Source organism: Pseudorasbora parva, chromosome 23, assembly GCF_024679245.1.
Source record: "Pseudorasbora parva isolate DD20220531a chromosome 23, ASM2467924v1, whole genome shotgun sequence".
NCBI classification, from domain to species: Eukaryota; Metazoa; Chordata; class Actinopteri; order Cypriniformes; family Gobionidae; genus Pseudorasbora; species Pseudorasbora parva.
The window spans coordinates 8027888-8172066 of NC_090194.1; the positions used below are offsets into that span (position 1 = coordinate 8027888).

Genomic DNA, 144179 nt, shown 5'->3' on the forward strand with positions numbered 1-144179 from the left:
ACACTAATGCCCATAATGATCTAATGAGTCATGAATTCATGAGTTTGAAGTGTGTGCCAGTCAGCCCTATCTAACCTAGCAAGGCCATCCAGGCTGTGTTAACATGGATCTAAGAATAGACTCATACTGAGAACGTCACTTTAATAAAGTCTCTTGAATTCAAAGCCAGACAGGTGCAAGATAATTGGAATGAGGAGTGTGTGTTTGTGAGTTTATCCATGCATGTGTCCTCCACTGATGTGTGTCCTCATGGTTCTGCCTGGACTCAGGCATCTTTTAAGAAGCATTGAAGATGAAGCATTACCCATAATGCACTTTTCAGATGGTCACCCTCTGTGTCATTTATCTGCTTGAAATAAAAAATAATAATTGAATGGCTTGCTCAGCAGAGAGTCACAAAGACAAAGGCGGGAACAGCATGGGCACATCTTCCATGCTGTTGCATAAATTAGTTTAAACATTAAAGGCCAATTTGAGATTAAGATCTTGTAGCTGACGTGGCTCGAGCCCAATCACAGCATATGAATCCACCGTCTCTGGAGGGATTAAACTCATTACTCACATGCACTGACAAATGGGCCCTGGCAGGCCTGGCATCGCCGCGACCATGAACACGTACCGCACAAATTCACGCAGATGTTGGAATGCATGGGTGATCTGTGAGTAGAAGAAAGAGAAATGGAGTAAGAGAGAGCGACTGATCTCTCTCATTATCCTTTTCATGCTGAGAGTCCTCCTGTGTAAATCTTCAGATCTACTCTTTCACACATGTCTTCAAACATCTGTAAAACAGAACAGACTTTGACAGACCTCCAAACCCATCAGTTCTCCTGTCTACACAAAGAACAGAGTCTTAAAAACCTTCTCAAATGAAATCAAAAGCCCATCTTCAGCTGCTCCATGGGCAGTCTGATCCCAGTCATTGAGACTTCATCAGCCATTTTCTTAGAATTAACTTAGAACACAACCAAGAACCATATAAATGATCAGTGAAAGTGTCTGCCCAACTGGAATTTAACTTTCCTGAACAGTATGTGAGATTAGAATTAACACATTTCAAAACATTGTATGTCAGGACCAACATGATCAGAAAGTGTGTCCCAATTTGTGTACTTATGCGCTATTTTAAATAGGGAGTGGTATCTACATTTAAAATTCCAAAAAGAAAAAGTGCACTTCAAATACCCAGTTGACACTTAATTAATCAGAAAAGCGAATTGTGGGAAGTTTAAAGGTGGGATAAGTGTTATTTCAAAACCGTTTTAGAAAAAGGACTCGGGCCGAGTGGAATAACAAACTTGTAGCCAATCAGCAGGTAAGGGGCGTGTCTATGGTGAGAAGAGAGGCCCAGTGCACGTCATTATTCAAAACACACGAGTCACACAGGACGGACAGTAGCCAAGAAAGAACTAATATATGCTGGCTTTTGCTTGAATATGCTCGTGTGTCATGTTCGCTTGTTTGTCCATTTGCGATCGTATTGTGGATCACTTCAGCGATGATAAAGACTCGTTCTTTTCCACACCGTATGGAGCATCTAAATCCCCTCAGTGTTTCAAGGTTTCAAGCGTCAGCTCACAAAATATGTCCGACAGGTAAGATACTCCTAATATATCGGTATGTTTGTTTCCTCTTTACAACTATATTACCCATCCGATCATAATTTTATTATATATATTTGTAATACAGTTCGTAGATGGGAAGGAAGGAGGCGGGAACCGGCGAACGTTTCAAACATTTATTAACTCAAAATAAATAAACAAAATGAAAGTAAAACCGCGGGCAGCCCCTCACGGACGACTGCCCGCAAACACACAAAATAAAACATAACATAAACTCCAGGCCTGGTCCTCTCTCGTCTTCCGCTGTCCTTGCTCCTCCTTATATGCTCCCGTCACATGGCCGCGAGACGAGACCGGTGTGCCACGCAGCTGGCACTCGTGAACGTTAATCACCGGCCCGCTCTCGCGGTCCCTCGCCCCGCTGCTTGCCACACCACAATATTGTTGGCTGGACTATCGAGCTTGTATAGCCTACTAACATTATCGAGTTGTTCATGAGAACGGTTTGTGTTTTTGTGATCGCTATAACTCTAATCTTGTCATAATTGTAATATGTTGTTAGCTGGACTGTCGGCTCGTATTATATTGAGTTGTTCATGAGAACGGTTTGTGTTTTTGTGATGGAAGGGGTGACTTTTTCATTGGATATTCGACCTGGATTAGTTACACACAGATTCTGCCATAGTCGTTGCCTGGGTAACGTATGTGTGGGGGGGAGCTATCAAAATAGGGCCGGGGTAGGGGCGTGTTTGTTTTGGTGATTTGACAACAACGTTTACCAGATAGCACTTATCCCACATTTAAATAACCTTAGAAATGTCACACAGACAGAGAGTACAAACTGCACAATATATGTGCATAGTATATAATTTGAAACAAAACAACTACGCTATTTTCAGTAGATTTTCTAATAGTGAATTAATGAATGCTTTTTCTCACCCATGTGTCATAAAAGAAATTGGCTACATGTAAATTAATGTAAATGTGAGGCTCAAACATGTCCTAGTGCTTAGATGCTAGTGCTTAGATATTCTAACACTGTGTACATAGATTTAAAGGGGGCCTGTGATGTCAAAACACAAGTTTGATTTGTTATTAGCATCTCCCAATACTGGTGTACTGATCGCTAACACTTCTCCTGAGAGGAGCATTTTGATAATATGCACCATATTACACATTCAATATTCAATGCATGTTTGAATAAACCTGGCAAGTTTTTATGACAGCCACCATTTAAATGTATATTTCAAATTACTTTATTATTATAGAACTGTTTAAGTATAATTTAAGTTTTTGTATACAAATCAATAGCCTACATTTTTACCTTTAATATTAGGCTATGTAGCCTAGTAGGCTAATCCCATAGTGTTTTCCTTTTTTTTGAAATTTGAAATTTGCCATACATTGTAGGCCTACCTAATATATATCCAAAATGCTCAATATTGAATTGAATCAAAATTCGAATTGCACGTTTGTGAATCGAATCAAATTGTGAAATGTGTTAATTGGCCTACCCATCCCTAACACAAACTAAACAAATTTTAAAAAGTAATATTAAGGACCCCTTTATAGTGTGTACCCGTTCTGTGTGGGGAAAGGTATACAGTACTTCTAAATATGCAGCAGAAGAGTAGACAAGCTTTGGGACATATCATCATAATTGTATCTTTAACCAACTGTTCCTGTCACTGTTTAAACTGCCCTGTCAATCATCCTGTCAGTTAACATCCTCCCCATTTCATATTATTTAATTTCCTTCTGTATTGGAGAGAAATAGCAGCACATTAAAACTGAGCATGGGACTTTCATGCAGAGACTCTCCTGTGTTTGCATAATGATGCATTTAATTTAATGAACAGATGTATCTTTATTAAAAGACCTTTATAAAAATATATAGTAGGCTATGGATAACATTTAATAAATATTTTTCATCAGGATAGATACTGATTATTTATCACTGAAATCCTCTATCAATATAAACCTCTCTTAACTGTCAGGTCTCAGTACCCTTCATGGTTGTAGTTTTTAACACTTTTTATTCGTGCTTGTAGTTCTAATCAAATCATCCTTCAACACTCAATAGGGTGTGGGCAATATAAGCCCTTAAAGTGTGCACGGATTTGCACTTTGGATTCTAACCTCCACCTTCCACCACAAAGCATAGAGGTGTTCACTCAAAAGTAGGCTATGCAGTTTCTCATCATCGGTGAAGTATATACTTTTAGATCTATAGTCTATAAGTTTGCAAATTGATATGCAGCCAATGTGTAGGGAAGAAGAGAGAGAGTCCTTTAACACAAAATAATATGAAAAGTTTGAGTCAAAGCTTTAATATCAAAGACAACTTCAAATGCTTTAATGATGTATGAACCGTTGTCATCAGCCGTTAGCATTATTATTCAGCACTCAGAATTTTTTCTCACCATTTCTTATGCAGTTAGACCTTTCTTGAGTGCTAAGATTCCCACATATATTACTAGTTTAATCATTTCTGTCCTTAAACTGCAGACGTTGCACATCTATATGAATGTGCGTAGGTGTTTTTTTATGAAGTGAGTCTTATCTGGATTTTACTGTCCCTTTAAAAAAAAAAGTTTCTTGAGCATCAACATGCAGCTGACACTTCAGTTGGAACTTTTAGAGATGCTGGAGGCGCATCAAATCTCTAAAAAAAGATCAGTCAGTTCTTCTGATCAAATCAATGCAATGATAACATGCAGAATGGAACATCTAGTGTGTTATGTTAAATAAACTGATTAGTGATGATTAATATGATATCTTTAAGATAAGACTGGAGGAATGGGGAAAACAAATCAGAGTACTGTATAGTTGCATAATGTAGAGTGGGAGACTCTACAGAAATCAGCAAAGAAGTTAGCAAAGATCCTTACACCCCCTGTTCTGCTATTCTCACATATTTCAATGTGTGACAATAGAAGAATAGCTCTCTACTCTCTCCAATGCATACACGCCTCCTCCCAGTCCATCCAAGCAGAGGTGGTTTGTCCAGAATCTTCCCACCCTAATCTCATTCTGAGTGCGTGCTGTGGATTTGAACAATTTCGCCTCTCTGGAATGCTTCAGTTAAGCCGTTAATTGTCATGATTCATGAAGTTGTGAGTCATGATTCATTTGTCAAACCCTGCTCTTCTTCGCACTGGCCCCACTCTCGCTTCATTTGTTTAACTGTCATGCGCATTAAATAATACACAAATTGGTACAGATTTTGAAGGACACTGTGTTTTGCAAAGTTATTTATGACTAAGTAAGAAAATTAATTTAGTAACACAGCTAAAGAGAAATTGCTTTTGGCTCTCTAAACATTTACTGTATAATTTATAATTAATTGTTGCATAAAATATAAACTGGAATGTAAATAGGTTTTATAAATAGATTATAGTGAGTGAGTGAGTTCGACTAAACGAGTGTATTACCTGCATCTGATTCATTCTTCAGGTGGATGTCCATAATTTCACGAGTTCACACTTACATCAATTAAATAGAGTAAAGATTATGTGTATTTGGCGTGCTGTCCGGGGAGGGCTCCGGGCTCGGAAATTGTGCCCAAACCCAGAGTAATCAGTTTTAATGTCTGCTGAGGAAAGTGACAGTTTTCCTTAACCCTTTAAAAGTGGAGAGGATTCCCATGACATCGCTAAAACAATTTGTTCTGACAGTGATCATTCATAAAGATAGTCTTTGCCAAATTGCCGCCATCTAATTGTGCATTAATGTCACTTTCACTGAACTCCATTTCACGATCACTAACGGACTGTTTCTTGATACCTGCATATTATTTATATAAAATAATATTTATTGAACAACACTATTTAAATGAACAACTTTTGTCAATATTATAAAAGACAATAGGAAATAAACACAAGCAAACAATTCAGTCAACAATGTAACAATTGATGTAACAATTTAACAACAATGGAAGCCCCTACACTGTAAAAAAATATTTAGAAAAAAAGTTACCTGGTTGCCTTAAAATTTTGAGTTCATTGAAATTAAAATTTTGAGTTAATACAATGAACATTTTTTTGAGATTCGACAATCTTTATCAAAATATCATTAAAATATTTTGTAAGTCTATTGGGTAATTATGTGTGTGTTATTTCTGATGATGCAGTGAAACATGCCAAATAGCGCTATTTTCATGATTTATCAAATTTTTTATGTGGTTCAGATACAAAAATATTTTGAGTTTCTATTTATTAAACAAATTTCCTTTATTGTATCAACTCAAATTTTTAATTTCAATGAACTCACAATTTTAAGGCAACCAGGTTACTTACTTTTTAAAGTTAAATCAACAAAAACCAACAACAATTTTTTACAGTGTACAGATGCGGTGTATAACGTAATATAAAAGGTACACTGTAAAAAATTATATGTTCAATAAGTTATGACAACATATGTTTTTACATCGTTTTAACTCATCAAAATAAGTTAAGAAACGTTAAACTTGTTTTTATTAGTTATACAAGATGTAACTCATTTTTTGAAGTCATGTAACTCAAGTCAGTTAAACCTAATTTAAGTTGAAATAACTTAAACATCCAAGTCGATTGTACTGTAAATGTTCAAAATTTGCCTTTTTTTACAGTGTATAACAGCTTCTCTTGCCTTTTATTCTCCGTTTCCCTCAAATAAGCAAGGAGTAAGCACCTTTGGTGATAAAAATGATGATTTTCTTTGACACAATAATATTAGCCTATTTGTATAAAAAAAAAAGGTGGCTTTTCAACCGCCATGGCAGTCGTCGCAAGCGAAATGATACAAATGGTGAAACCATGTCACAGTGTTGTTTCTGTGGGAATATCACATGGCTGGAAAAGGCTCTTATCTCAGACACGCATTAAAACTGTGCATGGACGAACAAACACGCAAAACACACAATGTACTGCAATCATTCCGTAAAATGAAAAGTTTTAGCCTGACAAGCCAGACCCACATCAAGATGTTTGGTCTGGAAACTCACCATAGACAAACTCAATCCGCGGGGCGGGATAAACGGTTGTCTTTCAAACTCCCTCTGCACGCGATAGGATAGCGCTACACCAACCAGAGCAACGAAGGTGAAGCAGAGCTCGCTGACAGATTAAACATTCGCCGTATCCGGTCGGCTAAACTCAGAACACATCTTCCCTTTTTAAGAATGACTTCAGTGCCGTTCTTTGTTCTTTTCTCAGAGAAAAGCTCAACTCCAAGTCTTCGAGAGTCGCGGTCAGAGCTGATTCGAAAGACCGCCGCCGTTCGCCAGTTTCTGTGTTTACTAGAAGCACGCAAACGCAACTCGGCCGTCGTCATTATGGCCCCGCCCGCCGACTCTATACAGGACGTGATTGGCCCGTCCAGATTGTGAGGAACACAGCTCAGAAGGGTATTGAGAGTTCCTAGATGACACTCACGGGCAGATTAAATTTGCTTCCGCTAGGGTGCGTCTAGATTTCTAGGCTAGAAAAGTTTACTATTTGCCTGGAAAATAAAATAAAGTCATTATGTATGGTCGTATTAGTGATGTATTAGTGATAGTGAAAGTATGACCTTGTCTTCAAGCCATTCGGCAGTGATACATGAGGGACTCCAGCCAAACCATTTACATCTTTGATAGACAGCTTTGCCGCCTGATAAAATGTGGCTTTACTGCGCATATAATGGCCTTTGTGTATGAGCCACGTTTTGGGGGTTTCTTCTCTTAGAAGGGAAACAAAAGATCAAACTTCTGAAAATAACTTTTCAATTTACTTGCCGACACTACTTATTCTGTCAACCAAAACGAAGTGCCTACAGAAAAAGAGAAATTAAAAAGTTGTGATGAATGAGGGTGAGGAGAAAGATGAGAGGAGCTGAGAGGATGAATGTGAATGGGAACACCTCCTGTTGCTTTCCTGCTTGTTCCATAAGATGGGATTTTTGGGCATGGTGTTCTTACTGACGCTTATCCTAAAACCCTTATGGCTTTTCCATTTGCAAACATGTGTCAATTGTCTGCAAACACAACAGGGTGGGACTCACCTAGTGTGCAACAAATCCACCAAAGATCCCATCTGCAGTGGAAGAAAAAAAAAACCTTTAAACTGAACTTTGTCAAGTCAAACATGTCAAGTTAACATTAAATTTGATATGATTGATCATTTTAAAGTAAGAACAGCTAATTTTTCTTAAATTTTGCTAATTAGGGAGATACTTATTCCCTTTATGTATAGTTAAATTAGATTGAAAATTAAGAGAAAAAAGAGAGAAATGATTGTTATCTGACAACTAATTGGGAACATTTTTACAAAAATACACTTTTGTTACGCACTGCTTCAAGACTTGGGTTGGTAATCCATAAAACAAAATGTCCAGATAATAACAAAATTCCAAGGCACAGGCAAACAGGGAACACTGTTAAAAAAAAAAAAAATTGGGGGTTTAACTTAACAAATAAGTAACCTGGTTGCCTTAAAATTTTGAGTTCATTGAAATTAAAAATTTGAGTTGATACAATGAAGGGAATTTGTTTAATAAATAGAAACTCAAAATATTATTGTATCTGAATCACATAAAAATGTGATAAATCATGAAAATAGCACAAATGGCATGTTTCACAGCGTCATCACAAATAAAACACACACACTTACCCAATATGCTTACAAAATCTAATAATATTTGAATAAAGGTTGTCGATTTTCAAAAATGTTCATTGTATTAACTCACATTTTTAACTTCAATTAACTCAAATTTTTAAGGCAACCAGGTAACTTATTTTTTAAATATTTTTTTTACAGTGAGGGAAAAGGCGATCAAGACCATGATATGGAACCCAAAAGTAGAGCTTAGAAATGCAGCGTAACACAAACAAGACTTTGACGACAAGTGCATGAACACACATGCTGCGTCCCAATTCGCCTACTTATACTACGTCCTAAAAGTATGTACTCTTTTTGTGAAGAAAAAGTATATACTTTTGAGTGTGTAGCAGAAAAGTATGCAAGCTTCGGGACATACTACTTCGCCATCTTTAACCGACTCTGTCGCTTAGTTACGTGCATCCCGTCACCGTTTATCTGCCCTGTCAATCATCGTCAGATTCGTCACAGTTCAAATCCTTCACATTCAGTTTAATCTCCTACCGTATCGGAGAGAAATGTAGCCGCTCGTTGATCTGCCATGTGTGTGTCTTTAATGCAGAGACTCTCCTCATGTATTTACAGTTTAAATATAATGATGCATTTAAAAGTTAATGGCCAAACGTGTCATTTCAAAAGTTCTCAATGCTGCTGCGGGTGAAATATAATGTGACAACACTGAATAAATATATTTTTGTCAGGTTAAATATTGATAGTTGGTCACTCAAACCCCTTCATCTAAACTTCTCTACTTAACCGTCGAACTTGCACATCCGTCATGTTTGTAGTTTTTTAACGCTTTTTATCCGCGTTTGTAGTTCTAATCGAATCCTCGTCCAACTTGCAATGGGTTGTGGGCAATATCAGCCGTTAGAGTGCCCATCGATCCATACTGTGAATTCGGACCGGAAATAGTAAACCATCGGGAATCTTTGGAATACTCTTTTCAACATACTACGATTTGGGACATACTAATTCTATTTTCGAGTACTATTTAGGATGGATAGTATGCGAATTGGGACGCAGGGACAGGGTTTAAATAGGCAAACATAAAGGAGATAATCACACGCAGGTGGCAGGAATCAGAACGTAACGATTCCAAGTAATCAATCATGGGAAATGCATTTCATGATCAAGGAGACAGGAGTGCCCTCTGGTGGCTATGATGGGCATTCCAGCTGACAGCCATGCCATTTATGATGAAAAATTAAATAAATCAGTTCTTTTTAGTAAATCAAAAAAAAAAAAAGGTATATTATAAAAGTGTAACACCAAAAACGATAGTTGGCAGCCATAAACTAAATACAAACAATATTGGAGTGGAAACAAAAACAATTTTAAATTCAAAGGACAAATAATAAAAATGAAATATCTAAATTCAAAACCACATCGCAAGAACACTCAAGAAATACCTTAAAACACACAAACTTTACCACATTTAACTGGAACACAATACTAAAACCTAGTTATTGTGCAGCATTATTTACTTGATCCTATAGAATCATTTTGACAGTGTGCTGAAGCACAAAGACTCAACCAGCCTCCTAGAAAACAAAACACCCAAGCGCCTACAGGCTCCTTTTGTAAAAGTCTCGAGAATGAGTCTCTGTTGTCAAAGAAACAACAGATAAAGAAGCTTGTTTAACAAACCATCATATCTGCCAGTTGAGAAACCAGCTGAAACACACCACGGGGAAAAAAAATTATAAGAACTGCAAACTTGGACTGAGGCAAACCCACTTATGCGAGTTCAGCTAAGTTTCTTGCTTTGTAGTTTCTTGAAAGAGCCAAAAAAAAATCAATAGTAATGCTAAAGACCAAATCCTGTAATGCAGAGGGGAACACAGTGAGATGAATACGACTGTAAAATCTGGCTTTAGTCTGTGTATGATGCACAAAACTGAGCTCAAGCCTCTCACTGAAGCTTTAAATCAAATCTGAGAATTTCAGTTGTATTTTTCAATGGAAATGTCCTTGGAACCATAGCAGCATAATACAGATGATTGTCCTGAACTAAGTAAAAGAGGTGCATATTCAGCTGTTCCCACACGCATGCACGCGCGCACACACAAACACACACACACACACACACACACACGCCCACGCACACACACACACTCTCTCTCTCTCTTCCTAAAGAAAGAAAATTCACTGTCGCCTCTTTGATTCCGCTCCCCAAAATCCATTAAACAGCACATCTTAAGAAGAAGCTGTTTTTCTTCCTCTTTTACATCCTCCCTTCAGGGGCCCTGAAGAGAATGTAGTGTCTGACACATTCCTTTTTTTCTATTTTTCATTCGTGGTACCTTACCTGCTCTGTTAAACTAGTTTGAAGTGAAAGCAATAGTTCACCCAGGAAAGAGAATCCTGAAATAATTTACTTTTGAAACACACGTTACTTTTTTTCTTCTGTGAAACACGAAAGGAGATGTTTAGCAGAATGTTCAAGCCGCCCTTTTCTATAGAAAGTGAATGGTGACCATGTCAGAGAATTATTTCCGGTTGCCACTTTCAAAACAATCCCTCATGAGAACTGACAGGAGCAGAAGCTCATTAAATATGCAAATCTTCTCCAATCCTAGCCGTGGGCGTTTACTTCCAAGTCTCCAGTGCGGCACGCCCATCAAAACCCAGCGTTCAGGAGAGAGCCTCAAAACCAGTGTAGAAAATAGCCTATTACTTATTATTTATGATGTTTTTGAATGTACAAACCATGCAAACGTCATTAGTTGACCTCAGACCACAGTATAAAAACATTTAAAAAGCCATTTCATGACACCTTTAAGATATGCACTTAAGAAATGTCATTCTGTAATTTTGTCCTAAATGAGGTCCCAGGTTTGTAAACTTGGAATTAAACATCATTCATAATTGATAATACCAAAACAGTACATTTGTAGATTTTAAAAGACCATCATGATGCTATAGTTTGTGGTTGCTAGGGTGTTACTAGGATGATCAGGATGATTTCTTACTGGCCAAAGTCAAAAGTGCCCATCCTAAGCATTCTGGTCATTATTTGACTCCGGTCTCTCCTTCAGTGAAAGCCTATAATTCGCTCCACTCTATAATCTAGCACCACAAATTATTTACAGTCAATCAGGGCTGAAGACCATGATGGGATATTGTCTATCTAAGGCCACGATACAAGAACCAGACTAGTCTGATCATTTCTGCTTGCATCTGCATTAAAAGTACTGTTTAGACAGTGACAATGTTTGATGTCTGCCACAGTCCTCTGAGACTGTAATCAGATTAATTGTGCTTTTGTATTCTGTGTTTAATCAGAAGTGCTATAATCAGTATCAAGCAATCAGCCTGTTAATCAGTAATGTTGTGACTACAATAATTTCACAGCAACGATCCTTCACAATGTAGGGTGCTTCTTCCACCCTTGCCATTTAAATCCACAAAAAAGTGGCAATCAATAGGAAAAAGCCCCAACTTAATGTACTGAAATTATCAGCGAACAAACAACTTTGGAGTTTGCACCAGTTGAGCTACAACATTTCAAACTTTTACAGCCACTCAGTCACATACTGTATTCATCAGGTGTCGTCTCGGCATGTGTGTGCAGGTGTGTATGTTGGAGTGTCGGGCAGATGGTGGGGATGGACCAGAGAGAGCCAGTTTGTGACCCACAGGTGGCTGTTCACAGGATTCGACCTGCTAAAAGGCAGACCAACACCTGGAGAAGACTTAAAGTTGAAAGAGAGAGGAAATAATGAGTGGCAAACACGCTCTTACAAAGAGAGAAGTGCAGCGAGGAAAAGATAGAGGACACAAAGGTTAAAACAGAATGCCAGGACTCCCCGCCTATTTCTCTCTCATGGCAGTCTCTGAGAGTTGCCCAAATGCCCGACTCATCTCTTACACAAGGCTGGGCTATATGACCAAAATCTTATAGTGCAATATATTTTATTTCACAATAATGAAATATGCCAAAATATAGTAATTTTACCTGGAAATGAGGTTCATATGATGCCAGCATTTCACACTGTAAAAAATGTCAGGCCCCTCCAATTGAACATTTTCTAGTGACTGATCACCAAGTGACTGTTAGCCAAACTGAATTTCTGTGAATTGATACAATTTAAAACACAAAAATTAAATTAGGCCAACTAAAAAAAATTAGATGTGACCAGTCACTAGAACATTTTCAATTGGATACCTGATTTTTTTTCACAGTGTAGATCAAAAATTTCCAACCCAATCTCACGGCAATTCGTACATATTTTACGAGGTAGCTAATTCGTACAACATCGTTAGTACGAATTTGTACGTTTTTTGCTAAATCGTATGTATTTGACGAGTTGCCAAATTCGCATGAAATCATACGAATGACCTACCTCAAACCCTGGCCCTAAACCTACCCGTCACTGGGGTTTAGACTAAATGTACAAATTTGTACGAGTGAGGTCGTACGAATTAGCCACCTCGTAAAATACATACGAATTGGTATAGCGAATTGGATAGCGTTGAAATGTCACAATTCAATTATTCAACCAAAAAACTTATTTAAAAGGCTCTCAAGCTAATCAAAGACAAGTATGCGGTCAGAAATAAGAAATAATTACAAGCAATAATAAACATTTTTCTACAGAAAGTAAATAGTGACCATATCTGTCGGAAAGATTTTCAGTGAATAACTACAACTGAAGAGTTCAGATGCAAAAGCCTCCAAAAGTTACTTTGGTCAAAAATGATATAAAGACAGTGAGATACTGAGATACTGCTCTCTGCATATAGTATACGATCCACTAAATCCCAGTCTCATTTAGAAATACCGGTACTTAGGTAGAAACCTATACATGGAAGCCTGACAGAAATGCTTATTTTGAAGAAAAACGTTAGGCAGATTTAGAGGCTTTGCATCTGAAGTCTTCAATTTTACTCTGTTTGTCACACAAACCCATCAACTTACTTCAGAAGACTTAGAAAGATAAATTAGTTGATCAAATGATCTATCCAATCAGCACGAGAGCTGACTCTCCTATGTTCCTCAACAGTTTTCTGCACTGCCCCACCCTAAGCGTCCAACACATCAGAAATCAAGCTCTTCCTATCCGATGAAGAACATTTCGTATACTTGGGGAATCTCCGCCTCAATCCGCTGACTTAAGGAGCAGTTTGCACTGCTTTCGGTCACTACACCAAAATAGTTTGTTCAGCTTTCCCCCATAGACGGTGAGATGCCAACATATTATACTATTTAAAAGTATCCTTTTTTATATCTTCTCCTGAGAATTTTTTGACCACCAATAGATCGAACAAGACCCACTGGTCCCTGAGAAAGACCGGACCCTCTTTGAATATTAGGCCGTGGCAGCAGATCTTCAGCAAAATCTGGGCCACACCTCATAGATTCTGCCACCACCAGGCCCAAATTTCATTGTCACAGGCCAGTCTCACCTACCTATTCCACCAGCTATCTCTAAACCAACAGCAGATGCCTCTACTATGCAGATGCCCAGACGCCTTGTTTTCTTCCCCATCAAATGTAAGTATTAAGTGCAGCATAGTCTACACAGTTTGAATTAAATGGATAGTTATTCGAATTAAAGTGAATTGTCTCTTTTTCTTTTGTTATTTAATTAATATTAAGGACATCAGAGGCAGCTGTATATATTAGGCTGCTGTCACTAAAGCTCTACTCTGATTCAGACTCTGCATCCTTTGAAGTTGTCAGAATGCAAAACCGCATCATTGAAGGCCACACGGAGACCGAGCGTTGTTAAAGGGGTACTTCAGCGCTGGGAAGATGAATCTGTATTTAAACTGGGTCATCAATGTAGTAGAAATGTGAAATTGTTTTTTAATTTGGTGCCTTCTAGACTGAGAAAAGACAGAAAATGTATTTTTGTCTCATGGGAATAAAAGACTACAATTCCCAGAATACTTTGCTGCCCTGTGAGGCCATTCCCAAAGCCATCAACTTGATTACTGTGACTGAGTTGGAGAAGACACTACAATTAAAAACTAAACGTGTGTGTTCAATAATTAGTGAGTCGCCGCGCGAGTATCACAGCACTGAGCACTGACTGCATGAGTCAGATAAATGAGCTCTCGATGAGAGCTGAGGTAATCGCAACTACACTCGCGGCATAACGTTACATTCACAACGCGAGTTCAGTCGTTTCAGTTCATGCCTTTGCAAGCTTAACTTTTTTATAGAAATTAATTTGAGAAGTTAAAAGACTTACATTGCTCACCATAGCTCCGTTTAAATGAGTGCCTGTAGCTGCCAGCTGAGCTCTCCCTGCGAGCTGAGTGTAATCTCCCATCCCCCATGCATGGATTCAAAACATGCGGAAATGGCTCCCTCTGCTTGGCTGTAGTCTTTAGCCTTTGGGCAAACATTCCTCCTATGATGCAAATATCGTCAATTTGCATCATAGGAGGAATTTTTTCAGTAATAAAATGCATAAATCTCTTGTCTCAGGGGGAAATGAGGGGGGAAAGCACAATCATTTGAATATTCTCCAGGGTTTCTATTGATACAAAGCCATATGCTAATCGCTGAAGTAACCCTTTAAATGGGACTGTCCTACGGAGGCTTGTTCTTCTCACTGCCGTTGATAACTTTCTTTCGTGCTGGACTTTTTAAAAACGTTTTATTAAACCGTCTAAAATGGAATTTTGTACATAATTTGTGAGCATTTGACTGTTTAAGCACAATAAAAGGCAGTTAGTCAAAAATTCTACAGGCAAAATAGTCAAAGTTTTTGTCAATTGAGTAGAGATATATGAAGCACAGCTCACACTTTCCAACAAAGCAGTTTCTTTTGGTCAAAATGGTAAATCCACATGACCAACTTGAACCAGAAATCTGCATTAGGAAACTTTTTGCTCTCATATGTTGCTGTACAATGGTAAATGTTACTAGTCTGACGTGGTCATACTCAATTCTAGTCAGAATATGAGTCTGAAACTGCTCCATTGGGCTGTGATTATGGGGCGTGTTTCAACCGAACCAGGAAAGACCTCAATTGGATAGACCTACAACCAATCAGAGCAACGAAGCGACGTCAACAGAGCTCAACTGCACTGTGTTGCCAAGTCCGCGTTTTTTTTCTGCGGGTTGTTTTCTATGTCCGCAGGTTGAAGCGACTATTATGTGATATATAGACCCATAAGTGCGATATTTAGCAGGCAACCGTGCCAAAATAACACATTTTACCCCCCAAACACCATATTTTTCCCGGAGAACCACCCGAGAGGCTATTGTTTAGGGCTAGTAGTGGGCGGGTTTTGTTGTAAAAACTTGGCAACCCTGTCTGCACGTGCGCTGAAATACACGATCTTTGCCAGTGTTGTAAAAAAAAAAAAAAAGAATTTAATGAGACACAGAGTACTTACCCAACATGATCATCATTTTTGAGAGAAATTGTGAAGGTGAATGCATATACAAACAAGCTCTCCGTTTAAGATTTGAACAAATATAAAGCCCCTTTGATGACGTGATGATTACGTTACTGTTTATCATCTGTCAGTCATCGTCTGAAGCCCGTCCTGATGATTTCATTGGTCCGAACAGTTTCTGTTTGGAGATAAGTACTCCTCTATGGAGCAAGACCAGACCGAACTGCCCGACCTAAACATGTTGTGGGCAGGGCTAAGTTCGGCTGGCATCCAGGCTAAAATGTTACCTTATAAGGCTTAAATAATTTAGGAAAAGTTTTGTAAATGCAACACTACAACGTCACATGGGCATAACTGCAATAGAGATAATAAGACAAAATTCATATTGGTTGTTGAATTCCCAGCAGTCTACCAGTATATATCTGACACCTACCTCAGACGCAATGCTGACCAAAAGAGAAGTTCTTTCTTAGTGTCATAGATTTATTCTGTTTGTTTTAAGTACTGCATAGTAATTCACATTTCAGTTTGTGTGTGTGTGTGTGTGTGTGTGTGTGTGTGTGTGTGTGTGTGTGTGTGTGTGTGTGTGTGTGTGTGTGTGTGTGTGTGTGTGTGTGTGTGTGTGTGTGTGTGTGTGTGTGTGTGTGTGTGCAAAACAGAAATTAAATTCTCTAACGCAGTGTAAATAGGTCACTTCTTAGGAGATTCAAAACATTAAAATTCCTCAAGGCTCCAAACTCCTTGTTAGGGGTGTGGACTGCATCTTAAATGATACCTATTATCAGAGGCCATACAAACTCATTTTTCCTATTTCAAAACAAAATATTTCATCTTAGTCATGGCACACAAGGGTAATTACTAAGTATAGTCATTGTTCAACTGCAGAACTTTTAATTAAGGTTAGTACTTGCATATTTTATTAATTGCTGTTTGAGGACTTTTCAACATCGGGTTGACTGTACTTATAAACAATTCAATATTAGCATATATTTTCATTTATGATACTATAGTGCACTTTCCTCAGTGCACAGCGTAGGCCCTGCTGACTTTTTGATGAACTGGTAAAGAGTAAAAAGGGAAGTGGATGAGACTACAGACCCCAGAGAAGGAAACTAGTGTGAACAGCCTGTCACAGCTACCGCAGGACAGACATCTTATGATTTCCTGAAGTTTTGACACCTAAGGCTAAATAGCATCAGGCTAAATGACTCATCCATACATAATTTCACACATCTATCTCATTAATGTATAGCTTTGTTGTTTCAAAGTTATTGATGAATCATGATGTCATGTGAAAACATTCACACACAGATTTCATGAACAAATGTGTACGTATGCGCATTGATGAGACCCAGTCTGTGTGCGGTCCTGGTCAATGGGGGACTTTTTTTTGCCACCATATTATTTAGCTTATATTTTTAGATTTAAAATGTTTTCTGTAACGATTGTGTTGAGACACATAAGTTCTCTTCCTCTGTAAAATTTATGGTAACACTTTACTTAAAGCCTTTATGTATGATGCAATATAAAGATATTCATAATGTACTATACATTATAATGCATTTTACATCTTTTCATAATAACAGTAACCAAAGTTAAAATGCATTATAATAATTGCAGATTATTTGTTAGATCTAAAATGGTTTGTTTTATTGTTTAAATGCGTTATACATTCTAAATGCAGCCCTCTACACACACCTTGGCAATATAATCGGCATTGGCTAGTCATTTTTTTATTTATATAGTGTTGTCAAATCGATTAATCGCGATTAACCACATCCAAAATAAAAGTTTGTGTTTAAATAATATATGTGTGTTAACTGTGTTTAATTATTGTGTATATACATATGCACGTTTAAGAAATATATTTATATATAACAAATTATATAAATATATATACAGTATATGCATGCAAATATTTCTTAAATATATACATTAATGTGTGTGTATTTATACACAGTACACACACACATTCATATGTGTCACACATTGATGATGTTTTTATTCCCTTTCTGGACATGGACAGTATAGTGTGCATACACTTGGTTATGCTGTCGGACTCAATATAAAATATGTTAAACTGTGTTCTGAAGATGAACGACATTAGGGTGAGGAGTTAATGACGTCAATTTCATTTTTGGGTGAACTAACCCCTTAACATAGTGTTGGTCATTCTGTGCTTATCTAAAATATTATAATAGTAAGAGATAATATATGAAAATAATACTTAATTAATTAGTATTAATTCTAAATCTAATAACAATATACAATGTACTAAGGATTGATGAGCTGCTGTTTTCATAAATATTAATCACCTTGTCTGCGTTTGCTCAAACTAATTTGCTGAAATCAAAACAGTGAAGGTAATAGATGAGTACAAGCCAATGAGATTGCCGTTTCCGTTTGTGATCATAATATATTTTTACTGTGGTTACAATTATTCATGAGATCATACCATGCATTATAAGGTGTATTACAAGGAATAATGAATGCATTTAAAATATTTGTATAATGCATATACATATTTTAAGTAAAGTGTTACCAAATAGTGACACTATAACAAAAAAATAAATCTGTTTTAAAATACTCTTATTTGTATTTGTTTATTATTTTGTCCTGTGTTTTAGTGTCTGTATCTGATGTTGTCAATCAGTGTGACTAATAAAGAGGAAGTAAAATACAGTGCTCATTTAATATTTAATCCTCAACAACTTTTTTTTTTTGGTGAATTTGGGGTGAATCGTAGCTATTTGACTCTACACACAAACTGCCACATGAAAGTGTAAAAGAGTAAGCGTTGGAAAAGTGTACAGATCTGTCTGCATCTGTGTTACTGATGAGAGATCATTCTGAACTCCATGTCTGTCACCAGGAAGCGACTCATAAAGATAGTAGACTATAACACTTTATATATCTTTCGCCATTTAGACACTTCCTCATGTAGTTCTCATCCACTCCGCCTCTTTTACTTGCAGTAGTACTGTGTGGTTTGTCACATTTTCTTCTGTTTGCACTTCTTTACTTTAACCTCTTTACCACATTGTCCAAATTTGGCTCTTGGCCCAGCCAAGTGTTCATTCTCTTCAGACAACGTGGCAAATAGTCTTATTGGACTCTTTTACTCTATCCAAATAACTGTGTGAGCTTGTGAAACAACTGCCACAGGTAATTAGACATTATTATTATTATGTTTATATTGATTGAATAAATATTACTTTATTCCACGTTTTCTTTTTATTATGATATAGCCTAGCGGGTAGCCCTCTATAGAGAAAAAGCGAAGTGGAAGAGAAAAGATGAAGAATAGTCCGCAACAGCCATTAGAATTGTTTGTGATTTGGTCTTATAGTGACACACGACGCAAAAGCGTTGATGAAAGCTGATTGTTGTCAGTTTTTTCAGGGAAAAACCGTGCTCCTCAAACACACCGAAACAACTACAGGCGACTGTCAGCACGCGCGTTCTGCGCCTGTGTGAACGAGATAACGGTCTGTTAAAGCAGATATTCGTCATTTCAAAAAGTAAAGCGAAACTATGACTGCAGGTTTACAAACCATAAACAGAGCAACGCTTCCTTGCCTTTTTGAACATCAATCATGAACAATCATGTTATCTCATATTATGTAAGGGATAATCCACGGCTAGCCATAAGGATTTTAATGCACGACAGAGGCGAAGAACCCGACCCGACGCGAAGCAGAGGGTGCTTGCCTCTAAGGTGCATTAAAATCCTTTAGTGCATGGCTAGCCGTGGATTATCCCGCTTATACCTTATTTACCAATTTAAAAACAAGTTAAAGATGTAATAGCCTAACTGATGTTGAGTGTGAAATAAACCGGGCGTCTTTAACCGCAGTTCAGGATGCTAGATTATTTCAGGTTGGCTTGGAGGTGAAATTATGTTTCGCTTTGCTTGTTGAGTTTAAATTGAGTTTAAACCTGTCGGTGTCGCAGTAGCCCATGTCAAGCAAAAAGCTTTACAGTAACGGACGCGACTGTTATTCGTAGTGACCATGATAGATTTATTTTGTATTTTTCCTACATGGGTGACGACGTAGGCTAGGCTATTACAAAACATTCAGTCAAAAATTAATTAAAGTCAGTAATATTTTTTCAAACATATTATTTGTAACATGTTTGAAATAATATTCACGACACACGGCGACATGTTCCGCCAACCGGTGTGTGTCAGTGTGCTGCGATAATTAGCCTACTGCATATGCCAATGAAGACCGCATGTGCCACGGATGTGCCAATAATATGCGCATAGATAGTCACACACACACGCACACATATACATATACATAGGCATATATATATATATGCGCCTATGTATATGTATATGTGTGCGTGTGACTATCTATGCGCATATTATTGGCACATCCGTGGCACATGCTCTCGCTCTCTCTCTCTCTCTCTCTCTCTCTCTCTCTATATATATATATATATATAGATAGATAGATAGATAGATAGATAGATAGATAGATAGATAGATAGATAGATAGATAGATAGATAGATAGATAGATATAGCCTACACATCTATGCGCATGACGCCATTGGCTTCTGTGTGTCACGTCATCACTCAGCTGTTAATACCATATGTACATATCTATGGTTGATACTGCCACTGTCACTACTCTGTTTTCAAGCGTAACTGTGTTACTATGTTTACCAGTGTTTTTAGTGGCGGATTAATTTCGAATCGAACTGACTGGAACTACCTGTGCATTTAACAGTTTTACTGCACACCTTCCAGCCAATCAGAATCAAGTATTTAAACAGACCAAGGTAAGCATATAACATGAAAATACTTGCACAGTGTAATGGGATGACTCTCTCTCTCTCTCTCTCTCTGTCTCTCTCTCTCTCTGTCTCTCTCTCTCTCTCTCTCTCTCTCTCTCTCTCTCTCTCTCTCTCTCTCTCTCTCTCTCTCTCTCTCATTTTAGGCAGTTTTTAATCACAGTTGTTTAATTTTTAAACATTCGTTTTTAAATAAGTTAAGTTAGTTAGTTGTTATAAAACGGGGGAGTTGCATCATGATTGACAGCTTCTCTGAGGGAAGTTGTCACTGAGGCACCAACAGACTTTTTTCTTGAGGAGATTGGAGATTTAGCTTTAATTTCTACATTTCCATAACTGTTCAACATCACACCAACATCATCAATTGTTCTGCATCTGCGAGAGTGAAGGCAGGCTTTTAATATCGCGCCCACTGCTCTCTACTGTGCAGACTCAGTCCCAAATCTGTGCAAGATATTCAGACCTCCGGAGGCTTCACGTTTCCTCAGCAGAAGTGAATGATGTTGCATCGTCCATATTTTTTTATGGTCTATGATTCTACATGTTAAATCCAAGCGGAAACTCCCCCACTTTCTTTTGAAGCTAATAAGAAGTGACTTAAACTACAATTCATCGGTTGACCGGAAGGGACATGCTCCAGAAGGGAGCAGAATCATATTGAGCCCCATGTTAAAATGCCTTTACAAAATTAAGGGTGTGGTCACTTTGAGTGACAGGTGGATATCTGTTTATCCACTGTCTGTTAGTCATCACGTCACCTTCGCTCTGCCCACGTCCCGCCTCTTTGCCCATTTTCTGTCATTTTCGCTCACGCTGGCAACGGCCGACTTGACACTTAAAAGCTGCTCTTCAGAATCTTACGGGTGACGTCATATTTTTTTACAGTCTATGGTTTAATCAGCCAAAAATATAAAACCCAGACGTGTCCGAGTAGAGCAAACGATGCGGAACACACAGAAAAAACATTCCAATTCGCCTACTTTTACTACATCCTAAAAGTATGTACTATTTTCTGAGAAGACAAAGTATATACTTTTAAGTGTGTAGCAGAAACATGGGCAAGCTTTGGGACATTCATATTTACTGGACAGCTCTGTCCCTTAGTTACGTTTAGGGGACTGCCAGGAAGGGCTGCCACCGTTTAAAATGCCTCTTTGTCACAGAAGACTCCCCTCATTGAATGATGATAAATCTTAATGACCAAATGTATCATTACAAAACTTCGCAATACTTTTGCAGATGAAATATAATGTGGATAACAATGAATACATATCTTTTTGTCATGTTAGATACTACTTATTCACTCAAACCCTTTTATCTAAGCCTGTCTACTTAACCATCGGACTCGCACATCCGTCATGTTTGTAGTTTTTGCAACACTTTTTATTCGCATTTGTAGTTCTAATTTAATCCTAGTCTAGCTCGCAATGGGTTGTGAGCAATATAACAGTCAGTGTGTGCATTGATCTGCACTTTGAATTCTAACCGGAAATAGTAAATCAACTGGGTATCTTAATACTCATTTCAACATACTATGATTCGGGACGTTTACTAATTCTAATTTTGAATACTATTTAGGACTGATAGTATGCAAATTGGGACGCACCATAAATTGGCCACTGCTCAAAAAAGGTTAACGGCCGACTGTCGGTGTGTGTGTGTCCCTCTTAAAGGGGTACTTCAGTGAAGATGAATCTGTATTTAAACTGGGTCATTATTGTAGTAGAAATGTGAAATTATTTTTGAATTTGGTGCTTTCTAGACTGAGAAAAGACAGAAAATGTATTTTTGTCTCATGGGGATGAAAGACTACAATTCCCAGAATGCTTCGCTGCCCTGTGAGGCCACTCCCAAAGCCACCACTACTGGATCACTTTTACTTTCCCACCACCGCGTTAATCTTCATAAAATCAGTTCAGTTAGAAAACAGACACTACAATTAAAACCTGAAAGTGTCTGTTCAATATATTGTGATTTAGCTGCTGAGGAAGTGTCAGCACAAACGCAGCAATCATCAGATTACACGCATCGTGATGAGAGCTGATGTAAACGCGTTCACGTTCGCGGCAGTCGTTCCCAGCGCGTGTTCAGTCTGGCGCATTTTCAGTTCATGCCTTTGGAAGATTAACTTTCAAAGGAATTAATTTGAGAAGATAAAATACTCACTTTGCTCCACCGGCCGCACCGTTTCCATGAATGCCTGAGTCGAGCTGAGCTGCGAGATGAAAACATGCGGAAATAGCTCCCTCTGCTGGCTGTAGTCTTTAGCGTCTGGCCAATTTTTTTTACCGATGACGCAAATCGACGATATTTGCGGAGTAATTTTTCCAGAAATAAAATGCATAAATCTCTCGTCTCAGGGAAATATGAGAGGGGGGGCACGATCATTTGAATATACTCCAGGGTTTCTACTGAGCCATATGCTAATTGCTGAAGTAACCCTTTAACTACAGCAAACTTTTCACAGATTTAGGAGCTAGTTTTGTGAAAGAAATGCTCAGTGAAAATGTGAAATATAGGAGTACTAAAATTAGGACTGATACACCCTTTATTTTGAAGAGTTTTTCCAAAATTGACAATTTTGGAGCTACTTTTAGCCTTAAGATTCTTTATGAATACGGCCCCAAATCTTTACTTGTACAAAAGACTTATGTCATATGATCTTGGACTTCGCACATCTATCTCGTAAAAGTTTCGTTTTGGTGTTTAGTTCTGGTGTTGGTGTCTGCAAAGTTGAGCAGAGCAGCTAAAATAAACAGAGCTATACAAAGAACATTTAGCATTAGTGAGATGTTTATGTCTAAAAGACTAGAGATATATCTGAGGTTATTTACCTTGCAGTGGCGTTCAGGAAGTGAATATGACCTCTGGTCAGAAATCACTGAATTAAACAGATAATTATCATTTCACACAGAAAGCAGCACTGAACATCTAATGCTGATCTGTTGATGCACATATATTTAATCACACTTAATAATTTTGATGTTAAGTAGGAAATGTGATCTTGAGCTTCACACGTTTATTTTAATGAACGTTCTGTTTTGTTCACAGTTTGTGTGATGATAAAGGCAGAAACCTCAAAGACAGGAAGGGCTGAATGACAGAAAGAACATTCATTATCACAGAAGTTTATTATCATAGCAGAAATGTCTGAGAGTATTTATGATGACGTGATCACGACTGAGTCTAAAGGAATGAACAGAGAGACAGTTGAGATGATGGTGGACATCTATGAGAGTTCAGATGCTGTGAGAGACCATGACTTCAGGACAGAGACAGACACAGACCAGCCGCTTCAGCAGACAGGTAGCCTAGTCATATTCATTTCTTTAATAAAATCAGTATAGTCTACATAAACTCACCTAAAGAATATAGGAACACTTGTTCAATTTCTCATTAATGCAATTATCTAATCCAGTGTTTCCAAACCTTTTTCTGTCATGGCACACTTTAAAAATGTTCAAAACTTTGTGGCACCCCCTCACAAACGTTACACTGAGGTTTAATGCTACAGATTGCTCACGGTTCGTTTTGTATCAGGCTTTTAGGTTCATGGTTTCAGTACGGTTCAGTATTTGCTATGTTCAGGGAATAAAGGACTAATAAAATAGCAGCAGAAGACCCCACCGGGTACCACTCATCTCCACTAAAAATAGGAAAAAGAGGCTACAATTTGCACAAGCTCACCAAAATTGGACATTTGAAGACTGGAAAAATGTTGCCTGGTCTGATGAGTCTTGATTTCTGTTGAGACATTCAGATGGTAGAGTCTGGATTTAGCATAAATAGAATGAGAATGAGATCCATCATGCCTTATTACCACTGTGCAGGCTGCTGGTGGTGGTGTAATGGTGTGGGGGATGTTTTCTTGGCACATTTTAGTACCCTTAATGCCAATTGGGCATCGTTTAAATGCTACGGCCTACCTGAGCATTGTTTCTGACCATGTCCAACCCTTTATGACCACCATGTACTCGTCCTCTGATGGCTTCTTCCAGCAGGATAATGCACCATGTCACAAAGCTCGAATCATTTCAAATTGGATTCTTGAACATGACAATGAGATCACTGTACTAAAATGGCCCCCACAGTCACCAGATCTCAACCCAATAGAGCATCTTTGGGATGTGGTGGAACGGGAGCTTCGGTCCCTGGATGTGCATCCCACAAATCTCCATCAACTGCAAGATGCTATCCTATCAATATGGGCCAACATTTCTAAAGAATGCTTACAGCACCTTGTTAAATTAATGCCATGTAGAATTAAAGCAGTTCTGAAAGTGAAAAGGGTTTTAGTGTATCAGTATTAGTGTGGTGTTCCTAATAATCCTTTAGGTGAGTGAATTTTCAGTCATTTATTTTCATGTCTGTGGTTTTCAGGCAGTGATGGTGTGAGGAACAGAAGCTCCAGAGCAGCTGCAGTGTGTTTGGGGCTGCTGTGTGTTCTTCTGCTGACTGCAGTCATAGTGCTGTGTGTCCACATCCAGACAATGAGCACAAACTACACAGAAGAGAGAGATCAGCTACTAACTAACATTTCCAACCTCACAGAAGAGAGAGATCAGCTTCTAATAAAGAACATAAACTTGAAAAACGAAAGCCGTGGATTATTAAACCAGATTAACAACCTGACTAAGCAAAGAGATCAGTTAAATCACGAGACAAATGAACTGTGGAAGAGCCTTAGTGAAATGGGTAATTTGGAACTGCAGCTAAACATATAGCCTATATATTCACTAAAAACAAGTTGCATAATTCATTAGGAATGAAGATAAAGTCTTGATAGTTGAACTGGTTGTGTTTACAGATGAATGGATTCTCTATAAATTCCATCTTTACTTAATTTCCTCTGAGAAGAAGAACTGGACTGAGAGCAGAAGATACTGTAGAGAAAGAGGAGCAGATCTGATCATCATAAACAACAGAGAGGAACAAGTGAGTGAAAGAAGTGTCTCATTCACTAATAATTGGCACTCTATTATTATTTATATGCACATTTGAACTTCTCAAGAAAACTTTTTGCCTATTTCACAACAAGTGCGTAGACACATGAATTTGTTCTTCTCCTCAGGATTTTGTTATGAAAATGTCTAAGAGTGCTAGCTTCTGGATTGGTCTGAATGATAGCGATGAGGAGGACAGATGGAAATGGGTTGATGGCAGCACACTGACCTCTGGGTGAGAAATCACTGAATTGAACAGATTTTTCTAATAATGATTCTCACAGGTCAAATCAAACAGAAAGAAGCACTGAACATCTAATTCTGATCTGTAGTTTCAGCTTCTGGGGGAATGGAGAGCCAAATGGAGGTGGAAGAGAGAACTGTGCTCGAACTTATTCACCAGGATGGGCTGATTATACATGTAAAAATAATTATCAATGGATCTGTGAGAAAACCATTAAAACAAGTTATTAAATCACACTTGTTTATGCTGTAAATTACAAACAGACATAAAGGTCTTTTTGTTTTTAAGACAATCTAAGTAAAATAGACACATAAGTCATCTTCCTCAGTAAAATGTATCGTAACACTTTACTTAAAACCTTTATGTATAACACATTATAATGGTATTCATAATGTATTGTACATTATTATGCATTACATCTTTACATAAATAATTGGAAACAAAGTTAAAATGAATTATAATAATTGCAGATTCTTTGTTACGTCTAACATTGTTTGTCTGTACTTATGTTAGCGTAACAAAAGTATTATAATGTATTTTTTACTGTGGTTACAATTATTCATGAGATGATATCATGCATTATAGGGTGTATTACACTGAATAATTAATGCATTAAAGGCTTTGATAATGCATTACATATAAAGACGTTAAGTGCTATCACATTTACACTGACACTATAACAAATAAATAAATATGTGTTTTTTAATAAATACTTGTATTATTTTGTCCTGTTTGAGTGTGTGTATCTGATGTTGTCCATCAATGTGACTAATACAGTGGAAGTAGAATTCTGTGATCATTTAAAGGATTAGTTCACTTTTATAATTATAATCACAGAATTATAATTTCCTGATAATTTACAATACAACCACCCCCCACCCCCACGCCCCAAAACAAAAACATTCCAGGATTTTTTTTTCCCATTTGGTAGACCGACCCAGTGTTAACAAAGCGAATGTGCAAAGACTAAATCAAATGCCCTTAACAAAAAACAAAAAAAGTAAAACCACGATGTTGAAGGAGAAAATTAGATGTTTTCTGGCACTGGGTCAGTACTTTACCTACGTCACACGTAACAGTGCAAGGCAAGCCTTTGTGGTTATAAAGTATAGTTGTTTTAAGAAAATGACTGATTGTTTCTCTATATAAGACTCTTATTCCTTGTCTGGGATCATGTAGAGCTCTTTGAAGCTGCATTGAGACTGCAATTTGGACCTTCAACCCGTTGGTTGCTGTGGAAGTCCACTACCTGGAGAAAAATCCTAGAATGTTTTCCTCAAACTTAATTTCTTTTTGACTGAAGAAAGACGTGAACAGTTTGGATGACATGGGGGTGAGTAAACTTATCAGGACATTTTAATTCTGTGAACTAATCCTTTAACATTTTAAATTTGAGCATTTTTTCTCTATATAACAACTAGGGGCAAAGAGGTGTAAGAGTAAGCGTTGGGATAGTTTACAGATGTTTGTCTGTATCTGTGTTACTGATGAGATCATTCTGACCTCCATGTCTTTAGTCACCAGGAAGTGAAAGATAACACTTTATACATCGTTCGTAATTCAGCCACTTCCTCCTGTAGCTGCTTCAGAATCTCATCCACTTCGCCTCTTTTAACATTCAACACTTACTTTAGCCAGAGCTGTGTAGTTTGTCACATCTGAAGTTCTTCATTCTGCCCTTATTTCAATTCATATTGCTTTATTGGCATGCAGGTACATGTTACTATATTCGTAATATTCACTTTAACCTCTTTATCACATTCTTTTGTTGTACCACACTTAACTGGATGCCACATTCATCTTGTCTGTCAGGTCTTCATCAGAGACATTACAATCATCTAAATAGCTTTTCATCTCTCACTGATTTCCAAAACCATCTCTATTAACTCATAACTGTCCAGAACATCTGACGTTCCTTTAACTCAGCTGCGATGAACATGAAGCCCTGAGCAGATTCCTGAGCATCTTGGGTGATATTTGAGTCTGTGGTATAAATCATCCAAACTATAATTTAAACACATTCTGTCATCACTTTTTCTTATTCTAAACTTGTACATCATAACGTCATGTGATGTTTATCTCACACCAGTTCCGTTGTGTTTAGATATAAGTGTGTCAAAAGCAGGAGCAGACGGCAGAGACGCGCAGAGCAGCCGAACTGACACAACATTCAGTGTTATAATGTCTGACTATACAAGACTAGAGATATCTGCGGTCATTTATGAGTGTGTGAGCAGGACTGAGCTTCAGGACATTGACAGAGGGAGAGTGGAGATGATGCTGGATATCTGTGACAATATGAGAGATCATGACTTCAGGACAGAGACAAACACACACAAACCACTGCAGCGTACAGGTAATCATGTTAATTTCTGTGATCAAAACACTATCTGCACATTTTCAGTCATTTATTTTCATGTCTGTGGTGTTAAGGAAGTGATAGTGTGAGGAACAGAAGCTCCAGAGCAGCTGCAGTGTGTTTGGGGCTGCTGTGTGTTCTTCTGCTGACTGCAGTCATAGTGCTGTGTGTCCACATCCAGACAAAGAGCCCAAACTACACAGAAGAGAGAGATCAACTACTAATAAAGAACATAAACTTGAAAAACGAAAGCCGTGGATTATTAAACCAGATTAACAACCTGACTAAGCAAAGAGATCAGTTAAATCACGAGACAAATGAACTGTGGAAGAGCCTTAGTGAAATGGGTAATTTGGAACTGCAGCTAAACATATAGCCTATATATTCACTAAAAACAAGTTTCATAATTCATTAGGAATGAAGATAAAGTCTTGATAGTTGAACTGGTTGTGTTTACAGATGAATGGATGTACTATAAATTCCATCTTTACTTCATTTCCTCTGAGAAGAAGAACTGGACTGAGAGCAGAAGATACTGTAGAGAAAGAGGAGCAGATCTGATCATCATAAACAACAGAGAGGAACAAGTGAGTGAAAGAAGTGTCTCATTCACTAATAATTGGCACTCTATTATTATTTATATGCACATTTGAACTTCTCAAGAAAACTTTTTGCCTATTTCACAACAAGTGCGTAGACACATGAATTTGTTCTTCTCCTCAGGATTTTGTTACGAAAATGTCTAAGGCTGCTATCGTCTGGATTGGTCTGAATGATAGCGATGAGGAGGACAGATGGAAATGGGTTGATGGCAGCACACTGAACTCTGAGTGAGAAATCACTGAATTGAACAGATTTTTCTAATAATGATTCTCACAGGTCAAATCAAACAGAAAGAAGCACTGAACATCTAATTCTGATCTGTAGTTTCAGCTTCTGGTTATATGGAGAGCCAAATGGAGGTGGAAGAGAGAACTGTGCTCGAACTTATTCACCAGGATGGGCTGATTATCCATGTAAATATAATTATCAATGGATCTGTGAGAAAACCATTAAAACAAGTTATTAAATCACATGTTTATGCTGTAAATTACAAACAGACATAAAGGTCTTTCTGTCTTTAAGATATCTAAGTAAAAAAGACACATAAGTTATCTTCCTCAGTAAAATGTAAGGTTACACTTTACTTAAAACCTTTATGTATAACACATTATAATGGTATTCATAATGTATTGTACATTATTATGCATTACATCTTTACATAAATAATTGGAAACAAAGTTAAAATGAATTATAATAATTGCAGATTCTTTGTTACGTCTAACATTGTTTGTCTGTACTTATGTTAGCGTAACAAAAGTATTATAATGTATTTTTTACTGTGGTTACAATTATTCATGAGATGATATCATGCATTATAGGGTGTATTACACTGAATAATTAATGCATTAAAGGCTTTGATAATGCATTACATATAAAGACGTTAAGTGCTATCACATTTACACTGACACTATAACAAATAAATAAATAAATGTTTTTTTTTTTATAAATACTTGTATTATTTGTATTATTATTAATGGATTTTTTTCCATTTGGTAGACCGACCCAGTGTTAACAAAGCGAATGTGCAAAGACTAAATCAGATACCCTTACCAAAAAAAAAGTAAAACCACGATGTTGAAGGAGAAAATGAGATGTTTTCTGGCACTGGGTCGGTACTTTACCTACGTCACACGTAACAGTGCAAGGCAAGCCTTTGTGGTTATAAAGTATAGTTGTTTTCTTAGTTTTTTTAAGAAAATGACCGATCGTTTCTCTATATAAGACTCTTATTCCTTCTCTGGGATCATGTAGAGCTCTTTGAAGCTGCACTGAGACTGCAATTTGGACCTTCAACCCGTTGGTTGTTGTGGAAGTCCACTACCTGGAGAAAAATCCTAGAATGTTTTCCTCAAACTTAATTTCTTTTTGACTGAAGTAAGACGTGAACAGTTTGGATGACATGGGGGTGAGTAAACTTATCAGGAAATTTTAATTCTGTGAACTAATCCTTTAACATTTAATCCTCAGCAGATGCTTTCTGTCATGGAAGACTCTTCTGTGAATTTGAGCATTTTTTCTCTATATAACAACTAGGGGCAAAGAGGTGTAAGAGTAAGCGTTGGGATAGTTTACAGATGTTTGTCTGTATCTGTGTTACTGATGAGATCATTCTGAACTCCACGTCTGTAGTCACCAGGAAGTGAAAGATAACACTTTATACATCGTTCGTAATTCAGCCACTTCCTCCTGTAGCTGCTTCAGAATCTCCTCCACTTCGCCTCTTTTAACATTCAACACTTACTTTAGCCAGAGCTGTGTAGTTTGTCACACCTGAAGTTCTTCAGTCTGCCCTTCATTTAATTCATATTGCTTTATTGGCAGTGGTGGAATGTAACGAAGTACAAATACTTCGTTACTTTACTTAAGTACATTTTTCACGTATCTGTACTTTACTTAAGTAGAATCAATAGTGCATACTTTTTACTTTTACTTCGTTACATTTTGCAGCAAATAGTTTACTTTCTACTCCACTACATTTCTACAACGTTTCGTTACATTTTCGGATCAGTTTCAGGGCTCGAGATTAAGGTTTGTTTGGATAATTAATGGATAATAATATGCTAATGTATGATCTGACGTCACGCTGTTGACAATCGTGCAGCCTCTCGAGGAGAAATGGAAACATACCAACACCACTCGTACAGAGAAACTCAGTAACATACTGCAGTAAATATTTAAAATGTGAAGGTTTTTATATTTTATAACGTATAATACAGTGAAAATCATCACATGACACGACCAAGAGTGCTGTTTTCCTGAATACCATCACGACTGAAAATGTGACACTGATTTCATGACAGTTCCATAAACAATTAATTAAAATTAGTCACTTACATTTTAGATGCAATATAAACTGCTTTTGTTCTATTACAGCAGCGAAAATATTTCCAAGATCAGAACCACAACGCATCTCACAGCAATAGTGTGTTAATGAATGGTTCAGCATTTGAATGAATCGGTTGAATCAAAGATGCAATGACCTGTTCGTAAACGACTGCCTCATTCATGAACGAATCAGCCGTTTGAACGAACCGACTCAATGACTCACTCATTAAGACCTGCCACCACCTACTGGTAGTTTAGTTTCCTGTTTAAACATTCTTTCCAACGTTTCTTATTGTATTAAAAATATATAGTTAAAACAATCTCATAACATTATTTAATGCAGTTGTAATTTGTCAGTGTAAATTATTTAATTTAACAACCATATAGCATTATTCTAATTTAATTTTTTTGATCAAATTTAAGATTTAAATTTTTTAAGATTCAAGAATATAAAAGGAAAACTGAAGCATATCCTATATTTCAGATTAATCCTCATGAATATGAAGATTTAAATACATCAAAGCTGATGAAAATGTTACTTCTGAATATTGATATTTGACTCTGCAGATCTCCCTGATATTGTGAGTCAGAATGTAAACTGGGCCACAGATGATATGCACAATTAGCCTACATTGACCCAAAACGAACTTAATTTAAACGCCACAGCCCATACTGTTTTCTTCTTTTTAATTATTAGAATATAGACATTAAGAGAATAAACTGTTATACAAGTCCTTTTACCCTAAATACTAAAAGTACATTTAAAATCAAGTACTTTTTTACTTTTACTTTAGTAGGATTGTCGTTGTATACTTCTACTTTTACTTAAGTAAATATGGCTCTGGTTATTTGTACTTTTACTTAAGTACTGAGATTCAGTACTTCCTCCACCACTGTTTATTGGCATGCAGGTACATGTTACTATATTCGTAATATTCACTTTAACCTCTTTATCACGTTCTTTTGTTGTACCACACTTAACTGGATGCCACATTCATCTTGTCTGTCAGGTCTTCATCAGAGACATTACAATCATCTAAATAGGTTTTCATCTCTCACTGATTTCCAAAACCATCTCTATTAACTCATAACTGTCCAGAACATCTGACGTTCCTTTAACTCAGCTGCGATGAACATGAAGCCCTGAGCAGATTCCTGAGCATCTTGGGTGATATTTACGAGTCTGTGGTATAAATCATCCAAACTATGATTTAAACACATATTTTCTGTCATCACTTGTTCTTATTCTAAAACTTGTACATCATAACGTCATGTGATGTTTATCTCACACCAGTTCCGTTGTGTTTAGATGTAAGTGTGTTAAAAGCAGAAGCAGAAGGCAGAGACGTGCAGAGCAGCCGAACTGACACAACATTCAGTGTTACAATGTCTGACTATACAAGACTAGAGATATCTGCGGTCATTTATGAGTGTGTGAGCAGGACTGAGCTTCAGGACATTGACAGAGGGAGAGTGGAGATGATGCTGGATATCTGTGACAATATGAGAGATCATGACTTCAGGACAGAGACAAACACACACAAACCACTGCAGCGTGCAGGTAATCATGTTAATTTCTGTGATCAAAACACCATCTGCACATTTTCAGTCATTTATTTTCATGTCTGTGGTGTTCAGGAAGTTATAGTGTGAGGAACAGAAGCTCCAGAGCAGCTGCAGTGTGTTTGGGGCTGCTGTGTGTTCTTCTGCTGATTGCAGTCATAGTGCTGTGTGTCCACATCCAGACAATGAGCACAAACTACACAGAAGAGAGAGATCAACTACTAACGAAGATTACCAACCTCACAGAAGAGAGAGACCAGTTAAACCAGTGGAATTGCCTTATTAGAGGTAATTTGGAATGGCAGCTATGCACATTTTATATATATATATATATATATATATATATATGCCCATTGTGAAATTACCACCACATCAAACGTGATGTGCTAACATGGATGCTGCTATAAAGACGCTGGGTTTGCTTCAGGGAAAATGTATTTTTAAGAAACCGAATCAAACACCCTTAAGATTAAATGGTTAGTTCACCCAAAAAGGAAATGTATGTCATTAGTGACTCACCCGAATGTTGTTCCACACCCGTAAGACCTCCGTTCATCTTCGGAACACAGTTTAAGATATTTTATATTTAGTCTTAGTGTATTTAAGTGTATGCACACTATACTGTCCATGTCCAAAAAGGAAATAAAAACATCATCAAAATAGTCAATTTGTGACATCAGTTAGTTAATTAGAATCTCTTGAAGCATCGAAAATACATTTTGGTCCAAAAATAACAAAAACTACGACTTTATTCAGCATTGTCTTCTCTTCCTCGTTTGTTTTCAAACCTCAAATAAAGATTCAAACGGTCATGAATTAGCTTATTAATTCATGATTTGGATTGCATGTCAAAATGCCAAACTGCTGAAATCACGTGGACATTGGCGTTCCGAATCATGAATCATTGAACTAAATAACTAGTTCTTTGATAAACATCTATGACCTTTGACACATGTTCTGATTATGTGTGTGTGTATATATATATATGAATGAAGATAAATTCTTGATAGTTGAACTGGCTGTGTTTACAGATGGATGGATTCACTATAAATTCCATCTTTACTTCATTTCCTCTAAGAAGAAGAACTGGACTGAGAGCAGAAGATACTGTAGAGAAAGAGGAGCAGATCTGATCATCATAAACAACAAAGAGGAACAAGTGAGTGAAAGAAGTGTCTCATTCACTAATAATTGTTCAGTTCATTCATATTTATATGCACATTTGAACTTCTCACGAAAATGTTCCGCCTATTTCACAACACATGCATACACACATTAATTTGTTCATATCTTCACTCCAATGTTGATTACATCTGAGTATTCTAAATGAGCGACTGTGTGCCCGAGGAAAGTCAGTTCAATAAAACATCCTGATTTTTGCATACAAGTGGTGTCAGTTGTTCCTACAATTTTTTTCATAATTTAGTTAAAAAATGTTTTGAACGAAAGTTATGGATGAATCATTATGTTCATGAAAACATTCACACAGATTTCATGGGCAAATTTGTGCATACGCATGAATGAGACCCAGTCTGTGTGCGGTCTAAATGAGGGACATTTTGTCACCACCATATTATTTAGCCTATTTATTTATTTATTTATAAATGTAAAAATGCAGTTTAGATTAGGTTTAGAGGATATAATATATTGTTTGTACAGTTTGTACACAAAAATGTGTGTGAGTACTTTCTTTGGATAGAGGTGAAAAATTTGTGTTAAGTCAATTGAAGTTTGTCATTATCAGATTACAATATAGTTCTTCTCCTCAGGATTTTTCTACGACATTATCTAAAAATGCTAAAGTCTGGATTGGTCTGACTGACAGTGATGTGGAAGGCACATGGAAATGGGTTGATGGCAGCACACTGACATCTGGGTGAGAATGTCAGGGTTCTCCTCTGACAGTTCTGTCAGTCTTGTCTTTGTTTAATGTGTCTGTCTTTTTGTTGTGCTTGAACACATGGCACTCTCTTTGTTGACCATGTGCTCCTTTGTTCCTGCCTCCTCATTTCCAATTACCACGCCCTCTTGTTAAGTCATAATTTTTTCTGAGTGTGCTCACCCTTTCCTCATGTTATATGCTCCTTGTTTGTCTGAAGGCTTGTTCTGCTTCATACAGCACTGCACAGAATGATCAGCAGCTGACTTGAAGCAGTCCATTCGGGTTCTAAATTTTGTCTGACTTGAGAGAGCGCAGATGCCACGTGACTGATGTACGGCCTCAAAGCGCCGCGAGAGCGATTCAAGAGCTTCCGGCTGGTGCATTTTGCACAAGCAGCAACCTCCCCCAGTTTCTGTTGAAGCCAATACGGCAGTTACTTAAACTACAATTCCTCGACAGTCTGCTAAGGGACAGGCTCAAGAAGGGAGCAGAATCTCATTGAGCTCCATGTTAAACTGCCCAACTTTACAGCAGAAAAAAAACGTGTTTACAGCCTGGTACAAATTGTGGTTTTGGTTTATATGGCAAATTTTGCCCATACTTACTCATAGTTATTTAACAATTGCTTAATGCACACAATTATTTAACCCACATCTACATAAAAAACAAATAATATATGGCTATTACACATCCGGCCTCAAATTGGTTGGACAGGAGATTAAACAAATATCCTACTCATATTCAAATACTAGAGCCATTTCACTTGAACATTTATAGTAAGAGAAATAGAGAAATAGTGACTTAGTTCTTTCACCTTTCCTTTGGTTATCTTTCCTCTTGATAATTCTTTTTTTAAATCTGCATTCTTACATTGCCTTTCGAATTAAGCACAACCTTTTTACAGGTCTCTCCAGTATATTTATTTTGGTCTTTAACTTTAAACAACGTACATTTCCACTGGAATATGGCAATGTTTGAATTACTCTTCCTATTATCCATGAATTACGGGGAAAAGAATGGTCCACAACTAGTACCACATCACCATGTTCAAAATTCCTTTCAAAGTTTGTCTATTTGCTGCATTCCTGAAGAGTGGGAAGGTACTCTAGAGTCCATCTGCTCCAGAACAAATCAGAAAGATATTGGACCTGTATTTAACATTTTCTTACATATTGGTCCTCTTTGTTAAAGGTGCCCTAGAATGATTTGAAACAATATGCTAAATATGTGGCTTATTTAAGAGAAAAAACTGTCCAGATACAGTTTTACAGGTCCCTTTACAACCCTATCAGACCTGTAAATGGACTGCATTTATATAGCGCTTTTATCTAAAGCGCTTTACATTGTTGCCTCACATTCACCCATTCATACACCGATGGCGATGTCAGCCATGTAAGGCACCATCCAGCTCGTAGGGAGCAGCTGGGGTTAAGTGTCTTACTCATGGACACTTCGACACTTGGTCAGGTGGAACCGGGGATTGAACCACCAACCTTCTGGTTTGACAATCTACATGAACCACTGAGCCACTGCCGCCCAAACTCCTCAGAGTAAAAAAGGTGACAGTGTCCAGCGGGCAGGGATATATGCTGCATTTATTTAATTCAAAATGTAAAAAAACGTAATACAGTGAAATATTATTCTGATGTACATCATCTGTTCGCTACGTGAATATATAGCCTAGTAAAGTGTCATTTATTTCTGTGATCAAAGCTGATTTTATCATCATTTCTCCAGTCTTCAGTGTCACTAATCATTCTCATATTAGGATTTGATGCTCAACAAACATTTATGATTATTATCAGTGTTGAAAACAGTTTTGCTGCTCATGGTGCTGCTTCATTTTTGCGGAAACCACCATACCATTCAAACATTTGTGGTAAAATTAACCCCTTATAACTGTCACCCCCCTTTTTGAGAATAGTCATGAAAATGCACTATCCAAACTTAAAGGGGGGGTGAAATGCTGTTTCATGCATACTGAGCTTTTTACACTGTTACACAGTTTCTTTGAGTCTTATCATCCAAGCCACTTGCTTTATGAGACAAAACCAACTTGAGTGGTAATCAGTTAACTTGCTCATGTTGCAATGTTGAGCATGTTGACCTTAATTTCAATTTTGATTTCAGGGTCTTGTTGTGCACCTTGGCTCATTTGATCTGGGCTTTGTGGCCAATTTTTCTTCTGGTTTTAACAAAAAGTCCCTTAAGCCATGTTTTCGCTTGTATAAAGTCCTTTGCTTTGAGACCTCTGGTAGCTTGCTCTGCAGGGTTTTGCGATGTCTTGACAAACCTCCACTGTAGTGGAGTAGTGGTGACTCGTATCAGAGAGATCCTGTTTGCTACAAAAGTTTTGAAGCATGCACTCTCATTGCAAATGTAGCTGAGCACAGTAGTGCTGTCTGTCCAGAAAACTGCTGTGGTGGCATTTGAAGCTCTTGTCATAGTATTTTGAGTAACAGGTGGATAGTTATTTATTTAATGTCTTTAAAGGGGGGGGGGGGGTGAAACACTCAGTTTCATGTCAATCTTAAGTACCTATAGAGTAGTATTGCATCCTTCATATCTCCGAAAAGTCTTTAGTTTTATTATATTCATAAAAGAAATATAGGCTGTACCGAGTCTTTCCGGAAAAAAACATATCGAGTGGGCGGAGCTAAAGAATGACGATCGCGAACAAAGCGGTGACGTCCTCAAGCGTGGAGAAATCCATGGCTATCTCAGCTAATAGATATATGATCCAGAATCAAATCTGAGGCTGAAATAAACTGAACAGGAGAAACGGCAACATCAGGACGTCTGTCTCTGGTGTATGTACTGTATTTAGTGGCCTATCAACATTTGTGTGTCTATACTCGCAGTGAGGACATGATTCGGTTTATGGACTATTGTATGCGACTAAACCTTAGCAGTGGCAAGCAAAACGGTTTTGCACGTCAGACTAGTGTAACGTTATACAGAGAACAGCAATGGAGTAACCGTTAGTGCATTTGAATGACGAAGCACGCGATCGTGTCATTTACTGATGTTCACTCATGCGACAGTTGCCAATAGCAGAGATATTTGAAGCAGTTTTACTCACCGGCTGCTTCCAAAATAGGACCGAACCTTTATCGCTGGGACCGCTCCGTCAAAAACACACTTCTTTGGTATATTTGGTGAAGTCCTGTGACAGCAGTGGCGTGGAAATCCACTTTGAGGTGCGACTGAAGCGATGTTGTGAAGCTTCCCGTCATTTCTGCATTCAAATCGGTTCAAATGCAGCGCTGCCTTCCCGGAATGCTGTGCTGAAGCGTTGAAGTCGCTCGACGTCACCCATAGGAATAAAGTGGAGCGCGGCGCGCGACATAAGTGTTCATGGACGAGTGGATCTGCACCTGAGAGTGTTTACGGGCGTGCATTTCCTCTAGTCACGCGTGCGCGCACCCTACCGGGAGAAGAGCCCGTACGGCCCATACAAGAGGACCTTCCGTTCTATTAACATCAAGTGGACCAATACTCGAAAAAAACTCTCCAAAACTTGTGAGAAACCGGAAGGAGTATTTTTGACACAGATATACTCTATCAAACGTCCAACATTAGTTTTTGAAACTTTGTCTATGTTTAGGATGGGAATCCAAGTCTTTAACAGTGTAAAAAGCTCAGTATGCATGAAACAGCATTTCACCCCCCCTTTAAGTCATCATGCAATAATACTCTGACCACCTAAGCTCTGCCCACATCTTGCCTCTTTGCCTGTTCTCTGAAGCATCTGGGCATGATGCTCGATGACTGCCAAGATAGCAACGGCCAGATTGTCTCTACTTTACGCTTCAGAACGGCACTTCCGAATCCTATGGGTGACATCACAGACACTACATCTATATTTTTTTACAGTCTATGTACAGATGACACACCTGTTCCACGATTGGCTGGCTTCACCGCATGACAATAAGCGCGTGTTTCGTATTTATTCAGAGCCATTAAGTTCCACTAATGGTCAAAATCTGTATTTTATAACAGTAAAACCTCTTCATATAGTTGCAATGTTATATTGTGTCATGTTTATTAAAATAAAACTGATAAAAAACATAGACACCACTTTGATAGTTCACTTATGTTGAACTTTATTCTTTAACAAACAAATGTGCATTATATTGAATTTATTTCACTTAAGCTGTGATAAAGTATGCAAGCACATTGTGAGCGTCTCTACGGCACATTGCGAGCATCACTTGGCCAGCAACCATATCACCCCGTAGCCCAAGACTGTTTGCCCACTGAATATAAACAGGGCTGAGCCTGGTCAGAACCTGGATGGGAGACCAACTGGGAAAACTAGGTTGCTGCTTGTAGAGGTGTTGGTGAGGCCAGCAGGGGGCGCTCACCTTGTGGTCTGTGTGCGTCCCAACACCCCAGTATAGTGATGGGGACACTGTACTGTCAAAGAGCATCGTCCTTCGGATGAGATGTTAAACCGAGGTCCCGACTCTCTGTGGTTGTTATAAATCCCAGGATGTCCTTTGATAAAGAGTAGGGGTGTAACCCCGTCATCCTGGCCAAATTTGCCCACTGGCCTCTGTCCATCATGGCCTCCTAATAATCCCCATATCCTGATTGGCTTCATCACTCTCCACTAATCAGCTGGTGTGTGGTGAGCGTTCTGGCGGAATATGGCTGCCGTCGTATCATCCAGGTGGTGCTGCACATGTGGTGGTGGTTGAGGAGATTCCCCCTTCTATATGTAAAGCGCTTTGAGTGCCTAGAAAAGAGCTATATAAATGTAATGAATTATTATTATTATTATTATTACTGGAAGCAAAAGGTGTCTGACTTCACGTCTCCATTTTCAGCTCCTCTCCGCCTGCACGCGCCAACTCTCGTAGATCGGTTACATCCAGCCGCAGCTGATGTCAAACAAACCTTGTGTTCACCTGTTCTTTGTCTGAGTGTTGTTCCTTATGTTTTCTGCTCCCTTAATAATGTGTGCTCGTTCCCTAATGTTTTGCCAGTTCGTAATTCATTGTGCTGGTACAGTTTGTTTGCTTGTCGTAGTTACTGCCAATCATTTGTTTCTGCTCTCTGCCGTGTCTTGTGTTTGTTGGGTCTCCCATTTGTTCCAGTCCTGCCTTGCAAGCTGAGCATCTCTGGCTGCTTCCTTTCTCTGCCAAGCAGCAAGTCCGGTGCTATGCCTGATCATGCCCTGTGAGTAATATCCATTGCGGAGTTTGTGGCCATTAACGGCATGGGCTTCAGTCAATCTAGGCCAACGAACAAACAATCACTTTATGGCTTTTCGAGATTGGGGCACATCAAGATAAGGACAGAGGTATTTTGGTCGTAATAAATCAACCCTGAACCATGACGAACCCTGATTGGTCAGAATCTTGTTCAGAAGTGGATGGGCAGCAAATTTGAGTTTTAATCTCAGAACACAAACAAAGACTTGAGTCAGTTCTAGTTCAGTTAAAGGGTTAGTTCACCCAAAAATGAAAATTCTGTCATTACTTACTTACCCTCATGTCGTTCGACACCCATAAGACCTTCGTTCATCTTCGGAACACAAATGAAGATATTTTTATACAGTAAGGAAAATAAGTATTTGAACACCCTCCTATTTTGCAAGTTCATCCACTTGGAAATCATGGAGGGGTCTGAAATTGTCATCAAAGGTGCATGTCCACAGTGAGAGACATAATCTAAAAAAAAGAAACTCCAGAAATCACAATATATGATTTTTGATTTCACAATCTGCTCAGTTACTGGGATTTTCATGCACAACCATTTCTAGGGTTTACAAAGAATGGTGTGAAAAGGGAAAAATATCCAGTATGCGGTAGTCCAGTGGGCAAAAATGCCATGTTGATGCCACAGGTCAGAGGAGAATGGGCCGACTGATTCAAGCTGATAGAAGAGCAACTTTGACTGAAATAACCACTTGTTACAACCGAGTAGGGCTGGGCGATATGGAGCAAAAAATAAATCTCGATATATTTTGCTATATCTCGATATACAATATATATCTCGATATCTTTACAGGAAAAATAACCCCCTAAAAACTACAGCAAAAACAAATATGCCAAATACCACAAATTCTTTTTTTTTTTTTTATTGAAGTGCAAAGAGGTAGTCAGTTCATGTAGGAACAAAGTGCTTTTGCGACATTTAAAAAAAAAAAAACTCCCTGATAACAAATAATAATAATTTAGCTGTAAAAGAAAATAAATATTGCCTTCTTTTGATTTATTTCATGCTTTCAAAAGATGAATCAAAGACTCCCTTTTTTACACTTAAAGTAAACAGTAAGCATTTTGCAGAAAGATGGGGGTATGACTGAGATATAAATAAACTGATTTTGTCATAACACCATTTCCTGTCAAATTTGTATCAAAATTCAAACAGTGATGTTTGTCATGAGTTTGACAAAATTCAAACTCATCATGCGGATCATGTAGGCTACACATGAGCTGAATTTCACTTCTTTTCCAGTTACAGAACGAAATATGAATGTCAGAAGGTAGGCTTGATAATATGATACAGTACAACTTACAGAAGAGCACCACGTGTCTCAGGATACCCGGGATGTCGCCTTTTTCCCTCTTGGTTAAAACATGAATAGACCTATTCATCATAATCCCGTGATAAAGCTGACAAAATAATAATAGTAATGATATTGCAATACTTTTTAAATGTTTTCAAATGATATGCGATCATTTTGACATTTTAACCGGAAACCATGCGATCAATTAGACACAGATCATAAACTGGCATGATTGCGACCGCGTCTCGCACCAATAGTGTCAATCACCTGACTGTGGGTGAAACTTGCGATTTGAACTATGATGAACATTAATATTTCTTTATGAATTTTAGCAAGCAGTTGTGTTAGAAGTAAAACATGGTCTCTAAACTGAGTCCTGAACAACGCGCGCGCTTGTCAAGATGATAACTAATCCTCACCTGGTTGTGGAAGCAGCCGTGTTCAATGAGACAACACGCGGGGGAGGGGGAACAAAAGCAAGAGGCGGGAGGCGCGGGAGGCGCGGGAGGCGCGGGAGGCGCGGGAGGCGCGGGAGGCGCGAGAGCGGGGCCGAGCACAGCACAGGGAAGGCAAACAAGCAAAGTGGCAGAATCAGAATAAAATATAAACAATATATCGATATATAAGATATGTCCAAATCCATATCGAGTTGAAAAAATATCTCGATATATTTTAAAATAATTTGTGAAGCATTTGTGAAGCCAAAACACACACAACAAATAGGAAAAAGAGGCAACAATTTGCACAAGCTCACCAAAATTGGACAGTTGAAGACTGGAAAAATGTTGCCTGGTCAGATGAGTCTCAATTTTTGTTGAGACATTCAGATGGTAGAGTCAGAATTTGGTGTAAACAGAATGAGAACATGTATCCATCATGCCATGTTACCACTGTGCAGGCTGGTGGTGGTGGTGTAATGGTGTGGGGGATGTTTTCTTGGCACACTTTAGGCCCCTTAGTGCCAAATGGGCATCGTTTAAATGCCACGGCCTACCTGAGCATTGTTTCTGACCATGTCCATCCCTTTATGACCACCATGTACCCATCCTCTGATGGCAACTTCCAGTAGATTAATGCACCATGTCACAGAGCTCAAATAATTTCAAATTGGTTTCTTGAACATGACAATGAGTTCACTGTACTAAAATGGCCCCCACAGTCAACAGGTCTCAACCCAATAGAGCATCTTTGGGATGTGGTGGAACGGGAGCTTCGGTCCCTGGATGTGCATCCCACAAATCTCCATCAACTGCAAGATGCTATCCTATCAATATGGGCCAACATTTCTAAAGAATGCTTTCAGCACCTTGTTGAATCAATTCCGCGTAGAATTAAGGCAGTTCTGAAGGCGAAAGGGGGTCAAACACAGGATTAGTATGGTGTTCCTAATAATCCTTTAGGTGATTGTATATAGTGATGGGCCTATTTCAAAACAAAGATTCGAACCGTTATGAATCAGTGTATCAACTCATTATTCGGATCGCCAAAGTAAAGTGATTTCAGCAGTTGGTGGTTTGACACACGAATCATGAATCAATTCATTGATTCATAACCGTTCGAATCCTTCATTTTAAGCAGTTTGGGAGAGCAGTTGAATTGGAGTCCAGAAAGCAGCTGGAGAATTCCAAGGGTAGATAATCATACGATCGTGGCAGACCCAGATTTGAGAAAATGGGTTAAATTAATTCAAGCTATCTAGAACTCTCCTCTCACTTTCCTTTCTTTACTCAAGTTTATTTTCTTTCCGTGAGTCTCGTGTTCCGAGTTAAGTTTCGCCGCAAAGTTTCCCTTTATGGATCTCCAGCGAGCGTGCTTCAACTTCAAAACACCCACCAGAATTTTCATTCAGCCGCCAATACGCCACGTGATTGGCGTCCCAAGATGTCCATCAAAAGACGGGCAAAACTAGCGAATCATGAACCGGGAAAACACATTGCCAGCCAGGACCGAAAAGGGGATTCCCATTCAGACAACACAGAGACACAAACACAAGTAACCTCCAGATTCTAAACTGAGCTGTTGCATTGATACCAAATCGAATAACCCCGCCTAAGAAACGACCCTTTAGGAGGGTTAAGCTAATGATCTGTGGTTTATTGAGGCTATGTGTTATAAATGTGTATTTCACCAGAAACTTGGGATTTTACCTCTCTCTCTTAAAACTCATTCTTTCCTAACTTTTCTCCTTTCTGCAACTTGTGTGAATGTGTGTGTGTTAGATAGTTTTACTTGTTAGAGTAATCGATAAAGTAGTTTCGTTTGTAATTAAAGATAAGTGTTCTTGTGTTATGTGATTGCAAATGTCTTAAATTGCTGATCTAAGTAACCTGGCTAAAATAGTGTTAAACTATTGTGTGGATAATAATATTAGCTGCAGAGTTAATAGTTACAGCCAGTTCAAATAATTGCAGAATGAGTCATTTGCCCGTCGTAAAATAGACTCTTGCAAATTCTGTGACCGAGAAATCACTGAAGTTAATGAATATTATTTAATAAATAATTCTCACAGTCATTATCATATCACACAGAAAGCTGCACTAACAATCTTATGCCGATTTGTTCTTTCAGGATCTGGATGAAGAATGAACCCAATGGTCAAAGAACAGAGAACTGTGTTCTAACTGTCGCAGATTGGGCTGATCATCCATGTACAAATAAATTTAAATGGATTTGTGAGACGAGCACTGTAAACCACGGAATAAATGTTTGCTTTAAAACGTAAGGTTGTCCATTTTTTTTTGTTGAAAGGGTACATAACACAGTGTCTGCCAATCTCAAGTTAATCTTGAGTACCTATAGAGTAGTACTGCATCCTTCAGATCTCAAAGAGTTTAGTTTGATCATATTTATAAAAGACTGATTCAGAGACTTATTCTTTCCGAAAACAGCTGAAAACGACAAATCGTTAGCCTCATATCATAATTGCCTAAGTATTTTTTTGGCCAAATATGATCTGGGCAATTATTCTATGAGGCTAACGATTTGTCACAATACCAACAGTACAGTCCTTTTGTTTCAGAATCATTATCAAACCTCTCTGCTTACCCTGTTGGAGAAATTGGGTGATTTCCTAGTATTTTACTAGTATTCTCAAATGTCCTGTGTTCATACATTGTATCTAAATGGAAATTTACCAGTCATTTTTTGGGAAAAACACTGTGTGAAAACCTATGTGTGAAAATACACTGAAATAACTCCAATGAACAAGAAGGTTAAAATAAGTAAAAATGGACCCACTTTATATTAAGTGTATATTAGGTTTTAACTACAATGTACTCAAATTTAAATTAATAATTTGATTCAATGCACTTATTGTGCACATGCATGTTTTTATATTGTACCTACTTAATTAAAAATTTACCTGCATGTAATGACATCTGTAATTTATTTCTGTAGTAACATTTACAATTACACTGCTGACACTTCCCTTACATCTCACCCTACCCTTAAACTAGGGCTGGGCGATAAAACGATAACGATAATTATCACGATATAATTTTCCTCGATAAAACGATAGCAACAGTTCGATAAATTCTCGATATAATGCTTACGCGCTATGCGTAATGCTGCGCATGCGTATTGCAGACCGGGCTTCTGGGTACTGCACGTGCTGCTGTTTACAGTCAGTGACTGACAGGCTTGGAGGATCAGAGTGAAGTTGAGCGATAAAAATGAGAGATAGTGAAGAAAACTCAGAGCCCACGACCAGCTCGGAGGACAAAGATATCTTTGACAAGTTATTTCGCTCAACTTCAGTGGTTTGGAGATATTTTGGCGATCCCATCCGACATAAAACAGCAACGTAACGTTACGTGGACTGCATGCTTATCATAGGTTCACGTTCACCACACGGAATTGAATTATTAAATGATCGTGCTTCTTCTAAGTTCTTCCATATAACATTGAGCCCAACACAGAGGTAAATCTACATTAACTACATTCACACACCGGCTTATCGCCTTGTTAATTGCGGTGGGTGACTTACAACAAGCTAACGCTAACTGTACCAAACTATAATCACTAAAACATCGGACTTGTACATGATCGCTATCATAATTGTTTGTCTTTGGTGATGTATTAATGACTCAGCATCGCCTGTATCAAAAGATAAATAATTCCATCCGATGTTTAAAATGAATAAAATAGACTAGACAGCCCTTACTGGAGATCCGAAATACTGAACTTTGCTCTCTCCCTCCTCTCGCTACCAGTCCACTGTCGGTGAGGTGTGTGTGTGTCGCCGATGCGCGCGCGTGTATGTGTGTGTGTGTGTGTCGGTGAGATGTGCGCGCGCGCGCGTGTGTGTGTGTGTGTGTGTGTGTGTGTGTGTGTGTGTGTGTGTGTGTGTCGGTGAGAGAGAGAGATGCACAGTGGACCAATTTTTTTTGCCCGTTTGCGTTTTTAGTGTTTTACTTACACAATAAGTAATGATATTATTGATATACAGTGTAGAGTAAAAAAATACTGACCACAATTAAGATTTTAATGAATAAATCTACCTTAGTTTTAATAAATTGTTCACCTGTTTGGGAAGTGTTTGTCATGTTTTGACAATAAAGGATAGTTTAAAACCACAGTTAGCTGTCTGTTTTATACATATTTCACTCAGGAGCAAAAATATGCCTTTAAACTTTAAAGAAATAAAGATTTGACATTTATCGTGATATTTATCGATATCGACTGATATGGAAAATGATATCGTGATATTTATTTTGGGCCATATCGCCCAGCCCTACCTTAAACTTACTCATACCACCTGTCCCCTAATTTTATCCGTATACAACCTCAATATCAGCAAAAGTGTTTTATAATACACAGAGTCGGACAGTAACGGAGTACATTTACTTGAGTACAGTACTTAAGTACAATTTTGAGGGATCTGTACTTTACTCGAGTATCATTTTTAAGAAGTACTCATGACTTTACTCAAGTACATTTGAGAGGCAAATATTGTACTCTTTACTCCGCTACTTTCTATCCATAACCGCAAGTTCCTGTTACTTCTTCTAAAAAAAAATCTCAAAAAGCAGAAAAGAAAAATCTCGGAAACCCTCAATTTGCTGTTTCCCTCATAACCATGATTGGATTGTGCAGGCGCCACTGATTGGGACAGCCTATCAGGAATCACTTTCAGCATTTCGCCAAAGTCAACTCCATGGTCAGATTTAGATAAGAGACAAAACCATGGATGAAACAATGGATGAAGATGCAGCAGGTCTATCCCAGGAATGTGCCAACCCGTGATGTTCTTGAGTATGTGGTATGTTTAAAACAGTCAGGTTCAAATGTGAGTGCAAAAAATCTAGTAAAACTCTTGCAGAGCGTTGCCACTGTGCTATTCCCTTGTGGGCAAGTGAGAAAGGTTAAATAACAAAACATGGTGAAAAGATGAAAATTGTACTTTCAATTCCTTTTACATTCTCCAAGGTATTAACATTTTCATAACTCCATGTAGGACGTTTCTGTACATAAATGTAAGCATTGTGGCAGAAGTATAGCCTAGAAATCTAGACGCACCCTAGCGGCAGCAAATTTAATTTAGCCCGCAAGTGTTGTCTAGCAACTCTCAAAACCCTTCTGAGCTGTATTCCTCAGAATCTGGACGGCCCAATCACATCGTGTAGGCTATAGAGTCGGCGGGCGGGGCCATAATGACGACGGCCGAGTTGCGTTTGCGTGCTTCTAGTAACACAGTCTTCTAGTCAACACAGAAACTGGCGAACGGCGGCGGTCTTTCGAATCAGCTCTGCCCGCGCCTCCGGAAGACTTGGAGTTAAGCTTTCCTCTGAGAAAAGAACAAAGAGCGGCACTGAAGTCATTCTTAAAAAGGGAAGATGTGTTCAGAGTTTAGCCGACCGGATACGGCGAATGTTTAATCAGTCAGCGAGCTCCCCTTCACCGTCGTTGCTCCGGTTGGTGTAGCTCTATCCTATCGCGTGCAGAGGGAGTTTGAAAGACAACCGTTTATTCCGCCCCTCGGATTGAGCCCTCTCTATGGTGAGTTTCCAGACCAAACATCTTGATGTGGGTCTGGCTTGTCAGGCTAGCAGAAGTATGCAATATTTAGAAAATGTACTTTTAAAAATAGTACTTCAGTACTTTTACTTAAATAGACTGACTGTAATACTTTTACTTGTACTTAAGTAAAATTTAGCTAGGGGTATCTGTACTTTTACTCAAGTAATGAAGCTACTCTGTTCGCCTCTGGTAATACATTCAGAGGTAACTATCAGGAAAATAGTTACCCCTTTAAAAAATGAATAAGAAGTGTAGGGGTTAACAGCTTATGACCCAGGACCAGTAGTGAAGAAATGAAGACAGAGTCAGGATTGCAATTAATTAAAAGAAAAATGTACTTAGAATAGTTTGCAGTTTCAAAAGCAGAAGCCAGCTTCAAGTCTCACAATGAGTTCGTAGGCCGCTCTCTCTCTCAGTCTCGTTGCCTTGCCCTATTGTACATACAATTGTCCCAACAGTTATACCGTTTTCTAGGTCTTATCCATGTCATTAATTCAATGTGGATGGTTCTGATTGGCTCAGAGACAATGCACAGTCACGGTAAATTTCCACTCGAGTCAGTTAATCTGATCCACGTTTCCAATAGACGTGTCACTTGTTGACGCTTTCACCCCGGAATAAGGCCCGTAGTGACCTTCCAGATCTGGAGCAGGCGCCAGCTTGCCCAGAACAACAAGTCCATCCATCTATTAGGGTGTCCATTGTACACCATTCTCAACACTGACCTGTAACATAGAATATTGCACACATAAACAGATAGACAGTCTCTCCAAGGTTGGAGCTGATTAAGCTCCAGTTCTAACCAGTTCTAACCAAAACATACTGATAACATGTGCTTTCTTTCAGTGAGAGGGACACACAATAGTACAGGCAATATTCATCTTGAGTCTTTAGTGTTTCAGTAAAAGGAAATATAAAAGGAATAAAACATAATAAATTAAATGAAAGACAAATACATATTTAATCTCTGAAAGCCGGGCTAAGTGAGCAAACGCTGTTACTGCTCTCCAGACATGTTAGGGGTGTGTGATGCCTCAAAAATCCAAACACACGACCTTGTTGCACGTGTTTAGTGACACATCACACATCTCTAGGCCAGACCCTCAGTCACTCCTCAGAGACCAAATATACACTTTAGAAAACAAGAAACAAAGCAAAATCATAACTGGAAAGAATCCTTATAACAATATAGGAAGGTAAATATTCATTAAAGTTTTTATCCTAAATATGAAGTTATTTATGATATAAATATATACAGGTATATTGAAGCGGCAGTGGATTTCAGAATTCCCCTTTCAGAAGTTTCATAAATACACGGTCAATATATTTTGCAGTTTATTTCCCAGTTGCAACAGACTCTGTTGTTTTCGCTTGCAAATCGATGTTTGCAAGAAAGCTTGTCAGAATGACCACTCAAGAATTTTAATTCTGCATTTACTCCCTCTCATGTTGTTTTCGCGCATCACACAATAATTTGAACGTCCGTTACTACAGTATGTGCGTTGTGTTAAATATATTCATCAAGCCATTGTGTCTCTTCAAAAGACTTGACTAAAGAAGATTTGGATTAGACACTCGATACATGCCTTTATGACATTCGTTGCATCTTTTAAGTTTGAGAGGAATGGACTTTAAAAATGGAGGGACATAAATCCCTCAGGTTTCATAAAGAATATATTAATTTGTGTTTGGAAGTTAAATAAAAAAAATGACATGATGGTGAATACATGATGACAGAGTTTACATTTGTGGTAGCCTACATTTGTTCATTTGTGTTTGGGGGAATTATACCTTATAAATAGACCTACTAGGCAGTTGCTTTTCTCCAGTTTAATTTGATACAAGCGCAGCATCATGTGTACATTAAAGGCTCTGTGGTGAAACCAGCTGAACTAGACCTCTATCGCCGACCATGTGAACGGAAGTGTTGAGGTAAACTTTAGGCTGCCAACACGATTGTAATCATGGCCGTAGCCAGCTATGAGGTCGCTGTGGTCCAGACCTATATATACATTTTTTTTTTTTGTGATGTGAACTTTTGCAGTGTGTTTCTGTATTTGGTTGTGATGTGAACTTTTGCAGTGTGTTTCTGTATTTGGTTGTGATGTGAACTTTTGCAGTGTGTTTCTGTATTTGGTTGTGATGTGAACTTTTGCAGTGTGTTTCTGTATTTGGTTGTGATGTGAACTTTTGCAGTGTGTTTCTGTATTTGGTTGTGATGTGAACTTTTGCAGTGTGTTTCTATATTTGGTTGTGATGTGAACTTTTGCAGTGTGTTTCTATATTTGGTTGTGATGTGAACTTTTGCAGTGTGTTTCTGTATTTGGTTGTGATGTGAACTTTTGCAGTGTGTTTCTGTATTTGGTTGTGATGTGAACTTTTGCAGTGTGTTTCTATATTTGGTTGTGATGTGAACTTTTGCAGTGTGTTTCTATATTTGGTTGTGATGTGAAATTTTGCAGTGTGTTTCTGTATTTGGTTGTGATGTGAACTTTTGCAGTGTGTTTCTGTATTTGGTTGTGATGTGAACTTTTGCAGTGTGTTTCTGTATTTGGTTGTGATGTGAACTTTTGCAGTGTGTTTCTATATTTGGTTGTGATGTGAACTTTTGCAGTGTGTTTCTGTATTTGGTTGTGATGTGAACTTTTGCAGTGTGTTTCTGTATTTGGTTGTGATGTGAACTTTTGCAGTGTGTTTCTGTATTTGGTTGTGATGTGAACTTTTGCAGTGTGTTTCTGTATTTGGTTGTGATGTGAACTTTTGCAGTGTGTTTCTATATTTGGTTGTGATGTGAACTTTTGCAGTGTGTTTCTGTATTTGGTTGTGATGTGAACTTTTGCAGTGTGTTTCTGTATTTGGTTGTGATGTGAACTTTTGCAGTGTGTTTCTATATTTGGTTGTGATGTGAACTTTTGCAGTGTGTTTCTGTATTTGGTTGTGATGTGAACTTTTGCAGTGTGTTTCTGTATTTGGTTGTGATGTGAACTTTTGCAGTGTGTTTCTATATTTGGTTGTGATGTGAACTTTTTCAGTGTGTTTCTATATTTGGTTGTGATGTGAACTTTTGCAGTGTGTTTCTATATTTGGTTGTGATGTGAAATTTTGCAGTGTGTTTCTATATTTGGTTGTGATGTGAACTTTTGCAGTGTGTTTCTGTATTTGGTTGTGATGTGAACTTTTGCAGTGTGTTTCTGTATTTGGTTGTGATGTGAACTTTTGCAGTGTGTTTCTGTATTTGGTTGTGATGTGAACTTTTGCAGTGTGTTTCTATATTTGGTTGTGATGTGAACTTTTGCAGTGTGTTTCTATATTTGGTTGTGATGTGAACTTTTGCAGTGTGTTTCTGTATTTGGTTGTGATGTGAACTTTTGCAGTGTGTTTCTGTATTTGGTTGTGATGTGAACTTTTGCAGTGTGTTTCTGTATTTGGTTGTGATGTGAACCTTTGCAGTGTGTTTCTGTATTTGGTTGTGATGTGAACTTTTGCAGTGTGTTTCTGTATTTGGTTGTGATGTGAACTTTTGCAGTGTGTTTCTGTATTTGGTTGTGATGTGAACTTTTGCAGTGTGTTTCTGTATTTGGTTGTGATGTGAACTTTTGCAGTGTGTTTCTGTATTTGGTTGTGATGTGAACTTTTGCAGTGTGTTTCTATATTTGGTTGTGATGTGAACTTTTGCAGTGTGTTTCTATATTTGGTTGTGATGTGAACTTTTGCAGTGTGTTTCTATATTTGGTTGTGATGTGAACTTTTGCAGTGTGTTTCTGTATTTGGTTGTGATGTGAACTTTTGCAGTGTGTTTCTGTATTTGGTTGTGATGTGAACTTTTGCAGTGTGTTTCTATATTTGGTTGTGATGTGAACTTTTGCAGTGTGTTTCTATATTTGGTTGTGATGTGAACTTTTGCAGTGTGTTTCTGTATTTGGTTGTGATGTGAAATTTTGCAGTGTGTTTCTATATTTGGTTGTGATGTGAACTTTTGCAGTGTGTTTCTGTATTTGGTTGTGATGTGAACTTTTGCAGTGTGTTTCTGTATTTGGTTGTGATGTGAACTTTTGCAGTGTGTTTCTATATTTGGTTGTGATGTGAACTTTTGCAGTGTGTTTCTGTATTTGGTTGTAATGTGAACTTTTGCAGTGTGTTTCTGTATTTGGTTGTGATGTGAACTTTTGCAGTGTGTTTCTGTATTTGGTTGTGATGTGAACTTTTGCAGTGTGTTTCTGTATTTGGTTGTGATGTGAACTTTTGCAGTGTGTTTCTATATTTGGTTGTGATGTGAACTTTTGCAGTGTGTTTCTATATTTGGTTGTGATGTGAACTTTTGTAGCGTGTTTCTATATTTGTTTGTGATGTGAACTTTTGTAGCGTGTTTCTATATTTGGTTGTGATGTGAACTTTTGCAGCACATAGGCTGTCAAACTAATGTTTTCCTATTTGCATGCAACATGTGGTATGTTATCTGTGTGTGTGTGTGTGTGTGTGTGTGTGTGTGTGTGTGTGTGTGTGTGTGTGTGTCACAACAAGTCATTTAGACATTTGCAATTGCAACATTTATTTTTTACACAAAGGTTGGTTTTACATGGTCAATATATTTTGCAGTTTATTTCCCAGTTGCAACAGACTCTGTTGTTTTCGCTTGCAAATCGATGTTTGCAAGAAAGCTTGTCAGAATGACCACTCAAGAATTTTAATTCTGCATTTACTCCCTCTCATGTTGTTTTCGCGCATCACACAATAATTTGAACGTCCGTTACTACAGTATGTGTGTTGTGTTAAATATATTCATCAAGCCATTGTGTCTCTTCAAAAGACTTGACTAAAGAAGATTTGGATTAGACACTCGATACATGCCTTTATGACATTCGTTGCATCTTTTAAGTTTGAGAGGAATGGACTTTAAAAATGGAGGGACATAAATCCCTCAGGTTTCATAAAGAATATATTAATTTGTGTTTGGAAGTTAAATAAAAAAAATGACATGATGGTGAATACATGATGACAGAGTTTACATTTGTGGTAGCCTACATTTGTTCATTTGTGTTTGGGGGAATTATACCTTATAAATAGACCTACTAGGCAGTTGCTTTTCTCCAGTTTAATTTGATACAAGCGCAGCATCATGTGTACATTAAAGGCTCTGTGGTGAAACCAGCTGAACTAGACCTCTATCGCCGACCATGTGAACGGAAGTGTTGAGGTAAACTTTAGGCTGCCAACACGATTGTAATCATGGCCGTAGCCAGCTATGAGGTCGCTGTGGTCCAGACCTATATATAATTTTTTTTTTTTTGTATTTTTCAAAGGTGCATAAATGCTGTAAAATAATTTCATCAGATTAGGCATAAGATAATGAATGAGTGTGTGTGTGTGTGTGTGTGTACATATTGCAAATTAATTTATTAAATGTATTTACCTAAAGTTTGAAGCCTTCAGTGAATTAACTATTAATATCAGTTGACCCTATGTTTACTTTCTTCATTGATACAGACGAAAATGAATAGCCTCAGACAGAGCTCAGCTTTAGAATGGGAAGACACGGGGCAAGAGATGGAGACTGAGGAAAAAAAGAAAGTGACGGAAATGAGAGAGTGATGAAATGAAAAGAGAGCAGCTATGAAAGATAATCTACTGCCCACTAACATGGTTTTAAAAACTTTTTTTAGCCTTCAATTATCTTAAAATGCACATATGTAGATCAAATAAATGTAAAATAGCTCAACCCCCCTAAAATAGCTACAATTTTGGGAACTCACTGGTTTTCAAACTCTTTAAGTTAGTTGCATGCTCAAAAGTTGTTGCAATTTCTGGAAACCTTGCTTTGACCTCATATCTTGAGCTAATGCATGTATGCTCAGGCTGTTAATGTTTTGCAGCCTGGAATACTTATATAGTGCTACTTAATATTAAAATTCAATATTCAGACAAACTCATTGTATCTCTGTGCTTTGAAGATATAGCATTTTTTTTTTTTTATTTCGATGGTAGAAAACATTGTGGCACCAAGATCAGCTACTATGACCTTTGGGTTTATTTTAGCCATAGAGGCCCCATTTTCTAAATCCAGGCCTGGTTTCAGTGGAGTTAAAAGGACAAATCATGTCATAGTACCAGTCAATATAGCAGCTATGTGAGAATAGCCACAATATTTGGACCATCTTACATTTTTGTTTTGTTGTATGAAACAGCAAAATGTCACAGAATTATCTACCTCCATTTAGCCTCTAGAGCAACGAAGCGCATTAGCCTGGATGCCAGCCGAACTTAGCCCCCGCCCACAAAAAAATTTTGTCGGGCAATTCGGTCTGGCCTTGCTCCATAGAGGAGTGATTATCCCCGAACAGAAACTGTTCGGACCAATGAAATCATCAGGGCGGGCTTTAGACGATGACGGACAGATGATCAACAGTAACGTAATCATCACGTCATCAAAGGGGCTTGGATTATATTTGTTTGAATCCTAAACAGAGAGCTTGTTTGTATCTGCATTCACCATCACAATTTCTCTCAGAAATGATGATCATGTTGGGTAAGTACTCTGTGTCTCATTAAATTATTTTACAACTCTGGCAAAGATCGTGTATTCCAGCCTGATTTCAGCGCGCGTGCAGACAGGGTTGCCAAGTTTTTACAACAAAACGCGGCAACTACTAGGGGGGTTCTCCGGTGAAAAAAATGGCGTTTGGGGGGTAAAATGTGTGTTATTGTGGCAAGGTTGCCTGCTAAAATTCGCACTCCAGGGTCTATATATCACATAATAGTCGCTTCAACCCACAGACATAGAAAAGAACCTGCGGAAAAAACGCGGACTGCATCACAGTGCAGTTGAGCTCTGTTGACATTTGACAAGTAACGTTATGCATCCCTTCGTTGCTCTAATTGGTTGTAGGTCTGTCCAATTGATGTCTTTCCTAGTTCGGTTGAAACACGTCTCATAATCACAGCCCAATGGAGCAGTTTCAGACTCATATTCTGACTAGAATTGAGTATGACCACGTCAGGCTAGCGACGCATAACATTAGTTGACAAATGTCAACAGAACGCAACTGCACTGTGTTGCCAAGTCTGCGGTTTTGTTGTAAAAACTTGCCAACCCTGTCTCACGTATGCTGAAATAAAAAATCTTTGCCGGTGATGTAAAAAAAAAAATATTTAAGGATACACAGAGTACTTACCAACATGATCTTCATTTCTGAGAGAAATAGTGAAGGTGAACACATAGACGAACAAGTTTTTCGTTTAGGATTTGAACAAATTTAACCCAAGCCAAGCGCCTTTGATGATGTGGATGATTACGTTACTGTTGATCACCTGTTCATCATCGTCTAAAGCCCGCCCTGACAATTTCATTGGTCTGAACAGTTTCTGTTCAGGCATAATTACTCCTCTATGGATCAAGTCCAGACCGAACTGCCCGAGCTCAAATGTTTTGGGGGCGGGGCTGAATTCAGCTGGCATCCAGGCTAGTAGTGCCATCTGATTCGCACAGATTCTTCGCACAGACTTGCATGTGTATACTATGATGGACCTTTCACAAACAACTAATGTTAGAGAGTTGCGCTACTTAGCGATTTATGTCGAAAACACTGCATCAAATTACTCCTGTTAAAATTAGATGTGCTTATTGATGTTTTAGGAGGGTTATATATATATGAATGTGGAAGTACAGACTGAAATGTTACCGCAATAATTGACAGACACTCTGCAAAATATGTCCCAGCACATTCAAAATCTGTGCAAGTCAGATGACCATCGTTCTCTTCCGATAAGTACCATTGAAACCTCTCAAAAACTGCTGGAAACATTGACTGCGTTTACATGGACAGCAGTAATCTAATTATTGACCTTATTCTGAATAAGACAATATTCTGATTAAGGTGGAGTTGCTTTTAGAATACTCTGTTCATGTTCCCGTTTTACATGTTATAGAACATAGATCGATTAATGGCACGTCATTACGCTAGTTCTCCAACATCCAATCATAGCGTGACTTTGGCAGGTCTGTTAAAATTAATGGGCTCAGGAAACCCACTGTAACTTCACCTGCGGGTGTCGCTGTTGGACAGTGTTACTTAACATTAAAAAGTAATTTTTAATAATGTTTTATATACATTTAAGTTATTTTATTTTTGTAATATTATGTATTGCCTCTTTCAGTTTTTTTTGAAGAGACACTACCCCTCTTTCCTCCTTGACAGCCTACATTTGCAATAATAGCTTTGATTAATGATGAAAAAGGTTTAAAAATGTGATTGTTTTTCCTGCCGTCGAGCATCTGGTTGGCGATTACAGATACAAACTCATTGTAGGCTATTTTACTTTTACAATGAACATAATAATTACAACAAAAAGAAAAAAATATAGAGGACACAGTGTTCAGAATGAACAGTCAAGCAAACACACACATAGCAACACGTTATGGCAATGACATTTCAGAATGACAGATAAGTAAAAGATAAACGGGACTTTTCCGCCATAAGATTATAGTTTTGTACATGTTGTTATATGAATTATAATTCAAATTCTGTTTTATTGGTTACAATATTATTTATGATTGTTGAGAGGGACACTTTTCAGATTCATTTTCAGAAAGGGCATATACATACATATTTTGAACCCTTAAAAGGTTATATATAGAAGTTGAGTATACTCCAAAGACCCTTTTATGCTAAAAGGGTTCTATAATGACAAGAAAGAACCCTTTTGGCACTTAAAAATGGTTCTATATAGAACACTGCAAAAAAATGCATTTCTTATCGAAGAAAAAAAATGCATTTCTTATCTTAGCAAAAACTCTCTTAATTTTGAGTTATTTTTCCCCCAAATAAAACAATTACTTTTGCTTGTCTAGTAAATACTTCTTGTTTTAAGAATGTTTAGATGTTTGGACTAGAAACAAGACAAAAATACTAAGTAAGAAAAGCATTTTTGCAGTGAACCTTTTAGGGGTTCCAACTCCGTAGCACCGATTAGAGCCTTTTAAGGTTCTATATAGAACCTTTTCTTCTAAGAGTGCAGGGGCTTGAACCCCCTTAACCCTGCACTTGCCTTGTGTGCGTAACGTTGTGTCCTGTCACAAAATGGGGCGAAATCTCCGACACGACGTTAATAGTTAGATTAAGGTATGTACATGTCTGTAATGCTGTCTGATAATGCAACTAAAATAGGCATACTCCACGTCTTAATCCGATTTGCATTTAGTTTGATTATGATTTTAATCGGATTAAGGTCATTAGAAATCACTGTTTACATGGTAGAATCTTAATCAGAGCATTGTCTTAAACCCTATTCTCACGGGATTAGATTAACATGGGGACATGGGGGTAAAGTAATTTTTACCTAAGGACGTCTGTAATATTAATGGCCAATTCGCACGGGATAAGACATCTCAGTAAAACTAGAAGAAGTGGGAGGAGTAACTCGCTTTACACACCATGGTAACCTCCTTGATGTCATCATGTGTGTATGACGTTACTGTTATCACGTGAGCAAACACACAACATGAGCGCCAGTCTGAACTCCGTCTTCAATATATATGTGTTTTAAAGCAGCACTGGGTAACTTTTGCTCTCTGGGTCCCCTACCGTTGGGAAAAAATAATGTCCTCAACTACTGTCGTAAACTCTGTCATCCTACAACAGGGGACGCCATCGCGCGTGCATTTGTTGACATGACAACCCTGATAGCCCTGAACTAGTGATGTGGGGGTCGTCTCATAACCCGCGGACCCTGTATGTCTATTTATTGGTCGCGGGTGCGGGGCGGATTGTAAAAAATATACAGTAGTGCGGGGCGGGCCAAATAACTTCATAAAAGCGGCCCTGCGGGTTGGAGCAGCACTAACAGTTACCCTGAACATTGCAGGAGTTCACATGCAGGTGTTCTTCTAGCGTCGCGTGTGAAATGTCTTCATCCCAGGTAACGTTACAGTCAGTGGCATATGTTTCAGCTTGTCATATGAATATAATTTCATGGGTTTTATTTTTTTCAAACGCCAAATAATCGCGATGCTCATGTTTACAAGCCAGCGTCATTATAGTAGTCTATTGGTTACCGTTTTACAGAATCTATATGATACTTCAGTTCAATGTTTGAGTGGTTGGTAATCACCATAACAAGCAGGACAGCATCGGTCGGGCACGCCTCCTTCAGCTCACGCTGACGAGCAAACGCTGGTCCAATGTTGATCCTCGTCCTGCCTTTAAGCACATCACTTTTTCGTTTCCTCTTATTTCTTTCCCTCCAACATAACCTTTTCTTTCTTATTTGTCTGTGCTGGTTCGGACATGACTATATTATCCGACAAACAAAGTTGGGCTCGTACGTCCGAATTTAAGGAAGTGTGTGTGTTGGTGGAAGTGACGTATATGCCATAAAGCAGTCGAATTTTGAAGTTCTTTTTGTTCTGGGGTTACTACCCGAAACCCGAAGTTTAAAAGTATGATTAAAAACGATAAAGACCCCATCAAGCTTTGGCAGACATGTCATTCAACCTATTGAAACAACCTATTGTAAGTCGATGTATCATCACAAGAGTCTTGAAAATATATTATGAAGGTTGAAAAGTTACCTAGAGCTGCTTTAATAAACAGTTAGGTCCAGTCTAACGATTCTGATTGGATTGTGTTGGTAATAGACATTTTCCTGGAGCTAAAATAAGTGTTGTGCCTCTAATAAGTGCTTTTGATCTTCTTTTTGCTTTAAAGGGGGGGGGGGGGGGGGTGAAACACTCACCCCCCCCCCCCCTTTAAACTGGGGGTTTCAGTCAATCTCATGTCAATCTTGAGTACCTATAGAGTAGTATTGCATCCTTCATATCTCCGAAAAGTCTTTAGTTTTATTATATTTATAAAAGAAATATGGGCTGTACCGAGTCTTTCCGGAAAAAACCGAGCGCCTGGAGGCGTATCGTGTGGGCGGAGCTAAAGAATGAAGAGCGGTGACGTCCTCAAGTGTGGAGAAACTTATGGCTATCGAGCTCAGCTAATAGATGATCCAGAATCATTTGGAGGCTGAAATAAATTGAACAGGAGAAACAGCAACAGCAGGACGTCCATCTCTGTGGTATGTACTGCATTTAGCACGCGATCGTGTCGTTTACGGATGTTTACTCACGCGACGATAGGCAACAGCATAGACATTTGAAGCAGTTTTACTCACCGGCTGCTTCCAAAGCAGGACCGAACCTTTATCGCTGGGACCGCGCCGTCAAAAACACACTTCTTTGGTATGATTTGGTAAAGTCCTGACAGCAGTGAACGGTGGAGATCCACTTTTGCGACGCGACTGAAGCGATGTTGTGAAGCTTCCCGTCATTTCTGCATTCAAATCGGTTCAAATGCAGCGCTGCCTTCCCAGAATGCTGTGCTGAAGCGTTGAAGTCGCTTGATGTCATGTCACCCATAGGAATAAAGTAGAGCGCGGCGCCTGGATCGACACCTGAGCGAGTGTTTATGGGTCGTGCATTTCCTCTCTCGCTCTAGTCACACGCGCGCACACCCTATCGGGAGAAGAGCCCGTACGGCCCATACAAGGACCTTCCGCTCTTATTAACGTCAAGCCGAGCCATACTCGAAACAAAGTCTCCGAAACCGGTAGGAGTATTGTTAACACAGAAATACTCCATCAAACGTCCAACATTAGTTTTTGAAACTTTGTCTATGTTTAGGATGGGAATCCAAGTCTTTAACAGTGTAAAAAGCTCAGTATGCATGAAACAGCATTTCACCCCCCCTCCCCCCCCAGCATTTCACCCCCCATTTCACCCCCTTTTTAAAAAAAAAATATCTGAAATTTCATATATAAAATATATTTGAATTGACATAAATAACGTTACATTCTTCTTCTTTTTAACCCTTTCACACGTACGATCACACATTCACACGTGATTAGAACGGTCAGTGCATCACGTTCATTTAAATGTAAATTCAAATGTGCTTTCGCGTTGGCTTGCACTGAGCCAGAGACAGCCGCGCTCAGAGCTGTCATATATCACAACTTTTCAGTGTTTTCAGCCACATAATGTTTATTTTAGGTTTCAATCATATACGTATTAAAAAAAAACAATACATTTAGAGTTTGTAAAATGCACAATGATGAAAAATGAAGAGGCAATAATAATCCTTTCCATTATAATTAGTTTTATTCACATCAGATACACATTGTGTAAGTAACTTTAAAGTTTACTCTATTCTTCTGCCAGTTCACCTGCCACTTACTTTTATGTATTTTGGGTGGATAAATTCACGTCTTGTAAATCCAACAGATCCGATTTTCCGAACTGCGCCTGCGATGACGGCGCCCATCGTGCATACAGCTTAACTAACGCGATCGTTATAAAGGTGTTTAAACGACAAAACACTTCCACTTGTATATATTTGACAATCGGAATATCAGATATTTCAGACCATATCTAACAAATTTGTGAATATTTTGAATAAAAAAGGAAAAATGACATAAAAGCAGATCATCAATCAATCAATCAATCAAGCTTTATTTGTATAGCACCTTCCAACAACCAAAAGGAGGACCAAGGTGCTTTACATTTGAAACAGAAAAACATCTGCAATAAATAATATATTAATACATGAAGCAATAACCAAAGGAACAGTTACACAAAATACAAAAATAAAATTCAAAGTGCCACAGTGCTACTGTCTGTTAAAAGCCAGTTTAAATAAATGTGTTTTTAACCTGGACTTGAACAGGGCCAGGTCTGTAAGAACACGCAGGTCTACTGGTAAAGTGTTTCAAAGTTTAGGAGCAGCAAAAGCAAATGAACGATCGCCATACTGCTTGCACCTGGACCTCGGAACAACTAGCCTCATCTGGTCAGCCGACCGGAGGGCTCTGTTTGGACGGTGGATACTTAAAATCTCAGATAAATAAGGTGGCTGTGTCTAGATGTACCGGTTAGAAGACGAGCAGCTGCATTCTGTACCAGTTGGAGACGATGGAGTGAAGACTGTGTGATGCCAATGTAGAGTGCGTTACAGTAATCAATGCGGGAGCTGATAAAAGCATGAATTGCCTTTTCCAGATCACTGCGGCACAGAAAAGGCTTTACTTTGGCTAAAAGTCGCAGCTGGAAAAAGCTCGCTTTGACTACAGAGTTAATTTGTTTGTTAAAATTCAGATCTCTGTCAAAAATCACCCCCAGATTCTTTATTGCCTCACTAACTTGAGGGGTTGTGCTTGATGATAAATCGTGGTGTAAAATAGAGGAACCAAAAATAATGTATTCCGTTTTACTCTCATTCAGATGAAGAAAGTTTCATGAAAGCCATAGTTTAATATCAGATAGGCAACTATGCAAGGAGTCTAGAGCTGAACCATCATTTGGAAGCACAGGCATATAGACCTGGAGGTCGTCTGCATATAGGTGGAAAGAAAGATTGTGCTTGGCAATAATGGAACCAAGAGGCAACATGTAAAGTGAAAATAGAACAGGGCCAAGAATGGATCCTTGTGGCACTCCAGAGGACAGAGGAGCAGTGGATGACGATCATCATTCATTCAGCTCTGTTGTTGCTGCGGTGTGTCATGTGACAAGCAATGACACGTCACCATGAAAACCATAAAGTGACACATTAAATATGGGGGGAATATTGTTGCATTATTTCAAACAAATATATTGTTATCCACAAATACATGTAAAGCGATTCACAAAAAAAAAATATTTTCACAAATCAATAGAATGAGATCCACAAATATATGCAGGAGTTTCACAAAAATATATTAGATTCACAAATAAATACAATGACATTTGTGAATGTCATTTGTGAATCGCTTTCTGTGCATTTGTTGATGGCTTCCTGTGCATTTGTGGATTGTGAAACGTTGGGGCGGGCTTTACACGATGACAACAGTGCAGTGACAGTGAAGCAGGATACTGTTTGCTTGTTCGAATCAGCTATTGCATCTGTTTTAATCGAATTCAACTTTTTTTTTTAACCCGAGTGAACAACAACACTCGCTCACCAGATGTGGATTACACCGCCTACTTTGATGAGGAGGATGGGGAGTGTCACCATGTGTTAACACCACACAGCAGCTCTGTATCTGGCCTTTCTGTGCTAATTTCCTCACACTAGATCTGGTAGTCATGAAAAAATATATATACTTTTATTGTGGTAATGTTGGGATCATACCAGCACCAGCAACCCGTGCTGCTCCCAGCGTGCAAAACACACCTTACGCTTGTGATCAGCAATGCTGGATTTTTCAGCAGGGAATATCAGAAGCGGTTTAAATAATTAAACCACACAGATGGGGTTAGAGGATCTGAAGACAAATCAAAACTTTAAAAGACATTTTTCCTTCAGTTAAATCAAGAAGGATAAAAAAACAATTCGTCAAACTAAACAGCACTGCAGAGGGGTGAAGTATCTGCATGCGTCTTTATGGAAGTAACTTTCTCTTTATTCTCAAGGCCACAATATTCGTCCTTGATGGTGAAAACTTATGATATTCAATAATTCACCTCACACTGTTTTCCAGCAGTGCCAAGCATTCAGGCTAGCTGAGGCTTGAATGATAAGTAGAATTTAACAAGGATCAACACACACACACACACACACACACGCACACACACGTCTTTCTGTGAATCTGCTGATCCTGGATTCTTTCTCTACATCTGTTTGAATGCACATTAGTGAGAATAATGGGAAATGTATTTTGTTTTCAAAACTTGCAAAACATTTTTTTACACTTTCTAGCAAGTCATTATTCTTCATCATCCTCAAAATGAGACTTGAGACAGAACCCCAAACTGGTACTGTCACCACTCACTACTACTACGTGTTCCGAACTGGTAAATAATAGCATCCTGACATGATTTGAGTGCGCCATTACACCAAACCCTTTGAGATACATTCACAGATAGGGCTGTACGATTAATCATTAGCAACTCAATGTATTAAAGCATAAATGTATTAACTGCACATAATGTAAAATCTTGAGCTCAGTATAATTAAAAAAAAAAAAAATCACAATGTTATAGGTTATTGAGTGATAAATGTATTAAATTATGAACACACTGTAGCATAATACATTGTTATTGCAATCACAATTATTGTAATTTTACATTAAAGGTTTTTTTTCTGCAAAATTTGTGATTTTTCTTTCTTTCTTTCTTTCGATCTATAACACACGCACGATTGCTATATTGATGTTGTGATTTTACAGCATTTGTACACATCTGTATTTAACACTGTTTGTCATTTACAGTTTTTTTGGATTGCTTAAGCACGATTTTCAAAACAGGGCCCGTGTTTTAAAAACTATACACACAATTAGCACAACCACACACCCAATTAGTAAAACAATACAGATCCTTTGCATAATTAAACACTCTTGTAAAAACTATACACTTCTGTTTAAAAACCACACTTTGTTACCATATGAAACACACACGTTTCACATTACTATACTCTGTTTGCACGAGTTACACTCTGCTGTGATAAACCTAAAACACTTTTAGCACTTCTACTTCTCTATGATTGGAGTAGGCTACCATCAACAAAGTACAAATATAATGTAAATCCACCAAACACTGCAAAAGACCAATGTTGCAGACTGAAGAAGCTCATTTATTTCTCAACATGCCCAAAATGTTGACATTCATAATACTGTAACAAAATGTCACTTTACATATTGTACTGTAAGTTTACTGTATATAAAAAAAAACCTAGACATTGTCTCTCCGCCTAGCTGGATCTGGCCAGAGATTTTCATCAACTTTGCAGGCAATATTGTCATTAGCAACACACCTTGGAAAGAAATGTCTTGAATGACGAATCCATCCTTGCATTGCATCCAATCCATACTTCCATCTGGTCACAGGCCTCCTCCTTGTCCTCCTCGTCTTACTCTTTCTCTGACTCTTTCCATTGTGCTTTAGGTAACCTGCTGCGTTTTATAGTGCTTATACACCTGATTGGTGTGTCTACAATTTAGCAAACAAGTTTTTGCACATCTGATGACTGTGTTGAACCAATTGTTTGGACGGTGTGGTATTTTGACAGTCAGTGCTTTGGCATTGCAAGGAAGTGACTTCATTATAGATTTTTGTGTGTAATGTATGTTAAGTGTGTTTAGTGTTTTGCAAATCACTGTGTAGAGTTTTGCAAAAAGTGTGAGGTTGACAATGTTTCCTCTCTCAAGACCCATAAAGGCACTAAAGGTGTCGTTACAAAGCCCATTTCACTACAGGGATTCTACAATAATTTTATGAAGTGACTAGGGGCGTCCTCGACTAAGGATTTACACATTCGAATCAGAATTGTTGAATCTTTCTATGGTCGACCAATAGTCGAATCATCTATTTGTGTGTGAATGGGTTGGGAGGGGCACGATACTAGTCTACTAATAAACGAAACCTAATAAACCTAAAAAAAAATGACCTACCTAGAGAGAAAAAGAGTATGCATTTACATGAACCTAAAGGCACACCGCACACGAAGATCAGCGCCGTGTCTCAGGATCTCACACCAGATGCGCACATTATATACGCGCAAGCTCAATTTGGAATCGACTTCTGACAGAAGAGCTGCACGATCTTGTAGCACAGGGTGAAATCAGCACATTGACGATTTGAGCGAAATATAAATTTAATATAAAACCTTGAAACGGCGCTCTGCGGCGCAGCAGGATTTTAAACAACATCCTGAGTCGCCTCGGACAGGCACCGAATGCCGCCACCGGTGTGTGTGTATGTGTGTAGTGTACGCTCATTGAATGTGACACCTGCGAAGATTCGACCGTGAGATCGGTGGTCGAATTCAGCACCGCATATCGAAGCATTGAATCTTCGACTATTCAGGGTCACCCCTAGCCTAGAAATCTAGACGCACCCTAGCGGCAGCAAATTTAATCTGCCCGCAAGTGTCATCCAGGAACTCTCAATACCCTTCTGAGCTGTATTCCTCACAATCTGGACGTCCCAATCACGTCGTGTATAGAGTCGGCGGACGGGGCCATGATGACGACGGCCGAGTTGCGTTTGCGTGCTTCTAGTAAACACAGAAACTGGCGAACGGTGGTGGTCTTTCGAATCAGCTTTGACCGCGACTCTGGAAGACTTGGAGTTAAGCTTTTCTCTGAGAAAAGAACAAAGAACGGCACTGAAGTAATTCTTAAAAAGGGAAGATGTGTTCGGAGTTTAGCCGAGCGGATACGGTGAATGTTTAATCTATCAACAAGCTCCGTTTCACCTTCGTTGCTCTGGTTGGTGTAGCGCTATCCTATCGCGTGCGGAGGGAGTTTGAAAGACAACCGTTTATCCCGCCCCTCGGATTGAGATTGTCTATGGTGAGTTTCCAGACCAAACATCTTGATGTGGGTCTGGCTTGTCAGGCTAGGTCACCCCTAGAAGTGACGAGAATAGTTTTTGTGCGCAAAAAACAAAACAAAATAACGACTTATTCATGATTCATGAGCCGTGATCGCCAATGATTTCAGCAGTCTGGCAGTTTGACACACAATCCGAATCATGAATCAATACGCTGATTCATAACCGTTTGTAACATTGTTTTGAATTCAGCCCATCACTATATAAGTCGTTATTTATTGGCTTTATATATTGGCTTTTTACTCCTGGCCTTATTGTCGTTGCTTCATAAAATTATATCACATATATTTTCAAAGCAGAGAACAAATTGTGAATGGCTGTGCATTAAATTGTGCATTGAATTATAGTTGTCACAGGATATAAGTATTTGTGTAATGGTGAGCTTACAAATCCATGTGTATATTGTGTTGCGTGTAACGTAAAGGTCATTTGCAGCGTGCATTTGTGGGAAGCTTTGATGCTTTTAATAAGAGCGAAATAAAACTTTCTGAATCAGAAAAGGCCGTTGCTGTGCCGTCACCTGTCAGTCTCCCCTCTCCCCCTTCAGCTCCGCCGCTAAACCACGCCCACTTTGATAGCATTTTTCAAAACTGTGGTGAGAACTGACCTCTGCTGAAACAGGGGGTTTCATGACCCTTTAAGTGCAGCAGAATTTTTTTTGTAACCGTAGCCAGATCTGTGCCTTGCCACAATTCTGTCTATGAGCTCTTCAGGCAAATCCCTTGACCTCATTTGCTCCGACATACACTGTAAGGTCTTATAAAGAAAGGTGTGTGGCTTTCCTAATCCAGTCAAATCTGTATAATCAAACACAGCAGGACTCAAATGAAGGTGTAGAACCATCTCAAGGATGATCAGAAGAAATAGACGGCGTTAAATGAGTGTCACAGCAAAGGGTCTGAATACTTAGGACCATGTGATATTTCAGTTTTTCTTTAGTAATAAATCTGCAAAAATGTTTTCAATGCTGTGTTTTTCTGTCAATATGGGGTGCTGTGTGTACATTAATGAAAAAATAACTGAAATTATTTTAGCAAATGGTTGCAATATAACAGAGTGAAAAATGTAAGGGGGTCTGAATACTTTCCGTACACACTGTATAGCTGCATCTGCACTAAGCTGCTAAGTAAGCTATTTGTTCACATTGCAAAACAAGCAAGTTTGTAAAGCAAAAGTTCCCAAAAGATGGTCTCCAAAACTGTGCATTTCATTTCACTTCACATAGACATTGAAATGCAATAAGAAACAGAGTGAATATCTTATACTAGCAAAATGTCAAAGATTATCCTTCAGGCACTATCATGTGGCTTTGGAAGAAGGAAATCAGTATTGATTTCTGACCATCTAGAGAAGCAGATAATACTAGTTTAACTCATGAGTGGGATACAACAGCAACCTGAAGCCTTGAAGCAATACCTAGTGCAAACTGATCCTAATAGGGACAGAATGACATGTAGGTGCTGAGGCATGCATCTATGTTGCTCAATAAGCAGCTGCAGTGCCAGCTGTTATTAAGGACAGAATATGTATATTGAAGAGTAGGACGTATATAGAGCCCCAGGACAAGGATGTTGGATTGCTCGGGTCTGAAAGTGCCATTTCACATTGTTTGGCATTAGTCGACAAGCTGATTATTAAGTTTGGTGGTTGTCAAGCCCAATATTTCAACCTTGAAATGCCAACAAACACAACAGCGTTAACTACACAGTAAAAAATAACTATATAATTAAAAAATCGTAAGACAGATCAACCAAGCAAATGAATCAATGAGCAATGAAAAGTTTTCTGCGCAATCTCAGCAATTTGTCTTTTAAATTAAATTTAATCCCAAGCAAGATTATTAAATTCAATGTGCATTTGTTTATCACTAAAGCCCCTTTTGGCAAGAAATTTCTCAAAAGTGTTTGTCAAAGATCCAAAAAAGGTATTTTTCCTTCACAGAGATTTGATTTATTTTTCCATCCAGCCGTGAGCCAGCCCGTCATCCTCATATCCTTCGTTTAAAGCAAGGATTGTGAAGGGTTTATGCAATCCATTCTGCTTTGGAGCACTAATACTGCGATGAGCTGTTACATATACAGCAGGAACAGATAATGCTGACAACCACAGGCACAAACTCAGACAAATAAGCATGTAATGATGCACACACACTGTAATGATACAAACTTGCACGCTCAGTCTCTGTCACATTTATAGACATATAGTTTAAAGAAAAAAGACTTAATGCTACAGCATATGATTAGATTCCAGAGCAGAGCTTTTCAAACTAGGGTTCAGGACCGCCGAAAGAAAGAAAAAAAAGAAAAAAACTGTTCTATTAGGTCTGCAAAGATTTTTTTCCAATTGTTTTAGGGAAATAGAGATAATTTAAATATGTTAAAGTAAAAACTCAAACATTAATAAAATATTATAGCTCCATAATATTAAATAAATTCTCTCAGTATATATATACACACACACACTCACCTAAAGGATTATTAGGAACACCATACTAATACTGTGTTTGACCCCCTTTCGCATTCAGAACTGCCTTAATTCTATGTGGCACTGGTTCAACAAGGTGCATTCCCCACACCATTACACCACCACCACCAGCCTGCACAGTGGTAACAAGGCATGTTCTCATTCTGTTTATGCCTAATTTTGACACTACCATCTGAATGTCTCAACAGAAATCGAGACTCATCAGACCAGGCAACATTTTCCAGTCTTCAATTGTCCAATTTTTGTGAGCTTGTGCAAATTGTAGCCACTTTTTCCTATTTGTAGTGGAGATGAGTAGTACCCGGTGGGGTCTTCTGCTGTTGTAACCCATCTGCCTCAAGGTTGTGTGTGTTGTGGCTTCACAAATGCTTTGTAGCATAACTCGATTGGTTGATTAGATAATTGCATTAATAAGAAATTGAACAGGTGTTCCTAATAAAATAGTTAAATAATAATGTGTGTGTATGTGTGTGTGTGTATATATATATAGAAAGGGACAGTGGTGAACCAGCGACAGGGTCATGGGCAGGCAAGGCTCATTGATGCACGTGGGGAGCAAAGGCTGGCCCGTGTGGTCCAATCAAACAGATGAGCTACTGTAGCTCAAATTGCTAAATAAGTTAATGATGGTTCTGATAGAAAGGTGTCACAGTCCATCACAGTTTGTAGCGCATGCTGACCCCTGTCCACCGCTGAAAGCATCAACAGTGGGAATGTGAGCATCAGAACTGGACCACGGAGCAATGGAATGGAATGGTCTAATGAATCACGTTTTCTTTTACATCATGTGGATGACCGGGTTCATGTGCGTTGCTTACCTGGGGAACATATGGCACCTGGATGCACTATGGGAAGAAGGCAAGCCAGCGGAGGCAGTGTGATGCTTTGGGCAATGTTCTGCTGGGAAACCTTGGGTCCTGCCATCCATGTGGGTATTACTTTGACATGTACCACCTACCTAAGCATTGTTGCAAACCATCATGGAAACAGTATTCCCTGGTGGCTGTGGCCTATTTCAGCAGGTTAATGTGCCCTGCCACAAAGCAAAGGAATGGTTTGAGGAGCACAACAATAAGTTTGAGGTGTTGACTTGGTCTCCAAATTCCCTAGATCTCAGTCCAATCGAGCATCTGTAGGATGTGCAACAAACAAGTCTGATCCATGGAGGCCCCACCTCACAACTTACAGGACTTAACGGATCTGCTGCTACAGGGGTCAAGTGGAGTCCATGCCTCGATGGGTCAGGGCTGTTTTTACAGCAAAAGGGGGACCAACACAATATTAGGAATTAGAAGAAAAAAAAACTGATTGGTGTATGTTTTATAAGTTTATTTTTCATTTTATATTACATAATTATAGTTATTTACTATTATAATTTTCACTTAACTTAAATCCCTTGTGTATAATTGTATTTATAATGTACAGAATGGTTGTTTCTGTCGGTGTCTGTTTTTGAAACCCATAAAAGTGCAAATGTCCATCACAAAAGAAAAGAACAAAATGACCATGCACTGCCATTATAAAGATTGGAAGAGCCAGGACATTGTTTAATACAACTGATTGTGTTTGTCTGAAAGAAGAATGTCATATACTCTTCGGATGACTTGAGGGTGAGTAATGTTCATTTTTGGGTGAACTAACTCTTTAAATATAAAATGTTGATATAATACTATAATACAGGTAAAATATCATTTTAACTGGATTCTTATACATGAAAATATATAGTTGTCTTTATTTATCTCCCTGTTCTAGAAAACCTCCAACTTTTTATGACAACAGCTTGGGGTGTTTTTCTGTTCTGGCAGTACAACATGGCTGTTCAGTTGCTCTTGACTATATAAAGTTAGTTCCTCAACTCTCTCTCACTCTCTCTCTCACTCTCTCTCTCTCTCCGCACACATATACAGATGCAGTCATGCATAACAGCAGACTCTGCAATATCCACGCTGTATTTCGAGGCAGTAGGGAATTATCCACGAATGGAGCTGGGCCAGAGAGTTCAGTGTAGACCCAGAGAGTGCTGGAGGCTCATCAGATGGGATCGGCCTAAACTAGGAGGGCAGTGTTCTCGACGTCACTTGAATCACAAAACCAGCTTCCCCCAAAATAGCCTGATGTGTCCAAGCACAAGTCTCTGAGGCCTATAACAACAGACAGCCGAAAACAGAAAGGAGAGAGAGCAGGACAGTGTATGGGACGGTTCGTGGAGTCACATGCCCAGAAACATCATCCTTTCTTACTTTTTCTGTCTTTAGCTTTTTTAATTTTCCCCCTCAGATGTCTCCTACCATCCACCTCCCTCTTTTCAATAATTGCACACAGTGACAACCACAATTTCCAAAATGTTTTGACAGACATGGCTGGTATAATAGTTCTTTCCTTTTATGAATTTTGTTGGATTATTCGCAAAATCCTCTTTTAAACGCACAAAATCAGCATATTCCTGACTTCACCTCTTATGACACCCACAATTTACTTCTCTTGCTCCATCTTTCAGTACAGACTTCAATTGAGTTGGCATTTAAAAAGCATATATGTTCCCAGACAGCATATAATCCAGTGCTATTACAGCTGAACTGTATTTCATCAAATGCCAGAGGTGGCAGGACTCATTTGCAACAACAAATGGAGGAGAATGTCTTCTTCTTTTGAAGATGATTGTCTGAAGGATGCTGTTCTGTTGTCTGTGATCTTAGAAAACATTTTAAAAATCTTTAAGCTCTCCGCGACCATTCAGACTCTAAATAATGTGTTTATTTTCCAAAAAGACTGACAGAAAATCTTTCAAAATTAGTAATTAGAAGAGTAGCTGTTTTTAACGTCACATCACTCCACCATCATGACTGCCTTTTTCCACATTGTACTTTGTCAGGTAAAAGCTGTCTTGTCATTTCCATTACACTATCCCGTTTCATCTCCTTAATCTCTTTTTTCGGCTCATGAGAAGGGTGTTTTATCAGATCATATACTGTTGCCATTATTCAATCAATCTGGGAAATGTAAAGCTCTAAAACAGGGATTACAGGAACTGTCATGCAAACAAGAAGATTAGGGTTGCTGAAAAAAATAAGTGATATATAATAGAATTCAGTGTGAAAAAGTGAGATATTGTTTCAGTTTTATGCATCATCACAAACAGTGAGATAAATCGAATGAATTTACCACACAGACATTAATCCTGGGGAATATCCCGCTAATCTGTTTTCTGCGTCATCTCTGAGGAGGCATATGTCCAGTTATAGGATTTATGCAAAAATGACCTCCTTTCAGCCAAAAGCACATGAAATTGACTTTTCATCTTTTTGTTGTTGTCATTTTTGTCCTCTTTTACATCTTTAAAAAAAAATCTTTTTAAAAATTCACATTATGAAATAAATGTTGGCCACAATTATTGTCACCCAATTATTGCAGCGTCCTTTTCCCAAGATAACGGCTCTGGGTCTTCTTCTATAATGCCTGACAAGTTTAGAGAATCAGAGATCATTCCTTCACACAGAATCTCTCGAGATCCTTCAGATTCCCAGATCTATGTTGGTGCTTCTTCTCTTCAGTTCACTCCACTCATTCTCTATAGGGTTCAGGTCAGGGAACTGGGACGGCCATGGCAGAAGCTTCATTTTGTGCTCAGTGACATATTTGTGTGTTTTGGATCATTGTCCTGATGGACTATCCAACCACGGCCCATTAGAAGACTTCTAGTAGAAGCGTCAGGTTTTGAATTTTTTATCTGCTGGTATTTGCTGAAATCCATGATATCCATGATACTTAACAAGAATTCCAACCAAAAATAGGCATACACAGCATTAAAGATCCAGCAAAGATTTAAATGTGGACATTGGGTACTTTTTATCCCTGTTTGCACCGAACCCATCTGGTGGGTTTTCATCAGACCACAGAACCAGTTTGAAGTTCCAGTCGTGTCTGAGAACTGAATATGCTGGAGTTTGTTTTTGGATGAGCAAAGAGGATTTTCCTTGAATCCCTCCCAAACATGTGATATGTGTTCTATTTGATATTTATTGAGGCTTTCTGACCCAAAGACTCAACAAATCTGCAATTCTCCAGCTGTGATCCTCTGAGAGTCTTTGTCCACTGAAGCTCTCCTCCTCACCGTGCATTAGGCTGATATAGACGCATGTCCTCTTCCAGGCAGATTCATAACATCTTTAGTTGATTGGAACTTCTTAATTATTGCCCTGATGGTGGAAATGGAGATTTTCAATGCTTTAGCTATTTTCTTACAGCTACGTTCTATTTTGTGAAGCCAAACAATCATATGCTGCACATCAGAAAACTATTATTTGGTTTTATTTGAATTACTTGAATGAGTAAGGGAACTTGGCCTTTGTGTTTCCTCATATTTATACTCCTGTGAAACAGAAAGTAATGGCTGGACAATTCACGTTCAGAAAAATCTAAATGCAAATGGGTATGTACTTCACAGACATACAATTCTAGGGCTGCCAATAATTATGGCCAGTGTGTTTTTGAGAAAAGCATTTATTTCATGGGCCATGAGTCATGACTGATTAAGAGACTAGGTACAACCCATTTGGACCATGTGTCTGGTATGCAATAGTGTACGACAATAGTGGATTCGGACATTACAATTACAAGACATTACAAATATAACAAATATTACAATATTACAAATATAAAGCACATTCAGTTTTTTATTTTATTTGTTTATGTTAAAACTATGTAATCCAAATACATAAATCTGATGTTTAGACATGAATTTTTGAGTGCCAATTGGAGTCTCATCTTCCATTATCTTAAACTCTTTCCCCGCCAAACACGGAATGTTCCGTTTTTTGGGAGAAATTGCTTCCCTGCCAAACATTGAATTTTCCGGGTTTCTGTATTTTCACTTTTATACGCTAAGGGAACGCTATTATGAATCTTCTGAATGAGGACAGAATCTCCTGATCAAAACACAGACGAAGAAGATGCAAAAAAAAAAAATAAAAAAAAATTTGCGAGCGGAAAGACTCAATGCTTCTCCAAACAGCAATCCTTTTATTTTTTATATTTAAAAATATCTGTGTTTTCAAAGTAGAATAAATGACTGTAGCATTGTTTTTCAGAGAAACAAGTACAGCATTATATTTTTATGCTTTAGTAGAGAGAGAAAAATTACATACAGCACATTTAACAACACTGAAAAAAGTGTGGTTCAATTATATTATTTAATTGTGTACATCAGCTCCACATGAATCAATTAAGTTACTCATAATTTGTTGGCATAATTTCAACGTCATGCTATGAAGTAATTTTAAGTAACTCAAAGTAAAGTGTTCTCAAAGGGGTTTTGGTTCCCTAACAGGATTAATTCATTCAATTTCTTATATTTTGTCACATAGCAATAGCACATATTAGCATGCTGTTAAGCATGAAATGGATCGGTCCACAGCCTAATCAAACGCTCCACTCTTCTCCACAATGGTAACCCAGTGTGATTTAAATAATTAACATAAGTCCAACATAATTGAACATTAAACACTATTATGCACTATTGAGTCTTTCCCTTTTCTCATTTTGCTTAAAAATACATTTCATTTTGACAGTTTTACTTTTCTCATTAACTGCTATGAAAAGCATGCTATGAAATAGTTTCAGCAAAAAAATTATTTGAGTACACAATTAGTTCACATTCGCCCTGAATAATGTAATCTAACACATTTTAGACAATTACATTAATTAAAAGCAGAAAAAACAAGTTTAGAAGAAAAAAGTATTTTGTAATGTACTTAGTACTACGTGTTTTCACTTTTTTTTTCAGTGAATCCTATCAAACTCAATTAAAAACCATTCTGTTAAACCATAGGAAAATCCAGAGGGAAACCATGCCTCAAAATGCTAATTCTCTTCCAGGTTTTAGTATTATGAATCGTACAGCTCTACTCAAATATTTCAATTGTTTCGTGCCTATCTCACATTAGAAAAGATGGAATAATACAAAACGTCTCCCTTCTCAATAATCTTTTTGGAGATTATAGACACAAATCCACTCTGCTTTGTGGATGGATCCACAAAAAAAACAAAAAAAAAACATCTGCCAATAAATCATTGGTACACTGCCTGTGATCTGACCTGATTTAGCCCTAAACAACAAAAAGACACCACAAACCTTGATACTGTTCAGCTGATGCAAGAAAACAATTATCTATAATCAGAGTAGATATAATTTCAGAAACAAAGTCACTTCCGTATTGGCTTCAACAGAAACTAGAGGAGGTTGCCGCTTGGTTATATCTCTATAATTAATAGAACTCTTTAAAAATGTCATCTTTTACAGACAATGTAGCTACATTCAAATGCTACTACCAACAGAATTGCCCACCTTCAAAAACAACCACTCTTGTCGGGGTTACCGATAATGACAAAAAGTTCAAAGTATGAGGCAAACTGAGGTGATGAAAGTCTGTAACATTCTCAATGACACTCTGACAGTCATAATCCAAAAATGCCTCTTATTTCTGCCTGCCATTGCGAGCAAAGCATTATAACGGCCTGGAGAGAGGATTGGCTGTACTGACATAATGCCATATTCACATAAAATCTTACCTCTCATTGAACCAGAATATTACAATAAATTGAAGCCTGAAAAAAATCTAAGCCTGAAGGAGTTATGCTTGGCTCAAAGATATTTCAGATGCAAAATCATCCGTCTCTACATACAGAACTCTACAAGCAGAGCTCTACACAAACCATTTATCCATCCCCAGCATCAAACACATACAGCCTTTAATGGGAATCTGCAAAAACACTGTTTCAAGTTCATTTCGATAAACTCCAAACTCTCTGGATGTAAAGTTTGCTTACATGAAGCCATATTTTCAGCAGGGGGTGGATAAGGATGGTGGACACGAAATTCTGCTTAGCTGTGCAAACAGCTTTGTTGTTCTGGCAAGAGTGTGTTGGCTAATGATAGTTTAGCCATGTGTGTAGTACTGTAATGTAAAGGCCTTGGGAGTTTGTCTTGACTTTTCTCTTTAGGCTGCAGGGACATCATGAAGTTTTGCCTTCTAAACAGTGCCAATCAGACATGCCAGAAACCCCACTGGTGTACTAGAAACTCTCTGGAAGTCAAACTCCAGGCTGGCAAATGACAGAGCCACTTAAATCACTCCCATCCCATGCTGAGGAAACATTAATGACAACATGCTGCGTATTAGAAAAAACTTTAAGCAAAGAAAGGGCTTGTGATTTAAAAAAAAAAAAAAAAACTGATATGAGTGAGGTTCCTGTCCATTGTAAACCTTGGTGATGCTTGTAGAGATTTAAATGGGTAATAACATGGTGTCATCATCCCCATCTGCATCCATCCCATATGAAAATATAATGCAGATATTCCCGACACCTCAACCCCATAATATTAGACCTATTATGATCTTCTGCCTTACCTCTCCAGTGCTGTCAGATTCCCAGATCATAGCTGCCCCTTCAGGCTTTAAGAAGACACATTAAAGTGCTGTGAAGTTAGGAACTAGGGTTAGGGTTAGTTTTCAAAGCTAAGGCCCAATCCCAAATCTGTTTATACCCCTTTATTAAAGGGGTCATGAATTGAGAAATCAACTTTCCCTTGAGCTTTTGATATATTAAAGGGGGGGTGAAACACTCAGTTTCAGTCAATCTCATGTCAATCTTGAGTACCTATAGAGTAGTATTGCATCCTTCATATCTCCGAAAAGTCTTTCGTTTTATCATATTTATAAAAGAAATATGGGCTGTACCGAGTCTTTCCGGAAAAAACCGAGCGCCTGGAGGCGTATCGTGTGGGCGGAGCTAAAGAATGACGAATGTGCACAAAGCGGTGATGTCCTCAAGCGTGGAGAAACCCATCTATCTCAGCTAATACAGATAATGATCCACAATCAAATCTGAGGCTGAAATAAATTGAACAGGAGAAACGGCAACATCAGGATGTCCGTCTCTGTGGTATGTACTGTATTTAGGGGCCTCTGTGTGTCTTTACGCGCAGTTTATGAGGACATGATTTGGTTTATGGACTATTGTATGTGACTAGACCTTAGAGGTAGCAAGCAAAACGGTTTTGCACGTCAGAGTCAGAGTCAGACTAGTGTTATACAGAACAACAATGGAGTAACCGTTAGCGCATTTGAATGATGAAGCACGCGATCGTGTCGTTTACTCATGCGACGGTAGCCAATAGCAGAGACATTTGAAGTTGATTTACTCACCGGCTGCTTCCAAAGCAGGACCGAACTTTATCGCTGGGACTGCTCCGTCAAAAACACACTTCTTTGTAATGATTTGGTGAAGTCCTGTGACAGCAGTGACCGTGGAAATCCACTTTGCGACGCGACTGAAGCGATGCCTTGAAGCTTCCCGTCATTTCTGCGTTCAAATCGGTTCAAATGCAGCGCTGCCTTCCCGCAATGCTGTGCTGAAGCGTTGAAGTCGTTCGACGTCACCCATAGGAATAAAGTGAAGCGCGGCGCGTCATAAGTGTTCACGGACGACAGGATCTGCACCTGAGAGACTGTTTACAGCGTGCATTTCCTCTCTCTCCCTCTAGTTACGCGCGCGCGCACCCTTCCGGGAGAAGAGCCCGTACGGCCCATACAAGGACCTTCCGATCTATTTAACGTCAAGTCGAGCCATACTCGAAAAAAACTCGCCGAAACTTTTGAGAAACCGGAAGGAGTATTTTTAACACAGAAATACTCCATCAAACGTCCAACATTAGTTTTTGAAACTTTGTCTATGTTTAGGATGAGAATCCAAGTCTTTAAAGGTGTAAAAAGCTCAGTATGCATGAAACAGCATTTCACCCCCCCTTTAAAAGCCATGATAATATATGAATATCCTGTAAGTCTCAGAGATGAAAAAATCGTTGCTAGTCAAAAAAAGAAAGAAGCTTTTATTGACAGCTGGCACAGAAAGGCTTGATGTAGGAATGTGCCTCCCTGTGACGCCAGAGTGTGGTGAAACACCGCCTTAACCGAAGAAGACGATCGCTTGGTTCTCTAACCCCGCCCACCGTTTTGTGTATGACATGTTATAGATAAATAACATAGAATCCATTTCATACTTCAAAACACAAATGAAATGGACCAGAGTCTAAATTCCCCCTAATAAAGTCCCTGCTCACAAGGTAGTACTTTTTAAGAAAGTTTTTGGTAGAAAGTTCAGGAACTTTCAGGGATTGGACTTATGAGCTGAACATGCTGATTAGTTGAGTTTGAGTAGCATTTTGATTGGTTGACTTCACGCAGCATTTTATTTCAACCACCTTTTATAAAAACCTGTTGCGGTGTGTGCAGTTAGAGTTGTTTGCTATTTAAATCAACAATTTAGTTTAAAAAGATACGACCAATGGACTGACCACAAGGTTTAGGCTTTATTAATGTTATATGCGGAGGATGAAATCCAGACAAGTAACCGAAAGTCCCAGTCCTACGTCAGCTGCCTAATTTGCCTAATCTTCACGGTACTTTAGTCAGCAATGGAAATGCAGACAGCAACAGGTCTGAAGGGAAAAAAGTTCCTGGGACAAATTGTTCTAGGTAATTTCATTGTAAACAAGGCTGTAGCTTTTCCATTTGAGTGCACGATCTTTATATATCTAAAGTCTTTGGTTTAATCCATCTTCTGGAGAGCCAATCTGTCCCAACACATTTGCCTGGAAGTTTCTAGTAGGAGAGTGGGGCACAACCTAAAGCTTCTTGACTTTCTCAGTTTGTATAAATCCTTGGGGTTCAGCGTATTTATTTTTTCCCACTTTAATTTCCCACGTCTAGTACAATTATGTGGTTGTTTCATTAATACAGTATATACTTTTTTCTTGATTTTCCCCAAAAGAATGGAAGTGAAATGTGACAACATACCCCATAGGTGGGGTACACTGTAACATGATCATATATGAAGTTATATGATATAATCACAAAAAAAATCCAAGAAAAACTAATCAATAACAAACTCAAACTCTCTCTCTCTATATATATATATAAATTGAGTTTGACAACAAACATCACTAAATACAGCTATACAGCATAGATAAAAACAATAATAATTAATAATTTATGAACGTTGACTCTCAGTCATTAATCACCTTTTTCTCATGGTTTCTCAATAGAATTAATAAAAGTATAGAATAAAATAGCGTAGTTCTAATAGGGGCTCATTGTAACGCAGTGTTACAACACACCCCGTCTGCACAACTGGGATTTAAACCCGGCTCATGTCTTCTGCTGGTTAGATCAGCATTACAGAAATAACTCAACTATTAAATAACAGATAGAAGATTAAAATAATATCAGATTTATCTTATTTTAATTAAATATAAAAAACATAGATGAAAAATAGACTTAAACTTGGTTAAATAAATGTTCAGTGATATCTTCCAAAGATTTTTTAATTTTGCCGCAATTATTTCTCTAAATAAAATTGATATGGCAACTAAATACACTAAGTTTCGTCACCCTGGCATGTTTGGAAAGTTTTGCCCTGCGCTCACACCTGCAATCTCAAAAAGGTTCTCTGCATGCCTTTTTGATAAATCAAAGTAGATATCAACCGATTACCTAAAGCATAATCTTGACTACTGAGCTCCCTCAGAGCTAAAACTTTCCCGACTATATTTCTCTCTGTCTTCATTGATCCAGCTCTTCTTAATGGGTTTCAAAATGACAACTAAACTACTGCAGCCGTTTCCTTAATGGCCATTTGAGCACATCTAACAAGATCATAATGGACTTGCTTTTAACATCTGGAAATTACCTGACATCTTACAACTTCGTTGATGCGCAAGAACTCAATTCAAGACACTGTTCCTGGCTTAAACTTTACAAAATCCAACACCTGAGGAGACTGGCAAGTGGCCTCTTAATATCAGCGGTTCCAATCAGGCGAGCCGATACAATGAGCGATTCTGATGAAGAACTAATCACTGGATTTGCAAAGTGTGCCATATTATTGGCATGAAAGATTTAGAGTTTTGTTTGAGGCACTTCACTAGCAAGTTAACTAGATTCACAAGCAGAAGATAAGAAGTTCAATGCATTTTAAATAACGATGGGTTCCTACTTGACTTTAGAGGCCCAGTTTAGTATGCATCCTGTATTCTCAGCAACGAGTGCCGGTAACTAAATTGCTTTAGTATACAGCATCATTCAGAGCATAAATATATGATATAAGTAGGATGTTTGAACAGCAATGCTACGGAGATGCCTAGCTCTGCTAAATGCCTGAATTTGCTGTCATACAATGACCTGTAAGTGCCAATCTCAAGACCCTTCATGCAACCAACAAGTCAGCCATGCCTATAGTACTCTGAACCCAAAGGACATTTTCCTTCCCTCTGCCTTTCCTTCAGTACTGCTTCCTCTCAACTCTGCTTATTGGAGTGGCTACTTAAAGACAGAAAGTGATGAGACAAGTGGAGTAGAAAGGGAGAAATTGAAAGAAAGAGCGTGTGGGATACAGAAGACTAGATTTTGATGTAAATTTAATGTAAATTCAATTTTTGATTGCAACAATATGGCAAAAACTAAAAAGTTTTTGTGAGAAATCTGAAAAGCTGTTTTTGGATTAACAAGGAAGTTCTTTGTTATGAAACCTACAGGATATTTTAATGGTACAATGACCTCTTATACAGTGGGGCAAAAACGTTATTAGCCAGCCACCAATTGTGCAAGTTCTCCCACTTAAAAATATGAGAGAGGCCTTTAATTTTCATCATAGGTACACTTCAACTATGAAAGACAGTATGAGAAAAGAATATCCATAAAATCACTAACTGATTTTTAAAGAATTTATTTGCAAACTATGGTGGAAAATAAGTAATTGGTCACCTACAAAAAAGCAAAATGTCTGGCTCTCACAGACCTGTAACTTCTTTAAGAGGCTCCTCTGTCCTCCACATGTTACCTGTATTAATAACACCTTTTTGAACTTATCAGTATAAAAGACAAACAGTCAAATTCCAAACTCCACTATGGCCAAGACCAAAGAGCTGTCACAGGACACCAGAAACTAAATTGTAGACCTGCACCAGGCTGGGAAGACTGAATCTGCAATAGGTAAGCAGTTTGGTGTGAAGAAATCAACTGTGGGAGTAATTATTAGAAAATGGAAGGCATACAAGACCACTGATAATCTCCCTCGATCTGGGGCTCCATGCAAGATCACACCTGTGGGGTCAAAAGGATCACAAGAACGGTGAGCAAAAATCCCAGACCCACACCGGGGGACCTAGTGAATGACCTGCAGAGAGCTGGGACCAAAGTAACAAAGGCTACCATTAGTACGCCGCCAGAGACTCAAATCCAACAATGTCCAGGCCCCTCTAAAGTTTGCTAGAGAGCATTTGGATGATCCAGAAGAGGATTGGGAGAATGTCATATGGCCAGCTGAAACCAACATAGAACTTTTTTGGTAAAAACTCAACTTGTCGTGTTTGGAGGAGAAAGAATGCTGAGTTGCGTCCAAAGAACATAATACCTACTGTGAAGCATGGGGGTGGAAACATCATGCTTTGGGGCTGTTTTTTTGCAAAGGGAACTAATCTGTGTAAAGCATGGATGCAAACACAAGTATGTTTAAAAAAAGAGAGAGGTAACTTATCAGAATGATTTCTGAAAGATCATGTGATAGACTGGATGTCCTGAAAATTCAGCTTTGCATCACAGAAATAAATGATAATTTAAAATATTTAGTTTTCAATAAATTGAAAACTAAATATTTTAAATTGTAAAAATATATCAAAATATTAAAAAAAGAAATCTGTATTTTTGATCAAATAAATGCAGGCTTGATGAGCAGAAGAAATTAATTCAAATTAACATCAAAAACACATAATGTTGAATACTAATATTTGAAATTATTTAAAACCGCCAGTAGGCGGCAGCAAGTCACTGTTAATGAGTGAGTCACTGAGGTTCAACTGATTCATTCAGGAATGAATCATTTGTCTATCTTAAAGGGGTTAGCTCACCCAAAAATGAAATTTTTGTGAAATTTTTCCCTAATGTCGTTCCACACTCGTTAGACCTCCGTTTATCTTCAGAACACAGTTTAAGATATTTTATATTTAGTCCGAGAGCGTATTCAAGTGTATGCACACTATACTGTCCATGTCCAAAAAGGGAATAAAAACATCATCAAAGTAGTCCATATGTGACATCAGTTAGTTAATTGGAATCTCTTGAAGCATCGAAAATACATTTTGGTCCAAAAATAGCAAAAACTACGACTTTATTCAGCATTATTTTCTCTTCTGCGTTTGTTTTCAAACCTAAAATAAAGATTCAAATGGCCATGAATCAGCGAATTGATTCATGATTCGGATTATTATTAAAATAATAAAAATATTAAATTATATAGAAAATATTATTTAATATTACAATTAAATTTAATATTAAATAAATATTAAAAATATAAATCGATTCATGTTGAAAATTGTTTATTTTTATTAAAAATATGAAATTATATATTTAATATATTATTAAAATGTTTAAATTATATAGACATGCAGTGAAAGCGTGCACCCGCACTACTGTATGTGCATTGTGGACACACACACTCTGGGTGTGTGTGAGGGATATACTCGATAATGTCAGATCGTACATCGTTAAATCAACAATTACGTTATTATCGCAGACGATATATATCGCAAACCCCTATGGTAAGAACAGAATGAGTACTTCATCAGGGAGGCATGAAGAGAGAAAGGAGAGAGTGATGGGCAAGGAAGGTGAAAGGAGAGAGCGTGAATTGTTTTTTACTTGTCTCGCTCCAGGGGAGTTATGTGTGGAGATGTGTGTCAGCTGCCTTCCCACTGCGCCTTTTCTCTGTTGTGTAAGAGAATGCTACAAAAGCACATCTCACCCTAATGACTCTGATGAAAAGTGAAAGTACTGGTTTATGGTCGAAACAGCTCTCTGTATGAACAAGGCACATGAAGCAACTCCCTAGGAAAGTTTCGAAAATGAGGTGTTAAAATTTTTAAAATGAGAAATTCGACTAATAATGTTTTTGTTTCCCAACCCCTCCAGGGAAGGCTCGGTTGATCCCAGCAAAGGAAAATCATTACTTTGATGCTAAATTATTTCACTCATTGCTCTAGAGGAAGCGATAATACCCAGACCATTACATTCAGTACTATCAAAAGCAATAAAAGAACAGCGGCACATGTCAGTAAAGCCAAACACACACTGGCTTAAGCAGAAATATGTCTTGATGTGGTTTAAAAGCCAAACGTTGGTGACAGATATCTGATATGGTGCTGAGGTATTGGTTTCACTTCACTGACTTACAGGATGTCGTGACTCGTGATAAAACTTTGTTGGTAGTTGCAGCTACTAGAACTCTCACAAACTCCCAGGTTCACATTTCTGATTCACCCAAGCAACGTCAGTCTTCTCACAGTGTGCGTCACACATAATAGTCTGTATTTTGAATGTAATTAAATGATAAAGCCCGTCACAGATAAAACATAGCCTCAAAGAGGTTTGTTGAAAATGAAAAAGGTTGTTAATGTACAACTGTGAATCTAATGTTATCTCAAATTGGGAGGCATGGTATTACAACATAAGCCTAACCTGAATTTAGCAAGCAATTCCAACCTGGATCATATTGCTCTTGCGTCAGTTCAATGACTTGCTAATTATCTGCCAGCATTTTGAAACCCTCAATTCGATCTGGTTATCTGCGTATCAAATGTTGAATGATTATACTTATGATTATCTCTTACCAAAAGTTTCATCACACTCCCTCCTGTTATTTTTCTGATCGTACATTGTCCAGTTTTGTCTTTTGATGTACAACTTCATTAGAGAGTCTGACTCATGCAACTCCTGCCGGCTAGAACATCATGATTACATCTTGAAAATGACAAGAACAGAATATTTTGAATTTAAACGACAGGAATTCTTTATGTAACTTGTATATATATATATATTTTAAACAAAATCTAAAGTGGGATTTTTGTATTCTTTTTTTTAACTCTTTACTAGGAGATAAAAATAATTGAATCTTTGCTACAAGCCATTTTCTCAAACGACAAAAGAAACCAGTGGTCATTACAGTCATTAATGTTTATTTCTTCCTCTGCTGTTGATGCAATCATTTCACCGCTTAGAGACATTTTTCATTCCTTTTTGTACGTTCTTTTCTTCAATACAAAATCTTTGAAGGAGAGAATAGCTTCTGAAGAGCTTTAAAGCAGGACTGGCTTGCTTTTAGAGCGCAAGGCACTCCAATTTCAAAATGCAGACTCATCCTCCATTCTGTGTTTGAGTATGTGCAAGTGGGCATGTATATGTGCCTCTTTGAGAGACTCTTTAGGAGCTACTCAACTTCAAAAAGCTCAAGGACACAAATGAAGGCCGCACTCCTAATTTTCCACAAAATTCAATACTAAGATGTTTAAAATTTGACAAAAACTGGTAATATTTTTTGAACCACCATCTTGCAAATGGATTGTTGATGTGACATTTTCACACAAGTGAAAATGTCACAAGTGTGACTGTCTCAAGCATTGTTCAATATATTGCAAATCTTACAAATTATAAAGAAAAGCATATATATGTTCATAAATACCTTGGCATAATTTTACAAGTAAATTTTAGTAAATGGCATTTCATCTTGATCATACTGTTTGTCACTGAAAACCATGTCCTCCAATGTGACACCAAATCCTGATTTTAATGGGGACATGAATTGAAAATTCAACTTTCCTTGAGCTTTTGCTATATCAAAGGTAATAGTATACTATAGAGTAGGGATGCACCGAATATTCGGCAACCGAAATTATTCGGCCGAAAATAGCCAAAAAAAGCACTTTCGGCATTCGGCCGAATAAGTAAAAAGGCCGAATAATTTTGGCCGAACAATGACGTTTTTAATGACGCGATCAAAAAGTAACCCACGTAGAGTGAGAGCTGCGTGCTTTATGCAGCAAACATGTCAGCAGTGTGGAAGCACTGTTTAGTGCTGAAATTTAGTGCTCATGTCATTGATGAGAAGAGGAACCGACTTTCATGTGAGAAAGCAGAGAAGCTACTTTTCATAAAGAAGAACCTGCCACTTTTCCTGAAGAAGTAGGCTAAGTAGGCTTATGTCTAAGACAGTTATTTATTTGTTGTGGGTTCATCCACATTTTTTGCACTATTCAATGCACATTAGTTGTTGTAGACATACAGAGTTACATTCTTTCAGCAGTCAGTTATAGGCCTAACATAGGCTATTCAAGAAGGGGCGCTTCTAAGATGGCCAAATAAAAATATCTTTTTTATTTTACTAATTATTTATTTTAAGTTATGTTGTGCTTAGTTTGTATAATATCTGCTGGAATGTTAAAAAAAATCCAGTGTTAAATAAATATTTTGAAATTGTATTTTTGTTATTTGATTTATTTCTCTGAAAAGCAACACAAAATAGTAAAAAGCAAATTTTTACTATTTAATTATTGTAATGGTAAAAAAAAAAAAGCCAAATAAATGGAAAAAATGCGAAACACCGCGTTCGGTATTCGGCCTTCGGTCTTCGGCCAAGCATTTCATTATTATTCGGTTTCGGCTTCGGCCAAGAATTTCATTTCGGTGCATCCCTACTATAGAGAATATCCTGTAAGCTTCCTTGTTAGACAAAGAAAAGCTTTTATTGACACCCGGCCCAGCAAACAATTGATCTCAGAATATGCCGCACCTTGAGGTCATTGTGTGGTGAAACCAAGCCTGCAGTCTCCCTCTCAGATACTGAAGCTTTCGTGCCTCGATCGCCGATGATTTATCCGGCTCACGTGGGGAAGACGTTGCACGTTTGCATGTACAAAACATGTTGCACATTTGCATGTAAAAAACATGCAAACATCTTAAGTTAACCTCAGACAACAGTACAAAAAAAAAAAAGCCAGTTCATGACCCATTTAAAACGGGCAATTCCACTGACAACTTAATCAGTTGAAGGACCCCATTTAAGGTCATATTACTGAAGCCCCCTCTGAAGCCCGTGACATCAGAATTGTTCAAATATTAAAATAAAAAATAACTTTTTCCAAACGACTATAAAAATGTGTACACTTTGTTGTCGACGCACCTATAGGGCCCTATTTTAACGATCTGAAACGCAAGTGTCGAAGCGTGAAGCGCAAGTAACTTTGTGGGCGGGTCTCGGCGCTGTTGCTATTTTCCCGGCGGGATAAATGGCTCTTGCGCCCGGCGCAAATCTAAAATGGGTTGGTCTGAAGTAGCTTCATTATTCATAGGTGTGGTTTGGGCGTAACGTGAATAAACCCATGAACATGCAAACCCGTGACCTCGGTGTTGTGCCATAATGTAGGCTACTGTTTAAGCTACTTGACCACTAACATAAAGCTATGAATACTTTTTTGTGCTAGTGGTAATTAAACTGCTTTTAAGTTTAATTAATTTTAATTTTAAATTAAATTTATTCTCTCTTCAGAGCGTCATCCAACAACGCGCAAAGCGCCACTGACTTTAGACTAGTTTTTTTCTGGTCAGTGGCGCAATTGTTTAATGGAACAGCAAAATAGCACCAGGCAAGTTCATTCACTAGTTTAGCGACGTGCTTCTGTGGAGGGAAAAGCGCGCTTTGCGCGGGTGCAAAATAGGAATGACACATGCGTCGGTGTACAAAGTCTATTGCGCTGGGTGCAAGATAGGGCCCATATTGTTACTTCTTTCTATGTTACACCATAGGACACATTTCAGTAAAAATATTCAAAAAACAGTGAAAGAATTGATGAAGTTGGTGACCCCTTATAATTTCTCAAACATCAGACTAAGATAATATTTTTTTTTCTTCAAAAGTGTTGTTTTACTTGTCTGGCTATCACCAGACCGAGCTCAATTTAAGATTGAATATTGGTCTGGGGAGTCTGCTCTGTACTTTCTTCTGCACAACAGACGTGAGCATTATTTGAATTACTCTATATGCAATTGGATAGTCATTCAATTAATCAGACCACAAGAGGGGTGATCAATGGGCAACAACCCATCATTTCGCTATCTGTCAACACGTTAAACTTGCCAATAGTGCGCCATCTGTATAAGGCAGTCTGTGATTGGTTCCTGCAAAAGTGTAATTGAAGCAGTAGAACTGAACGTTTCCAGACTGAGTTGCAGGGCGAAATCAAATCGCCGGCAGATCAGGCCGGGTTGACCCAGTCTATAGTGTTTAACACACACACACAAAAAAAGTTTTATTTAGTTTTTTTTTTTACCTCATGTGTCAACTACCCAAATACAGCATCATATTGTGATGTTGTTTCAATGTCAAAACTAAATAACCCTAATTATAATTAACTAACCTGCCTACACTTGAAGTGCTACTGTGTCAATTTATAGAACATATTGTAGCTTTCTTTTTGATGTTGAATTCAATCACTCCTTGAATATAAAGCAGCATAAACGGTATAACATAATCTCATTTAAGCCAAAAAAAATGCTTGAGGGCTCCTTTCAGTAAAAAAAAAAAAAAAAAAAAGTCCAGCTAGTTCCCTGGAGATAATGGCTCCTTTCATTTTTTTTATGAAAAAAGAAAGATGTTCTGTGGATGTTTGAATAGAAACTCTCTCCTCCACCTCCTACACCCTTTGCAGATACACTTCACTTATGAAGAGAGTCTTGAAGAAAACTCTTACCTAACATGAAGAGGGAGATCATTGTGGGTAAGATGAAGATGGTTAGTCCAACTCCTGCTGGCTCAAATGTCAAGATTAATGTCCTCTACGAGCTCTTTATTATGGGCCTGCACCTGATGCACAGAAACAGAAAACAAGTGATACTTCAAAACCAATGAAGTGTGCTTCATAAAGATTGGTGAGTAAAGCCAAAAACACTTACATTCAGAAAAGAATGCAAAGGAAATACAATACATGATCTGACGTGAAATGGAGTTAATCCCAGTTCTAACACCAACGTAGTTTTCTGTACAGATGAAAATGTTATCAAAATGATTCCCGTTCACACGGATCCGCGAAAACGACTAAAAATGCTGTAAATGCATGCCAGGCAAGTAAATGGCGGTCATTTTATAAAAGACTGCGCGCCCGCGCACATACTCATTCAAACGCGCATGCCTCACGTGCTTGCCGTCACCGTTTTCACAGACTCACGATTTTAAAGTTAAAGCTGCTGTCCATAACTTTTGTTGTGTTCAAGATTTACAAAAAATATATAATGAGAATGTACAACATGAATCCATTTTCCAAACCGTGTTTTTGTCTTACCCTGAATCATTATGGTACACTTATAATAAGTATTTATATTGGGACTATTTCAGGCCAGACTGGTAAGTACCTCTGCGGAGGAGCACAGTCCCTGCGTGATCCACCATAGACATGAGTAGCTCCGGCTGCAATGTTCTGTTGCAACGCATGCAGTTCTGTTTATTAACCACTAGAGTGCAAAAAGTTACAGCCTGCAGGTAACGTTTTCAAAAGAAACCTATTACAAAACACCATTGTGGTGTAAATGAAAATCTCAGAAGAGTTATCTGTTTTCAGTTGAAAACAGTGTCGTGTGTAAGCGGCTCTTAAAGCGATAGTTCACCCAAAAATGAAATTTCTGTCAATAATTACTCACCCTATAACAAAAGAGTAAGACCTTCGTTCATCTTCGGAACACAAAGATCTTTTTGATGAAACTCCATAGACAGCAGTTTAATTACCACTAGCACAAAAAAGTATTCATAGCGTTATGTTAGTGGTCAAGTAGCTTAAACAGTAGCCTACATTATGGCACAACACCGAGGTCACGGGTTTGCATGTTCATCTAAAATGCAATGTGTGTTTCTTTGGATAAAAACAACTGACAACTGCATAATGTAAATGTACTGAATAAACAGTTAGTTGTGTCACAGTACTAAAGACCTGAAGGCACAATTTTCCTCACGTCATGCCCAGTGATGCCAGTAACGCGTTACATAGTAACGCGTTACTCTAATCTGACTACTTTTTTCCAGTAACGAGTACGCGTTACTATTTCCAAACCAGTAATCAGATTAAAGTTACTTATCCAAGTCACTGTGAGTTACTATTTTAGTCATTTTCCTTTGTAAAAACCGACAGCTTATCAAAATTCTCAGCCCCGGCTGGAGCCCATGTTTTTTATTTATTTATTTTACTTTTTACATTGTTGCAGCCATTAAAATAGTTCAGTTTTGTTTTTAATGTCAAAGTAGTTATTTTTCGTTTCGTTTCTTTTTTATCCTAATTTAGAACAATGTTCAGAGCAATTTTTTGTTTGTTAAATTAAAGTTTATATAGGCAAGACAATTCAAGAGTTGGTTTGAGAGACTAGGCTATTAAACATGCGGTTAACTCACTGGGTCGTCACATAAAAAAATTAAAACTTTAATTTAACAAACAAAAATTGCTCTAAACATTTTTCTAAATGAACTCAATAAAGAAATGAAATGAAATGAAATATAACCACTTTGACATTAAAAACAAAGTAGGCTAGTTATTATACCACCACAAAGGCATTTCTGACGAGCTGAGGCAGGCTGATAGATTAGCCTATTGCTCGCAACGGCGCTCAAAACAACGAAACGGGATACACAATCTAAAAAAAAAAAAAGGACATGCAGGTTGTCTTATAGCCTACCTTAGACTTCAGCTAAATTAATATAAATCCGATCTTCAATTCCCGCGGTATATGCTCATTTAAAGGAGTTTACATCAAAGCAAAAGATTCTAGCATTTTATTCAGCAGCCCATTTCAAATTCAAAGATCGCAATATGAGAGAGAGCGACCTAAGCACTGGTAAGATCATTAGTCTCATTAATTTATATTGAAGATGATTGTGTTTTGTGTGACTTATTTTAAAGTTTCATTAACGGCCATTTGCGTTGGCTTGCTTTACTCATTTGCAGCGATGTAGCAGTAGCACCGTCATATCTATCTGACTACACCATAACACGCTCTCACACATTTATTTCTTAATTATTTGCCAGGAGTAAAATTTACACATGTGGTTTAAACAACCAGATATATTTACATTTGTCCGGTTTAGTTTGAAATGCTTTCATGCACCTTCTGAATCGGTTTGTTTGAGTGATCAGAATTAAATACGTCTCGAAAGACTCTCGGAAGGCATTTAGGCCTAACGTTACTCCTGGTCATTTCGCAATCAGATAGATACCTGCTCAGAGAAAACGAATGAAGGAACCGGTTGTAAAAAGGCCATAACTCTAGCAGCTGCACTGAAGAGACGGACTTTTTAACCCTGCGCGAGCCATTTCTCGACAGTGGCGCAAGCTATCATGGTCTCATGTTGTTTCCACCAGCACATCTCATTGTTCATTTTAATTATTAAAATAAATATAAAACGAAGGAGAAGCCTAAAAAAAGGGGCGTAAAAAAGTCGGGGCCGTCAGGCTCTGGCATAAATGCAATAAAGTGTGTTGCCAAAAACGGTTGTCATTTCTATTTTGAGGCGGCAGGGGTGTTGTCGGCAACTCCTGAATGTAACTAATAAAGTAACTTGTAATCTAACTTAGTTACTTTTAAAATCAAGTAATCTGTAAAGTAACTAAGTTACTTTTTAAAGGAGTAATCAGTAATCAGTAATCAGATTACTTTTTCAAAGTAACTGTGGCAACACTGGTCATGCCTGATATAGTCACCTTTTCATCTCTATTTTTGCTCGTTTTAGAAGTGTAAGGTATGCGCTGCTGTAAGGAGAGGAAAAGATGAGTAATTGAGGACAGGGTCAAATGAAATTAACCTGAATCATATTTGAAGCACCCTGATTTATTCCTGTTCTGGCGCACAAAGTGACCTCCGTCCAACTGCAGAACCTCACCGTCACCAGATGTATAACTGTTACATCATCACAAACACACATCTGCACGCACACACGTGCTAGTACATTTACAACTCACATGCAGGCAATCCCTATAGGACATGTCTCATTGCATTTACATCAAAAATGGATTCACTAGGTCTAACTGCTTTTTTTTCTGTTGAGAATATGCACGTATGTAGTTAAGCACTCGGGCATTTGCATGTCACGTCTGGTTTTGCGGCCTTTGGCCAGAAACAGCCAGAAAGCAATTAGCCACTCACCTCGATGACTCACAAGTGATTAGCAACTGTGATTGAGTTAGTCAAGTAAGAACTAGTTTCCATGCGGAGAGTGCACTGGAGCTCTGGGCTTGTTTTACTGCCAAGCCATTAGGTATCATTTGCACATTAAATATCAAGCCTTCTTATCACATGTGCTTTTCAACAAAAACATTTGAAGGCATATTTGGACTTACATTTTTAATTTAAAACAAGTAGCCTGTGGGTTTAAAAAATAATAACTGAGACATGTAATCTGTACTAAAGCTGTAGTGTATAATTTTAAAGTCAGTTGTACCAAACAATCAGGGTCTCCATAAAAAAAAACTAGCCCAACTGACCCAAAAAGACATTTGCTGAAATAATAGTAATTTAAAAAAAATTCCCTTCATCTAAATGGCATGAGACTTGATGTCGTGGTTGATACTCTCAGTCTCCTGAGACCCCAGACAATAAAATGTGATTTTGTAACATAATTTACTTTTTTAAACAGATGTAATATCACTCACTTTATTAATGTTTTACTCTGGGGGTATATAAGGTTTTTTATATATTTATATAAATAAATCCAAATATATATATTTTTTAAATAGAATGAAAATTAGGATGAAAGGGCAAATGAAGAAAAGAAAAAAATACTTTTTTATATTTGTCAAATAAAAAAAAACTAAATCAGCCACAACACAGAAATACAAAAAAATCATGTGTAGCGTCAGTTTTGGCAGGTCGCATAGTCGAGCTCGCATCAGCTGACTGACAGCTGATCACGTCTAACTATAGGAATACGATAGGCTGATGTGGTCATACTCAATTCTAGTCAGAATATGAGTCTGAAACTGCTCCATTGGGCTGTGATTATGGGGCGTGTTTCAACCGAACCTGGAAAGACCTCAATTGGATAGACCTACAACCAATCAGAGCAACGAAGCGACGTCAACAGAGCTCAACTGCTCTGTGTTGCCAAGTTCGCATTTTTTTCCCCCGAGTTGTTTTCTATGTCTGCGGGTTGAAGCGACTATTATGTGATATATAGACCCATGAGTGCGAATTTTAGCAGGCAACCATGCCAAAATAACACATTTTAGCCCCCAATTTTTTTTCTGGAGAACCCCCCGAGAAGCTATTTAGGGCTAGTAGTTGGCGGGTTTTGTTGTAAAAACTTGGCAACCCTGTCTGCACGCGCTGGAATAAACGATCTTTGCCGGTGTTGTAAAAAAATAAAAGAATTTAATGATACACAGAGTACTTACCCAAAATGATGATCATTTTAGAAATAGTGAAGGTGAATGCATATACAAACAATCTCTCCGTTTAGGATCTGAACAAATATAATCCAAGCTCCTTTGATGACGTGATGATTACGTTACTATTGATCATCTGTCCGTCATCGTCTGAAGCCCGCCCTGATGATTTCATTGGTCCGAAAAGTTTCTGTTCGGGGATAATAACTCCTCTATGGCACAAGGCCAGACCGAACTGCCCGACCTAAAAATTTTGTGGGCGGGGCTAAGTTCGGCTGGCATCCTGGCAAACTCCTCACAAATTGCAAATTTGAAGAAGAATTTTTTTTTAACACAAAATAAATCAGCTACAATGCAGAACACAAATATGGAGTGACACATCCACAATGGAGAGCACAACATACATACACACATATAACACATATTAAACAGATAACACTATATTCAGGTTCAGAGGCGGTATTTTACTCAAGTAAAAGTAATTCAATAAAAGTATCGCAATAAAAGGTACAACATTATGCTTTGAATTATGAATAATAGATAATTATGACATCATGAAAATTAATTTAACATTTGTTAAAAATACCTTAAAGGTGCCATGTGTAAAAATTGAGGTAAAAATATCCAAAAAAATGACCTACACGCATCAAAAGAATAAGAAGAAATGGGCGATGATGTCATTAAAAAAATGTCAAGTTATAGTGCTGCAGAGATATCAACCTTAATTAGCAGTAGCATTACTAGCCCCGGCCCGTCAGGTATCGTAATACCAGTCTCGGCCATGGGAGGCGGTATGCGGTACGGTATAACCACCAGCCAACCTGGCGTACTTGAACCTGATGTCAATCGTGTGGAAAGTACAGCCCACTACTTCATTTCAGTTCAGGGAATAGAGTGGACGGATGGCCGAAGCCCTTGGCCCCTTAAATGTATCTGATATGATAAAAATACTGTTTTTAACTGACCAGAAAAAGCGGAAGTGCGGGCTCCCGGCGACTGTGTTCTGTCCCGTCATAATAAAAGTCCCGGTACTCTCCAGTGGACGAAAAGTTGCATAGTGCACCTTTAAATCCCACCAACACTGTACAAATGCCTAATTCTGCATGAAAAATTGGCAACCCTGACTTAGCAACCCTACCTACAACCTGCCACTGCTTGGACAAAGTTAGCCCCACCCCCAAACTCCTGCCATTGGCTGACCTACATTTGCTGCTTGGGATGATGAAATAAAAAGCACTGCTTTGAAAATGTTTACACTTTTCAAGCTAATCAACTTAGAAATTGATAAATATATGTGTTTAAACCAACAATGATAATTTGAACACCTAGCAACACAACACCTTATCATGTGGTGGTGAAAATGCTAAAATGCAGTTATTTCAATACTTAAAGGTTTTACCATTGTTTATTTTTTACATATCAGCTAACATTAGCTATTACTTTTAGTTTGGTGCTAATATTCTCTTGAAAGAGTTCTACAGATGAAATCTGGCCGGCTGTGTCGCAAGCATCAAATATGACAACAAAACTCTCTTTCAGTGAGCAAATCAGGCTTGGTGAATATAGCCGACTCTTAAATCTCAGTAAGACACATTGGCCCTCATTTATCAATCTTGCGTAGAAACGGGTGTATATGTTGGCGTAAGATTATGCTTACACTCCTCTCACCGCCTGATTTATGAAACTGTGCGTACCTCTGCAATTCAGGTGTACGCAATACTTGGCCTTGATAAATCCCACGGCTGAAAACGATCGTCATTAGAATAACACGCCCCTATATATTCAAGTCTCTGCCTCCCGCACGCCCTCATTTTACGCCATGGGCAAACAGAAGACGGCAAAGAAGCGAAACTTCTCCGACGTGGAGATCGGGCGCGCTCAATCATCTCACTAGTCCACTAGTCAGGGCACTGATTAGGACATAAGTCAATGGGCTGACTCCCTGATCAGTGCTCTGACTACTGAACTATTGAGATGATTGAGACGCGCCCATCGAGACCATCACCAGGGAAGTGGAAAAAAACCCCGAAATTGTTTTATTTGGGAGTTTAAAGAGTGGGATTAAAGGCGCTCACAAAAACAAAATATGGACCCAAATTACGAGTAGCTACTGTTAGTGTGGGGGTTGAGACGCGCACTCCAGCAGTTTAAAGCTGTTTGGATGATAAATTACCATCACAATGCATTATTTTACAGCACGTTTTGAAACAATTAGCATTTAATTTCGTATCACGGCACATGTATTGGGGTGTACAATAGTGATGATGTATTGTGGAGTAAGATTCATTCACATTAATAATTACATGACAATTTGTAAGATTCTTCTTCTTGATTATTATTCTTAATGACGCTTGTTATTTAGAAGAATGCCGTTTTTATTGATTTTATTATTATTTAAAAGAAGAAGGCCATTTTTATTATTTTGTCAGTCTGAATTATTTTAGTCCCAGTCCGTGCGCAGCTGCCGGGCCAGGCGGGCCTGAAACGTCAGATAAAGCGCACAGGCTTGCGACTGGAGGATTACATATTCCTACAGATCAAACGCTTTGGTAAAGTCACACAAATTAAACATTGACGTTCATGTTGCACAAAAATAAACACTAAATGTTGTTGTTGTGGTTTTTAACAGTGGGTCATATAGCATATCTTGTCAGTGCGTTTTGTGGTGTTAGGAATTGTTTTTCTGCGCATTCTCCCACTAACTCAAACGTGCGTACACCACCTCCTGAGCTGGCGTAGGATTTGAGCGTGCCGTACGCCAACGTCCATATTGATAAATCTCAAAGTCACCGTGGGTTTGGGTGTACGCAAGGTGTACGCTGGAAATTTGGTGTACGCACTTTTGATAAATGAGGGCCATTGGCCCTCATTTATCAATCTTGCGTAGAAACGGGTGTATATGTTGGTGTAAGATTGTGCTTACACTCCTCTCACCGCCTGATTTATGAAACTGTGCGCACCTCTGCAATTCAGGTGTACGCAATACTTGCCATTGATAAATCCCGCGGCTGAAAACGATCGTCATTAGAATAACACGCCCCTATATATTCAAGTCTCCGCCTCCCCCACGCCCTCATTTTACGCCATGGACAAACAGAAGACGGCAAAGAAACGAAACTTCTCCGACGTGGAGATCGGGCGCGCTCAATCATCTCTTTAGTCCACTTAGTCAGGGCACTGATTAGGACGTAAGTCAATGGGCTGACTCCCTGATCAGTGCTCTGACTAGTGGACTAGTGAGATGATTGAGATGCGCCCATCGAGACCATCACCAGGGAAGTGGAAAAAAACCCGAAATTGTTTTATTTGGGAGTTTAAAGAGTGGGAATAAAGGCGCTCACAAAAACAAAATATGGACCCAAATTACGAGTAGCTACTGTTAGTGTGGGGGTTGAGAAGCGCACTCCAGCAGTTTAAATAGCTGTTTGGATGATAAATTACCATCACTGCATTATTTTACAGCACGTTTTGAAACAATTAGCATTTAATTTCGTATCACGGCACATGTATTGGGGTGTACAATAGTGATGATGATGTGATGTCGAGTAAGATTCATTCACATTAATAATTACATGACAATTTGTAAGATTCTTCTTATTATTATTATGATTATTATTCTTAATGACGCTTGTTATTTAGAAGAAAATGCCGTTTTTATTGATTTTATTATTATTTAAAAGAAGAAGGTCATTTTTATTATTTTGTCAGTCTGAATTATTTTAGTACTAGTCCGTGCGCAGCTGCCGGGCCAGGCGGGCCTGAAACGTCAGATAAAGCGCACAGGCTCGCGACTGGAGGATTACATATTCCTACAAATCAAACGCTTTGGTAAAGTCACACAAATTAAACATTGACGTTCATGTTACACAAAAATAAACACTAAATGTTGTTGTTGTGGTTTTTAACAGTGGGTCATATAGCATATCTTGTCAGTGCGTTTTGTGGTGTTAGGAATTGTTTTTCTGCGCATTTTCCCACTAACTCAAACGTGCGTACACCACCTCCTGAGCTGGCGTAGGATTTGAGCGTGCCGTACGCCAACGTCCATATTGATAAATCTCAAAGTCACCGTGGGTTTGGGTGTACGCAAGGTGTACGCTGGAAATTTGGTGTACGCACTTTTGATAAATGAGGGCCATTGTGAGTAGTCATGCAAATTTGAGATTAATCACCTACGCTTGATTACAATGGCAGACAAAGCAAATAACCATGTGCAAATGAGCTTGCACTAATAGTGATTAATTACACCACATTGTCATTTCTGGATATGGAAGTGCAGTCGTAATACAGACAGCTGAAAAATTGTTAGTCAGATAAACCCATCCGATGCCCTCTTCAGTTAATCCATCTCTACAGGTGTGGGAGTATCTGAACGCAGTGTTTCAGTGAGTTAACACTGATCTGACATCTGCGTAGTGTGCCAAGATGAACGGCCCATCAAAGGAGACTCTCAGTGGACGTCTCATTTCCTCTCTCTCTGTTATGACAGTGGGGACGCTTCCTATTCTCCATCTACTGATCCATTGGAAAGGCTTGACACTGGTTCACACCCCCTCAGTCCTACACGCTCAGGTATGGCCCATTGAGACGAGTTGAGTCATGGATCAGTTTCGCTGGGTATTAGCCATGCGGTCTCAAAGAGGGGTGGTGAAGTCACCAGGATTACTCACTCATCTCTAGTGAAGGATTCGTATGACAGCAGATTTACGTGCAGTACATTTGTTAAATTTATGGGTCTGAAATCCAACGACAAACACTTTTATTGTTTTGGGGTTCCCTGGAGAACTCCAGCTGTCTCTCAGTAAGGAAATTAGTCATTACTCATTAGTCACGGGTTGGCTCCCACAACACACGCAAAAGAAAAGAGGCTGCTTGCAGTTGAATATGGAACATGTTTGCGTTGCTCTTTGGGATGCAGGATGTTTACAGAGACAGCCGCGCCAAACAATTATCTAGAAGAAGAGTGGTATTCCCACTTGGGAATGAGACAGAGAGCTTTATTATCATGTGCTGGAATATTTGCACACTCATGACTATTGCACACACACCAGGGATGTGTGGTGGATTTGGGTTATTTTAGTCTGATATAAATTCATATTTCAGTTTCATTCGATGTTAACAGTTTTCCGGCTATATACACAAACTACCTTTTAAAAGTTTGTGGTCAGCAAGATTGTATGTCTTTGATTTGAAGTGTCTTATGCTCACCAAGGCTTTCATTTATTTTAAATGTTAATATTGTGAAATATTACAATTAAAAATACATTCTATTTTAATGTATTTTAAAATGTTATTTATTCATGTAATGTCAACTCAGACAGCAACACAGTGTCGCCCCACATCTGCTACGCATGGAGTCCACATGTACCAGGCCTGGATTTGGATTAGGAGTTGCTTTTCAGCATCATTACTTTAGTCTTCAGTGTCCCATGACATGATCTTTCAGAAATCATTCTAATATTGAGAGTGCTGCTCAAGAAATAATCATTATATGTTGAGAAAAAGTATTTTTGTGGAAGCCAGCATTCTTTTATTTTCAGCATTCTTTGATTAATAAAAAGTTATCATTCGATTGATATACAATATTGTTAATGGCTTACTTCAGCGATTAGCATATAGCCTTGTATCAGTAGAAACCCTGGAGTATATTCGAATGACTGTGCTTCCCTCCTCATATCCCCCTGAGACAAGCGATTTATGCATTTTATTTCTGGAACAATTCCTCCAAAGACGCAAATTGACGATATTTGTGTCAACGGAGGAATTTTTGGCCAAAGGCTAAAGACTACAGCCAGCAGAAGGAGCTATTTCCGCATGTTTTCAACCCGTGCATGGGGGAGGGAGATCGCACTCACAGCTCAGCTCGCAGCTGCAGGCATTCATGTAAACGGAGCTATGCTGAGCAGTGTAAGTGTTTTAACTTCACAAATCAATTTTTATGAAAGGTAAGCTTCCAAAGGCATGAACTGAAAACGCGCCAGACTGAACACGCGTTGTGAATGTATGCTGCGAGCGCGGTCACGTTTACCTCAGCTCTCATCACGAGAGCTCATTCAGCTCATTCATCACGATAAATGTAAACTGACTCCTGCAGCATTAGTGCTGTGAGACTCACGCCGCAACTCATTATATTGAACAGACACATTCAGTATATAATTGTATTGGCTGTTCTCCAACTCAGTCACAGTAATCCAGTAGCGGTGGCTTTGGGAATGGCCTCACAGGGCAGCGAAGCATTCTAGGAATTGTCTTTCATCCCCATGAGACAAAAATACATTTTCTGTCTTTTCTCAGTCTAGAAGGCACCAAATTCAAAAATAATTTCACATTTCTACTAATTACCAAGTTTAAATACAGATTCATCTTCCCAGCGCTGATTACCCCTTTAATTCTTCAGCACACCAAGACATTTTGGACAATTTCATGCTTCTGTAACAGACGCCAGCCAGTTGTCACTGCAAGTAAACCTCACTCCTCTGACCTTCAGGCCTTCAGCCTCCTTGTTAGAGTGGCCGACCCTCATGCCAGCGGACCCGGGTTCGAGTCCCAGTTGGAGCGGCCGGGTCGAACAGGAGGGGTTACACTCCCATCTTTGTGGGAACAGTTTAGGATGCCCCCATTGTGTTCCAACATGAATGCGCACCAGTGCACAAAGCAAGATCCATAAAGACATGGATGAGCGAGTTTGGCGTGGAGGAACTTGACTGACCTGCACAGAGTCCTGACCTCAGCCCGACAGAACATCTTTGGGATGTTCTATCCAACATCAGTGCCTGACCTCACAAATGTGCTTCTGGAAGAATGGTCAAAAATTCCCATAAGCACAGTCCTATAGGTGGCCCAACTCCATATTAAACACCAAGGTTAGTGTCATGAAAGTTCATGTTCATGTAAAAGCAGGCATCCCAAAACTTTTGGAAATATAGTGTTTAGAAATCCTAACATTATAAATGTCTTCCCTGGAAACCATGTGTGAGTAGGATATGTTCCGACATTATTTTTTCTGTCTGAGTTTACTGCTACTTTTGATCAGTTCCCTGAATAAAATAATGAACTCCTTTAAACCAAAAACATATCAAACCATTGGTGTATTTTTTGTTGAAAGGAATTCATACTTTTATTCAAGGATGGTTTTTACTGTCACTTTGATCAGTTTAAAGTTTAAACTGATCAAAAGTAGACATTTATACAGTTAGGATTTCAATGAATGCTATTTTACAAAGAAAAGATGTGTTAGCTTATTAGAGCATTGCACAGTGCCGCTTGCCTATATTGAAATTTAGATTATAATTAGCAGACATTTGTATCAAAAGCATTAAGAACATGACAATATTTGAATAACCATGAGGTACAGAAGCAATTGAGTCAAGTCTCCCATGTGCTTAGCGTGCAAAGCTTTATTTGTATGATGCAATGAATAGAGTGTTTAAAAGCATTTAGGATGATGCTTTAGTAGGCTTTACAAAAGCACATGATCTTTCTTTCTAGCTCTCTCTTTCTCTTTTGTCTCTCACTTGTGGCCACACACAGCGTACAAATAAATGCTGCTCGGGCTACAGGCACCTGTCGTTCTTGATACTAATTGACATCTTTGTGATGGCAGGAGTCCCTGTCTGTGCCCGTCTCTGTCAGGATACGGCTAATAGCTTCTGGCACTCTGCTACAGTAAGTGGTCGAGAGATTTGATCAGGATGAAGCAGCCTCAGAGCCTCGCTTTACCTCCTGGGTGGTGTCCCTTTAGCACTGCTGTTCTGAGGGAACAAATGAATCCCAGGAAGATTAGGATTAGGAAGGGAACAGAATCCTGTGGAGGATCGGTAAACAATTACTTGAAGCTTGCAGGAGGTGTTGACATATTAGTCGCTGTAAAGTGCAGTGAAATACCCAGGTTATCTATGTCAGAATATTACAAGATCAACACCATTTTTTAAGCCTGACAAGCCAGACCCAAAACAAGATGCTGGGAACGCACCATTGGCAGGGATCAATCTGTGAAGTGGGATAAACAGTTGTCTTTCAAACCCCCTCTGCACGCGATAGGAAGCGGAGCTAGTTGATAGATTAAACTGTTGCTGTATACGGTCACCAAAACTCAGAGCACATCTTCCTTTTTTAAGAATGACTTCAGTGCCATTATTTGTCCTTTTCTCAAAGAAAAGCTTAACTCCAAGTCTTGCAGAGTCGCGGCCAAAGCTCATTTGAAAGGCCGCTTTTCGCCAGCTTCTTTGTTTTAAAGTAGCATGTAGAACTGCCACAACTCGAATAGTGATGGCTAGACGATTGGGTCAGAGCATCTCCAAAACTGCAGCTCTGGTGGGGTGTTCCCGGTCTGCAGTGGTCAGTATCTAACAAAAGTGGTTCAAGGAAGGAACAGTATTGAACCAGCGACAGAGTCATGGGTGGCCAAGGCTCATTGATGCACGTGGGGAAAGAAGGCTGGCCCGTGTGGTCTGATCAAACAGATGAGCTACTGTAGCTCAAATTGCTCAAGAAATTAATGTTGGTTCTGATAGAAAGGTGTCAGGATACACAGTGCATCACATTTATGGTATTAATAATGTCTTACTATTATTAACAATTATTATTATTATTTCATTAAGAACAAAAAAAAAAAGGTAACAAATAAAATAATACTGGTATTAGCCCAAAATATGGTAACATGACACCCTTTAACACAAACTTTTAATAATAATAATTTGTAACACTTATATAGCGCTTTTCTGGGTACTCAAAGCAATTTACATTTAGAGGGGGAGGGAATCTCCTCAACCACCACCAATGTGCAGCATCCACCTAGATGGTGTGACGGCAGCCATTTTGCGCCAGAACACCCACCACACACCAGATGTTTGTTGGAGAGGAGACAGAGTCATAAAACCAATTGGTATATGGGGATGATTAGGAGGCCATGATGGACGATGGACAGAGGCCAATAGGCAAATTTGGCCAGGATGCTGGGTTTACACCCCTACGCTTTTCCGAAGAACATCCTGAGATTTTTTTAAGGTCCCATGGCATGGACTTTTTTATTATTTTATAATGTTTCCTGAGGTCTACTTATATTGTTAGTATAAAAGGCATTTTTTCTATTCTGATATTAGCCCTCTGTCTTGAATGCTCTGTTTCAAGGGGCGTGTCTGCTGTGAGTCTTCAGTGAAAACGCCCACTGTTGTGATTGGCTGACATCTTTGCATTTGAAATGAGATTACGTGCGGAGGGGACGTGGTTTAGTGAGGCGCGAGCAGCAGCAGCACTCAAAATTTCTAGCCACTTGAGGACAATATTCAGGCTAGGAGAACTCATATTAATGTTGAAAAACTTCATAAAATAAAAATTTCAATTTCTTTAATGACCACAGAGAGTCTAGACCTCGATTTAACGTCTCATCCGAAGGACAGTGCATGTTACAGTATAGTGTCCCCATCAGTATGCAAGGGTGTTAGGACCCACACAGACTACAGGGTGAGCGCCCCCTACTGGCCTCACTAACACCTCTTCTCTAACTCTCTAACTCTTCCTCAAACTTTTGTAACAACAGAAACAAAGTATCTCAAGGTTTCCCAATATGTGGGGACATTGTGTCACTGCACTTTAAATTAATCACAAACGGGTCTACTTTAAAGCACCCAGTAGATTAAGCATGTCCATGTGTGGCTGTGAACCAATTTAAAGGCTGATTAATTACATGATATACACTAAACCTCTGAAGCACAATCCTGGAACCTGTACGTGCCCCTCGACTTTTAACCCAAGTGCCTTTGCAGATAGATGACGCGATCGGGCATCTTTCTCCATGCCTTGGAGCGCGTTTATGTAATCTTCCATAGCCGGAAACAACTAGAGGCCTAGGATCCGTCATTAAATTAATGAGCATATCTCTGGAGATCCTTCATGCAAAACAAAGATGTCACAACAGACTGTTCTTCATGACGAGATCTGTTCATCCCGGAGCAGTGCTGACATGGTTTAAGAGGTCCTTATGCATATTTGTTCCTCCATAATGGACGAATCATCTCTTTTCAGTTACATTGTGCCCTGAAATTACCAATGTATGTGACTGACACAAGAACGTTGGAGATTTTTCTTTAGAAGTATACAGTTTGAAAGTCAATTATCAAAACAACCAGCACGATCCAAGTCACCTTGAACACACAGTGTGAAATGGAGGGCTGAAAAACCACCAGAAATTACAGTTCGGGAAGAAAATCAATGATATAGGCTGAGATTAAAAAAAGGCTCCTGTGGATACTCAATGACAAGACATGCACTGAGGAGAGCTTTCCAACCCTTTATTCAATGTAAACAAAAGTCAAGAACGTTTTACTTGTGCATTGCAGACGTGTTCAGACTGGTGGATGACAGAGTCCGACGTTAACTTTCAATTACAGATAGTACGAGAGGAACAATGTTCAGACCTTCAAAGGTAGCATTACACATCTGCAGGGAGGTTCAATTTAATCTCCAAAGCAAGCTGGAAGCAGCATCATGGGTTTAATTAAGAATGAAATTTAATTTCCAAACTTCTCTTGAATTAACGAAGACAAACTCATTATTAAAGCCTGCATATAAACAAGCCAATTACACCGAGAGTGAGGCATGAAAAACATAATAGCCTATGAAATCACGTTTTAATGCAATTTCAGTTTCATACAATTAAAATGAAATGAACATTCGCCAGTCAGACAGAAGATGAAACAATGGTTCGAGGTGTCAATATTAAAACACGGGTTCAGGGTTGGCACGAGACAGAGAGAAGTCCAGTCATTTAATCAAGCACTCATTAAAGTAGATTCACTTCACAGCACCAGAGCGCCTGGAGGAAGGAAGAAGGAGAGAATGAAATGCAGAAAAAGAAGGCATGTGAACGGACAGGAAGTGGAAAACAGAAGATTGGTTTTAGCTATCAGAATTTTGCAGGTGGTCTATGGACAAAGATGTGTGTGAACTGGAGAACATAGGGGAGTTATGAATATTCATCAGGTTGCATTCATTATTAAAGGCTACATTATGTGCAGTACAGCCACTTGCATCAAAGATATGGCTAAAATGTGATGTGATGGAATATACACGGATCAGGCATAACATTATGATCACTGAAGTGAATGACACTGATGATATCTTCATCACAGCACCTGTTAGTGGCTGGGATATATTAGGCAGCAAGTGAACATTTCGCCCTCAAAGTTGATGTGTTAGAAGCAGGAAAAACGGGCAAGTGTAAAGATTTGAGTGAGTTTGACAAGGGCCAAATTGTGATGGCTAGATGACTGGGTCAGAACATCTCCAAAACTGCAGCTCTTGTGGGGTATTTCCTGTCTGCAGTGGTCAGTATCTATCAAAAGGAAGGAACAGCGACAGAGGAAAGGCAACAGAATCATGGGCGGCCAAGGCTCATTGTTGCACGAGGCTGCCCGTGTGGTCCAATCAAACACACTAGCTACTGTAGCTCAAATTGATCAAGAAGTTAATGCTGGTTCTGATAGAAAGGTGTCAGAATACACAGTGCATCAGTTTGTTGTGTAATTCGCCTTATTCACCTGGCGGCCATTTTGAAAACTCTAACGCCGTTGTGGGGTACACAAACCCGGAAGTTGGACTCCAATACAGTACTAATCAATAGCAGCATTCTGTGTCACTCACGTTCTGCCTGCTGTGTGTAACAAAATCATGTAATGCATCACTGATAATATGTTTTCACTGATAATATGTAATAAGTTTTCATTTGTTAATGTTTTTTTAATTTTCCTCCTAATGTAATTTCTAATGTTCTGCCCTTTTCTGGTACGTTTTTCCATACTTACAATATACAAGCAGGCCATTTGTATTCCTCCATACCAATAAATGTACATAGTTACCATTTACAAACCTAGACCAGTATGCCTATCAATGTTTTTGAATGACTTATTTCTATCTGATGTTCTGACCAGTTGTAAAGTTATGAAAGACATCATCCATGTGTAATAAAATTGTACTTTATTCTTTAGATAAATGGACATTTTATTTTACAAATATGAAGATCCAGTAGCTTATACATACCCATATCTCCCACATGTAAACTAACTGTATCAACTGTAATACTGATCTGCCCACGTTGACACTATATGATAGATTAAAATAAGATGATAACATCACCGTTTTCTCCAGAATGACTGCAGCCGAATCAAATTGTGTTGCAATATTGTCCTGTTTAACACCGTGAAGCTGCTTTGGAACAATCGGTATTGTAAAAGCGCTAAATAAAGCTGACTTGACATGTCCCAGTCTTGCTATTGCTTGAGTCTTTCGAACTTCGTCTGTAGTAAAATGCAGAAATTACGACCAGGATCCCTTCTGATATTTTTTTAAATCCACTCTCCATGTAATCCCTTATCCTCCGGAAAACGGTGAAAGGTTTGTCCTCTGTAGGATTTTTTCCTGAGTGACGAAGTGCAGTGAAACAGAATGCTGCTACTGATTAGTACTGTATCGGAGTCCAGCTTCCGGGTATGTGTACCCCACAACAGCGTTAGAGTTTTCAAAATGGCCGCCAGGTGAATAAGGTGAATGGGCTGCATATCTGCAGACCAGTCAGGGTGCTCATGCTAACCCCTGTCCACCACTGAAAGCAGCGAAAGTGGGCACGTGAGCATCAGAACTGGACCACTGAGCAATGGAAGAAGGTGGCCTGGTCTGATGAATCACATTTTCTTTTACATTGCGTGAATGGCCAGGTGCGTGTGTGTCGCTTACCTGGGGAACACATGGCACCAGGATGCACTATGGGAAGAAGGCAAGCCAACCGAGGCAATGTTCTGCTGGGAAAACTTGGGTCCTGCCATCCATGTGGATGTTACTTTGACACGTACCACCTACCTAAGCATTGTTGCAGACCATGTACACCCTTTCATGGAAACGGTATTCTCTGGTGGCAAAAATGGTTAAGGAATAGTTTGAGGAGCAAAACAATGAGCTTGAGGTGTGGACTTGGCCTCCAAATTCCTCAGATCTCAATCCAATTGAGCATCTTTGGGATGTGCTGAATAAACAAGTCCGATCAATGGAGGCCCTACCTTGCAACTTACAGAACTTAAAGGATCTGCTGCTAACATCTTGATACCAGATGCCAAAGCACACCTTCAGGGGTCTAGTGAATTCTATTTACTTGTCTGAGAAACAGCTATAGCAAAAATATCATTAGAAATCAAGTGAGCAAACATTCACAAACTTGTGTTTGAAAACAACATTCAAACATCTGCAAGAAACAAGCTTTTCTGACTCAAAACCATAGTTACTGAGATATAGTTAGTCAAAAAGTGTCCTAATTTTACTGAATCAAATTCTATGTGTGACAACAACTATCCAGGGTTCCCTCATTGTGGAAATGTGATTGTGTGACACATGTGTGTGAATATGCTTTTCTGTGGTTGTGTTCAAGAGTGTCCAAGTGTTTTTGGCTACTGTGAAAGTGTGTGTACTGTAGTCTTTTACAGTTACGGATGTGATTAAGAGGCTAAGCAGAGGGAGCGTTGCTCTCTGATCCTCCCCTGAGCTCCCGCTGTCAGCTGCTAAAGAGACAGGGCCTGTAAATTAATTCTCTCCTTACGCGCCAGTTAAAAAGGACTTCAGAGCCGCACGACACCCCAGAGACCAGCCTGTCCAGCTTGCATCAGCTCACAACACCCAACGCCTGCCAGCTAAATCTGGCGGAGAGCCAGAACTAGCGGAACTAGATGAGGATCTGTGTCACGCAAACATTAACCTGGACAAGATTTATAATATCAGTCTCAGCACAACACTTCCTGAATTCTCAAAAATGTCAGCTTAAAACCTGTATGACGTCAATGACATCAAACATAATTGGTTTTTATGTGTCTATGGGTCTCATTCGCTAGCCAGTGTGTAAAGCCTGCTATGCAAACATCTTTACAAATAGATAATGACTCACAAACTCAATACCACACATACAAAATAAATTAAAAAAACATGAAATACATTTGATTGTAATGAATATAATTATGAATAACAATTTAATGTATTTGTTTTTATTATTTATGTTTAAAACTAATTATTAGTTTATTACATATTTTAATTAGTATTGTTATTCTTATTAATGTTATTATTGTAATAGATTTGTTTCTTATTTTATAATATTATTATTATTATTATTGGCATCATTTATTTTTATTATTAAATAAGAAAATAATTAATAAATAATTAATAACTATTCAATAACTATTATTATTATTATTATTATTATTATTATTATTATTATTATATAAGAAAATAATTAAATACATAATTATATAATAATGAATATGTTAAATTATTATTGTTATTAAATAGTATTAACAATTCGATACTAAAAATATTTGTATTTAAATAATTGTATATATTTATTATTGTTATCATTAAACAAGAAAAATATCTGATAAATATAATGTGAGGATATATTAAAATAGACAATAGTTATTAACATTTTTACGGTATTTTAATTTCTTTATTTTGACGGTATACATAAAAGACCATCTTTTAAAAACTTAAAAAATACGAACCCCAAAATGCATATTAAAAATTATTATCAATATTGTTATGATTATAAGAACATTTTTTAATTTATTCATGTTGTTGTTATAAAACAGTGTGTGGACCTCAAAGAGCAGTCCTCTGTTATCAGCACATGCTGCTGCACACTGAGATTCACTGTGCAGAAAAGCATGATAGCCGGTGGGCCACTCAGTCTCTGACAGCGGAACGCTCCTCTAGCTCTCTGCAGAGAGGTGCTAGAGCCCCCTAGAGACTGACCTGTCTGAGAGAAAGAGTTTTTCATTGGCCTTTCTCTTCGGGTCAAACAGAGTGTTGAAATGTTGGAGAAACTGCAGTCCTGCTGTGAATAGAGCATTACATACACAACCTGATGAAAAGGTCCACAACAACCACGCGTGTGGGAGTGTTTGGTGTAGACAATGAGTCAGAGCTTAACAGACGTGACCAGGTTATCCATCAAGGTTTACTTTACTCAAAAAGTATAGCGGCACAGTGGGCTGCTGAGTGGGGCATGGGCATTGTTGACAGGTCAATGTCAGTTTAACTTTTTCCTCATATTAACACTTTTTAAAGTATTCCTTACGGCCAATTAGTCATTTTACAAAGTTGGCAAATAAAATAAACATTTAGATCAATAAAATGTGCACAAAAACTTATAATTAACCTATTAATGGGGCAAAATGGGAGTTTTTTGAAATTAAAAAATTGAGTAAATACAATGATCATTTCTGAGAATCGACAACCTTTATTCCAATATTATTTAAAGATTTTGTAAGCATATTGGGTAATTGTGTGTGTTTTATTTGTGAAGACGCAGTGAAACATGACAAATTGTGCTAAATTCATGAGTAATCACATTTTTATGTGGTTCAGATACAATAATATTTTGAGTTTCTATTTATTAAACCAATTTCCTTCATTGTATCAACTCAAATTTCATAATTTCAATAAACTCAAAATTTTGAGGCAACCAGGTTACTTACTTTTTTAAGTTAAATCAACAATATTTTTGTACAGTGTAGGTGGGGACTACATGTCCCAAGATTCTGAGCTCAAACTATGCCTTTGTTTTGAATAGGCTTTAAGTGCATAAAAATATTATATATTATAAAAATATAATATAAATTATATTTATGCCTATTATGTATATGTATTTTATGCTCTAAGTTTGGGGTCAGTTACTCTCAGCCTCAGACGTCAGGCCCACGGACTGCTTGCTGAACGTCTGATGCTTATCTGGAAACACTTCAGGAGTTTCAAAGTCGTCATCTGATTGGTAGAGTTCTCCAGGATGTCCGCGAGACGTGTGTGTTTTGCATTCTTTTACGGTTCGCCTGGAAACAAATGCCATGGCATCAAGCTCTCTCATGGAGAATGCCATCATGTTAACAACTCTGACAGCAGTTGTGGTTGATTGTCCATCAACTAAATGGTGGATTTTCAAAAGTATGTGAAGTTCACGGTTCCATTGTTGCAGTAAACTTACACAACATTCTGGAATGAATCATTTATAGATGCACACCGTTCTGTTATTGCAGGGACATTGACTTTACATTTCCAAGACCCCAAACATAATGTGGAACAAAGCGAAATGTGATTGGTTGCGTTACATGTCAGTCAAACGTCCTCTCGGGCAGTCATTGGCCAATGAAAGCTGCCATCATTCTGAAGGTCTGGCTACGTAGGGGTCAGTAAGTCTTTTTTTTTAAAGAAAGAATCCTGAAAAAATTGGCGCGATCATAGATATATTTACGTAGAGGCCTCATTCGACCGATCTGTGCAGGCACTAAAGAGGAATCTATATATTTAGAAATATATATGATCACGCCGGCATTTTGACCTTATTCGGCGGAAGTAATGGTGCTGGGGAATACTAGATGAGATTCGTCTGATTCGAGGTAAATAAATACTTTTCAGCAGAAAAACGATCGTTTTGTGTGTTGCCATGAGCCACAGGGTTTAATATGGATTTTTTACTCCCATAGAATTACACCCCAATGGCATGCATTTTAAACCTGCAACGGTTGGAGTTCAAAATCTTCATTTGTGTTCTACTTAAGAAAACAAACACACCTATATGTTGGATGTCCTGGGGGTCAGCAGATAAACATCAAATTTTCATTTTTGGGTGAACCATCCCTTTACAATTAATTATTTTCTCATGTGAACTATCCTTTTAAGATACAAAATAATGACATAAATCACAGTCAGGGAGAGTAACATAACAGAATGTGGGCGCGAACAGTGGATGGTGAAGGCCACTGTGGTGTATGGTGAGATCAGAGGACAAAGAGCAATGTGGAACATCTCGTCTCTCTCCATCATTAACTCATTTTGAATGACCTGCAGATCAAAGTGGTCAGTGCAGATCTGAAGCAGTGTCAAGCTTCACAGCTCTCAGTCATACACTTAAGAGTACTGGTTTGATATTGTTACTGCTCTATGCAAGAACAGGAAGAAGTGAGCTGCAGTCCAGAAGGTCGGGAGTTTGAGCATTGCTGTCGGCATGGTAGTTCTGTGACATCTCCTTGAGATGCCCACTGTGTACCGCTAGCATGCCCTTAAGCAAACCACTTAAACCATTTCTGCTGCAGGGGACAAGCCTTATACTGCAGTCTGAACTCTGTCAGATAAGAGACTCAGCATCTTTCACTCAAAACCTCACAACATCATGTCTAAATATAACAAATAAAGACAAGCTAGTGTAAGAGATAGTGTATCTTTGCCCTATAGATATGTGGTGTTTATCCACTCATCTGTTAAAAGTCACCATGAAATAAAATTTACAATAATGTAATGTTTTTTTAATGAAATATTTATAATGGCAGTGATGGGGTCAATTGAGTTGGACCAAAAAAACAAAACAATAAACAAACAAAAAAGTGAAAAAGTGTATCAATTCACCATAAATGTACCCCACAAAGCTCCGGGGGTAATTAAAGGCCTTCTGAAATGAGTTTTGTAAGAAAAATATCCATAATTAAAACTTTATAAAGTAAAATATCTAGCTCCCGCCCGACCGCCACTCAAAACACGTCAGCTATGCCATATGTAATGCCAGTTATGTTTTTTTCATAAGTTGAATACAAATGGCGGTCTGGCGGATGCTAGATATTTGACTGTCACTGAAGCTTGTTACTGCCCTTATAAAGCTTGGAAGCATCAGGATATTTATTAATAAATATCTCTGACAGTGTTCATCAGAACACAGATAAAGTCATGTAACACCTAGGATGGCTTGAGGGTGAGTCAATCATGGGGTAATTTCATTTTAAAGTGAACTCCTTTAATTCTTTCCAAAAACAGCTATCCGGTGATGCTGTTTTCATGTCTCAGAAAAAAATATCACAATGTCCATTTTTTTTCAATCAGAGCATAGAAGGCTTTCGGAAAGGAGGGGTTTTATTAATGTAACCCCTTTGAATTGTACTTTCATATTATTCTTTAGTTTGAGTCCTAAATTACATTTACTCGTAACTACTTTTAATTTGCTGCTTTGCTATGATTATCCACTAGAGGGCAGTTAACTCTGCTGTATTTTGTGTGAGTCGATTTATATTGAATTCAGACGAAGAAGCCAGCTGAACATGCACGCACAAGGTTGCCGATATATCCTGTTACTGAGGGAAAGAACCGGTCAATGCTTTTGATTTACTGGTGTTTCTTTCACGAGAACTCTGATTGTTTTTTTAAATGCTGATTCTGACAAAACAATCATCGCAATTCAACACGGAGCGAACTAAGAGCTATAACTTAAGCACATACACACTACCCGGGTATACACACACACAAAAAAGCCTTTACACATGAACATTTGAGTATTACACACACAAGGAATCCAGAAGGACTATTGTGACTTTTTTACTTTTCTTCCTGGACTTCACATTCAACCTCGGACACAATATCAACTGTTTTTCCTTGATATTACTGTAGAATGAGCCATTTCTATCTACATACACCCCGGGTCACCTTACAGTGAAAACACCATTTTGCGGCATCATGTTTCTACAGTAGCCCTAAAAGGACAAACTTCTCTACAGAGCGCTAGTCACTCTCTGCTGTCTCCGATGATAGCATTTGTGTCCTGTGTTGGCCACTGTTAGCCTAGAAATCTAGACGCACCCTGGCAGCACCAAATCTAATCTGCCGCGAGTGTCGTCTAGCAACCCTCAATACTCTTCTGAGCTGTAAACGGCAAACTCTGGTCACGCCAATCACATCGTGTATAGAGTCGCTGGGCAGGGCTTAACATAATGACGACGGCCGAGTTGCGCTTGCGTGCTTCTAGTAAACACAGAAACTGTGAAAAAAAGGGAAGATGTGTTCGGCGGTGAATGTTTAATCTATCAACAAGCTCTGTTTCACCTTCGTTGCTCTGGTTGGTTGTAGCGCAATCCTATCGTGTGCAGAGGGAGTTTGAAAGACAACCGTTTATCCCGCCCCTCAGATTGAGCCCTGTCTATGGTGAGTTTCCAGACCAAACATCTTGATGTGGGTTTGGCTTGTCAGGCTAGGCCACTGTAGATTCTCTATGTGGTTTCAAAAGAGAAGGGGGAGCGGTGAGCAGGTGGGTGGGTGGGTGTGTACGTAGGTAGCGTATGGGTGAGTAAATAATGGGCTAATTTTAATTTTTGTGTGAACTATCTCTTTAATGTTTACTACACTGTAAACCCTATGCTATTGTGCAAGATTAATGTTAGGTGGGAGTTTTAGAAGTGTTTAATATTTTGCTATGTTAATTTAGAAAAGGTGCATGGTGTATGAGCTTGGTTTGAGAACAGATATATGTTCTAGGGGTGTCCCCAAATAAGGATTTACACATTCAAATCAGAATGTTCTTTCTCTATGGTCGACCGATAGTCGAATCATCTGTGTGTGTGTGTAAACCATAGACCATAAAAAAATAAACGGTATAAACGGGTAGGGAAGGACACTCGTCAGCAGGAGACTAAGACCGTTTTTATTTTACATTACACACAGCACACAGCCACCACTTTTAATAAAGTGATCAAAACTAGGCTACACTACACATTCGTAAATGAACCGTTCTCTCACAACATTTAAAAGCTGCGCTCGAGACACAGAACATCACACAAATATATAAAAGAACATTTTGATAAATAAACCTAAAAAAAAAACCTAGCTAGAGGAGAAAAGAACACTTTGAGTGTGTTTATATGCACGTTCTTAAGCCAATTGTGCCTAAAGGGGGACGCACACCGGACTGAAGTCTCAGGTATATCACACCAGGCAGACGTGAAGATTATATACGCATGAGCTCAATTTTGAATCAGCTTCTGACAGAAGAGCTGCACGATGAGTGTATTTTGTAGCACAGGGTGAAATCAGTACGTACATTCACGATTTGAGGAAAATATACATTTAATCACCGCGGACAGGCGTCGAATGCTGCCGTCGGTGTATGTGTTCGAAAGGCGTGGCGCGTCCGGTGCGAAGCTCAGTGCCCTTAAAGGGGTGATCGCTCAGCGCCGCAACACGTCTTTATAACACTAATATTGAGCACCCCCATATTGCCAAAATGGTATGATCCTCGTTTCATAACACCTCCGAAGATTCGACCATGAGATTAGTGGTCGAATCCGGTCCTGCATATCGATGCATCGAATCTTCGACTATTAGGGGTCACCCCTAATATGTTCCATGTTCTTTATTGCTGTACTCATTCAGCAATTGCTAAACTATGCTAATCTATCTATGCTATGCTAGGTAGCATTTGTTGAATTAGCTAGTTATAGCTAGATACATTTCCACTACTAAAAATATTTAAATTGAGATTACATGATCATTTTAAGTTTAATGTATGAATTAACTTCCCCAGATTGTTTAATTTAAGAGCACCTAAAATGTATGAGTACAAAATTGAAATCTGACAGTTCAGCTTACTCAAAATTTGATGTAACTGAATAAGCCCTACCTTCCTTTTTTGAGTTTTGCCAGCTTATTCGGGTGTACAATGTACTGTTAATAAAATGTCAAACTAGTTTGTTTCATAACAAAAACAATTCTCATGAATCATTCAAATGTTTGTAAATGGGGTTCTTATGTAAGTTTTGGCCTTGCAGTGATTGCACTGGCTGGGACAACTAACCCAGATCTCATTTCATGAAGTGGTGATTTCAGATGAATTTGAACAGTGATTCAACAGCAAGCTAACCTAAGCTATCCGTCAGTAGAGCATAAGCAGATTGAACCCATGAAAATAATTCGTATAAATCAGCAAATTGCCAAAACATAAAATAATTACAATTGCCTCAAGTCTATTGGACAACTTGTGTACTATGTGTCTGATTAGAGATTATAGAAAACTGCTGTCTATGTATTTTTAATCCTAATAATTACATATCACAATATATTGCAGAAGATAAAATGCTCAAATACAAAAAAATAAATAAATAATCCTTTATTTGTTTTGAGTTAGTTTAGTAATCTAGCTAACAGTTTATCTTAAATAAAGGTAAGCTATCAGCTTAGCCTACACACGTATCTCACATGATTATAAGAGCAAAAAATCTCAAATTAAACATGTTCTTTTATTTTCAGTTAGCCTTTGGATAACAAGCCATAACGGCCTAGCATATCACAATATATGAATAAAAATGGTCAAATTTAACATTTCACCTTATTTTTTTTAGCTAGCATGTACAACTTACAGCTTAACTAAAATAGCCTATGTTATACAGAGGTTTGAAAATGTCAAATTAAATATTTCCCCTTAATTTGTTTTCAGTGAGCCTCCAGTTAGCAAGCTAACAGCTAAACCTAAAAAACTTAGGAAAGAACAAACAGGTCAATAAAAGCTCTTTTGATTAACAAGATCATGATGTTGCTTGTGTTTGATCAGGCTGGAAAGGAGATAGTACTCTGAATAGGATCTTCTCTGTTTTTGAGCTGAGAATAAGCAAAAACAACGTAGCATACCTAAAGATACAGTCTGGTGAATCCTTTTAAGCCTCATTATAGTGAAGTTAAACATGATTTTGTGTATTGAGAATGATCGTTCCTATCCAAACTTACAGTATCAGAACTTCATTTGTTCCATTGCTCTTGTCTGGGTGTAATTTCTGTCTGTTTACCTGCTGTTTACAAGCTCAAAGATATTCGTGTCATTGCTGATAACAACAAGCTGACTGCCTGATTACCTGATTTGCACAATTTTATTACTCCAATTATTCATTAAAATGAAGCAGGCAGCATTTACAATATTCAGCCTCACTGAATTTGTCCCAGAGTCTTTGCCTCAGAGGCACACGCACAAAAGCACAATTTATAGAGGTTATGTACATGGATTACATCAGACACTTACTCATTTTCTAAATCAAATGCTTTGCTCACTGAGTCCTACGATGAAAGAAGATATTTTAGTCCTTTGGCAGAATGCAAAGTCTCAAATCTGTTCTGTTCTTTTCTTTTGACAGGCAAATATTCCAGACGACAGCCACTCTTGACCTTTAGATAATTCGACTTGAGGACATCAGACCCTTTATACAGATCAAATAATTCCCTATTTGTATCTGTTACTCTGTATCATCTTCCTGTCTCTCTAAATACTACATTCATGTGTGCCCTCAGTGCACCGTGCGTCACATCTTCTCCATCATCACCAAGACACTGCTTTGATTTTATATACTTTACAACTTATATTTCCCTACGCTGCTATCAGCTGCCACATTCATGGGTCTATTAACGTCACTCACCCCATCCCTACGGATGGGGTGAGTGATTTTTTAAGTTTTAAATTTTAAGTTCATTGAAGTTAAAAATGTTAGTTAATACAATTAACATTTTTCAGAATCGACAACCTTTATTCAAATATTATTAAAAGATTTTGTAAGCATATTGGGTAATTGTGGTTTAGATACAGGTTGGTTTAGATGGTTTTTGAGTTTCTATTTATTAAACCAATTTCCTTCATTGTATCAACTTTTTTTATTTCAATAAACTCAAAATTAAGGCAACCAGGTTAATTCCTTTTTTAAGTTAAACCAACTTTTTTTTTTACAGTGTAGAAAATACTGTTCCATAATGAAACAGCTACTCAGAAACAAATGAGTAACGCAATATTAACATTCTAGTAACTACTAATAACTAACACAAAAAAAAAACTCTGATTACACCAATTCATTAGTAAGTAATAGCGATCAGTTGAGTGCTGTAATTCCCTATTAGCTAATCTATAACTATTTTTCACACCTCCCAGAGGACTACAATAAACAGGTTCAAAATGAATGTGAATAATGCATAATGCATAATTAATTCTAAAGTGAAGACTATGATCAACACTATTTTATCAATTCCCTTCTCATTTACAGCACTCATTGCTTCATTATTATTTGATTATGTGATTTTGATCTTATTCTACATGGCGATGATAATGAGCTTTAAAGGATGTGAGAAATGGAAAAGGCACATGTGAATGTTACAGGTAATAAGTTCAGGAACGTGAGACATCTGTGAGTTAAATCTAAGGTCTTTCTGCTCTTCTGACATCAGTGACGCTCGTCATTTTTTAAAATCCTAAAAATAGGGATGCATGACACGCTAACATGGCAGTTATCTGCCAATATTTTTTTAGGGTTATTGATCCACATGGGATAGTTTGTGCATGCTCTTTTCTCATATTAGATTACTTCTGCAATTATCTAACTGTCAGGTGTGTGGTTGTAGCAAACACACGAAGGAGACCAAGAGGAAATCTAGACAATAACACAGTCTTTGTTTACACAACCACAAATGTGGAGATTGCTGGAGACGTACGGAAGTAACTCAAACAACACACAAAGCTGATGAGAACCTACAAACACAACTGACAACTCAGGGTTGGGCAAACAATAGAACTAAACAACACACCGTTGAATCTAATCAGTGACTATGGACACTAACCAGGGTAAAGCAGGGACTAAACTAAGAGGCTGTTAGCATGAAACAACAATGGCTGGTTCAAACTTTAATGTATCCTGATTATGCAGTATCATTACTATTAAACTATTCCGTCACTCAATTTTAGGTTTTAATGTTTTATTTTTCATTTAGAATAAAATAGAATTTAATAATATAATATTGGTGTGTCCTGATTATGTAACACCTGTAGTGGACTGTAATGTCTTGTGTTTGCTAAACTGAGCATTCATTTACTGTAGAATTCTGTAGATTTCTGTTAGACATACCCTAGCGGCACCAAATCTAATCTGCCGCGAGTGTCGTCTGGCAACTCTCAATACACTTCTGAGCTGTAAACGCCAAACTCTGGTCGGGCCAATCACATCGTGTATAGTCGGTGGGCGGGGCTTAACATAATGACGGACGAGTTGTGCTTGCGTGCTTCTAGTAAACACAGAAACTGGCGAACGGCGGCCTTTCGAATCAGCTTTGACCGCGACTCTGGAAGACTTGGAGTTAAGCTTTTCTCTGATAAAATGTTACGTCTACCTAAAAAAAAGATATGTCTAGGAGTAATAGGGTTGGTAACATGTATTAAAGTAAAATAAAATGAAAGAATAGAATGGGTTCAGTTACTGATAAATGTATGACAATATGAATCAGGCAGAGGCAGATTTAAACTTTTAACTCTTTTAGTAATTTCAAAAATCATAAATAAACCAACAAACACCCGACTGATTTACAAAGTAATATAGTGATCATAGAAAAGAATATTTACAGAATATATATATACAAAATAGTAAAACAAAAAGACAGAACAAAAAGCGTGGGACTATGAGCGGTGCTAAAGCAAAGAAATCAACAAAACAAAAACCAGCTAACTTATCAATTGAAGTATGCTACTTAACTATCGTAAAAATAAAGACATAAATAAACACCTAAACCAACTAAGCTACACTGACTAACAAACATAAATACAGAAGGTGGCAACCGCTCCTTACCTGGTGTGTATAAACAATTTCAAATACTACGTGTTGTATTATGTAGGTCACGTGACATGCTGAAACTATCCCATCGCTCAGGGTCCGAAATGAGCAGTGTGAACAAGTCACAAACAAGTCAAAGGTTAAAACGTAAAGTTGTAACCAGAACAATGTCTTTCAAAACAAAGTTTCAAAACCAAACTATCAATCGGGGAAAGTAGATACAAATTGTCAAAACAAACGAAAGAAAACACGCCTCTCTCTTCCTCCAGTTGTTTCCAGGTCTTTATACAGGTGAGATGAGTTCTGATTGGTTCCTTGGGAGAGATCTCTCTGGGACAAATGATGATTGATGGGCAAACCAACCAATCACGAACCTAAGAATAAATGACAGCTGAGAACAATAAAAGGGGGGGGGAGAGAAAGAGAAGGAAAACCACCAAAATACGTCGCAGACGTAACACCCACCACCTTAAGAACAAACTTCTATACGAATAGAATTTGACAAAAGAACAAACACTTACAAGAGAGCTAACACTCGTTTAAACTCGGGATAAAGCATCTGCCACCACATTATCCACACCTCTCTTATACTTTATTTCCAGGTTATAATTTTGAACAATGAGAGACCACCTCATTAACCTCTGGTTCTGGTTGTACATGCGTAGAAGAAAAGTCAGCGGATTATGGTCAGTATACACTGTTACAGGAAGAACAGTAGAACCAACGTACACGTCAAAGTGTTGAAGTGCTAATAATAATGCTAGAGCCTCTTTCTCAATAGTAGAATAGTTACGTTGATGTTTATTAAACTTCTTCGAGAAGTAGCAAACAGGATGATTGATTCCATCGGTACCCTCCTGCAACAACACTGCACCTGCTCCCACCTCGCTGGCATCCACTTCCAATTTGAATGGTGTGGAAAAATCTGGGGCAGACAACACGGGTTCACTACATAACAAAGCTTTGATGTTGTTAAAAGCGTTCTGACACTCCGGTGACCACACAAATGCTGTAGAAGGACTAAGTAGAGCAGTTAAGGGAGTAGCCACTGAAGAAAAATTCCGGCAAAAACACCGATAATATCCGGCCATACCTAAAAACCGACGCAACTCACGTCTGGTATTTGGCACAGGAAATTCACTAATAGCCGAAACTTTAGCTGACAAAGGACGCACTTCGCCCTCCCCTACCTGTTTACCTAAGTAGGTCACTGTAGCCTTTCCGATCTCACACTTGGCTAGATTAAGCGTTAAAGATGCCTTCTCTAAACGCTTAAACACAGTTTCTAACAGCATTATGTGCTCAGACCAGCTTTGTGAAAAGACGATCACATCATCGAGATATGCGTGACAGTTAGGAACATCGGCAAGTACTATATTAACCAACCTTTGAAATGTAGCAGCGGCGTTTCGCAACCCAAATGCCATAACGTTGTATTGCAGAAAGCAATCTGGTGTTACGAAAGCGGAGATCTCTGAAGCTCTTGGTGTCAATGGAACCTGCCAATATCCTTTAAGTAAATCAAGTTTGCTCACAAACCTTGCCGAACCTATGCTATCCACGCAATCCTCCATCCTGGGCAATGGAAAACAGTCTGGAATAGTTATATCATTCACCCGACGATAATCGGTACAAAAACGCTTAGTTCCATCAGACTTCTGTACCAAGAGACAGGGAGAACTCCAGGGACTAATGCTAGGCCTGGCCAATCCTTTCTCTAACAAGTACTGGGTCTCCTGCTTCATAATAGCCCTTTTAGCAGCATTAACCCTATAAGGGTGTTGTTTAATCGGTTGTGTCTTACTTAACTGAATGTCGTGTTGCAGCACATGTGTAAGTGTAGGCACGTCACCCAAAACAGAGTTAAATTTGTCAAGGAGCTCAATTACATCCTGCCTTTCATGTGCCTTGAGATGTGCTAAAAATTTCGGTAAAGCTGCAAGAGTTTCAGAGTTTGGTAGCCTAGCTGATAATAACGGTGTACCAGCCTCTAATACTCCATCCAGATCAACATCAGAACGCTCAACCACTGGATTCGCCTCGCACGCAACACCTACTGGAGAGACAACAGGACTTCCATCCTGTGTGGTAAGACATTTTATATCAGAGTCACCTCTAGTATAATAGGCTTTTAGCATATTAACATGACATACTCGTTTCTGACGTTTCCGGTCAGGAGTTCTCACCACATAATCAGTTTCACCCTTTTTTTCTAGGATTTCGTAAGGTCCAGAAAATCGTGCCGACAATGCAGATCCAGGGATGGGAAGCAAGACCAACACCTGATCTCCCACTGAAAAAGATCTAGACACAGCATGTTTGTCATAACGAACTTTCATTTCCTCCTGAACTTTAGACAAGGATTCTCGAGCTAGAGTACTCGCTTTCTGTAGTCGCTCACGGAACTTGCTTACGTAATCTAGCACATTTGTTTTCTCTCTATTCTCAATACCTAACAGTCTCTCTTTCAGAGCCTTCAAAGGTCCCCTCACCGTATGACCGAAAACCAACTCTGATGGACTGAACTTGAGAGATTCCTGTACAGTTTCTCGAATTGAAAATAAAAGCAATGGAACTCCTTCATCCCACTCATTTCTTGTCTCTAAGCAATACTTCCTTAACATCGCTTTTAGGGTCTGGTGAAACCGTTCCAACATTCCCTGGCTTTGGGGATGATATGCACTAGATGTACGGTGTGTGATGCCTAGTGACTTAAAAACTTGTGAGCACAACTTGGATAAAAAATTAGTGCCTTGGTCAGTTTGTACAACCCTTGGCAACCCGAAAGTTGAGAAAAACTTAGTTAAAGCTTTAACAACTACCTTGGCTGTAATCTTACGTAGAGGAATAGCCTCTGGATACCTAGTAGCAGTACACATGATTGTAAGCAGAAATTGATTACCGGATTTTGACTTTGGTAATGGCCCTACACAGTCCACTATCACGTGTTCAAAAGGTTCCCCCAACACAGGGATTGGAATTAACGGAGCTGGTGGTATCACCTGGTTAGGTTTTCCTGCGTACTGACACACATGACAGGTCTTACAATACTGAATCACATCACGTTTAAGCCCATACCAAAAAAAATGTTGTAGGACACGGTTATAGGTCTTGGTAACACCTAAATGACCTGACAACAAATGATCATGTGCCAACGACAAAACTTGTTGACGAAAAACAGTGGGAACTACTACCTGATAGACTACATTCCACTCTTCTTCTAAGGTATTACTTTTACGCCACTTTCGCATAAGTAAACCATCTTTTACTAAGAATGCAACGTTGTCCAAGTTCTCATTGTCTGTCAATCTGAAGCATTTCTCTAATGAGGAATCATTTTTCTGAGCCTCGATGAGCTCTTCACGAGTAAATGACAAAGAATCACTCACTACAACATCCGTCACCTGGTCACTGCCACGAAACTCAGTTTCCACAACCTCCTTAGTGTCCAAATCTGCACAAAAGAAAGAGTCAGATAAACCTAGATCATTGTCCTTCTTAGATTGGGCACGTGTGACAACGCATGCAGGAAAAGCACTCGGATATTTCTGAGATAGCTCATCTGTCTTAATCTGAACCAATGGGTCATCCATCACCTCCAGTGAAGGTATCACCCTCCCTCCAGCTAAATCGTTGCCTAAAATGAAAGACACCCCCTTCACAGGCAATGCGGGACGTACTCCTACCTCCACAAAATCAGTTACCAAGTCAGACTGGAGATGGATACGATGTACAGGTACCTTCATAATCTCCATACTGAAACTCTGCACTAGTCTGCTAGAACCTACTGACGACAGACCTGAAAAAGGTAACACGTCAGCACATACAAAAGACTGCGCAGCTCCCGTGTCACGCAGCATCTGAACCTCCACTTGGTCCTCCTTTTTACCTGTTAACGAAACAAACCCTTTTATAAGGAAAGGTAAATATGTAGGATCTGGCATTTCAGCTCCCTGTTCAGAAAGCAAGCAAGAATTAACAGAGTTTACGAAAGCAACCTCTTTCTTTGGAAAGTTCTGTTTACGCTTCAGCGATAAACAGTCGGCGATCACGTGGCCTGTCTTATGACAGTAAAAACAGTCACGAGTCTCTTTAGACTTCTCACTAGTCTGCTTAGGCATTTGACTATTGACTGAAGACTTCGTCAGATAACCCCTTTCAGTGTTTGCTACATGAAAAACGTTTTTATGCGTGAGCACAAACTCATCTGCCAACACAGCAGCCTGCGAAAGAGTCGTCGCCTTCTGTTCATTAAGATACAGCACCATCCGCTCAGGAAGACATTGCTTAAACTCCTCCAGTAACAAAAGTTCTCTAAGTGAATTAAAATCATCAGCCTTACTAGAAATGCACCATTTATCAAAGAGAATTCCTTTCTCTCGTGCAAATTCAACAAAAGTTTGAGTAGCGGTTTTCTTGCGATTTCGAAAATGTTGCCTGTAAGCCTCTGGTACTAATTCATATGATCTAAGTATGGTCGATTTAACTACGTCATACTTAAGACCATCTTCCAAAGACAGGGTAGAGTATACCTCCAATGCTTTACCAACTAACTTGCATTGTAAGAGTAATGACCAAACATCCTTTGGCCAACCCAAGGAAGTTGCGATTCTCTCAAAAGCGTTAAAATAACTATCCACTTCAGATTCTCTAAAATTCGGAACTAAAGCAATATGCCTGCCCACATCAAATGTGGTAGAACCAGAATAAGCCGAATTTTCACTCACCGACGAGAAGTTCTGCCGCACAGAGGAGACTGGAGTAACCTGGGCCGCTTCAATCTCCAATTTACGAAGCTTTACCTCTTTGTCGGCTTCAATTTCAAGCCTGCGGATTTGTAGACGCAGATCCAGCTCTGCTTGGCGGGCTTGTGCTCGTGCTTCCACCTCGATACGTGCTATTCGCACCTTCGTCTGTAAATCCCCTCTTGTACTGGGGGTACCTGGTGAAAAAGGCTCAAAGGGTGGTAAACCAGCAGCCCCGACAGTGGCCTCCGCCTCCATCGCAACTGTCTCTACCTCCTCTTTACCTACTTCATGCACATCTTGCCCCTCGCCAAAAGGATCGGCCTTTCCATCCAAATCAGGCCTAGTCAAAATTTCCAATTCGTACAGCCGATCTATCACTTCAGCTTTAATTTGCCGTTTTAGTGATTGTTTCGAAATAGAAATCTGAAAGTGGTTAGCTATTATTAACAACTCATCCTTTCTACAAGTTTCAAGCAACTCTAATGTGGGATTATCAATGAAACACTTCAAATTAAATGCCATCAGGAAGCCTAATATTACCACAAATCGCGTTATGCTCTAGTGGACAAATGCTATAAGAGTTAACCTCAGCCAACTATACTGAGTCTCTGCCATTAATCAAATAGTCACACAGTTTTATTTACAGTAACAAACGACGAGCCCCCAATTATGTTACGTCTCCCTAAAAAAAAAGATATAAATAAACACCTAAACCAACTAAGCTACACTGACTAACAAACATAAATACAGAAGGTGGCAACCGCTCCTTACCTGGTGTGTATAAACAATTTCAAATACTACGTGTTGTATTATGTAGGTCACGTGACATGCTGAAACTATCCCATCGCTCAGGGTCCGAAATGAGCAGTGTGAACAAGTCACAAACAAGTCAAAGGTTAAAACGTAAAGTTGTAACCAGAACAATGTCTTTCAAAACAAAGTTTCAAAACCAAACTATCAATCGGGGAAAGTAGATACAAATTGTCAAAACAAACGAAAGAAAACACGCCTCTCTCTTCCTCCAGTTGTTTCCAGGTCTTTATACAGGTGAGATGAGTTCTGATTGGTTCCTTGGGAGAGATCTCTCTGGGACAAATGATGATTGATGGGCAAACCAACCAATCACGAACCTAAGAATAAATGACAGCTGAGAACAATAAAAGGGGGGGGGAGAGAAAGAGAAGGAAAACCACCAAAATACGTCGCAGACGTAACATAAAAGAACAAAGAACGGCACTGAAGTCATTCTTAAAAAGGGAAGATGTGTTCGGAGTTTTGCCGAAATTTTAATCTGTAAACTAGCTCTGCTTCACCTTCGTTGCTCTGGTTGGTTGTAGCGCTATCCTATTGCGTGCACGCCGTGCAGAGGGAGTTTGAAAGACAACCATTTATCCCGCCCCTCGGATTGAGCCCGGTCAATGGAGAGTTTCCAGACCAAACATCTTGATGTGGGTCTGGCTTGCCAGGCTAGATTTCTGTCACATCTCATCTCAATAAACTCCAACTAGATAAAAAAGCTTGTAGACCAACTTTAAAGGTGCAGTGTGTAGGATTTTTCTATTGACAGAAATGCAACATAATATACATAATCATATTATCAGTGGTGAATAAATACCTAACATGATGAACAGTTATGTTTGTATTACTGAAGAATGAGCCATTTCTATCTACATACGCCGCAGGTCCCCTTACAGTAAAAAATGCCATTTTGCGGCGTCATGTTTCTACAGTAGCCCTAAAAGGACAAACTTCTCTACAGAGCGCTAGTCACTCTCTGCTGTCTCCGATGATAGCATTTGTGTCCTGTGTTGGCCACCGTAGCTTCTGTGCTTTCGAAAGGGAGGGGTGAGTAGTTGCAATTCACAACCTGACTAGATGCCGCTAAAATTCACACACTGCACATAAGTTGGCTTGAAAAAGCCTAGCCGAAAAGTTTGAAATAGTTTTAGTTTAGTCATTTTGATGATAGATAGATAGATAGATAGATAGATAGATAGATAGATAGATAGATAGATAGATAGACAGACAGACAGACAGACAGACAGACAGACAGACAGACAGACAGACAGACAGACAGGGTACTCAGGGTGGTTGCTAGGGTGTTGCTATGCATTTGCTAGGGAATTCTGGATGGTTGCTATGATGTTTTGGGGGGTTGTTATGCTGTTGCTCAGGTGTTAACTTAATAATCCAAAATAAAGAAACTAAATGTTCATGCGTGCCAGTGGGACATTTGCCATCCAGTATTATATCCGCAAACAATAATATCTAATGCTAGCAGGGGCTTTAAATTTTTTTATGTGATCTTGAGCTTGACTTTGTGTCTGCTGTATGTGAGAAAATGTTGCCGCAGATTGTCACATTGCATTCTGACAGGAAATCGAGGAAGACGTGCTGACATACTCGAAATGAGGTCATGATTATGTGTTGAAGCAGTGCATTGTGCTTTCAGAACCAAACTCAGTCATTTCATCCAATCAACTCGTCATAAGAGCATCTCTTCATTAAGCTGTTCTGTTGAAGAGAAACCTATACTGCAAACCGCTTGGTTTTGCTTACGGTTTGACATCAGACATAATTCTTGCTAGATATGGAAACAAACCAGTTCCTGTCTCTCTAGTGGTGTAGCTCATTTCCTGTACATCTCTGCTGCTGTTGCTGTTGTGTCTCTTTCTGTTAAGACTGTCGGTCTCACAGATATGGAGTTTTTGATGACAGAGGCAACTTACAAAATCCTTATCTTTTTATGCATGATACGAGGTAAGAGAGGCTTGTATTTCTACCTACAAAGGAAAAATTTTAACTAATCTGGTAATATGGTTAGCTGTTTAAATGCTGAGACACGGATCATTTTGTCAAATGTGTTAAAATTGCAATTCAACCTAAACACTGGTCTCGATAAGCCTGTTTATTTGATTTATTTCTGTGTTAAAATGGATGTTCAGAAATAACAAAATGCTACATTTGTCCTGATTTCATAATAAAGACAAAATTAATATAAAATATTTATCAAGCACAATGTTCTATTATTTTGTTATTTATTTTTAAGAAAATTAGCAAAACTGCTTCACTGCTTATTAATATTTAAAAAAAATTTTGCCTGCCAAATAAAAGTCTTCTTTGTCCAACCAACAAGCAGAAGCATCCTGAAGAAAACAACAACAAAAATTATAGGAAATTATATCATATAGAAGACTCCGTAAATCCTCACGATTTTGTGTCAAGGTCAATCAATCTCTTAAAATAGCAGACAATGTTATTTATCACAAGGCAAGTTTAGTTCAGGTGGTGCAAAAAAAAAAAAATCATGATCCAAATGAATGTATAAATAAATAAATACAGACTGTAAAAAATAAAAAAATAAAAATCTCTGTAAAATTTACGGTAAAAAACAGCAGCTATGGTTGAACTTTAGTAAAAAATGTGGTAGCAACATTTTAGGTTTTATGGGACAGCACAGTTCAAACCCGTATAACGCAAATGTTTATATTGTAATATTCAGGTGTGGTTGCCAGAAAAAAAGAAGAAGAAAAAAATACGGTAGCAACGTTTTAGGTTTTACAGTAAAGAACCGTATTTTATCATTTTAAATAATTTAAAATTACTAACCTGAAACACTAATCTGTTATGTCCCTTTGATATGTACTGACAACCACCAAACACAATGGGCTATGAGAGTCACATGATGAATCAATGCTCATCGCAAGCAGATTACAGAACGACAATATTAGTATACAGAAAGTCCACAGTGTCGTTCACACAAACACTAAATGGTAACACACATGAATTTTAAAAATGCATTAAACATTAATTTAACAACATTAGATGTAAAATAAAACCTTCATGTACATAACTGATTAGAACAAACTAAGACGAAACAGTTATTTCAATGAAAATACATCAACTGTGAAGTGGTAACGCAGAGAATCCCGGGAATGTCAATTTACGTTTTTTTCACTGTAAATTACATAATGACGTCCAAAAAACTGTAAATTTAACGGTATTTTACTGAAATTTGAGTATCACCCCAAACAGTACGGAAACTTTCTGTTAACCAATCAACAGTTTTTCACCGTAGCATTTTTACTGTTAAAATCACAATCATTTTTACAGTATCTAAGAAAATATATTTGTAACTATTTTTAAATGATGATATATAATATTATTACTTTTTATAATACATTTTTTTTATAATTTCCTTTTTAATTAATGGTTAAAAGTAAAAAAACAAAAAAAAAAAAAAAAAAACTTGACTTGACTTGATGCCTAAAAACAATAAATAAAAATAAACTTTTATCTTGAAATAACTTTTTCATTTTGAAAAATGTAAAAAAAAAGAGTAAAAATTATTTTTATATCATTTAAAAATCTAATTAAATGTAATAAAATTATACTATAGATTTGTCAAACATCTTGACCAATGATGTTATGTATATAGTTTATGAAAGAAACTGATTATCACTCATGATTTATGGTTTATCAGGGACGTATGAAGTGCTTATACATCATAATGCATCCGTAACTGCTGTGGAGGGACAGAATGTCAGCCTGACATGCTTTGTGGAAGAAAAGAATGAAATTAAAGTTGTCCAGCTGGAATGGATTAAACAGCAAAAAGGAAATCAGAATGATCAGAAGATTGTGGTGGTCCATAACACAATGCCAGAACATTACTTTCAACTTGGTTTTCATCAGACAAGGAAGGTCAGTTTGAAAACTGGAGAGCTACAGGGCTCTGTGCTGACCCTGTATAAAGTTGCCAAGAAAGACAGCGGAAACTATGTTTGCGAAATTACTTCTTATCCTAATGGCTCGATTAAAAGAACTACAAAGCTGCAGGTCACAGGTAAACTGCTCACGGTTAACCCACATTCTCATACACTCACATTTAAAAGTGAACATGCAGCATCTGTCTGCTAATTTCAGAGCCTCCAGCATCAGTGGAGATGTCACATCCATACAGATTCATAAAAGAGGGAAATGAAGTGAAAATAACTTGTTCAGCAAGCCCTCCACCACTCCGTTATAAACTTAGACGGTCAAAGGTGAGTCAGATGTAAAAATAGTAATACATTTATGCCAGTCTATACAGCTATTGTGATGATCTCATTCTCCTCATCAGGACAAGCTATTATGGATGGAAAGCTTGAATGGAGAGTTCATTTTATCAAACGTCACCAGAAACAACAGCGATCTGTATGTCTGTTTACCTGAATGGGGTGCATTTGGCCAAAATCAGCAAGGTCTCAATGCCACTATGGAACTGACTGTGAATTGTAAGTGTCTGAATTGAGAATACATAGGCCTAAAGTTTTTATTTAAACTTTAAAATTGTCTGTCAAATTAAAGCTTAAATATATTGCCAAAAGTATTGGGATACCCCTCCAAATCATTGAATTCAGGTGCTCTAATCACTTCCATGGCCAAAGATGAACCATGTTTTACTGCAAATAAAACCAAAAAACATGGTTATTGTAGTTAAAACAGCACCAGGTAACTTTTCAACCTTCATAATATATTTTCAAGACTCGTGATGATACATCGACTTACAATAGGTTGAATGACACGTCAGCCATAGCTTGATGGGGTCTGTATCTTTTTTTGCTTGTTATGGTGATTACCTACCACTCAAACACTGAATTGAAGTATCATATAGATTCTGTAAAACGGTAACCAATAGACTACTATAATGACGCTGGCTTGTAAACGTGAGCATCGCGATTATTTGGCGTTTGAAAAAAATAAAACCCATGAAATTATATTCATATGACAAGCTGAAACATGCCACTGACTGTACCTGGGATGAAGACATTTCACACGCGACACCAGAAGAACACCTGCATGTGAACTCCTGCAGTGTTCGGGGGAACTGTTAGTGCTGCACCAACCCGCGGGCCGCTTTTATGAAGTTATTTGGCCCGCCCCGCACCACTGTATATATTTTTACAACCCGTAAAAGGGTTGTCGTCATGTCAACAAATGCACGCACGATGGCATCCCCTGTTGTAGGATGACAGAGCTTATGACAGTAGTTGAGGACATTATTTTTTCCTAACTGTAGGGGGACCCCGAGAGCAAAAGTTACCCAGTGTTGCTTTAAACCATGGTAACCACAAATGAACCATGGGTTTGCTACTCTCTAACCATAGTTTAACCATGGTATTGTGGTAAAACTGTGGTTATTTAAATGGTAATCAGCCAAAAAACATGGTTACTGCCCTTTTACTATAATAAAACCGTGGTTATTTTTCATAAGGGCTAGACACACAGACGTTTCTATAAACATTTGTGAAAGAATGGGTCTCTCTCAGGAGCTCAATGAATTCAAGTATGGTACTGTAATAGGTTTCAACCTGTGCAATAAGTCCATTCAGCCTCACTACTAAATATTCCAAACTGTCAACTGTTAGTGTTAACTGTTAGTATTAAAACAAAGTGGAAGCAATTGAACAACAGGAACTCAGCCACAAAGTGGTAGGCCATGTAAAAATGTGAGTTTGCTTTTCAGCGGTTGGGCTTGGCCCCTTATTCTAGTGAAAGGAACAATTAATGCTTCAGCACACCAAGGCATTTTGGACAATTTCATGCTCCCAACTTTGTGGGAACAGTTTGGGGATAGCCCCTTCCTTTTCCAACATGCGCACCAATGCACAAAGCAAGTCCATAAATACATGGATAAGTGAGTTTGGTGTGCAGGAACTTGAATGGCCAGCACAGAGTCCTGACCTCAGCCCGATAGAACACCTTTGGGATGAATTAGAGCGGAGACTGCGAGCCAGGCCTTTTTGACAAACATCAGCACCCCTGACCTCACTAATGTGCTTCTAGAAGAATCATCAAAAATTCCCATAAACACTCCTAAACCTTGTGGAAAGCCTTCCCAGAAGCTGTTATAGCTGCAACGGGTGGGCCAACTCCATATGAATCCCTATGGATTAAGAATGGGATATCATTAAAGTTCATGTGCATGTAAAGGCAGGTGTCCCAAAACTTTTGGCAATATAGTGTGTACACAAATCCATATAAAATATTTCCATTTTTTCCAAACAGTTCTTGATGACATTGAGTGTAACACAAGCAGCCCTTTAAATGTCAGTTTTGGTGACGATGTGGTGATTAGGTGTAACGCAAAAGCATCTCAGTACTTGCAATATAAGTGGATGATGGTAAGAACATTAAGAGATTGAAGTTAAATATTTAACCAGTATTGCTTTAAATATATAGTGTGTTGTGTATTAGCTTGTTAAAAATGACTAACCCATGTGATGATTTTTAGGGTGACAAAACACTGTCTCTCTCAGACACTTTGTCTCTGACTTCCATGACATCTAACCAGTCAGGAACATACAAACTGACAGCTGTATTTCAGGACAATCAGCTCCAGACAGACATAGAGTTTTCTATCCATGTTCTCTCAAAGCCAAGCGAAGGTAAGAAAATGCTTTTTCCCCCTAATAATTGCAATCATATACCACTTGGAAATGAATATAAAGTCCCAGTTTGCCCAAAGCTGATGCACACTGCAGTGCAAACAATGGAAAAACTTAAGAATACCGCCCATGGGAATTAATCATGCATTTTGGAACAGGGGTTAATTGATCAATTTCCCTCTGTCGAAGCTCTCCGGGAGTCGTTTTAGGAAAGGCTGTAGGGGTGTTACTGTGTGTGTCCGATTTGGCCCGCATTGTGCGAATTAAAAATATCCCCACAAGGATAGTAAAACCTAAAATCATCGACATTGTAATAAGCCGATGGGCCCCATAAGAAAATCATAAATAAACTTAACAATGGAATGAAAAGATGGTTAGGTTTATGAGTAGTGAAAAAACATTATCATTAGCTCATTTATGTCGCCTTGCAGGTATCATTAATAAGTACTTTCTCTGCCTTGTCAGACTATGGGCCAGATTTACTAACAGTTTGCACCAGTGCAAACCCTCTTTTGCCGTTACAGAACTACTTTCAGGATTTACTAAAGACATGTAGTGAATAAACAGCACTGAAAAGGCAGCTGGCCTTATTGCATATGCATTTGTACTAGTCTCGAGTACCTCATTGCTTTCATAAATTGGTTACCACACAATACAATATTAAAGTCCTCATGAAATTGACCTTATTTACTTTGTTAGCAAACATTACTGGTCTAAGGGTGGTCAATTAATCAGTTGAAGTTAAAGCTACACTGTGTAACTTTCTTAGTTTATTCTTTACTAAAAACACTTATGTGTTTTTACAAAAATATATGTGCTCATTAATGTATATTTACTTCTTTCAAGTAATAAAGTATTCTCATAAGTTTATAATATGAAAATACATACGGATAAGGGGTTCGAATGCCGGTAACCACGTTGCCCCTCCATCTTGAAAGTACATTAGCCAAAGAGGGACATGCGCGTAAATTCAAGCTTTGCCTTTCGTGTTTTAACACTCGATGGCGCCGTGTCGAATGTGAAGAGGGGGATTGCTTCAGACTGCTCACATCAACTGATCTCTGCTCACAGAGAAAATGATATAGCCTAAAATTTAAACTTTGCCCTACGCTAGTGATGTCGTACAATATACAGAATAACAATAGCAGTGATGAAAGTTACTTTACTAAGATTAGCTTGCATTCGTCTGGGAACCTGATGGCTGATGTTAGCAATGAACTGGTAAAAAAATAATGAAAACGTAAAACTATTATTCATTTTACATACATTTTTATAACCTACATGTTAACTGACAAATTAAATAATTGCAAATTATTATAGTTTTCTAAAGTTACCTCATCACTTGAAGGAACACTCATGAACAAGGTCGAACTGGAAGCCATGTTAATCTTGGACTAAATCGGCCACTGTAGGAGAATCTGTAAGAAAATCTGAATTGAGAGGACAGAAACTAATATTCACTGGATAGTCATATACTTTTTCACCGCTAGATGGGGGAAAATATCACACAGTGTAGCTTTAATACACAGAAAAATCTGAAAAGTAACTTCCGGTCTGGAACGGCGTTCCTTCTCAGATGATGGCAGTTTGATGGCTTGGGTTTGAATATCCTAAACCACTCCCCTTCCAACCGTTAGACTGCTATGAGCACAGGATGGAGAGGCAAAGCGCTGAAGTAAAACCCTGCCCTTTATTCAATATTACATTTCACTTGGAAATAACACTCATAAAATACATAAAATCACATGCAGCTTCTGTATCACTGCTACTTTAAAGCCAAACAAATAAGCCTATGCATCCATGCAACTTTCATGAGGTAAAATCAGTAAATGCCATGCTTCCTCTGGAAAAAAACAATTGTCCCTGACGGTGAACAGAAAGAAAATGTACATTATTATGCCATTAGATGGCGGCAAAGGCTGTCTTTATGAGTGAGTCAGTCAGTAGCAGTCTTTTATATTGAAAGGACTGAAACACGGAACAACCGCCGCAACCCAAATGCTTTGACTAGCGCTGTCAGTGTCAGGACATCCCTTAACTGTTAAAAGGACAAGATATAGTAATAATAATAATAATAGATTTTATTTATAATGCACTTTTCATTCCGAAGAATCTCAAAGTGCAACAAGGGGGGGGGGGGGGGGGAAATAACAACAAAAAATGAATAACAAGTAAAAATATAGAATACTACAAACAATCAACCAACACAGAAAACAGAACAGAAACAGAGCTGATGGTGAACAGAAACAGAGCTGATGGTGGACAGAAAACAGCTGATGGTGGAAGTCTCTGTTAGCTCCGCAGCACACTGTGGTCCACTCCATGTTTCAGATTTCTCCCAGCGGCAGTGTCCCGATGACATCGCCGAGGCACGACAGCTGAAGACCAGATGATGGGTCTTCTTCATGATGATTCAAACGATGGGGATCGCTGCAGCACCATGCAGGAGGCAGAACATTCCTCCGGGCACTTCTGTGGACACACCGGGGCCGGCGCAGATGTCACTCCACGGTCGCAATGCAGGACGGAACAGCGGCGCAGCGGAGAAGCAGAACATCCCAACATCATGCCGGACGCCGACGACGAGAGCCCGGATGACGCTAGCCCGGTGCAAACTTCAGCCACCATGCAGCTTAAGCCCAAGGGAGACCACCAGTGAGCACCCGCGGCGAGAAACATTAAATGTCCTCCAAACCAGAAACCAACCGCAGCAATTCAAACGTAAACATTAGAGAAGCGGTTGAAAACGGCGAAACGACGAACAACGACCTCTCAGTGGCTGCCAGCAATCAGCAACAGTCCCAATTGTAGCTCTTACTGTTAGACTAGTCACAAACATAAGGAAATAAAATAAAATGTAAATCTAATAGTACATTAACATGATTTGTTGTGGGTGGAGAAGGCGAACAGACAACGCCAGCGTCCTCTCCCCCACGTTGCCTAGCAACCAAAAAAGTAGAGGACAATCAAACTAATTTGTATTATGAACAAAGGACTGACCTGAAGGAAAATGCTGCATCTGAATATAGGTAATGCACTCAGTCTCTCTCTCTGACAACACTCCTCTAAATAAATAATACTGTAAGCTTCAATCAAAAATACAAACGAGAACGAACAGATGTTTACGTTACTAAGAGTGGTTGCTAAGGGTAGGGCTGGTCGATTCCGAAATTTTTGGAATCGATTCTGATTCCAATTCCTGTTTCCGGAATCGACAGAGTCGATTCCAAGAATCGATTCCCCACTGTTGTTTTCGATTCCTTTTCGATTCTTCTTTTTTTTAACAAAATCGATGGTGAACCTAGTTCCGGAGTGACCTCAGGATACAAGGATGTAGAAAGTATCCTTCTCTGAAACTTTATTTGTAAAATGATGATACGTTTCCATAACTCTGATGAATTTTAAATGATGGATTCTCCTGAAATGGCCCATATAGCCCAGAAGTAAATGCGATTTAGCCTAATAAATCAAAAGGATAGCACATTATTCATGGATGTGCATTTATTGCATGTTTAAAACTACATGACATGTCTAAAATGCATGTGCACAGTTAAGTTAAATGACTACATTCAAATAAGTGCTTGCACAGAATGTACGAGGTAAAATAACCACAATATTAAAGAAAAAGAATTATATAAGAGTGCACAGTTTATTTGTCAATCAGATGCGCGAGCAAGTTGCGTTCATTACTATAGCAACATAGACTCGGTCAAGCTGTACTAGGCGCATTTTCTTTCTGTTATCAATGGATTAATGAAAAGAAAAGTAAATAGAAAATTAAAATAAGACCCTCACATCTGCATCTGTAAGCAGCGCTCAAAACCTACCGTTGTGGATAACAGAACCATTTCACAATTTAAAATTATGGAGTTTTTGTGTGCAAAATGTAGCAAACTTGTCCACGATGCAGCATCACAGAAGGAAACAATGACAATAAACACTATTAAACTAAGTGAAGGAAAGGTATAGTAATAATCAGCGATATGCGTTCTCATATGGCTCGATTTGAACGTTTCATACCATAAAAATAAGTAGTTAGAATTACGTTCTAGTGACGTCATCACACAATGACGCAAAAAAACGCTGAATTGCTTTATTTTTAACTCGTAATTTGAAACTAAGTGTTCAAAAGAACCTTTTGCAAAAAATAAATAGACTTCCAATCATTATTAGTAAGCAAGAGACAAGTGAATAAAGAGGAGTCGATTCCCCGAGATGGAATCGATTCCAAACGTTGGAATCGACTCTCGATTCCCAACGCCTTGGAATCGAGGAATCGATTCTTTTTGGAATCGATTCCCAGCCCTAGCTAAGGGTGTTGCAGTGATACACAGAACTGTTGGGTGAAACGGTCATAGCGTGTTTTATCATGAACACAACAGTTATTGACCAATCAGAACCAAGGACTCAAACTAACCGTTTTATAAATGATTATATTATATTTTATTATATTATATTATATTCACATTTATTTAGCGCTTCTCACAATACATAATAGTTTCAATTGCTCAATTGAGATGCATTATATGAATGCTTGGCCAAAGAGATGCGTCTTTAATCTAGATTTAAACTGGGAGAGCGAGTCTGAGCCCCAAACATTAACAGGAAGGCTATTCCAGAGTTTTTAGGAGTCAATTGAGAAAACGCTCTCCCTCCTTTAGTGGACTTTGACACCCTAGGTACAACTTTTATGACCTTAAAGAGCGTGATGGATAGTAATGTGGTAGAAGATCAGTTAAATATACTGGAGCTAAATCATTTAGGGCCTTATAGGTCAGTAGCAATACATTATAAATGATACGGAACTTAATAGGTGACCAGTGTAGAGATGATCAAATTGGTGTAATATGATCATATTTCCTTGACCTGGTAAGAACTCTGGCTTGTTTATCGAGGATGCAGGACAGCCAGCTAGTAATGCATTACAGTAATCCAGTCTAGAGGTCATGAATGCATGAACTAAATTTTCTGCATCAGAAACAGATAGCATGTTTCGTAGCTTAGCAACGTTTCTAAGGTGGAAGAAGGCTGTTTTTGTAACATATGAAATGTGATTTTCGAAAGGCAATTTGCTTTCAAATATAACAGCCAGGACTCTAACAATACATCCTTCTAAATGCAAAGTGTATGCTAAGAGATTCTGTTTACAGGCTTTTGGTCTAATAAATTATATATTTTTTAGAAGTGTGTACAAACAAATGTTGATGAATATGTCCTAATATACATTCTTTATATATATATATATATATATATATATATATATATATATATATATATATATATATATATATATATATATATATATATATATATATAATTGTTTTATTTATTTTTCCTATAATGATTGCTGTTGAAGGATTGACAACACCTTCCCCAGTTGGAAGCACCAAACATCTGATGAATGTTACCTCCATGGGGATCAGCTCATGGAACACTGCTGCTCTTGACACAACAACCGAAACTGCTCACTTCCTAACCAGCACATCAAAACCAAATGCTACTAACCTACAGCCCAGAAACACCAGTCATCACACTCCTCTCACTGGCAGCTCTTCTGCTCCACCTGTTGGCAACTCGTCTACATTACATGCCAGCACTGTCAAATCTACAGGCACCTCTTGTACACAAAATCAGAGCACAAGTCAAGATCCACTTACCGGAAGGAACATAGTTACCTCTGTTATAACAAAGACGAACAACCCCACTGTTTCGACAACATCGAAAGGTACATATTACTCACTCTTCTGAAAGTCAAAGTTAAATCAAAACTGACCATATTTGCTTTTTAGTATACAATCGTCAGAATGTTATCCAAAAGGTAAAAACATGCTCCGCCCCTGAAACGACTTAAATTTTCTGATGTTGTATTATAATGAGTGCTTTTGTGAAGCTTCAAAACATTAAAAGGGTTAATTCACCCAAAATTGCAAATGCTGGCATTAATTACTCACCGTCATGTCGTTCCAAACCTGCAAGACATCTTCAGTTCATCTTCTGAACACAAAGATCTTTTTGATGAAATCTGAGAGCTTTCTGTCCTTCCACTGACAGCTACACATTTATCAACTTATACATCAGTTGTGATCAACAGAAGCTCAAGCATGTTCACGAGAACCAATGAGGTTAATTTGAGCACGTTTGAGCTTCAGCAAGAACCAGTGAGGTTCATTCTAGTGTTACGCAGCACGTTTGAGTTTCCTCAAGAACCAGTGAGATTCATTCTAGTGTTACGCAGCACGTTTGAGTTTCCTCAAGAACCAATGAGATTCATTCTAGTGTTACGCAGCACGTTTGAGCTTCAGCAAGAACCAATGAGGTTCATTCTAGTGTTACGCAGCACGTTTGAGCTTCAGCAAGAACCAATGAGGTTCATTCTAGTGTTACGCAGCACGTTTGAGTTTCCTCAAGAACCAGTGAGGTTCATTCTAGTGTTACGCAGCACGTTTGAGCTTCAGCAAGAACCAATGAGATTCATTCTAGTGTTACGCAGCACGTTTGAGTTTCCTCAAGAACCAATGAGATTCATTCTAGTGTTACGCAGCACGTTTGAGCTTCAGCAAGAACCAATGAGATTCATTCCAAATCTGTTTGTCACACTAAGCAATTGAGTCTCTTCAGAAATTTGGACTAAACCGCTAAAATCATGTGGAATAGTTTTACAATCTCTTTATAAACTTTTTGAAGCATCAAATTGGTAGTTGCATAGCTGTCAATAATGAGAAATATGGAAAGCTTTTAGATTTCATCAAAAACAAATCTTCATTTGTGTTCTGAAGATGAACGAAAGTCTTATGGGTTTGGAACGACATGAGGGTGAGTAATGATGACAGAATTACATTTTTTGGATGAACTAACAATTTCGAACCATTGGTTTGGAGCTTGTACCAAACTCACCAAGTCATATGTTATTTTGTTACACTGTCATACCTTGGTTTCGAAATATTTCAAAATTGCTAAATGACATTGATCTTTTAAATGGTTTTAATTTATCTCGGGTACATTTTATAATGTAGATTTATTTTTAATTAATATAATAAATACTAAAATGTAATTTATGTCAAATCAAATTTAAACACACGCACGCATGCACGAACACACACGCACACACGCACGCACGCACGCACACACACACACACACACACACATACACACACACACACACACACACACACACACACACACACATATGTGTATGTATGTATATATCTTTACTCTGAAATTAATCACATCACCTACATCACACATGTATTATTCTCACTGGATACTGTTTTAATCTTTCATCTGTCAAATTAAGGAATTAAACTTGTCGCTGATGTTTTTTGGTGATTTTTTGTTTTTTACATTTTGTACACACAATAAAGCCATGGCTGTAACAGGAAAACCTGCAGACACACGTAAGATGCTGTTTGATTTAAAGTGTGTGATGACTGATATCAATGTGTTGTTTTCAGACAGACATGCACAAACAGGATATGAATTTAGGCCGAGGCCTGAGCTAATTATAATTCTATTATTGATTGTCTTTTCCTTGCATATCTCTCACCTCTCTTTCAGAGTCAAAACGTACAGCATATATCGCTGTTCCGATTGTGTTGCTGTTGCTCGTGTTGATTTTGCTTCTATACAGAAAACACCTGAACCAAAAAAAGTGAGACTCACCAAAATCATCAGCACATCCACTGTCCTTTTACATAATTGCATCCTACACATTTTCAGTTGATTTATTTTACTTTTTCTTTTTCAGAATGGATATGCCACCCCCTTTCAAACCTCCTCCACCACCAGTCAAATACACATCAGTGAGGAAATATGATGTCCCTATGACTGATATTCTTGTATGAATGTGTCATGCACTTTACTACTCACAAACCGTGGGCCACAAATATACTGACTGGAAGATTTTTATCAATAAGACTGTTGTTAACCTCCAAAACGCAAATTAAGCTATTTTTTTTCTGTTCCTTCATTGCAAGTCCATGCAACCAAAAATGATGTAATCCATGGATTACTAAAATGTAATCCATTTGAATCAATCGGTCTTCCGGAGGAAAATGGTCACTTTAAATGAGGAATCGATTTATTTATGCTTTTGATCACATAAACATTGAACATTGATAAACACACATATGCAGAGAACATTAAACATGATGGGGGAAAAAAAGGTTTTCGAAGATTAATGAAAATCGCATGGGTTTAAAATGTACATTTTTGAATGAACTATGGATCACCCAAATGCTTTGTGTGTTTTTGTTATTTTAAAGTACTTATTTTCTCTGTATTTGTGTCTTTCCGAATAGGTTCTATATTAAATCTGTTACTCTTAAAACTTTATTATTTGTAACTTTACAAAATGTGAAAATTGTGACTGAATTTTAACTGTACTTTACAAACATTAAATATATTAATGGATACCTTGAGTTTTACTTACTTAGCTCTACTCCTACATCATGTAAAAAATTTCCCTAAATGTGTGAATTTTCAAAAGACAACATCTTGTGAGAGTGGGTGGATGTGGGGTCAAAAACTAGGTACATTCCAGAAATATGAAATATGACTAGTCCCTTTAGGAAACTTTTTAATCATCATTAACCATTTAATCAACTTATTAATCAAGAGTTTAATCATCTATTATGTTCAATAGATCAGGGCCGGTATTATTAAAGCTTCTAAGAATCCTCTCAGAAAGCTCCTAAATTACCTTAAAAACTTCTACGTAGGAGTCTTAGCTGAAGTGTGATTTAGGATCGACCTGAGAGCAACTCTGAGCGAGGAAAATACTAAAACTTTTATCTTAGTGAGGAGGCGGGGCTGACCCCGTTGCTACGTATGAAATACTCTGATTGGTTGGTTGTCCAATAATGAAAAAAGAGCATTTAAGTATATAAACCTTCACTTTGAAATTACATATATATATGGTAAGGTATATATAAATATATATATATATATATATATATATATATATATATATATATATATATATATATAATAAATATATATATTTATTTATTCATTTATTTATTTTCCCTCTTCAAGTTTCATCCATTTTCTCCACTGCTAAAGAAACTCTTAAGCCTCTTAAAGGTCCTTGTCCTTACTCCTAACACTTTTAGACCATAAAGGGATCTTTCACATAAAAATGGAAATATCTTTGAAATCCTTTATTCTGACAAATACAATCAGAGTTGTATTAAAAATGTCCTGGCTCACCCAGGCATTATAACGGCATTGACATGATGGGTCGTTTTTGAAGTCCATACAAGTGCATTTATCCATCATATAACTGCTCTACACGGGTTAATAAAGGCCTTCTGAAGCAAAGTGGCATGTTTGTGTAAGAAACATATCCATAAATAAAACTTTATAGACTTAAATAACTAGCTTTCAGCGGTCAGCGGTACGCAAGTCGACTTCTATTAAGGGTTAAGATGCTTTCTGAATTACTTTTTTCTTTACTAAACTGTAAAAAAAAGTCTGTAAAAATAGGGCACAATGTGCTGTATAAATATGAAGGAATTTTCCGTATTGATTTTTAACAGGTGTTTTACCTGTATTTTGAATTGCACATTGCATTAGTTTGTGATTAATGGAAATTTCCGTAAAATTACTGGATAATGGCAGAAAATGACCAGTATATTTTCCGTTTTTATTTTTTACAGTGTAGGATTTTTTCTTTCATTTTAAGAGGAAACTAAAGCTACTCTTTTACATTAAGATTTTGCATGAATACGGGCCCTGTAGTCATTATAATGTTGCCTTTTGATATCATTACAATATAGCTGCAAAGAAAAAAAGTGAGCGCTATCAGAATCAAATACCTTTGAAATGAAGCCTACATGTTAATGTGGACCTCATGTTGTGGCTTCATGAACTGTTAACAAAGCAAAGGCTAACTGACTGTTTCAGGCCTCATAAAACCTCAGTTTACACCTCAGATAGTCGAAACAAACCAACTGCCAAAACCACATCAGACAGTGACCAACAGAGACAGTATGTATCCTTAACTGTATTGGGCTAATCAACAAAAAACGAGTGCAGACTCTGGTCACCATTTATTATAACTTGCAATAACAGCACAGATGGTGGTTGTTTATATGGTGCTTAAAGCAACTTAGGCTGCATTTCTGGTTCTGTTTATGCTCTTAAAACAAAGTTAGGGTTTTTAAAACACCTGAGAACAAGCATTCAATTAACATGGGAGGAGTTACAAAATAAAAGGCATTTCTGATTTATGAACAGAGACATATGCCGGATAGAGAGTGTCTATGTGCTAAGACAGATAGAAAACAAGACACAGAGAGAGAGAGAGACAGAGATGCTTTTTGTAGAGTTTTGTGCATTGTGGTTCTTTGCTACAACAAAAGAGACACGTTCACGCAGAAGGACGTTTCCTGCTCTCGCTATTGTGGTCGGAAATGGAAAATTCAGAAAAAAGGATTGATTGTTTCAGTGTTTAGATCCTGCACTGTATAATCATGCATCCAATACACTATTGTACTTCATTATGTTTAATATTATACTAAGGGTGTATGAGAAAAATAAAAGTTAATTGTAAACATAAAATGTGCGAAATTATATATATTTTTCTTTGACTCACATAAGAAAGTGTGTGTCAAGTTCAATATAGCACTTCTTTTGAAAAATTGCACTCTATCTTATCTTATATTATGAAAATTATAATAACATTTTTACATGTTTGTTTGTTTTTCTTCAGACAGCCTATCAGTAATCACACATTTATTTTAATTGTTTTATTATCGATCAGTTTAGCTAAATGAAAGAAAACGTTCTTCTGGGCAGTATGTGCACCCATGGTCATAGTAAGAAATAATCTTTCAGTTATCTGAAAAGATTATAGATTAGTTTAGTTGGCAAACTTGGCATGCACTTGATGTGTGTCTCATAAAATGTAAACATTTTTTAAACGTCTGGGAGAAAGACGTCTCGTGTGTGTGTTTTTTTTTTTTTTTTTTGACTTGAACAGACAAAATTATGTCAAAATGTTCATTTTGGCAAGTATTTAAATAAAGTTGATTATGTCTGTTGAGAGAATACCGGATGTGTATGAGTGATCCGTGCATTCTGCCTTTAAGTGACAGCAGCTTTGTAAAGAGCTTTTAACTTTAGTACTGAAATTAATTTAAGGTAGTCATATGCTAGTATGTCGGATGGAGCACTACTGACTGGCTTAAACCACCATGATAAAATAATAAAATAATGTGTCTGTTAACATTAAAAAAGTGTGGGAATTTTAGTGCCATCTAGCAGCGAGGTTGTGAATTGCAACCGCCCAAAGCTCACCCCTCCCTTTAGAAGCACATAGAGAAGCTACGGTGGCTGACACAGGACAAAAATGTTGTTGTCGGAGAAAGTAGAGAGTGACTAGTGCTCTGTAGAGAAATTTGTCCATTTAGGGCTACTGTAGAAACATGACGCCGCACAAAATGGCGATTTCACTGTAAGGGGACCCGCGGCGTATGTAGATAGAAATGGCTCATTCTACAGTAATACAAACATAGCGGTTCATTATGTAAGGTCTTTATGCACCACTGAAAACATAAACTGTAAAAAAAAGTCTGTAAAAATAGGGCACAATGTACTGTATAAATATAAATATATGTAATTGTATTTTGAATTACACATTGCATTAGTTTGTGTTTTAAGGGTTAATTTAATTACCATTAAATTACTGGATAATGTACTGGCAGAAAATTACCAGTACATTTTCCGTTTTTATTTTTTTACAGTGTATGTATATCATATTGCATTTCTGTCAATAGATTCTCATAAATACTGCACACTGCACCTTTAGGTACTTTTAAAACAAGTATTTCTGTACTTTTACTTAAGTTAAAATCTCTTTTTACTTTCACTTGTAATAGAGTCATATTTAACCAGTAGTACTTTTATTTTACTCAAGTAATGGATGTGTGTGCTTTGTCCACTTCTGCATTTCTGTACAGTTACATTTTCATTTAATTTCAAGGATGTAATACAATATTCAAGATAGAAGTTAAAATCTTAAGAACTGCCATTTCGAAAAAACTCATATTGATCAACCACTAATCTAAACATTCAGCCCACTCAGTGTTTTGAATCCTTACTTTTCACTTAATTTTTTAAATAACAGCAAGATTTTGCACTCAAAACAGATCAATGCAAGATTAGAAACGTATGTTTAATAAGAGTATAATTTTTACAATTCTAAGAAAAGTATTTATCTGTTTGATTAAACACAATGATATGGGTGAAATGCTTCCAATGTACATTTGAACAACAGTGAGTGGTTTATGACACTACACAATGAAGACTCGTCATGTGAATGTTTGCAACGAAAGGTAGCCGCCACGTTTCCTGTTTGTAACCGAAAAACGTCTAAAGATGATAAAAATAGCACAACTCTAGAGCACTTCTCGTTGAACATGCTCACGTACAGGTGAAAGGTTTTATCAGACAAGGCTTTATCGGACGTTTGACCCTAAAAATTCAGGATGTCAGGTAAGAGAGAAAGAACATGCTTATCACTTGTATGTGAATGTTCTCTGCTGCGGGTATTTCTAACACATTGTGTTTAAATGAAAGGTTTTTCTGTTTGTCTCAGTAGAGGTTACTGTATAATGGCAGACTAAAACTGCACTTTCTAATTGTATTTTTGCATGTTTATTCTGTGGCTCTCAGTCATTTTCTGTTCTTAAGGCTTAAGAGTTGAGTTGAAATTAAACCCTGGTATATTAAACCTTCTTTTAAATAATACAGAAAAAATATACAGCAAATAATTGGCACAAAACAGTGATTAATAATACTAATTTACGAACTGATTAGAGAAGTGCATTAATGATTTGGGTGATAACAATTATATTGGTAGATTCATGAAATTCTTTCAGGTTTATATCGTCTCCGGAAACTCAAACATCTTACAAGAATGATTTGTGATTATACACTATTTGAGATCAAATCTGTTTAAAGCTATTTTATGTTAATATTTAAAAAATGTAATTAAAGATTTAAGGTTCAAGGATTTTTTTGCAGTTTATACAGCAATAATGGATTAAACAAAATTACTGTAACGGTTTGTAATATTAGATAAGATGTATAAGAATATTTATCAAATCATGACCTGTAATTTAACTCTCTATTTATGTTCAGAATGCATATATGAACACGTGGCTATTGCTCTGACATCTATTGGACTGCTGATATCTGTCTGCTTAAATGTTGCATTCTATTTATTAAGAAGAAAGGGAAAAATCTCTGCAGGTATGTTTATACGGTTTTACTTTTACATAAAAAAGGTGCATTTCAAGAAATTCAAAACAACTTAAGTTCACAGTTACAAACGGTATCTTTTTTCATTTTTATCAGCTAATGAAAATATGTTTGATTATGGAGAGGAGCCATTACGTCGAGATTCACTTCAGTCTTACAGGTGATGATCAGCACGTTGTTTGAATTAAATTCATCTTTTATGCAAGTGTGTATTCTGACCGACAATTTTTGAAAAATTTAATATGTAATAATTATTTTCCACAGCACAACCCTTTGAATCATAAATACATTTTGGTTATGTGTTGTGCAGGTTTGAGGATGACGAGATGGAAAGACAGGAAAATCCTATTTATGGGAATATCTGTATAGATGGAGGAGGTAGGTTTAGCTCACCAACACCAATCCCTTTAAGAATCCAATGCTTGTCTATGCTAATAATTAAGATGTCATGATGACAGTACAATGCATTTAATGCTTGTTCAGGAGCTTTTGAAATGTCTCCGGAGATGTGCTATGAACAAATGTCCCAGGCAAGCACAGTAAAGCAGGGATTAAAGGTATGTTTTCCAACAAATTACATGGAAATTGCTGACATTTGATCTACAGTAGTGGTCAAACGGAGATATTTGTTTGTAATGACCCTATAAGATCAATTAATTCATTAAAATATGAATATATAGATATTTAAATATATATATTAAATATGAGGGAAAAACAAAACACTAAACCTGGTCATGGTATGTATCTGACAAAATGATTTGGCAAAAACAAGGCAAACTACTGCTACAGGTTTAATTTTACAATGATAAAAAAAGCCTGTAAAACATGCAAAACAAACATGCATAGAAAAACACAAAGCGTACAATAAAAAAACATACATTAAATACAAAATATTAATATTTCATTCATTGATTGTTTTTGCATGCGTTCATAATTTCTTTGTATGACAGCCTGGCCAAAAATGATGTCCGCACATTATCACAAATAAAACTGTGGACTCCAAGCACAACTACGCAATATGCTTACAAAATCTATAACTGATTTAAAAAATATTTGGATAAATATGTCTATATTCCTATCAATTTTGGCCACTATACTGTACAATAGTATGCATGGAATATATTTTAAAAACAACGAGTTCACCATTAACTGTAAAAACATCTTCTGTACACTTCATTAGTGTTTTTATTAAAAAAAAAATCAGCAAAAATCCATACAAACAATGATTTATTTCATTATTCTTACTTACTTACTTACGTATGTACGTATGTATGTATGTATGTATGTATGTATGTATGTATGTATGTATGTATGTATGTATGTATGTATGTATGTATGAATCTATCTATCTATCTATCTATCTATCTATCTATCTATCTATCTATCTATCTATCTATCTATCTATCTATCTATCTATCTATCTATATATATATATATATATATATATATATACTTTACAGTACATATATGCATCTATTTCTTTGTTTCTTCGTTATTGGTTAGTTATTGTTGTTTATTGCACATTCAACTCTTAACAGTATTGTAACATTTAATATGTGGGATTTATTTTGGGGTTCTCTTTCTTGTTTTATGCAGAAACTATTAAATGATATACTTGAATGAAAATGAAATGAAGTAATATATGTTGCTTATCTGTTATATTTTCAACACGTTCAAAATGAAAAAGCAGAACTTCCTGTGTCACATTGTGTGACATTTTTCATAATCACTTCAATGACTTGATGCATTCAATTTCAAAACATTCACAAAGGCTGCGTGAGAATGCACACATACACACGATAACTATTTTAAGCATGCCCTCCCACACATTTGACAGACAACAGTGTGTCTTTTAATGAACGCAGCTGTGGTCAGAGTTCTCAGACCACTCTTCAGCAGCATGTGTGTCAAAGGCTTCATTACGCCACATTAATAGCTCGCTCGCTAAATGTTCAAGGCTTGAGCAGCAATAAAGGTATTTCTGCAAGATACTGACGCATTTTTGGTAAGCTAAATTCAATATGAAATCAAAATTGACCATTTATATATTTTTAGGGAATATTGCAGAGTTTATTATAAACTATTTATTTGTGCACAATGCACATCTTTTTATTATTATTCATGAGCCTTTGTACATCTTTAATCAAAAACTCTGGAGATGTGCACAGATGCGAGAGCGACAACGATTAATTCCCAATAGTCGGGTTCCAGAAGTAAAAAGTGTACAAGGTTGTTAATATATAGTATTTGCTTCTGTTGAAGTTGTTAGCCTGCATTATTTCAACTTAATTTTTAAAATAATCTTGTTTAACAGTGGAATTCAGTGTTTAAAAAAAACGATATTAACAACAAAAAATTCCTCCAAACATAGAGTCACTAAAGCAAACGTGCCAAAAGAGCTCTTTAGCGCCACACACTCCCATGAAGCAAATTATATAATTGAGCCAGTCTCTATGCTCTTAAAATACAAAAATATTTGAATATATATGCATATTTTGCAATTAACTATATATTATATATAAATTCATATATATATATATATATATATATTTTTTTTTTTTTACTGAGTACATTGTAAAAATAAAATCTGATTAATTAGTTATGACAACATATGCTTTTAAATTGCTTTAACTCATCAAAATAAGTTAAGCAATTTTCCTCTTTTTTAAAAAGAATTTAAGTCAGTATGTAATTTAAGTTAAATTTACCTAAATATCCAAGTTGGTTGTACTTAAAAAATAATAAATAATAACAAATAAATGCAGCAACTTTCTTATAGTATTATTGTTTTTTTACTTGATTATGCTTTTCGTAATGCTTCATGAAATTGTACAGGAATTAAATTTTTTGCTTTAAATTAAAGTTTGTAATGTTATGATTCACCTTGTAGCTGATTGGCTTGGTTCATAGCTTATAATTCTTTAACAAATACTTTTTTTAAAATTCCTATGGGAGGAATTAATGGAAAATAATGTTTGTCTTGAACTGGCCGTTTCCATACACCGCCCCCTTAGTTACTGTTGCTACGTTCGACAAGCTATGGTGCTCTTACGCCACACGTTCTCACGCAGTGAAAAATACATTGCAGAGCAAAAAAGACACTGACACCGCACAGACAGAAAGGACAGAGCAGGTTATGATATGAAACATGAACAATTAAAGAAATGTAAACAATAAATACCGTTTTGTGTTTCTTTAATGCGTGATGACAGGTTGCTGTACCGCCTCAGTTAAAGCTGCTAATGAAACGATCATCTCTTCCTTCTAATTTATAGCATCAAATAAACATGAATGAACTTCAGAAGAAATCTTGTTTCAACCACGAAAAATACCTCAGTATGCATAATTTTTCAAGTTTAAATCCAACGTTAATCTACTAACTCCTGAATGCTTTGTCGAACAAAATAGCGGATTCTGCATTATGATTGGTCAGATCCCCTGTCAATCAAACTCCCGGCGAAGGGTGAATTGGGAAGAAAAGTAGGTTGGAAATTTCATTTCATGTTGACTTTAACACTATTTCAACACTAAAATCAGAGATGCAAGATATCATAAGTTAACCTTCTGAGACTAAGCTTAGCTTTTTTTTTTACCGGTATTGCGCAACTTATTGCGAAATTCCTTTGATGGCCTTTGTTACGTTGCAATTTAACCTGAATGCCAAAATGAGGCAATGTACAATCTGTAATTTTTTTTCCACTGTATTGAATGCCTTTAATCATTAAAATTCAGTTGGTTATTATCTCACAGGTCCAGCAGGGGGATGTGTCCTATGCCTCTCTGGATCTGACTGTCAATAAGAAGCGTAAGAAAAAGAGAAAATACCAAAGACAGGCTCACCAGGCCCAGACGCATCCTCAACCCACATCCCAGCAGCATTGCATGGACCAGGATAACGAGGCTGATGTCACCCTCCCGTCCCGGAGCAGCAGCCTCATGGTTTCACGTCACAGTATCTACCTCAACAGTCATCAAGTAGCCCTGGAGGCAGAGGAGATGGAGAGGGAGAGAGAAAGAATGAAGGAAATGGAAAGAGATGATAATGCAGAGAGGGAGTTCGAGATGCGCAGAAATTTGCACGAAGGCTTTGATCACTCCCCCGGTAGATCAAGGCAAAGTCTAGAACAGGACAGTTAACGTTTTTTAGAGTTAGAACAAAAACTTTCACATCTGAAAAGATTTAACAGGATACTGTGGGGTGGTGCTGTCAACAGATGAGATATTTAAAGCACATAGGTCACATGCCAAGTTATAATTTCTGTCTGTGCAATAGCATGCTAAGACCAGTATCCGTTCTGAGGTTGATGTTGTAAGTTTATCACTTTAAATGTGCTTTCTTGTTTCTTGCCTTTAAAGGCTAATATTTAATCTACTTGTTTCTTGCTATATTTTAGATTTTCAGGAC

The 144179-nt window shown here is 38.0% G+C and overlaps 4 protein-coding genes and 1 long non-coding RNA gene across 6 annotated transcripts in view; 4 read left to right on the plus strand and 1 right to left on the minus strand.

Moving 5' to 3' along the window:
- Positions 1-206: 206 nt before the first annotated feature.
- LOC137062915 (uncharacterized) lies at positions 207-85685 on the minus strand. 2 transcript variants are annotated; one of them, XR_010901308.1, is made up of 4 exons: positions 85461-85685; positions 85259-85371; positions 563-657; positions 207-346 (listed from the first exon to the last, which is right to left on the minus strand). It is a non-coding gene; the product is annotated as an uncharacterized lncRNA (long non-coding RNA). The 2 variants fall into 2 exon arrangements; XR_010901309.1 differs by lacking the exons at positions 207-346; positions 563-657 and adding an exon at positions 28833-28926.
- Positions 27615-28722, plus strand: LOC137063125 (CD209 antigen-like protein E). Its single transcript, XM_067434204.1, has 4 exons — positions 27615-27885; positions 27963-28256; positions 28348-28475; positions 28612-28722. The coding sequence occupies exons 1-4, from the start codon at positions 27711-27713 to the stop codon at positions 28720-28722; spliced, it is 708 nt and encodes a 235-aa protein (XP_067290305.1). The 5' UTR covers positions 27615-27710.
- LOC137063126 (CD209 antigen-like protein E) lies at positions 32403-39436 on the plus strand (the record flags this gene model as incomplete). Its single annotated transcript, XM_067434205.1, has 4 exons — positions 32403-32667; positions 33411-33538; positions 34149-34255; positions 39364-39436. Coding segments are annotated over 4 exons (573 nt in total), but the record flags the coding sequence as incomplete, so codon positions are not given.
- Positions 85686-121568: 35883 nt separating the features above from the next.
- On the plus strand, positions 121569-134896 carry si:ch1073-15f19.2 (T-cell surface protein tactile). Its single transcript, XM_067433832.1, has 9 exons — positions 121569-121841; positions 123565-123927; positions 124008-124126; positions 124204-124357; positions 126132-126247; positions 126358-126511; positions 131868-132236; positions 134066-134159; positions 134256-134896. The coding sequence occupies exons 1-9, from the start codon at positions 121781-121783 to the stop codon at positions 134350-134352; spliced, it is 1527 nt and encodes a 508-aa protein (XP_067289933.1). The 5' UTR covers positions 121569-121780; the 3' UTR covers positions 134353-134896.
- A 3980-nt stretch (positions 134897-138876) lies between these two features.
- LOC137062912 (uncharacterized) overlaps positions 138877-144179 on the plus strand; it is a 5634-nt gene continuing 331 nt past the window's right edge. The window contains exons 1-6 of the mRNA XM_067433866.1: positions 138877-139006; positions 139655-139765; positions 139871-139934; positions 140085-140152; positions 140258-140331; positions 143525-144179. The exon at positions 143525-144179 is cut by the window's right edge and continues 331 nt beyond it. Coding sequence (XP_067289967.1) covers positions 139000-139006; positions 139655-139765; positions 139871-139934; positions 140085-140152; positions 140258-140331; positions 143525-143911 — 711 coding nt within the window. The 5' untranslated portion in view covers positions 138877-138999 and the 3' untranslated portion in view covers positions 143912-144179. The remainder of the gene's footprint in view (positions 139007-139654; positions 139766-139870; positions 139935-140084; positions 140153-140257; positions 140332-143524) is intronic.

Excerpts from the sequence above, each read along its gene's own strand:
- LOC137063125 (XM_067434204.1), top strand. The coding sequence starts at position 27,711 with ATGTCTGACTATACAAGACTAGAGATATCTGCGGTCATTTATGAGTGT. Across the intron at positions 27,886-27,962 it reads CAAACCACTGCAGCGTACAG|GAAGTGATAGTGTGAGGAAC; the intron begins GTAATCATGTTA and ends TGTGGTGTTAAG. Across the intron at positions 28,257-28,347 it reads TAATTTGGAACTGCAGCTAA|ATGAATGGATGTACTATAAA; the intron begins ACATATAGCCTA and ends TTGTGTTTACAG.
- si:ch1073-15f19.2 (XM_067433832.1), top strand. The coding sequence starts at position 121,781 with ATGGAGTTTTTGATGACAGAGGCAACTTACAAAATCCTTATCTTTTTA. Across the intron at positions 121,842-123,564 it reads CTTTTTATGCATGATACGAG|GGACGTATGAAGTGCTTATA; the intron begins GTAAGAGAGGCT and ends ATGGTTTATCAG. Across the intron at positions 123,928-124,007 it reads TACAAAGCTGCAGGTCACAG|AGCCTCCAGCATCAGTGGAG; the intron begins GTAAACTGCTCA and ends TGCTAATTTCAG.